At 34.5% G+C, this 143855-nt stretch overlaps 13 protein-coding genes and 1 non-coding gene across 25 annotated transcripts in view; 8 read left to right on the forward strand and 6 right to left on the reverse strand.

Annotated features, from left to right (window-relative positions):
- Positions 1-8456: 8456 nt before the first annotated feature.
- LOC104892498 (trihelix transcription factor GT-3b) lies at positions 8457-12226 on the forward strand. Of its 3 annotated transcripts, none has more exons than XR_007274609.2 (3): positions 8457-9230; positions 10243-11022; positions 11845-12226. XR_007274609.2 is itself a non-coding variant. In XM_010678450.4 (2 exons), exons 1-2 carry the CDS (start codon positions 8907-8909, stop codon positions 10798-10800), a joined length of 882 nt encoding a protein of 293 aa, XP_010676752.1. In that variant the 5' UTR covers positions 8457-8906; the 3' UTR covers positions 10801-11372. The 3 variants fall into 3 exon arrangements, 1 of the variants encoding a protein (XP_010676752.1); XR_007274608.2 differs by lacking the exon at positions 11845-12226 and adding an exon at positions 11424-11838; XM_010678450.4 differs by lacking the exon at positions 11845-12226 and having other exon boundaries at positions 10243-11372.
- A 7140-nt stretch (positions 12227-19366) lies between these two features.
- Positions 19367-22020, reverse strand: LOC104892499 (uncharacterized). The gene is made up of 2 exons (XM_010678451.4): positions 20994-22020; positions 19367-20312 (listed from the first exon to the last, which is right to left on the reverse strand). Exons 1-2 carry the CDS (start codon positions 21820-21822, stop codon positions 19954-19956), a joined length of 1188 nt encoding a protein of 395 aa, XP_010676753.1. The 5' UTR covers positions 21823-22020; the 3' UTR covers positions 19367-19953.
- Positions 22021-25784: 3764 nt separating this feature from the next.
- On the forward strand, positions 25785-30219 carry LOC104892500 (pentatricopeptide repeat-containing protein At5g47360). The gene is made up of 3 exons (XM_010678452.4): positions 25785-27681; positions 29522-29612; positions 29720-30219. Exon 1 carries the CDS (start codon positions 26062-26064, stop codon positions 27487-27489), a length of 1428 nt encoding a protein of 475 aa, XP_010676754.1. The 5' UTR covers positions 25785-26061; the 3' UTR covers positions 27490-27681; positions 29522-29612; positions 29720-30219.
- Positions 30220-31281: 1062 nt separating this feature from the next.
- Positions 31282-34092, forward strand: LOC104892501 (selT-like protein). The gene is given in 5 exon segments (XM_010678454.4): positions 31282-31482; positions 31485-31555; positions 31659-31723; positions 33108-33423; positions 33781-34092. Coding segments are annotated over 5 exon segments (678 nt in total). The 5' UTR covers positions 31282-31376; the 3' UTR covers positions 33901-34092.
- Positions 34093-35082: 990 nt separating this feature from the next.
- Positions 35083-49927, reverse strand: LOC104892503 (uncharacterized). Of its 8 annotated transcripts, none has more exons than XM_010678457.4 (24): positions 49732-49925; positions 49041-49168; positions 48248-48332; positions 46078-46131; positions 43266-43357; positions 43033-43136; positions 42535-42610; positions 41467-41923; positions 40170-40508; positions 39889-40086; positions 39687-39785; positions 39527-39599; positions 39306-39433; positions 38869-39145; positions 38558-38778; positions 38353-38477; positions 38070-38184; positions 37876-37931; positions 37688-37778; positions 37415-37598; positions 37262-37324; positions 37044-37159; positions 36815-36877; positions 35083-35644 (listed from the first exon to the last, which is right to left on the reverse strand). In XM_010678457.4, exons 1-24 carry the CDS (start codon positions 49786-49788, stop codon positions 35531-35533), a joined length of 3315 nt encoding a protein of 1104 aa, XP_010676759.1. In that variant the 5' UTR covers positions 49789-49925; the 3' UTR covers positions 35083-35530. The 8 variants fall into 8 exon arrangements, 7 of the variants coding, with proteins under 7 accessions (XP_010676759.1, XP_010676758.1, XP_057250920.1 ...); XM_010678456.4 differs by having other exon boundaries at positions 49041-49171; XM_057394937.1 differs by having other exon boundaries at positions 38558-38771; positions 38865-39145; positions 49041-49171.
- A 5548-nt stretch (positions 49928-55475) lies between these two features.
- On the forward strand, positions 55476-55548 carry TRNAA-AGC (transfer RNA alanine (anticodon AGC)). The gene has a single exon. It is a non-coding gene; the product is annotated as a tRNA-Ala (tRNA).
- A 71-nt stretch (positions 55549-55619) lies between these two features.
- Positions 55620-68933, forward strand: LOC104892502 (acyl-coenzyme A oxidase 4, peroxisomal). The gene is made up of 14 exons (XM_010678455.4): positions 55620-55778; positions 57330-57434; positions 60251-60357; positions 60495-60572; positions 60653-60776; positions 60904-60977; positions 61067-61126; positions 61201-61310; positions 64200-64359; positions 65582-65658; positions 65743-65914; positions 65991-66083; positions 67712-67835; positions 68561-68933. The coding sequence occupies exons 1-13, from the start codon at positions 55745-55747 to the stop codon at positions 67832-67834; spliced, it is 1317 nt and encodes a 438-aa protein (XP_010676757.1). The 5' UTR covers positions 55620-55744; the 3' UTR covers position 67835; positions 68561-68933.
- A 669-nt stretch (positions 68934-69602) lies between these two features.
- Positions 69603-80867, reverse strand: LOC104892504 (protein ZW2). The gene is made up of 2 exons (XM_010678460.4): positions 80123-80867; positions 69603-70432 (listed from the first exon to the last, which is right to left on the reverse strand). The coding sequence occupies exons 1-2, from the start codon at positions 80518-80520 to the stop codon at positions 70075-70077; spliced, it is 756 nt and encodes a 251-aa protein (XP_010676762.1). The 5' UTR covers positions 80521-80867; the 3' UTR covers positions 69603-70074.
- Positions 80868-88105: 7238 nt separating this feature from the next.
- Positions 88106-98755, reverse strand: LOC104892505 (phosphoinositide phosphatase SAC8). Of its 2 annotated transcripts, none has more exons than XM_019249204.3 (20): positions 98358-98755; positions 97867-97941; positions 97416-97543; positions 97225-97316; positions 97037-97094; positions 95102-95158; positions 94953-94986; positions 94751-94831; positions 94569-94675; positions 92651-92737; positions 92497-92574; positions 91494-91558; positions 90742-90843; positions 90134-90233; positions 89875-89983; positions 89698-89770; positions 89521-89614; positions 89358-89444; positions 88667-88733; positions 88106-88573 (listed from the first exon to the last, which is right to left on the reverse strand). In XM_019249204.3, the coding sequence occupies exons 1-20, from the start codon at positions 98536-98538 to the stop codon at positions 88446-88448; spliced, it is 1803 nt and encodes a 600-aa protein (XP_019104749.1). In that variant the 5' UTR covers positions 98539-98755; the 3' UTR covers positions 88106-88445. The 2 variants fall into 2 exon arrangements, with proteins under 2 accessions (XP_019104749.1, XP_010676764.1); XM_010678462.4 differs by having other exon boundaries at positions 90742-90840; positions 98358-98754.
- Positions 98756-100249: 1494 nt separating this feature from the next.
- On the reverse strand, positions 100250-104043 carry LOC104892507 (bifunctional monothiol glutaredoxin-S16, chloroplastic). Its single transcript, XM_010678463.4, has 2 exons — positions 103547-104043; positions 100250-100969 (listed from the first exon to the last, which is right to left on the reverse strand). Exons 1-2 carry the CDS (start codon positions 103946-103948, stop codon positions 100469-100471), a joined length of 903 nt encoding a protein of 300 aa, XP_010676765.1. The 5' UTR covers positions 103949-104043; the 3' UTR covers positions 100250-100468.
- Positions 104044-112378: 8335 nt separating this feature from the next.
- Positions 112379-120421, forward strand: LOC104892508 (protein trichome birefringence-like 3). The gene is made up of 6 exons (XM_010678464.4): positions 112379-112777; positions 113875-114109; positions 116417-116588; positions 118791-118990; positions 119180-119338; positions 119898-120421. Exons 1-6 carry the CDS (start codon positions 112615-112617, stop codon positions 120229-120231), a joined length of 1263 nt encoding a protein of 420 aa, XP_010676766.1. The 5' UTR covers positions 112379-112614; the 3' UTR covers positions 120232-120421.
- A 3266-nt stretch (positions 120422-123687) lies between these two features.
- LOC104892509 (hypothetical protein) lies at positions 123688-126768 on the forward strand. Its single transcript, XM_010678466.3, has 5 exons — positions 123688-123844; positions 124009-124093; positions 126171-126232; positions 126332-126393; positions 126483-126768. The coding sequence occupies exons 2-5, from the start codon at positions 124017-124019 to the stop codon at positions 126504-126506; spliced, it is 225 nt and encodes a 74-aa protein (XP_010676768.1). The 5' UTR covers positions 123688-123844; positions 124009-124016; the 3' UTR covers positions 126507-126768.
- A 2793-nt stretch (positions 126769-129561) lies between these two features.
- Positions 129562-136515, forward strand: LOC104892510 (protein SCO1 homolog 1, mitochondrial). The gene is made up of 7 exons (XM_010678467.4): positions 129562-129813; positions 129922-130128; positions 131821-131911; positions 133876-134088; positions 134934-135023; positions 135340-135472; positions 136169-136515. Exons 1-7 carry the CDS (start codon positions 129640-129642, stop codon positions 136275-136277), a joined length of 1017 nt encoding a protein of 338 aa, XP_010676769.1. The 5' UTR covers positions 129562-129639; the 3' UTR covers positions 136278-136515.
- A 99-nt stretch (positions 136516-136614) lies between these two features.
- Positions 136615-143855, reverse strand: part of LOC104892511 (AMP deaminase) — a 16315-nt gene continuing 9074 nt past the window's right edge. Inside the window, exons 11-20 of one of the 2 annotated variants that reach the window (XR_789947.4) lie at positions 140046-140159; positions 139742-139882; positions 139282-139434; positions 138431-138484; positions 138101-138211; positions 137830-138003; positions 137677-137757; positions 137416-137514; positions 137191-137318; positions 136615-137104 (exon numbers count right to left, since the gene is read on the reverse strand). Coding sequence is in view for 1 of the 2 variants with exons in the window: in XM_010678468.4 (XP_010676770.1) it covers positions 137250-137318; positions 137416-137514; positions 137677-137757; positions 137830-138003; positions 138101-138211; positions 138431-138484; positions 139282-139434; positions 139742-139882; positions 140046-140159 (996 nt within the window). In the remaining variant the exon portion in view is untranslated. Of the gene's footprint in view, positions 137319-137415; positions 137515-137676; positions 137758-137829; positions 138004-138100; positions 138212-138430; positions 138485-139281; positions 139435-139741; positions 139883-140045; positions 140160-143855 lie in introns of both variants that reach the window. The other variant, XM_010678468.4, reaches the window with a different exon arrangement.

Here is a 143855-nt window from a genome sequence, read left to right on the forward strand (position 1 = left end):
GCTAAATTGATGGATATGTAAAAGAAATTCTTTGTTTTCCAATATTTTGACATATATAAAAAAATATTGTGGCATGTCATGAAAAACCATGATTGTATGCATGCCTTATGTTTTAGAATCAATGAAGTATGTCCTTTTTATTTTAAATCATTATATTATAATATTATATTCATATTAGTTTCTCTACGTTAATAAATTTAATATACATTACAACAAATATAAAATTTAATAAATTTCAATAAGTTTTCAACACTTATTTTTGTGGAGAGACACCTTAATAATCATAAGAAAGTGGTAAGAAACATCGGCATATGACAATTTTGAGAGTATAAAGTCATAAAGTAAAAAAAAAAAGGATGGAGTTCCAATATGCAATAATGGATCTGTTTGGCATTACTAGCTGAAAATAAATTGAAACTGATAAGTTAACTGAAACTGATAAGATAAATCTAAAAATGATAAGGTAACTGATTAGTTTAAATGTTTGGCAAAATTAGTTGATTAAGGCTCTGTTTGGGGAAGCATTTCAGGTGACTTAAATGATAAGGTGCTACAATTTTAAGTCACCTTATATGATTAGTAGTGTTTGGTGGAGGAACTTAAATAAAATTTAAGTCCAAAATTTGACTGAAATTGAGTTGGAGGAAAATATAGCGTCTGAGATCAGATGCTGAATTTTTTTTATTTTTTTATTTTATTTTATCGTTTTAAGCCTAAAAAGATATTTTCTTTTTATCTTTTTAAGCCTAAAAAGATATTTCAGCTACAGTCATAAATAATTTTACCAAACAGGTTATGCAATCAGCTAACTTCTCAGTTTTAGCACCTTAACAATTTCAGCTGCTACCTAATCAGTTTCAGTCACCTTATCAGTTTCATCTCCATTTCAGCTAGTGTTGCCAAACATAGCCTAAGTTGATAAATTATTTTAGCAAATTAGTTGTTGTCAAAATTTTGGAAAGATTTTTCAAAATTTCAGTCACCTGATTGTGAAAAGGTAAATTTTTTAACTTATCATTTAAGTCATTTTAGCCACCTGAAATTTTATTTTACGTGCTCCCCAAACACTACTAATTATTTTAGCACCTAAAATATGTTAGCACCTTATCATTTAAGGTAGCTAAAATGCTTCCCCAAACAGAGCCAATGAAATAATTTTTTAATAGTCGTCGTGAATGATATAAGTTTTTAGATTTGTCATTCTTAAAACTCAGTTTCTCATTGTCAATACATGTGACGAAAATATTGGCCAATTTCTTAGTTGTGTTCTTTACTATCTTAAATTATTTAGTTAGGATTCCCCAAATTTATAATCATAGATCAGTCCCTATATGGAATAGTTAAAATCTAATGATGATAGTCGAGACGAATAGTTATGTTGTTTCAACTCAAATCTCTTAAACATGATAGCATATCATAAACGACCTGATGTAGGAAAGATTGGAATATGATGTGTTTTTCCACATTTTCTTTTGCTTCGTTGCAATATAGTCATCCATATCTTTGAATATTGTGAACATTATTCTTTCATATTACTATTAGAAACTTGACAAATATTATTTTAGGATAATTTTGAACGAGGTTTGACATCTAATACTAGACAAAGTGATCTAAACGAGGTTTGCTTGATGATGATATCTATCTTGTGTAAAATGTAAATGTAGTCATCATAACACATTTACACTTAGGGCGCTCCTTTTACATTATTTTCGATGGAAGATAATGTTCCTTCAAAAGATAGTTGTCAAGGAAAAACATAATTATAATTTAGGTCTTATTTGTTATTCGATAGTTTATTTTCAATTTTTTGTATTGAAAAATCATATGATATATGTCTTAATTGATAAAAGATTAGTTAAACTTATTAGAAATATGATGATTTTGAAAATTGACAATTAAAAATTACAGTAAGTGAAAATTACTTTTTTTTTATTTTCTATTTTTTGTTTTTAGTTTTCGAAAAGAAAAGGCTAGAAACTGAAAAGAAAAAACGATAATGAACATGCCTTAATTTTCAGTTGTTTGGTTCTTGTAAGGTTGGGGAAAAAAAAAGGAAGAATGTAATGAAGTGGAGGACTGGAGGAGGATGGATGGGAAGAAAGTAAGAATAATAGGGAGCAAAGGAAAAATCTATTTTCTACCAACTGAAGAGCTATTTTCCACCTTTTACAAAGCAAACAAAGGAAAATACAAAAATCACTAATTTATAAATGTTTTTTTTTTACTCCCAATCAGATACAATCTTAGTCAAGATATATACTACTCCCACTGTTCCATAATATAGTAGATTCTATTTTTTAACGAAAAGTAAGGTAAATAGAATCTAAGAGGAAAGTAAAGACTTTCTATTTAATTAAATAAATATTGTATGAAAAAAGTGATTTTAGGAGAGAGAATGGATAATAATTGGTGAAAGAACATTAAATGTAACCCTTGGGTTGAATAAACAAAGCAAAAAAAAAATTGAATTTTAAGAAGCAAATAAATGATGATGACACGATTTTTCTACACAAATCACGAAAAAATATTAAATTAAATATAGAAATGAAGCACTACATATTACTATGAAAACATAGAATTCAGAAGAGAATTTAATATTAATATTAGATGCGTATTATTGCAAAAACATTCTTCATATACAAATAAATATTCCCTCTATTCAAAATATAAGTCATTCACGTTTTACGAAAATTTATTGTGACCACAAATATCTCTCATAATACGATAAATAAAAATCATATCATTAATGGATTCGTCTTGAAAAATACTATAATAATTATTTTTAAAAATTTTCTATCAACATATATTAAAAGCAATTAACAATTAAAGTTCGACCTCGAATATCGTACGCGCCTTATATTTGAAACAAAGAGAGTAGCAACATTGTACCATCTTAAACAATTATGAATTCAATACGATTTGATAAAAAACAATCCCCATCTACTCCACTTAAGTCATGAAATGAATTTAAGGGTTGCGAGCTAATTAAAAATACAATTAATATACGTTTCACCAGTTCTTTTTACTTTAGTATTCTTACATCCACCCCTAAAAAAAAAGCTCTTCCTCTAGTTTTAGGTTACTCTTGGACCTTGGTTGGTGAAAAAAAGGTTACTCTTGGAGGGTGGGTATGTGTAGCTTGATTATTATAGCTCCTTAGTGTATTTAAGAAATTAATGTTCTAGTACTTGTTTAGTTGTTTATTGTCAAAGGACCAACTTAACCAAAAGCTTAAGCTGATGGTGATAAAGTATAAATCTATTCCTGGGGCCTCAACCATCAGCTTAAGTTTTTGGTTGAGGCCTCAGGAATAGATTTATACTCTATCATTTATAACTGAGAATGAGTTTCGACTTGAGTGGAATGGAGGAGAGAGTTGACGAATATAATTGATGATGACCACAATCATTAATAGCTATATATTATTCTCTATGATTATCAAATATAGATAAAATCAAAGGGCTGCATGAAATCTTTATATCTAATTAATTTAAATTAATTTAAAATAATGTAATCTTACTTATTTTTTTTAAGTGGTATTGATTTCCCGCGAATTTCAATAGGATCAATAAAAGAAAACGCCAGGAGATTGATGACCAATTTATTGGACAACCATTAATATAATAGTTATTCTCGCTCTATAATTATCAAACATATACAACGTTGAAGAGCATATTAATAGATAATTAGATGGTAATTTCTTAGTTATTGCCTAGCTATAATTAGGGGTGTTAATGAGCCTATAGGCGCTAGCTGTCTCGCAAACTATTTGAACTCGATTAGAAATTTTGTTAGAGCTGAACATAGCAAAATTCGATGCGAAAAGTTCGTGAGCAAGATTAAATATGTTTTAGCTATATTATTTTCCATATTATAGAAATTAAATGAAAAGTTATATTTATATTTTGCACAATACTTGTGAAAAAACTGGAACTAAGTAGTCTAGACCTATTTATAGAATATATGTAATATAGTTTTGTTTTTAATTTAAGTTATGTTTTAAGGTAAATTGAACTAGAAAATTTAAGTTCAAAAAATCTCAATACTCGGATCAAGTTCGAGTAAAACTATAACGAGCCGAGTTGAGCCGAGCAATCTTATCTCGGTTCGGTTCGTTAATGCCCTACCTATAATTTAGCTAGAATGAAAAGTTAAAATTAACACTAAAATTAAAATTTCAAAAAAAGGAAACCAACAAAAAAAAAGTTTTGACAGAAATGATGGAAGTGATGAGACCCTCAATAACGTAGATTCTGGAAGGGAAAAGACGACTTTTGTGATGTATACACTTCTTCTTCCTAACGATTTCTACACAAGAATTGAAGGCTTTTCTTCCTTACGGTGCAAGTTTCCCCTTTTACCTACATTACATAATACTACTATTCCCCTACAAACATCCAAATAAACATTTAATTTCCCCACATCCCCAAACACGTCCTTAATTTTTTTGCTACCTCATTCCTATCTTTTACTGCGTAAGCATGACGCTACCTCAACGCAATACACAATGAGAACAAATGGGAAAATCCCTTTATAAAGTAAACCCATGGACCCTACAGAATTATAAGAAACAAATCCAGATATTGTACTACTATTTCTAAGCAAGATCCTAGTATAAGGAGTTTCCCCATCATTTTCGACGAGTGGACTAATATCCTACGTGAGTTTATATGGATACCTAAAAGGGCAGCATCCCTTTTAGATAAGATTTTTTCCATACTAAAGGCTCGAACTCGAAATCTTGATTAAGGAGCGAGAATCCCTTAACCATTCACGCCAACTTCAGTTGGTAAGTTAGTAAGTTGGTTAGCAAGATGACATTATAGTATCACCACTAATTTCATCATTTATTATTTGCCTGATTAGTGGTCCGTTAGCCCACTAATTAATACACATATTATGGGCACATTTAATTTTTGTATCTCCATTCTTACAATTCGACCTATTTAACAAGAAAAAAATGCATTGAAATTAATTACATGACATAAGATTAATCTGATAAGATTTTATGTAAAAATACGTATTTATTCTTTATTAGTGTAAAATTATAGTCAAAGTTTTGTAAAACTTGACTTCTAGAAAACAAACTTTGCAAGTTACAATAAAATACTCATTGAAACGAATTAAACAAGATCCTACATAATTAATTTTTTATATATATTGATAAAAAATTAAAATACTCTCTTTACCTAAATGTAAATAGTATTAAGATCGCAAGTAAGCAAACTAAAAAAACAGAGAAAATATGATATGGAGGGAACTATAATCAGCCATAGTGATGTAAATGAGTGTTTTTAGAATATGAGATGTGTACATGTATGATTTCAACATTTAAACTAGCTAGTTGGCCTACACTATTAAAAATACTTTTTATGATAGTTTTCATTATCAGACTCACATACTTTGACCTTTGTTCCAAATAAATTTAAGGCCTCGTTTGGTTCACATGGGAAGTAATTTCCCATTGGAATTTACATTACATGGGAAATTCTTTCCCTTGTTAATTTCCTAGGAATTAGACAAAATTGTTTGGTTGACACCATAGGAAATTGCATTTCCTAGGAAATTACTCACCAAGGGGGGGCTTGGTGAGTGATTTCCCATGTTTCATGGGAAATTCTATTTCCCTTGGAATTTGTATTCCCTATGCTTCTCTCATTTCCCTCCAACCAAACACAACACTCATAATGTATTTCCTAGGAATTTGTATTTCCAAGGGAAATAGCTTCCAACCAAACAACACCTTAGTCCTAATTGAAAGCGTTATCAATTAAAAGTTGTTCTCTCTTTGAAAAAAACAAATTAAAAGAAGTTCTTGATATTAGAAATGTCAACAATAAAAGTCAATATATGGGGTAACATGTGCAAATAAGTTTTAAAAAATGTCCAATCTACGTTCTCATAATATAGAATGGTATCACTAGATAAAAATTATGTACCGAGTAACATGTTCAATTCATTTTGGCTTGTTTTAAAAAAAAAGTTTAGATAAATTTTCATGAGTTAAAAAAAAGTTACCATATATATATTCAATTAAGGCAAATAAGTTATGAGAAGTTTAATTAAGTTAAATTTAGAAAAGTCTAGATGATATATACGAACGATGTATTTTATGGAAAATTTTGACATACTTATCTTATTGTTATTATTAATACATTTTTGAAATTACAGGTTAATCTTTTGTTTTTGTGCTTGGAATGTAATCCATCCCATGTCCTACTTCCAGGATATTAAGTTTAATCTGAGCCTAAACATAAGGTAGGGAGAAGAAAGGAAATTCCATCACTAATGTGCCCATAATAGAACTTGCAAATTCTGTCTCGGTAGGACATGTATTTCTATTACTATGAAATTCATAAATGAAGTGGTTAATGGTGGGGTTACCATTATCCTTTTTGGAGTGACGAGTGCGGTATGTATTCCTAAGAAAAGAACTTATGAGTACAAACTTTAATCACTAGACTAAAACAAGCTTCGTAATAACCAAGGATGTCTTAGCCTAGTGGTTAAGATTGAGGTGTTGTGAACAATAGGTCACAGGTTCGAATACCCCCTTCCCTTCTTTGTACTTTGTACCGCCTTTGTGACTCCTTCCATTCTTGTGACAAGAGTTCAATTGCGATTTATTGTAAAATTGGACCTCCCTCCTTTCGAGGGATCTTCATCTTACCTTTAACAAAAAGTTTCATACTCCCTCCGTCCCTCAATAGATTTTTCATCTTTTCAATGCATATTTTGTATCTTTAGTATCTTTAATTACATATTTGTAAAAATTATAAAAGTTTGATTTTCCTATTGTACACAACAAGAGGAATCAAACAATACTCCATACGACTATGTTTTTTCTTATATATTGGATTTTGTTGGTTTTCTTCACTTAAGAATAGTTCCCAAATTAGAAATGAGAAATCTATTAAGAGACAGAGGAAGTATATTGATATTCAATTCGACTTGTGTGGACCTGGTTCACAGTAAAATTAGTATGCACCAGGCTCACGCACGTAAATTGGGACTCACACTGTTATAATGCACGGAAACACACTATATTACAAACAGATATATTATTTAAGAGAGTATAACACAAACAAATACAATATAACAACAAAGAACACTAAGCTCTTGCAATAAAAAAACACTATAACACAGAGAAATACACTATACTACAACACAGATACACTATATCGATCAGAAAAAAATACACTATATCACAAACAAACACACTATCGCAAATAAACATAATACAGCACAGAGAAACACATTATACCACACACAAACACTATATCGAAACTGACAATATAATCCTACTCCCTCCGTCCCATAATATAGTGCCTATTTCATTTTTGGTGTGTCAAACTTTAAAATCTTTGACCAAATATTCTCATTTGTATATATAAAAAAACATATTCATGTGGGATCTTGTTTGATTCGTCTCAATGTGTAGTTTCACAATATCAACTTTTTATATTTTTTATTAATACGAAATTGAAGATATTAAAGGTCAAAGTTACGTCTTGACGACCGTGTAAAAAAGAAACAAGCACTATATTATGGGACGGAGGGAGTAATATTTTATAACAGGTTCACACAAAACTTGAAAAACAAAGTAAGAACTTAAAAAGAGAGAAAATGTAGCAGTTATGAGAGAAAAAATGAAAAGGTAAGGTAATTTAAGGAGAGAAAAAGACAAAATAGTGAAAGTTGTAATAATTACAAACCTACATAACTCTATTGGGTGCATACTATTTAGTTTGCACCAGGTTCATACGAGTTTTTTTAAAAAATTAATTTTAGTAAAATGACTATACTATTCTTCGTATAAATACATACTACCTCTATATTTTTTTAGTTAAAACATTTGCTTTTCACATTTGTCGATACGCTTTTTTAGACGTTAATATCTCTTATCGGCTATAAGTAAAAATTATAAATATTTGATATATTTGAAATTTTCGCATTGAAACTAATATAACAAGACCCCCACCACTTGACTATGTTTTTTATTATATAACAATACAAGATAACTTAAGGGGGCGTTTGGTTCATATTATGGTATGGGTTTGGAATCATGAATAAAACCAAGGTGGTATGGGTTTGGAACTTGATACTTAATACCTTGTGTTTGGTTTCATTTAGGAATGAAAAATCTTCATTTATTTGATACCTAGAGGTAAGGTATGAGCCATACCCCCCCTGGGTTTCTAAACCCCATACCTTATGGGTTTGAGGTATGAGTTTAAAATTTAGAAATAAGTTAAACAAACACTAGGTATAGGTTTTGTTCATTCCAAACCCATACCTCATACCTAAAACTAGTGAACCAAACACCCCCTAACAAAGTTGATTAATAAATAATGCAAAAAAGCAAATAATACAACTAAGAAAATACGAAGATAGTATAATTAAAAAGAATATTCTGTTGAAAGAAGAGATATGATCAGGAGAGACCAGTCGGAGGAGAGAGAATCCCTATAAAAATAAAAAGGGAACGAATTCCGCGTAGACAGATGAGGTAATAAGACTTCTGTGATTGAGACAACTTCATTTTACACTAAACAAACTTAATTAATTCACCTCAACTTAAAACACAAAAGTTAAATAAATAAAAAGGGGTGAACACAATAGAAAGCGTTTTTTCCCCTCTCTCTTCTTCTTCTTCCTTCATTCTTTCTTTCTCATGAAACATACAAACAAACTCCATCATCAATTATATCATCAATAATCCAAAAATCAAACAAAACAAAGAAGCCAAAAACAACACTCTTTCTTTCTTTCTTTCTTTCTTTCTTTCTCCTATAAATAATCTTTCACACCTTCTTTCCTTTTCATACCATATATTATTAATACTAATAATAATCAAAAGTTTATACTATATAGTCTATAAACTATATATTATAATTCAGCTTCAGATGGAAAGACATCATATTATACATCATGATCAGCAGCAACAACAACAACATCAATATCGACAACCGCAGCAATTACAACAACAACAACAACAAATGATACCTAACACGGTTGGGGTAGACACAGGTGATAGGTTCCCACAATGGAGTATACAAGAAACTAAAGAGTTTTTAATAGTTCGAGCTGATTTAGATCGGAATTTTATGGAGACTAAACGAAATAAACTTCTTTGGGAAGTTATTTCTACTAAAATGAGAGATAAAGGTTTTAATCGTAGTGCTGAGCAGTGCAAATGTAAATGGAAAAATCTTGTCACTCGTTACAAGGTAAAATTTACTCGTTCCGCTTTCTTTTGTTGTTCCTATTTGAAATCTTTTTATGAGATGAAATCGATCAAAGTAAGAAGAACTTTCGGAAATGAAATGAAGGAGTATTAATCTTCTATTAGTTAAACTTTGTAAGTATTATATACTATTAACGCGTGTATATGGTATATTTTGATTGATCTGTCAAAAAAGAAAAAGAAAGCGTATTAATCAATGAAATTTATGTTTTTGTTACAACAAACGCGGTATGGATCTTGTTGTACACAAGATTTTGCGTGATTTATGAAATTTAATGTTTTCTATTGTATGAAAATCTGCATTTAATAGGAGTACTACAATACAATATTTTCTAAATTATTTGTAACTGTGTATCTATGAAGTACGAAAACCTCTTAAGCTTGAATTTACCTGTGTTTGAAATATTTTTGAATCTGAAATTATTTTAGTCATTTATTTGCTAATGAAGTCCAGGAATGGTTGAGATTTAAGGTTTTTAATGAGGAAAAATTTCTATTTCTACAACCCTAAGCCTTTGCTAAATACAAAAAATTACTTTCAAATTTGTTCCTACAATGGTGTACACCCTACTACGTTCTGAAATAAGTTATCTAAAAAAAACTCTCACATAAAAGAAAGGAATGTTTCACTTTTTTCAGAATCGAGGAATTAAGTACAGATTAAGCTCGAAAATGAATTGTATTACTTGATGAAGTTATTAGAGTAACATTGTATGTAAAAAGATAGAATAGACTTTTACTAGTGGTAGGCATGTATTGTAAACCCTATATGTTAAATGTCAGGTTAACATAATCAGGTTAACACAATTATTCTCCACACTTGTACATAAGTTTCCTATTATGCATCAAGTCGTTTCCGTGCTACATAATTAACATGTTTTATTAGTTGTGTACATACAATGTGTAATATTGATTATGATTAATGAAAACCCTATATGGCTACACACATAATAATATATTGATTATCTAATTGAATTTGTTGGAGGGAAGCTTAGGGGTGTGAGACAATGGAACCAGAAGTAATGAGACAACAATTTCCCTTCTACAATGAAATGCAAGCAATATTCACAGCAAGAATGCAGAGGATGTTATGGGCCGAAGAAGAAAGCGGGCCAGGCCCATCAAAGAAGATGAAGGCAACAATGTCATCAGATGAGGAAGAAGATGATCAAGATACAGATGGAGAAAAAGGGGTTCAAAAAAAGAAGACTAATAACAAAAAAGCAAGAACAAATATTAGTAGTAGTAGTAGTATCAGTAGTAGTAGTATTAATGCAATAAAGGATATGTTGGAGGAGTTCATGAAGCAACAGTTGCAGATGGAGGTGCAATGGAGGGAGGCGTACGAGGCGAGGGAGGAGGAGAGGCGGAGGGCGGAGGCGGAGTGGCGGCAGAGAATGGAGGCGTTGGAGAATGAGAGGGTGGTGATGGAGAGAAGGTGGAGAGAAAGAGAAGAGCAGAGGAAGATAAGAGAGGAAACTAGGGCTGAGAAAAGGGATGCTCTTATTACAACTCTATTGAATAAACTTAGAAGAGAAGACTCAAACATGTGATAATTTATCATCAATCATCATTTTTCCATGCATGCATGATGCATGCATATTAGGTAAGAAGAATTTCGTTGCAAGAAAGAGGAGAAATTGGGATTCTTTTTGTAAGGGGTGAGAATCAAATTCCTGTCACGTTACAGGGGTGAAAGGTGGGCGGTTTCATTCATTTTATCTTCCTCTTCAAATGTTGTAGCTTAGCTTTAATTAGCTAGCTAGATCATGCAGGTTAGTTTTGTTTTGGGAATATTCTCTCATTTTATTTACTAGTCTTTTTGGTCTTTTGATTCATTAACTAGCTAGTTCTTTAATATCCAAAGGGAGAAATTTAGTAAAGTTTAGCTTTATAAATGATAATTTAGCTAATGTTCCTTGATTTGTACTTGGCAGCTTTTAATAATCTAGAATAAGTTCCTTTTATTGCAGTTCATCAATCTCCATATAATTATTAGAAGTATATAAATTTACTTCACATGGGGTATATATGCTGATGCTGTATAGTAGTACATTATTGTAATTGGTTGTTTAGAAAGAGTTAGAGATTAATATAGAGTGAAACTCATTTTTATTATTTAGAAGTATATTTCTAGGATTATTATGAACCTAATTAGCTTTGTCTTTAATGTCAGGAAATGGATTCTTTAACAGTCTATCCCAACTCCTTTGTCAGTTAATTTTTTTTGGGTACATGAGAAAAGTTAGGACACCCTTCTTTCAACAGAGACTCTTAAAGAATCAATAAGAACAAATTTATGTAACGAGGGGTTCTGTTGAAACATCCACATCAACCGAGACAGCTGAACTGTTGTGAACTTTTTTGATAGAAGTTCCGCTACCTGATTAGCTTCTCGAAAAATATGCTTAATTTTATAGAATCTAAAATGTCATAGCAGTTGCCTAATGTCATCAATGAGGGTTCGTATATATATAGTCCAAGGGCAAGCGTAATGCCCTTGCAGAATTCGTATAATCACCTGGTTGTCTCCTTTAATATATAGATCTTGAATATGCTGTTGATTGGCAAGAATAAGTCCATTTCTTAACCCCCAGGCTTCAACAACGAGAGTTGAGATTTGGCCAAAATGATAAGTTTTGTAGCCATAAGAAAACCATCAGAGTTGCGAATGGCAACAACGTCAGGGAGCCAGTAACTGATGAATCATCAAAGTTTAGCTTGAAGCAGTTGGATGGAGGAGGCTACCAGCTGACTGCAATAGAAGTAGGGAACCTGCAACGAGTAAGTGAAGATATAGTAAAGGAAAAATCAGTCCTAGTGCGAATCCGTTCCAAATATAGATGACATGCTTTATAGTAAATACGATTTAAATTAAACATATTGTTCTCAAAAACAATTGAATTGCGTTCCTTCTAAATACTCCATAAATTGTAACAGAACATCTGTAAGCTAATGAAATAGTGAAGTCTTAAACAATTATTTGTGGTATGAGTATACACTTATATATATATATATATATATATATATATAATTTATATATATATATATATATATATATATATATATATGGGTATATCAATTAGTTGCTTCTTTTGTTTTCTTTATTGTAGTAATATAATCCAAGACAAGAAGAAGATAGAGTATGAAAGTGGATCGTCCTTATTCTTTAGGTAAATAGGAGAGAAAATATGGTTATAATTAAAATAGCGTCTATATTTCAAAAGTAGAGTATCATAGTGTGAAAAACAAACAAACCTTTACCAAATGGGAAATAAAGTATAACATAGGAAAATCTTTCAAAAACAAACTTAAACACAAAGTATGAAGATCTAGATGGAGGAACTAGCTTGTGAGTAGTACATAAGATAGGATAGTAATAATAATGACAAAGTTCGGTGTAAAACTGTCTCATAATAATATTTTTTGTTGCAAAAGAAGGGATAGCAACGTCTCGCAAGAATTTATTGTAAGACCGAGCTGAGTTAATTTTTTTATAAAGAGAGACTAAACGACCAGGTCCTTATTTTATTAAGATGTACTTTTTAATATCTCTCCGTAAGTTAGTGTAAGACAACCTCATCTAAGATTCCATAGATAGTTGGATCAAGTCTATCCTTTTATCAATCAAACTTGCTATAAATCATCAATATGTTTACTTACAGGTTATTAATCAAATTGACTCTAGATTCTCTAGTTTCTCTTTCCCTCTTCCTTAATTTCTCTTAGAACCTGCCTCCAAAGTTGGCTATATCATATAGGCGTTATCATGGTTTTTAATTAAATTATTGGTGATCCCAGATTTTACATCCATTTGTTAGTTACATCATCTATTAAGATTCTTCCTTTTTTTTCATAGTGGTGTTTTTGGAAAATTTTGTCTCCATTTGTGAGACAGATCTACTCCTATCTCTTAATGCGTGTTTAGCTACTCCCTAATGGACAATATTCTTTTTCATTGCTTCATAACTATGGTGAAATAGACTTGTTGATAGATTTCCTCATGCATTTCTTAAGATATGTTAAGATTTATTTATTTTAGTGTAATATGATAATATAAAACAAAAAAATTCATAGAAATATTTCTAAATAATATAAGATTTAGATTTTTATTTTTACAGAATCTCAATGATACCTTTGATACTTATATAATCTATAATGATAATAAATCAGTTATATTATATTTAGAAACTCATTGAAGGGTACGTAGTTCTTACATTATTATTATTATTATTATTATTATTATTATTATTATTATTATTATTATTATTATTATTATTATTATTATTATTATTATTATTATTATTATTATTATTATTATTATTATTATTATTATTATTATTATTATTATTATTATTATTATTATCGCACATTCTTGAATAAAATAGGTGCAAAATATATTATTGTGATGCGGGTGAAACATTCTCTAAATGTATCACTTATATAAATTACTTTTATTTTATGATTAATTATTGCAAGTTCACTTTACATATATAAGCATTTGTACGTGTTACTCTATATTAAATTATAAAATCAATTATCAATTTATCACATCAGCGCTATTTATTAACCACCATGTACAACATACATATAGGCCACATAACATTTACTTCGTATGTGAAAATTTTTCCTTGATACATGAATTTTATTTTTATCAGTTTGTAGACATTTTCACCGAAGGTCTGTCTAGTTTGCACGCATTCCTCTTTCGACTCTGATGTGTTATAGAGCCAATATAGAGCATTATTAGAGCCTATATATATAAGATTACGTATTGGAGCCAATGATGTAAATCAAGGGAAGTTATGATTAGTTTGATGAAGAGCGTGCACGACTCTTGTTTATTTCGGACAAGATTTGTAAACTAGTCAGTTAGTTAGGGACAATCCCAATAATTGAAGAAGAATTAATTATATTGGAGTATGACATGTAAATCGAGCAACGCCACCTACAAATTACTGGAGGGATACAACAAGTTCAACATGAAATCGTCACCAGAAAGAGTTTAAAAGTACCACGAGACTGATGAGTACAGATTGTACATTGGATTGTCGATAATAATAGACCGTGGAGACTGAGTGACTCTGTATACGAGACAGTTTAAAGGAAATTTTTTTCATCACGGGGTTTTTGAAAGGGGGCTCCAAAAAAAATGGACTCTTTCACACTTTGATGATAAATTGATATATACATACATGTAATATGGTGTTGTTCGCGTTAGACTTTGGGTGAGTGACTCTGTATGACTGTATGAGAGCAGCTCAAAAGAAATTCTTCTTATCACGGAGTTCTTAAAAGGAGATAAAAAAAAAGAAATAAACTCTTTCACACTTTGATGATAATAAATTGATACACATATGTAATATGGTGTGGTTCGAGACCTCACGTCGAGGCTTGTTAGAACTTTGGGTGAGTAACGCAGTAACCCTATATGAGAACAGTCCTACAGTTCAAAATTAATTCTTCTTATTATAGAGTTCTCAAAAGGGGACCAAATATTCAGACTTTGATGATAAATTGATACAGATAAGTGAGATAAGTGAGTACGTGACACGGGCATACATTAGACGAGCTGCTTGCCAGTTCCGAAATCCGAACCACACCATATTACGCGTATTGCTACACTTATCGACATTGTCTTGTTTCCATCATATATACTACTGATTTACAATTTCTTTGTTTTTATTATAAAGAGCATTATTACTTATTAGTACATGTTGTAGAGCACTTTCAGCTCTCAATACTGCCATACTGGATATTAAATACCTCTAATTAAACTAGTTGATGTACCCTATATATTGCAATATTGCATGCTCATGCTCTTCTTTTAATTTAACAAAGTACTATTTTTTTATTTTTATGAACGCGTGATCAACTATATTAGTTGATTAGTGGTTAAAAAGGTTACATTTTAGATACTGTGCAAAATGTAATTAAAATTTTTACTATGTAGAGCAAATGGCATATAGTTAAGATTGTTAAATATATATAAAAAAAGATTGAATACTATATGAATAGTGTACAAAGTCACTATTCGACACTAAAAAAATAAGGGGTGGATGAATATGACGTTTTCTATCTAAGTCCTTGTTCTAATAAAGTTCAAATCTATAAAGTGATAAAGCGGTTTGGTCGGACTAGAGGAGTGAAAATCAAACCTCGATCTTTGATCACATAGCCACACACCAATATGCCACGTGAGGCTGACTCATCCATTTTGAAAATAATGCTCCTATAGAAATTAGAGGGGAAGCCCATGGTCTTATAGAGTATTCCAAAGAGCCATGCAGTTAAGTTTCAAAGTATTATGTTCGAGAACTCATGAAATAATATTAACCTACTTTTGACAAACTCTCTTTATAAAATCTAAAATCTAATTCGTGTCCTTAGCTTGACTAATATATTGGATCATTCTTCTCTCATATAGTCATATTGGAGAAAAGAAAGATGAAAATCAGAGATGTTATTATTCCGCGAGAAAAGTGCATGTGCATTTGACTATTTGAGCCTTTGAGGCATTGCATGCACTGTTATGATAGATGCTATGCTAATCACTTTATTAATCAAATATGAAGTGCTTTGGCATATATAATACATTATAATTTACATAAAACATAGGAGTAATATAGATTTAGTTCAAATATACTCTAAGTTGTTTTTTTTAAGTCGGTAAGATGAAGGATCCTACTGAACTGACACCTCGCACAGGTACAACCAGTTAAGTTTGCACGTCAGACTCTTTGGAGGAAGGAGGGATGCCGGAATGGTAAAGAAAATCTGAATCTCTAGTAGAATTTGATCCTATAACCTTGAAATCATGAGGCCAAATTTTTACCATTATTAGACGAAGCTTTGCCTTGTTGAAATATACTGTAAGTATATGTTTGTTGTATCATTGTATGAGACTTTATGGAATAATTCTTACCTGACAAAGCGCCGTCTTGACTAGTCATAACTTCTCTAAACTTTGCTAGATTGTTTGACCATTACATCAATAGATAAATCTATTACATACAACTTTGACTGCTTTGAGACCCCAATGGCCAAATCTTAATTATTACTACTCATGTAATCTTCAGCTTAACATAAGGAGATACACGAATACTTAATTCATAATCGCCACTTAACTAAAAGATCAGCCATTATATATTCATTATGATTACACCAACCTTTATTGATAATGCATAAAGATTAGTATGATCATTAAACTATTTTATGACTTCAATTTTTAGGATAAGAATTGTTATAATATATAGTTTTCAACTTTTTGTCAATACTCAATAGTTAGTCCATCTTCGTTCCATAAAATTAAATAATTTGTTGAATTAGTTGTTTATATATTGTGAGCTATTAATTTAAATCATTGGTTAAAAATTTGTTGCTAGAGATTAATTGTGAAAATAGTTGTTCAATGGACATCTTCAACGCAACTAGTTACGAAATAACATAAAATCATGTTCATTTATAACAAACTAAAAAAATTATAATAAAGAGTCAAAATTTCTAGTACTACTTGTAGAGTTGTACTGTTATTTATCTTAATTATTTCAAATATTCAAACAAATTACTCCTTTTTAAGAATCAATAAGGAATGGTGGAATCTCATTTGAAAACCAAACTATTTACATATTATTGCTGCCATGATAACGAGCGGTCAAGACTAGGGATATCAATGGGTAATGGACCCTACCTGAATTCGTGGATCCAGATTCGATTTTAGCGAATTTGGATCCTCAAATTTGGACCCAACAGAACTGGGTACGATATGGATCCTAGTTTTGAAAAGCGGATCTGTAACGAGTTTTAAATTATTACTCATGCCCGGATCCGTGTACCCGTTTTTCAAAAGTTAGTTTAAAATATAAAAATAAAATGATAAAACATAATGTTAAACTTTTGATATTAATTATGATTCGATTTGTTATATTAAGGTTGAATGCTTGTTTACTTCAACATCAACAAATGAAATGATAGATATCGTCGTTTTGTTATTTAAAAACTTTAACTATTGTGAAAATTAGGGTTGTTTGCATAAAATAGGTTAGGATGTGTTTCGAATACGGATTCATAAGATCACTTGGCTTTGGATTCTCAATTTTATATATTGCCCATCAATCCATGTCGAATCTAGATCCATACCTGAAAAACGGATCTGGATTCTACAAACTAAATAAATCCAAATCCTATCCGAAGACATCCCTAGTCAAGGTTGTGTATCAAAGTATTGCCGAAACAAACTACTCCCTCCGTTTCCTAAAGATCTTCTCTCTTTCCGTTTAAGTGTGTTTCCAAAAGATCTTCCCTCTTTTACTTTATTCCTTATTTGGAATTTATTTCCCCCTTTTTACCCTCTCATGTCCTTATTATATGGTCCACCATTACATTATTTATTCAATTTTACTCTTTTTTTCTCTCTCCTACTTTAACCTTTTTTTATTTGTTTATTTATCTTAACCCTTTTCTCTCTCCTACTTTACCCACCCCACACCCCACAGAAGTGGATCCTCCTTGGTATCTATAGGAACAGTAACAAGGAAGATCTTTAGGAAACAGAGGAAGTAATTGACAAGAGAACGATAAGTCAAAATGCCTTACCACCAATGTTATATTTTATTTTATTTATAACAGTTTTCATAGCACCCATAAAGAAGTAGGGCAAGTTCTAGTAGCTAGCTTGCTCATGATATTGCTCTCTTTTATGCTTCCCCACTTCATTTTTGTAGGAGGGGAGTCACAATTAATTTCCTGACATAAATTAAAGGTAGAGGAAAAAGTTTGGTTTGCATTAGAGTTGATAATTTTGGCCCGGTTCGATCCAATATTTTCCGGGTTTTGGGTAGATTTTTGGGCCCGTGGTTGGGTCCGGCCTGATTTTTTTCCTTTGGGTGGGCTTTGGGAAAGTCAAAAATAATTTTTTAGTCTATTTTTTCCCGGCTCGATTTTGATATGAAAAGCCCACTTATTTGGGCTCGAAATAACGGGTTTTATGCACATAATTTTGGCCCGACCAATGGACAATTTTTTAAAGCTCGACCCGGCCCATGATGACTTCTAAGTTGCATATTTGGATTTTGACCAAACCCAGTCCAATTAGAAATCAAATTTGCTCGTTTGTGGATTATGAGTCCCGTTTCAATCATAAGTCAACTTACACCAAATCCAATTCAGTTGGAAAATTGCTAGTTTAGAAAATCAAACTTTATGAAAATAATCTATTTTTGGTCCAATGATTCAATATATATGGAACATAAATTTTTAAAACTAGAAATAACATAAATTTATATTTTAATCGTTTATGTGTCATACGTTGGCCGAAGCGGCCAAGCCTTAAATAAGTCTCAAAAAATAATATAATCATATTAGAAAATTTTAAAATAGTTTCAGAAGATAACATCAGGATATTATACTTCTTTAGAAAGATTAAATGCTTATACATTTCAATTCTTTCGATTTTCCAAAATCAAAATACCTTCAACTAACCCTATCCAAAAATCAAAATGTCAAATACAATTTAAGTCTATTCCAATACAATATCAAATTCCTATCTAGGTTAAAATCATCAAAATTCTATATAAGATAATATCATTATACAAATAATTACCATTTTAATCCAATCACACTAAAAATCTTACATGTTTTTCTATTTTTCTCTATCTTCAATAACTAACCTTATTTATCATACCCAAATATATCATCTTGTTGTTATATTTAATTTTAATAAAATATTAAAATTCTTAACCTATGTCTTGTGACATAGGTTAGAAAAGTCCTATATAAAACCCAATCCAAATAATTGATGCAAATTAAATAAGATTGGACTTTTTATGTAATCCAAATAACTTTTCCTTTTGAAAACTGCTACTACATCTATTGTTGTTGTTTTACAGATGATTTTAGGGAGAACCGATGATACCCCAATTTCGAAAATTGAGACGTGGTACCTATAAAACATTTAGTGTTTTTTTTTGTGAAGGTTTATTTACATTGCTTTATAATAGGGGGTGGGAGATAGTAGATAGAAGGAGTAACCTATTCCAAACTGTTATTATAACTTATGACTGAGGATTTTTGGAAGTGGGGCGAACATAGGGAGTTACGAAAGAGGGTAAGAAATATAAGTATTCTAGAATGTTGTCAGTTATAACTGTTGGAGTTAAGGCTGAAAAGTTTTAGCTTCTTTTATTATATTGTCCCACATTGCTTGTGGGAGGGAATGTCTCCTTGTTTTTATATTCCCTCCCTCCTTCCTCTTATTGGGTTGGTACTTGAGTTGTTTTTGTGGTTGGATGTCATGTTTGGTTTGGACTTGCTATCGCGCGTCGCCCGGCCTTGGGCCTTGGGGAATAAACTTAACCTTCCGTTTTTTGGCCTGATTTTCTCCTATAAAATCAGTGCTTCTGATCAATTTAAGATACACACAAAAAACATTCTATTCTCCTCCTTCTCTTCTCTCTCTTTGCTGCAGATCAATTACCACCGTTGTCGACATTGCGTTCTGTCAGATTCTAACAATAACAATTACAACTTACGAGTTTCACTATGACTAAAAATGGAAAAATATACCTATACAGTCATATAGGAGGAAGATTTTGCTTTCTTCTATCTTGTTTTATTTTTCCTATAATTCTTTCTTGGTGCTCTAATTTGTCTAAAGTTAAATGGGCTGCTAGTAATTACATGACATTTTATCTCAACTTGGGCCTTAATTACAACATGATAATTTCACCTAATAGCTCATCTAACAACAAGTCCACCATTTCTTGACCCAAATGTATGGACAACTCTTCCACAAGATGTTCCTTCATTAAGTCATACTTTTTCACCCACTTTGAGTCTTTTACCTCCTTTTCAGCCAACTTACAAATATAACTCAACATTTCAACAAAATCATCTGCTGCTTTAACCTCTGTTTTCACCAGCTTGTGTTTGCTACCAATCTTGTTACAGCAATTTTCATAATTTTCCTTTGTTTTGAGCTGTATATCTTGTGCCAAATTATCATGAAGTTTGATTTTGGATGATGATTTTCTCCTTGAATTTGAAGGGATTTTTTGTTTTCCTTTCCCTGTTTCAAGCATTTGGCAAGTGAAATTAATATACAACATATTTGCTGTTTTTTGTGGCCAAATATAAGATTGACTCATAAAGGATTTTACTACATCTATACAAATATATCTGTTCCTAAACAAGAAACGGCGTCATTTTGAAAACAGATGTTATGTTTGGTGTTATCATTTCGAAGTAATCTGTACAAATATATCTGTTCCTAAACAAGGAACGTCGTCATTTTGAAAACAGATGTTATGTTTGATGTTATCATTTTGATGTAATCTATACAAATATATCTGTTCCTAAACAAGGAACGGCGTCATTTTGAAATATATCTGTTCCTAAACAAGGAACGGCGTCATTTTGAAAACAGATGTTATGTTTAATGTTACCATTTCGAAGTAAAATATATATAAATGACAACTATAACTACCCACGGTATAGCTCGAGCCTAGAAACTAGTTTATGATTAAAATCGCGAGCAACATTTTGGTGTAAAAAAAAAAAAACAGCAACGACCACAAATACACCAAAGGTTAACAAGTAGCTACCGAGTTCACAATATTCTAGTTTTTTCAGAGAAATTTAGGTAGCTAAAGCTTTAGATGCTTTAATTTTCTTATTGTAAAAAACAAAATTGCATATTAATCTGAACGAAATAATAAGGAAATGAAAAGTAAGTATAAAGAAAACAAACCTTTGGAAAAAGGACTAACTTCCTTGTTATAATGATCAAGAACAGAAACTGGACTTCTTTGAAGATCATCACTTTGAACTTCAACACACATATCTTGATTATGATCAACATTCTTCTTACTATAAATTTTTACACCAACTTTCCCATTAACTTTTTTCTTATCATTAATAGATTTCCTTTTTTGCAACCTACATTTCTCCCTTAAATCATCATTATTCTTTAATCTCCTAGTATTTTTCCTACTAGTATTATTATTAGTAACACATTCTTCATACCTTTTCTTACTTTTCCCATTAAAAACAACCTCATTTTCTTTCTCTAAATCCTCCTCAATTGTACCCAAAAAGCTACAATGCTGGCCTTGTTCATGAAAAGAAGCCGAAATTCGTGCACCACGATGAAATGCAGCTCTTGTTGGGTCGAAATCAGGCAAGAATTGTAATGAATTAAGCGACTTACTTCGAAAAAGCGAATCGAGTGTAGTGGTTTTTTCATACTTAGGCAATGAGTCTAACCCCATTAATTTGGCAACTATCCCGGGACTATTATTAACTACGACAACATTATCATTACCATCATTTAGTACTGCTCGCGAAAATGAGTCACTTTTATCAGGTGGAGATGGGTGGGTTGGGAGATTACCCGTACTAATGAATCTTTGAAGGATACTAGAGAAGCACCCGTGTTTATTTTGTTTTGTGTACTTAGAATACTTAGATGACATTTTTGTTTGCAACTTATTGACTAGAGTAGAAATAACAATAGTCGTAGTAGTAATGAAAAAATTGTAGTAGAGAAAGAATGAAAGAGAAATGTGAGGATATATCATACTACTATCATAAGATGAAGTTTTAAGTTATGAAGAAATTATGAATGTGAAAGTGATAATTTATGTGTGGAATTTTTGGTGATTGAGTAAATTGAGTTCACATTAGGTGGAGTAGAAACACGTTTAATTTGGTTGAAAGTTTTGACGAATGAAGATGGGATTTTAATCATTTTATTGATGAAGTTTGTGAAATAGTGAATGGACGGTAAAATAGATGCTAAAAAGAGGGATATGTTTATTAAATAGGTGGTGTTATTGGGTCAATGTCGGTATGTAGTTACTATGTAGAGTGTGCAGAGCCGAATAACTTGACTTTGGTGGTCTCATGGATTTATGTTTAGATGTGGATGTTTTGGAAGTTGATGTGAAATTGCGAACCCAATTCTCGACTTGAACCTAATTCGAAATATAAGTGAGATAGAATTTGAATTTTCGACTGGATTGATTTATTAATAAGTTGATTTTTTTTTTGGGTTGCTTACCCGGTTAACCGGATTTTTGCTCCGACTACATCCAAGTTCGACCATTGCATAAATAGTGCAAAAAAGTTTGAAGGTGTAACCTGATACTCTCTTCGTTCCATAATCCTTGCAATATTTGTAATTTTACGATCTATGATGTTTTACTTTGACCATTGATGTCTTTAATTGTGTATTAGTAAAGATTACGAAAATTTGTTATTTGAAAACTACAAATTGGAGATGACTCTAAGAAGATCAAATCACATATGACTATTTTTTTTCCCTATATAATGGTGATAATTCATGGTCAAAGATTATAAAGTCTGACCTTGAAATAGTATGTGTTTCATTGATTATGTAATAGAGGAAGTACGAGACACAAGAAGTAAAAGAAGTTCTTGATGAGTCATAAATAATTAAGCAATATCTCAACTTATACATAGTATATTCTTTTACTTATTAATAATATAACCTATTTATAAGTAGGTTGGGTTAGAGTCGAACTCTCCAAACCGTTAATTCAATGAGTTAGATTTAGATCAAAAGATTATCTACATGTTGTTATCGTCTTATCGATCCAAAAGTGAACCAATTAACGGAATCCAACATATTTGCCATCCCTATTCTACATTGTAGCTTTCTATTTCTAAGTCTAGCTAGGGTGATCATAGGAGTTAGGGCTACTACTTATGAATTCTTCAATACTAGCCTGATCGCTGAAATAGTAAAATTGATATCTAGGCTCAATCAGAAGCGTTGTGAGGCATAGTGAGAAAATCTTAGTTGGTTATTGTTTGTAACTTCGGAGTATATGTGAATTTTTTCTTCTTGTTTTCAAGTATTCTATAAATGTTGTTAATTGCAAGTTTCTTGCTAGGTGTACAGTTAAACGATTTGGTGGAGCATCAACTTCTCATCCTAATTCCTATGCATGTAACATCACTCCCTCTTTAGAGTCTAGACCTAGTTAAAGAAAGTAAATCTCAAGTAATTACGAATACAATAAAAATAAATAAGTTAGCGAAGGAAGGTTGAGAACTAAAAAGAGAGGAAAATGTCGGGAGTTTCTAGCCCTTCTATAAAATTGAAACTCTAAGTTGTGATTGCTTTAAAAGAACAAAATGGTCAAAGTCGTACATTTCTCTTTTTATGTTGGTCATATCTCTTACAAATAGTTGAACAAACGAAAAGAATAGTAACCATGTGCGGCGGCCGAGCTCAGGTTGGGCCGCGGTAAGGATTTGTTTCTTATACGATCTATATATTTGGTAAAATCCATGCTGTAATAATTTCAAGAATCTGTCACCCATTTGATGTTATGAGATCATCTTTCACTATTTTAATCTCCCTTGATTTTTTTTTTTGTTACGCACTAAATAATGATTGTTTGATAAGTTTTTCCATTTTGAGTTCACTTATGGCCTGTTTTATAAGCTTTCGTTCGTCTTTCTAAAATAACTCAAAAAACAAGAATTTTATCTTCTCTTCGCTACATAATACAATACCTATCATCTTGACATCTTCTAGGCAATCATCAATGGAGTTCTCAAACAAATTTTGTGTACTACATCATAGAAATAATTTTCTGTACAGAAGGACAAATTCAATTTTAGGACAATGTTGTTAAGTCACACCACTATTTGGTTGGATAAATCTATTCTAGTTGCTACTTGTCGTTGTTCTACAAATAAAACCTAGCTTGTTTCCATGACACAAACTTGTAATCCATTCACTGATAAGTGATAACTGCAAGGGAATCCTTGCTTTTGGTTTGAGAGATTGAAAAATTCACAAATGTATAAAAATATAAGCGATAATAGAATTAATTAGTATAAATATAAAAGATCTGTTTGGAATTTATATACACAATACGTAGACCTGGGTGTATCATGCATGCACCGAAAACTATTTTTTGCGCAATTGCTTTTTTAGAGTTTTCATCATTCTATGATTTTTACTCAATTGTTCATTTAGAGCTTTCATCATTTTGCATGCTTATATGTAGTTTTTCAAATGAGTTTTGAGGAAGAAAAATAACCTAAGTAATACTCCCTCCGTCCCATAATATAGTGCTTGTTTCTTTTTTCACGGTCTCCAAAACGTAACTTTGACCTTTAATATCTTCAATTCCTTATTAATAAAAAATATAAAAAGTTGATATTATGAAACTACACATTGAGACGAATCTAACTAGATCCTACATGAATATGTTTTTTTATATATACAAATGAGAATATTCGGTCAAAGATTTTAAAATTTGACCACCAAAAATGAAATAAGCACTATATTATGGGACGGAGGGAGTACTAGGGTTGGAAATGCGTTGACGCGGATTGGGTTCTGGTTGACAAGACCTCAACCCAACCTGATCATAATAAACGGGACGACCTAAAATTGTCACTAACCCATTTAATAACATTTTTCTAATTTTCATCAAACATTCTACGAACGTCGAAGTATAAATAGGTCATATATAACAAGAAGACAAATTTAAATACAATTCAACCCTTTTATTGTTCATTTCACTTGGAAAATTGGTTATTTTGATGGGAAAATAAATAGGTTAGTTAGTAGGTCAACCCAACCCAAACTTGACCTATCTAAGTAGAATGATTAGATAGGTAGAATCCAGATTGATAATTTTCAACCTAATCCAATCCATTTAATTATACGAGTTAAAATTTTGACCCAATTTATCATTATTGGGTCGGATTTGGGTTGAGTTGATGGATTGGATCTACTTTTACCAACTCTACATAATATAATACCACACTCACGGACTCACGATGTACCATTACTCCACAAGTGTATGATAAATTGATAATTGATAAAGGTTGTAGTCTAGGGGTGTTCATGGGTGGTTAACCGTCCCGAAATAACATTTCAGTCCTGGTAATCGAAAGTTTCGGTTCGCTCTTTTTGCGAATCGTAATCGTTTAGACCGTTACTGCCTAAGCAGTTAACCGCTTTTCGGTATGGTTTTTTGGTTAACTATTAACCGTTATTATAGTTATAGTATTATATATTACTTAATATACATATATATTTTCTATTTTCTTTGCATATACTTTAATATTATATATACGGTAATATAAAATGTATTATAAAGTGGATAATAAATCTATTAGAAAATATAACTAACACTAAGAACTCACTCCATTTCCTAATTATAGTGTTTATCTTAGTACTAAGTTTCAAGTAATCACATACTCCTTCTAATTGTTGTAAATTAGTAACAAATATTAGAATTAATGTAATTGTTGGAAAATGTTTCACAAAAAATAAAATAGAAAATAAATATTTCGATATTTCGGTTAACAGTTCACTCAAAAATCATAACTGTAACCGTACTATTTAACCATTAATTTTATCGATTCGGTAACTGTATCCTTAAGATTTTTTTTATTGATACGGTTACCACCTTTGACCGGTTTTTCGGTACGATTTTTCGATTTTGGTATTTTATGAACACCCTTAGTACAGTCTAACAGCTAACCCCAACTTGTTGACGAAATTGTCTCACACAAAACACAACTTCGGAATTCCTACATCACATTTGAGAAGCAGAGTGAGAGAAAAGCATTGCGGGCCAAATCAATCTGTTTTTTTTTTACGAGACTGGTAATTTCGATCTTCCTTAAATTTGTAGGTTTGTTTAGGAGTAATCTCAATTTAAGTTTTAAGATTCACAATTTATATCTTACACATAACACATCCATATTTGAGCAAGAACTCAGAATTATTCTATAGATAAAAATTAGATCTTGATACACCTAAAATGGCGATTTCTTCACTTCGTGGCATCGTCTCCTCTACATTTAGAGTAAAATCTCCACCATTTTTGCTGACTAAAACAATCAATTTTTCAACAGCAGAAGAATTTTGCACCCACCTCCTTAATCACCCCAAAAATCCAGAAAAAACCCTAATTCGCATTGCAGCTCAATTAGATTCAAAATGTGTTAGTGAAGTGTTGCATAGATTTTGTTCAAATGAACCTCAACTGGGTCTTCGTTTCTTTATCTGGGCTGGTCTCCAGCCAAAGTATAGGCATACTCAATATATGTATAGCTTAGCTTGTAAGTTGCTCCAAATACGTCGAAACCCGGGTAGGATTAGAGAGATTCTTGAATGTTATAGGGTTGAAGGCTATTTAACTAATGTGAAATTGTTTAAAGTTGTTCTTAATTTGTGTAGAGAAGCCAGGACTGCTGATGAGGGTTTGTGGGTATTGAGAAAGATGGGGGAATTTGATTGTAGGCCGGATTCGACGATGTATAATGTGGTAATCGGGTTGTTTTGTGAGAAGGGGGATCTTGATATGGCAATTGGGTTGATGAGAGAGATGGAATCTTGTAATTTGTGTCCTGATATGATTACTTTTATGTCAATGCTTAAGGGTTTTTGCAATGTGGGTAGATTGGAGGATGCTTGTGAGTTGTTTAAGATTATGAAAAGTCATGGATGTACTCCGAATTTGGTGGTTTACTCTGCTCTCCTTGATGGGCTTTGTCGGGTTGGTAGTTTTGAGAAAGCGATGGAGTTGTTGGGGGAGATGGAGAAGGAAGGTGGGGAGTGTTCACCAAGTGTTATTACTTATACGTCAGTCGTCCGAAGCTTGTGTGAACATGGAAAGTCGGTTGAGGCATTGTCGATATTGGATCGTATGGAGGGTTCTAAGTGCCAACCGAATAGGGTGACTATGAGTGTGTTGATCCAAGGACTTTGTGGTGAAGGGTACCCAGACAAAGCATTTAAACTGGTCAGTGATGTAGTTGCTAGAGGTCATGTCTCGGGTAGTGAGTGCTATAGTTCTCTTGTGATCTCTTTGTTGAGGATCAATAGATTTGAGGAGGCACATAAGCTTTTCAAGTGGATGCTGGATAATGCTGTGAGGCCTGATGGGCTGGCATCTAGCATTTTGATAAAGGATATGTGTTTAAAAGAAAGATTTATTGATGCATTCAGTCTATATGAAGATATTGCAAAGAAGGACACTGTAGTGACAATTGATTCTGATATATTCTCGATACTGCTTGTTGGGCTTTGTCAGCAAAACCATGAGGTAGAGTTGGCAAAACTTGCCAGTCTAATGGTTGAGAAAGGGATTCAAATCAATGCCTCGTACGTTGATGTTATTTACAAGCATCTAAAAGGATCAATCTGTATGGAGTCACTTGCACAATTGTGTAAGACGAGAAAATAATAGTCAACAACGCGTCCTTTTCTTAGTTTGTCCTGGTTACTTGAATTTCTGAAGGATATCTGTGAGTTATTAAAGCAAGCTACTCATTTGGGACCACAAAAGCATGCTGGTTGAGCAATCTTGATCGAATTTGTTTGTGAGATGTATTGATCAAGGCAGAGTTTTCAAGTTGCTATCAGCTTAAGATACATGGTAAGCATTTCTTATGCTATTATAAAGTTTTAAAGCATGCAATCCTGCCTAAATTGTTAGCTACTAAAAATCATGGAACATCTATCTTATTTTCGTTTGCTTTCTCATTATTTTCTTTGGAGCATTACTCTGGATTGCGATTTTTCACATTATGACCTCTATTTATAGAAGTGTAAGCCTTTTATATGCTGGAGTTGTGTTAGATAAGGAAAACGTCGTTAATTATTCCAGATACCCGTATAACTGCTAGTCTGCTAAGGTTGAATCTATCTGGTACCAAAATTCTACCCCTGGACAAAGAGAAACAAAGACACAGAGACCCAGCGGTTTCAGTTTTATCTTCTTTGAGTCCTAATTGGACTTCCTTTTCTTTAGCTTTTAGAGATCAGTAGAAGTGGTTTAAGTTATATTGTGGTGGAGAATAAAAATTTTGGTACTTGTTGTGGCTAAGCTCCTTCAATCAAATTATGCTCCAAGTTTCTAGTGTAGAATGACCCTTGCAAGATGTAAGTTTTTTTTTTCCGGTGAATAAGGTTGCATAAGATGTAAGTTTGTAACTCTGTTTTACCTTGTCTAAACAATTCTCCATATTCTTTTAGAATAAAATTTTTGGTACTCAAAGAAGTAAATTCAAACTATGAGTGCCTGCTAATAGTGTATCAAAGAAGTGCGCATGAGGCATTGAGGTGCAAAGGGAGGGTGATCGCCTTTGAGATATTCTGATTAGAGGTATGCTTGTTTAGATTAACTTAGATTTTTTATTAAATATTAGCAGTGTTAGAAATCACTTTATACGAGGCATGGGGAGTGGGGACTCATCAAACAAGACCATAGTGGTGTGAGGAACACCTTTGGGAATCAGATGGGAGATGCATGAGCAATACAAAGTTTTATCTCTATCTACGCCTCTATCGAAAGAAGACATCAAGTGTATCTTCTTGCATTGGGAAATTTGGCATAGTACTCTTTTCCCCAACTCCCACTCGACAACCTATAATAGGATAGCTTGACCACAAGAACAAAAAACTTCAAGTAGATTCCTTCAGAAGTTCGGATTATTTTCCGAACCAGGAGTATGTCAAATGGCCCTGTTGTTAAAACTGCAGTTAAGTTGTTAAACTAGGGCACGAATGGCTCGTTCCACATGCAATCATGCATATATGCTGTTGATATCAGTACACCAGTTGAATTTGGACAGTTGAAGCAAACCGAAAGGGGTTGGATCTCTAATTTTTTTTATAGAATGGAAGCGGTGGCAATATGAGACATTATTAGAGTAGCTGACTCTTACTCATCCTTTTTATGTGATGGTATCATATCATGTCACGTCTAGGGGCGCAAGACAACTCTCTCTAAGGAAACTCGGCAAAATAGCCCCATAACTTCAGGAGAAGGGTTGGTCCTTGATAGGATGTATTGATGTGAAGAAGTGTAGGTGGATTTGAGTCAAATCCGTTAGCCATAAAGATTGAATCGTTTGGGTTCTTTTGAAAAGCGTTAAACTTACCCTTTCATCCCAAAACATTGACAAGAAAATGACCTCATATTCGGGAAGGAATTTGTTAAGTGGTTTCAACACCAATTTAGCATTTGAGTTTTCTCCTCTGTCTAGCATATTGTCTGCTGAATCAGCTTGTAAAGTCTAATAGTAGTAACTGATTGGCCTTTCTGTTAATGAATGTCTAATAGTAGAGGTCTTGGATAATACTTTTGTCAATTATCCTTTGGAATAGGATGCTTTTTCGAGGAGTATTTGGAATAGGATTTCTCTTATCATTTGTTAGAATTATTTTTGCTTTTAGACATGCCTTTGTTTCTAATTTCAGCTTTTCTTGTGCAGGTGCAAGACTAGGAAAGGACTCCTGAAGACGCTTGTAGCTGTGTTAAATTTATTGGGCCAAGAGTTTTAGCTTGCTTCATTCCGGTGGCAGGTACTTTCTTGCTTACTTGCCTTTTTCTAAGACCAGCTGGTGTAGTCCAGTATCCCCTTTCAGCTTAGTTGATTTGTCAATAATTTGGGCATGTTCTGGCTGATTAGCCTTACAGGTTAGGGATTATTACATTTATAAGTGAGGACCTTGACTCAAGTCCGAGTAACCATTTGATAATCAGAAGCTCACGGCTTTCATCATAGGGTTACTTTTTTGAATTTGATGATGGCTACGTAGCAGTGTTGATAAAATCCGATCGATGGTTATGATACAAGTCATCCGGATGTTGAAGATAGTCAGATAGTGGCAGATCTGAGTGTGATATACAACACACATGTTGCTGGTCAGGTGGATCTGGCTTTTTCCTGCCACACCCAGCAGAAGATTGCGAAAGACCAGCTCCTTAGGCACGGTATCTGCACCATTGTGTGGACCAGATTATTGCCAGCCTCTCGTAGACATCCTCACATCCATGTGTATTAAGATGTTCATCTTGTATTTGCATCAAAATCAAATGTGTTTTCATATCCTGTTTTTTTTATTCTCTGCCTTGATGATATGAGAGGGCTAATAGAATTTTTGGGGTCCAGCTCGGCCTTCACAGACTCTCCCTTGTAGTTGGAGTCTTTTTGGTGTTTCTTATAGAAGTACCAAGTACGGGCATCCCGACTTGCCCTGCCATCGAAACCTATGCCAGGCATCTGGGATTATCGTATATCCAGGGCGATATGTTTGGTCATTGCACATTTGGAGAGCATGAGCGAAAAAGATAGTCTTAGATGTACGATAAACCTGGGTGTACTAGATAAAATGTACTGTAACATTTCAGTTGTTCCTAGATTGTTTGTACTTTGTAGTATTCACATAATCCATCTCAACAATCGTTTGCAACTTATGCATGGAAAAAAAAAGCTCATTCATGTGGTGTTTCTTTGATGCATTAACAAAATATCAAACTTACAAATTATTAAGTAAAATTTGTCAAAAACAATCTTTTAAATACAAGTTTTTATGTTTCAATCCCATTTCCCTTCATGTACTAATGAGTTAATGTTGGAAAATACTTGGTCAATGTCAAAAAATGGAGAAAAACATAGTTGAAAGGTTCAAGAGCCCTCCATATCTTTGGTTTTAATGAGTCAACCCTGAAAATTGCTTGGTCAATGTCGTAAAATGGATCGAGGTTATTCCTCGCAAAATATTTTCTTCTTAAGGTCTTTTTTTGCCAGATTTTTTCTCAAAGACGGTTTCTCGCAAAAACTTGTATTTAAAAGGTTGTTTCTAACAAATTTTCCTATTATTGATTATAAATATTAATGGTTAAAGTTACGCGTTATCAACAAATCATATAGATATTGAGAATGAGTACAGAGGTATAAAACATAGGGTTATATATAGAGCTGTAAAAAACTGACCGGACCCAAATCCGCAATGATACAAAAACGAATCATGCCCGAAAATACGGTGAACTGGTGATCCGTAACCGATTCCGGCCTAACCCAAGAATAACCACTAATTGATTTGACCTGTTATAATCTGACCCATATCAGATTCGAACGATTAACCAATCTGAAAAGAACCCGAATCCGATTACAAAAAATGAAATGTTGAAGATGGATTTAATCGCGACTCTCGAATACCACCTCCCGAAACTTTAACCAACTAGTAGTTCCAATCCACACAAAACGCACATATATATATAGAGGTGAATTTATTCATTCATTGTCTTCACTTGTGAGTTCTATTAACGCAAAATCAGAAACGATGGATCGGATTCAACTTCTGCTAGTAGGACTCCCTCTTTTCCTCTTCTCAACTGACATCTTCAACCTCTTTCTCTCTCCTCCTCAAAAACCCTCTTCTTCTTCTAATCAATACATCATCATCATAATCATGTCCCTAAACCTTCTTCAATTCATCAACCCCTTGAATTCCCTACTCAGGTAACATATTTTTTGTTACCCACCTTTTATTTTTAACGAATTTTCGCTTTAATTCAATATGTTTAAGTATTGATATAGTTTTTTGTTATTGTTGAAATTGCAGCAATCGAATTCCATTGGTTATGGACATACTGTCACTATTGATTTCTGCTCCTCTTGCTCTTACAAGTAATTAATTCTCTTGTTTGATTATTTATTTTTTCTGGGATCATATTTATTTATTTAATTGGAAATTATAGGTCTGATTTTTGTGGGATTATACTGTTTTGGGGTTTTAATCAGGCTTGTTTATTATGATTGTTATCATGTTATGATTTGATATGATTGGCTTTTTAATCGCTTTTCGATCTCTAGAAAGACCGTCTTACCTTACTATTTGACCAAGGGGGTCACTAGAAAAGTAGCGTAAACGAAAAGTGACCCTTTATGATAAATAGTGAGATAGTCTCATGGTAAGACTGTTTCATTTGAGAATTTGTCTTTAATCGTGTTTGCTTCTTCTAATTCTTGATGGTGTATATGGCCATCTGCCATTTGTTTTTGCAATGTTTATTTAATATTAGCGCGAGCGAAAGTGTTATAATGAATTAATTTAGTTGAAGGAGTTAATTAGGTGCTTGCATTTGGTGGATGTACTCTATTAATTAGGAAAGTTTGCAGGGTTGGAGGAGGATGATGGGAATACAATGAGATCAGTGACCGTTATAGCAAATTGTTTAGGTTGTTAAATGGTGTTTAGCATGTTATGGGGTTATTTCTGATTTGGACACTGCCTTGAAGGCTTGCAGAATAATTGAAATTTGTGGGATTGTTTTAACTTGTGATGACGGGAATTCCATGGTTACTTGGTGGTACTTGGTAGTGTTCTCTTGGAGTGTATGCCAAGTTCTGAGTGCATTTTTTTCTCTTTGATCTTCTGATTGAAGGTATCTTGGTTTTGTTGGAATGCTTTATAGCCTTTTGGGTACTTAGATTGGAGGATAATTTGATACTATTGGTGATTATCCTGGCTTTGCCCTCAGATTATAAAGAAGGAAGGCTGTAGCTAGTTTCTTTATTGGGTGCTAGTATTTTCCTCCGGACTTCCTAGTTCCTATGCATGATGACGATGTGTTAGTACTTTCTTAGTTAAGGAGCGGAATATCTTGGATGTAATTCATACTTGAATACAAGCTTGTACAGGAAGTAGACAAATTAGATTTGGTAAGAAAATATTTAACATTACAAAAGGAATGTGCGACTGCAACCAATTGTGAAATCTACCAGTTTGAAAGGTAGAATGTGCTTGATGGTTTACATTTTCGTACTTTTTAGTCACAACTTCATCTAGTCATGAAGGATACATGAGACAAGATATCAACAATGAAGCAAATTACTATCTTGGTTCCTATCTATAAGTTTTAGAGCCCTTGCACTCTTGAAGCTGCTATTGATAATATAATTATTTGCCCTCCATTTTGTTTCTGAACTTTGAAGTTATGTGGAACTGTTTCACACTTCTGTTTGTTGGATTAACGGGACCTTCTTACATTTAATTGTTTGTCTACGTTAGGGGTACTGCTGTGGCTATGAAGAATATGCTAGAGACTCAGTTTCCTGGAATTAATGTTGCTCTTGCGAATTATCCACCTTCACCTCCAAAACGCATCCTAAGCAAATTGGTACCTGTTGCTCAAGTTGGAGTATTTGCCGTCATAATGGCAGGTGATCAGATCTTTCCTAGGCTGGGAATGTCTCCCCCAACATGGTATTACTCATTGCGTGCTAATAGATTTGGAACTATTTCTGCAACCTGGCTATTTGGGAATTTCATCCAGTCCTCCCTACAAAGCTCTGGTGCTTTTGAAGTTTTTATTGATGGAGAACCAGTAAGTTATTGGATACTTACCTTTGTGTTTATGTCAAAATCTTTTTCTTTAAATCTTGTGTGTTTTCCCATTTGTTTTTGCCTGGATGGCATCTTACTTTGTCTAATATTTGGGGAATATGAGGATCCTTTTCAGTCTCCGTTCATTATGTTGTTAAAGATAGATGAATGATAAAGCTTAAGAATTAAATTGTTCTATTTTAGTACGTTTGTGTTGTCGTACTGACAGTCTTCTGTTTGGCCCAGTATTGTATGATTCTGATAAGTGCAAAAAAATCATTAATCTAGTTCGTTTTGAATATCCGTCTGCTATATGAAATTTGTCTGATTGCTGCTCATCTGTGTGAATCTACTGTAGGTATTTTCGAAATTGGCACAGCAAAGATTTCCTGGTGAAATTGAATTGAAGGACCTCATTGGCAAAAGGCTTGCTGGTTCTAAATTTGTGGACGCTTCGGGGGCTAATATGTGGTCTTGAAGACAATCAGGAGAACTTTCTACTATCCTAGTTTAATGAATTGACATGGATATTTTAACCCTCTGGTTTTTCTTGCCATGTAAATTTTGATATCACCACTGGACGTAAAGATGATCATATATGTACTCAGATTTTGGTGCCTTGGCTTGTACTGCAATTTATGATCTATAGTGTGGTGTTACATTTTCTTTCCTTCTGGTATTAGGCATTAACTTTTGTAGAAACGAATGTTAATTAGTTTAGTTATTGTGATGCTTAGTCACTGATGCTACGAATTAGGGTCGCATAGTCCCTCCATTATGAAGTACATGAAACACTTTTTTTCAAAAAGCTCACATTAATAAGAGAAGTGTTTCACTTATTTCAGATAGGGGGAAGTACACATTGCTACGTATTGTAACTACCCATGTGTGTTCTCTACTTCTCTATGAGTGCAAGGGGATAGCTTTTATGTTCCCATTCTTTCTCCTTTTTTCTGCATTTTTATTTCCTTTCTTCTTCTGTGAAAGCGATAAAACCAATAACAAAGACAAGAACTAAGGAGAACACGCAGGAAGAAACTTGAAAACAGATGGAAATCGGAGGTAGCTCCATAGTTGGTGGCGTGGTGCTGAGATCTTGATGGAAGAAGTCTTGTAATCTTTCAAATGCAACACTGTGAAAAACCAGGGCCATACTTGATAGAAAAATTCTTGCAACATGTTAGCCATTTTGCTATTACCAAGTTAATGCAAAGTATACTTAGATTAAGTGGACTAGAGGCTTAAAAGTTGAGTTAAAGGATAGAACTTAGCTTTAATTTTTTTTCTTAAGTATTAGGTTACTTGGTGTATTCTCTTATTTTACCCTTATCTAATACTCATTGAAACTTATTTGATATCATTGTAACATTTTCTACAAAGGTATTAAAACTTGTTGGAATTTGACATTTTGAATTTTTATACGAACTTATCAAACCTGAAAATTTGATTTTTAAGGTAAAAATAACACAACCTTCCGATTTACATGTCTTCCGAACCACATGATGGACATGCTCAAAAGGTTCATTTGTAGTACAGACTACGAATTTCTATTTGAGTCATATTAGCTTGAAAGCTTTTACTTGGAAATAGAAATGCTGAAAAGTGAAGACATGTTAGAAAATCACTTCTGAAAGCTCAGAGATCTGAAACTTCACAAATGTGTAGAAAATGCTTAATGCATTTACAACTTCTTTATTAACTGTTTGCTGCACACAGAATGCGCTCTGAGCCTCTGAAAGTTACATGAGGCGGTGCTCATTACCCCTTCAAAAACAAATACAAAAGCAAAAACAAAAACTAAAAAGTTGATGGGTCTTTATATCAAAGTTAGGTGAAGTCCAACATGCAAGCTTGTAATATAAGAAATTGCATTATACATGTCTGCAAAGTAGACATCGTATATACAAATACAATATGTGTAGTTGTGCATACTTCTCTGGAAGCAAGCCTAACTCAATAGAAACCTGTACAAACATATATCTCTCTTTTTTTGGACATTTGGATGCATGGTTGGAACAGGTGGTTTCATCCTTCCAAGTATCCTCTTGTAATCAGAAGACTTAGAGACACGACGGTGCAAAATAATGAGTAAGCTTCGCATGTCAGCTTCATATCTTCCACCATTTTTTCTTACGTTGTTCCATCGTTTTCAAGAGCTCATCAGCCATTGATGCAAAATTTTCAGCTTCATATCGTAGATCTTCTGTTTTTTGGTTGATACTCTGATGGGAAGGATAGGTAGAAATTATTCATGTATGCACAGATTTCTACATAAGATGTGGTATGAAACTGATACCTAACAGGCTAACAGCACATTTGATTGATATATACTTTGCAGTTTGCAGGCTGAAATTTTTACAATGATTGCTTGAGCTTTTAAATTGTTTTTTCCTTAACTTTTCTAAGGATATGCAATGGACATCATCGTTGTGCAAAAAGATGTATCTAGTTTGTGCAGGGGGGTTATGATCATAAGTCCCTTATCGTGTCCCATTCCCCTCTAATTTTTCCACCTCATCTATTGACAATTAACTACCTGAGCCTTTTAAGTAAGTTGGCGACATGTCAAGATGGGAACTCTTTTGTACACTAGATGAGAGACTAGACACATGGAAGTATATTCTAATAAAGGTTTGCGTGAGATGCTTGATGCTTAGAGGTAGAAGCATAACTTATCAGAGATGAATGTGGACTGTGGAGAAGGTTCAGGTTAGGGCCAAGTAAATGGGTGATTTCCAAAATTCGTCTTATGTAGGTTGTTGATCAATATTTTTTATGCAATTTAACTCTTAGATGCTCCTCTCTTATGTCTACTCGTCTCCATTCATATAAATTGTTAACCAAAAGTTGGTCTAATTTTCACAAATTCTTGAATGAGACGGGTACACGATAAATAATTATGAGATGGGGAAACTTTTTATCCTAAATGGGTCATTTATATATAGAGAACTGACTCCTTTAAGGCAAGAAGTTAGCGGTCAAACAGGGGTAACTTTTTGCCCTAAATGGGTCACTTTCACTTATATAGAAGAGACCCATTTAAGGTAAGAAGTTACCTTTTGTTTAAGGGAAAAGCTATATGCAGCCCTAAGGGCTGTATATAAGAAGCTAAAAATGGAAATAAGTTGCATTAATTGATCATTTATTACATTGGTTGATGCAAAAAATTTCCATAAATTCACAACTTATTTCCATTTTAAGTAGTGTATTTATGTCTTATATGTAACCCTAAGGGCTGCATATAGCATAATCCTTGTTTAAAAATGACCCTTTTGACTTGAAATGTGACCCACTTTGACTTAAAATGTAACCTGTTTGGGCTAAAAGTGAACTGGCCTCACACAAAATTTATTGTGAACCCGATGCACACAATAATAATTGTTTAATTGTACCTCAAGTTTCTCCTGGCGTTCTAAAAGCTTGTTTCTTGCACGTTCAGCAGCTGCAGATGCATACTGAAAGAAAATATATCCCATTTAGATAGCACAAATTAGGATGCTTGTAATTAAAAGGTTAAATATGAGTTAACTACATAGAACAGGGTAGGCCCCCATATTGGTCCCAAGCAGGAGAAAAAGAGATCCAAAGGGCTTGAACAAGTGAAACAATCCAATGAGTTACCTCAGCTCCCCTATACTTTGCCATTATTTCTTCAGGAGTTCTGGTTTTAGGCTTTGGATCAACAGTAACACCCTCAAATAACCTCTCTCTCTCTCCTTTTGTTGCTTTTCCTTTTGCTGAAATGTCAATGCAAAGATATAATTAAGAAGCATTACAAGACTACAGACATGCCTATGCTTCATTGAGGTCAAATTGGCTGATCTATACAAGCAACTCACCAAGATTACCCTGATGGAGTACAGTTGAAGCCATCATAACCGGTTCATCAATTTCAATGTCGTCTGATTTGGAACAAAAAGGAGATTAACAACAGAAACTCAAGAAATGAAGATTAAGCATGCAAAAATTTTAGTAGAGAGAGGGCCTAGCACCTATGTCAAGCTCTTCTTCTTCCTTCTCTTCTACGGTGGTTAGAGATGAATCAGGAACAACGGGCCTCGAAAGTATTTCCCCTAATTCGCTAGAGTTACAAGCAGGAGGATTGTTGTTTGCATTGTTTGATTTTTCCTTTTTGAAGCCTTTGACAATATCACCAAAAATACCTGCAGGAGGAACCTATCACAAACAAAGTTACTACAGAAATAGAGAAACTTTAGGTATCAATATGAGACAATAGATAGCCAACAGGAAGTCATGAGTCTCACCTGCTTCTTTTGTTTTGAAGAGATGGAAATAGCAGCTTCTGCTGCAGCAGCCACAACTTTATCATGAAGTAAAGGCAACAATTCCAGAAACCTAGAAGAATCATCAAAGTACAATCAACTCATTTTTCTAATGAAAGATTCAGTTCGATATATAGCCAGATACAATCGACGACTATGAGGGGAGGAACCTTGTCTCAATTTCACAAGAAGCTAAGGAGATGAACGCCGACTCGCTCCCATTTGTCTGTAACAATTAGAAGGTCAGATATCCAAGCCATTGAACCATCAGTTAGAAACTAACTAACTAGAAGTGTTAAACTGCAATTTTTTTCAAACTAGAAGGCAGTCCTTTTTCCAAGTTTTACGTCACAGGAACATGTACCAGAAAGATCTGCCCATGGTCTGTAGAACTGGCCAGCTTCATGTTCGGTCTCGAATTCCACCTCAGAAGTGAAATCAGAGAGCTTTCTTCCAGAGGCTCCAAATCAGGAAATGATCTGCAGAAACAATATGACAGGCCTTTAAGCATGCATTTCAAGGGTAACAAAAGAAACAATACAGAGGACCCAGGGTATGGGAGAGGCTAGCAATGAACTTTGTTGAGGGAACATCAGAAGTCAAACAGTATCATGCAAGTCTGCAAAGTAGCACTCTTCTGTTTATACCTGATTTCAAGGACTCCAGACTGGTAAACCAAGATAAGTCCAACAACCTTGCCATCTTTCTTTAAAATGGAAGTCCAAGAACATGTTTGTGCAAGCTTCACCTTGCAAATTGGTTTATCTTCACCCTAGATACAATGATAACAGGTAAGCCAGGTAGCAAATTATACACAGCAAGAGTTAATACGAGCAGAACGCTATTCGTTACCTGCATTACAGATTTGGTACGGTATAAACGTAATGTGCTCTCACAACAAAGCAAAACTAATGAATCCAGCAACTTTTCTCCATCCATGGGGAGATGTTCTGCGTCTTTTAAGTCACCTATCTTAGGAGAAACATCTTGCTTAGGCTCATCTAGGTTTTTGGTTTCCTTGTTTGACTGCTCATGATGTTCTGATGATGAAGCAGACATGAAAGCACTGCCTTCTAAAATGCAAAATCAAGTTTAAATGACTAGACTCAAACAAAAAAAAAAAGGCATTAGAATGAGTACTCTTATGTATGTTGTTGACTTGCCTATAACATACATGCTAATCGCTGTATGCTCTTTCAAATGCAGTGGCTGGGAGCTGACAGGGCTGCCAGTCTTACTATCAATAACATTGACTTTCGCATCCTGGGTTAGGGTGAACAACAGCTCTTCTTCAGATTGTTCTATATTCTTCGGGTTTCTACTAGAGCCATGAGCATCTAAAAATGTTTTTAAAATTACTGAGATGACTCTAAATTTAGAGCTGGCCACTGAGTCTGTTGAAAACAAAACTGACAGAGACATCATATCAAAAACTGCTACCTGAAAGACAAGACATAAGAAAAACAGTCAATTTGATCAGGAACAAACTCAAAAGTTTTCTTGATAAAAGACGGAGGAAGAGAAGAAATAATAAAGGAACATCAATTAATTAATCACTATTTGTCTTGATAATAGAATTACATAAAAAGAAGGTACTAACATGACCGCTTTCAAACCCCACAGCAAGCCTGGCTCCAGAAGCAGAAAATTGAAGTGACTGCACTGGATGATTCAGCAAGGTAAAAACAGCTCTGCATTTAGGACCCTCCTGTAATGGTACATCATACACTGCAAATAACACATAACCTATCAGCTATGTTTGACACCTATATTGGTATTTGAAAGAAGATACATAAAAAGCATTGCTTTCAAGACATATACCTATATGTTCAGAATGTTTAACCCAGTGAAGCTTTGTTCCCCCAGCATCATTATTTAGAGTGTAGACACGTACCTAAAACAACATGAGTGTAAGGTCAAAATCAAACATAGATGCTGCTAAATTGTTGCTCCTATTCACGACATGAAAAGCCATTCTTACCTCACCACAGTGAGTGCCAACAGCCAAATACATCATTGAGGCGCAAAAGTCTAACTTGGTTACAGAGACATTTGAACTGACATTAGCTATTCCATGAACCTGCATAATCAACAAAAGCTTTAAGTAAAATAACATCAATAAAATACAAGGTCCATGATCACAAAAAAGCTGATAAACACTTCGAATTTGATGGAACACTAACCTGACCTTCTATAGTGGAAACAAGTGGAAAGATTGGATTAGAGGAATCCCAAATTCGGACAGATCCATCATGGTAGCCAACTATGTAAATGAGTTCCTGCGACTTCTCTTCAGGAGAGGTTATTTCACTTCGTACACCCCCACTCAATGGCCACTTTCTCCCTACAGCTAGATTCTGTCCGGAACAAACTGAAGCCATCTACAATTGAAAGCACAAAAAGAATGCTTGAGTAAAGAATCTGAGAGACTCTCCTGATGATCATATGCTGGGCTGTGTAGTACCTCTGAAAGCCACATTGACAAATTCCCATTTGAAGGTTGCAAGCTCAACAATGCAGCTGTCATTTGAGGATCAGAAGTGGGTATTACCACAGGAGATTCAATACCAGATACAGATGATTTCCTCTCTGGCTGAGAAAGTAAAGCAGACAAACTCTCTGTACAATAAAACTGTAACTTGCCAGGTACAGTCAATACAAAAAGGCCATCAAAGTGGCCTTTTTCTTCTGTCCCTAGGGATGATAATGAAACCATATCCGCAAAGGCACCAATGAGTGAGAAGTCTACACGACGCACACTTTTCAGCATCTCCAAGCCAGAAGACCATTGAAGACTCACTACCTGTTACAATCCAGAACTGTACAAGAATGAGAAGACTCAAGCAGATGGCTTATGCCAAGAAGAGGTATATATATATAGATTAAGTTCACATGAGAATACTTCTCATATGAGAACAGTGATATTCTAATCCATTTTTAGTGAAAACTAATCCATTTTTAAGATATTATATGATAATCCTTTTTCCCATATATACAATCCTTTTCGAAAATCACAGGGAAAAAAAAAAGGTTATAATGTAGCCAAACTGGATTACATATTGGTTAGAAAGGATTGTAACAAAGTTTTCTCATGTTCTCATATAAAGATAGTTCTCATGGGAATCCATATAGAATAAAGTTCACATGAGAACACTTCTTATACGAGAGCATGAGAATAGTGAAATTATAATCCATTTTAGTGAAAACACAATCCTTTTTTGACATATTACATCATAATCCTTTTTCCTGAAAATATATAGACATACACACGCACACCCTAATATGCACACGCTCCCACCCCCGCCCGCGCCCCCGCTCCCACCCACAAACACAAAAATACATACGCATGCAGACATGCACGCACACACACTAAGACTCCTAGACATACATGCAACCTCAGAAAGTCAATAGACCAATACTTCTACAAATTTATCCAACAATGATGCCCAATACATCTACAGTAGAAGCTATTTTGTATCAGCATCATATAACCATTGCAGTATAAAAGAAATGAGCAATCCTCAATGAAATGAAAGTAGATAATCTATCCCAAGGAGTATTCACTATCCTGTGGGACTATCCAAAGTCCAAACAAGAAAACAGAGAATGGCTAATGAGTAGTTATAGGCTTATAGATCATTACAACATCTGCTAAGAAATGCAGATTCTACAACAAAAAGCTTCAACAAATGGTCAAAAATATCACCATATAAACAAGGAAGATCACCAAAAGTGGAAAAATAATAGTTTGAATAACCAACCGTTAAAACTTCTTCAGACCCTATTTCACATCCCCCATAAATGAAAAGTTGACCACCGCAACTGCTTTGAGATGTAGTGCTTTCACCCCAGCATAGATAAATGACAGGAAGTCTTTTTTCAGCTGAAGATAACTGAAGCTTCACAACATCATTACATGGTACACCAGCATTTTTAGATTTAGAGAAAGCACCTCTTGGTATGTTCCATAACAATATGTCTCCATCAATATATCCTACAGCAAGCATCGAGCCAGCTGAAGATGCCCAACAGAGAGCACTTATTTCTTTCTCGTTCATTTGTTCATGTGCATCTTCAAGTGGATCAGCAGCTAATTTATCTGGAGATTCAGATAAGTGATCCTTTATAACCAAATCCTTGTCACCTTTGATGACTATAACCTCAGATTCCAGAACATCCCATAGAACAAATAATCCATACTGATAGGCAATCAGTAATCTGCAAGAACATCACAGTAAAAGGAATCATCAAGTGCCTTACGAAATCATGTCCTGTTGAAACATAGTGCATAAAGTTTAAGTGTTCTCGTGGTACCATGCGAACTGCAAAGGCACAGAAATTCTAGCTCAGACTTTTTCTCTTATATATATGACCTTTCATTTATATTCTTATCGAAAATGGTTATTTTCAATAAATAAACTACTAAAATACCTTTAACGTTTTCCCAACTACCATAATACCACCACCGAATGGCTCCCAAGTAAGCCATCTCTCTTTTTATGTTCTATAAGTTTAATAATTTGCTAGCAGAATATTTCATGATTATCTTTTTAGTGGCCTTCTTAAGGTTTTAAAGAGCTTTAGGTACAAGGAATAAGACAAAGATTGTTAGCTTTGCTTAATTTCAAAAGCAAAAATTCTCAATGAAATAGTTTAAAATTTTAAAGTAAATCACTGTTTATAAAAAAATAAAAAATAAAAGAACCTTTGGATGTAATCAAAGTAATTAAACTAATTGCGTCCCCATTGGAAAAAATACAAAACATAGTGCCACCATATAGATTTTCTTCTTTTCTGATAAGTTAAGGGTTGCTAAGAAAATGACTTGCCTGTTTCCAAAAAAAGAAGGTTGAGGAAGAACTCCAACAACAGGTTGATCATTAGATAATGAGATGCCTGTCTTTTCTGTAAAGCGGCAATATTACTACATTGTTAATTCCAGATGCATGAAAATTTAAGAAATGCAGCGCAAAACATCTCAAGACTAGCTTCTGCATATTCTAGCTTAGTTGATTGACTAGGATTTTGTACTTCAGATCCATCATTAGATTGATTAAACGAAAATCATTTGTATATTGTACTTCCACCATGAATAGACTCTAATAAACTTTGTATAAAACTGAAATCTTGTACATTGTACTTCCAACATGAATAGACCAAAACAACCTAGTAATATTCAGCACACTAACTAAAACACAATGTAAACTGTAAAGAAACATATGAGCGTAATCTACGCCACGGCTTAACCTCTATATATGTCCTAACAAGACAATCCTTGTTACTTAAGACGCAAAATAAAAATAGAAAGGATGAGACTGAAATATTACCAAGGATATAATCAGGAGATATATGATATGGCATTTGTACAAGAGTTTTATCTTCGGCACCATATTTCAATGCAGACACGATACCATGCTCATCTCCAACAAACCTACAATGTGAATCCTGACAAATTACATGAAATATTTGTATCCTATGCTTCCAAGCTCCAAGATCAGCATATGGAAGCCTAAAAATTATATTTAAGATATGTTCTTATAGGTTAGTGTTTGTGCTATACATGAAAGCGGAACCTGAAATTACAGAAAAGGCCGTTATATTAGACTCCCATTGCAAGCTACATGTTATACACCTGCTCTCCAGATTCCAGACCTGAAAAGGAAGGCACCAATACTGGTTTATATACAGTATATTACATATATTATACGCACGTATACACGTATAGCATGAAGAATGCAGAAACTAACTCCTCAAACTAAACCAGAAAGAAGTACATTCATGTCAGAGGCCTAATCACTTAATAAAGTTGAGTTTCCTCAACTCAGTAACTCACAAAACATCATATGCATTTCTGGTATACAATCACCGCAAAAACGACGGACCCCAGAATATCATATGCCATTCTGGTATACAATCACCGCAACAACCACGGCTCCAGAACTAGATCCTACTCGAAACATCCACTAGAAGGAAAAACACCATCTAATTTTTTCAAGTTCAAGTATGTACATCTATTTACTAAAACGTGTCTCTTCAAAACTGCTTTATTTAGTTTAAAGTATGGAAGATATGCATGCTTCTTTGTCCTCAACAAAATCTACTAGTGGCCTGTGAGGCTGTGACAATTAATTTCCTATGACATCAGTCAAAGTTAGACAGTTCATTACCAACATAATGCCACCCGACAATTAATGATTAACATAATTGTTTATACAACCAACATAATCTGAGAAGATAATATGCTGATTCTAGATTTTTATTGAAAAAAAATTGTGGTTTGCAGTTGAGATCTAGAGCACCTTACAAAAGTTGTAGGACAGCGGTAGCATTGTCAAAATAAAAAACCAGTCTAACACCAGCCTCTTTGGTGCTTATATATTCATCAAACATTTTCTTTAACAAACATCACGAATCTTGTAATCCCCCCCCCCCCCGCCCCTCGCCCCTTAAGATACATGAATGAAGAATTTTATCAAAAGGGGAACCAAAGGGGAGTAAATTTAAAACTGACAAGAAGCCAACAACCAAAATTTAATTACAATGGCCCTATGAAACATACAACATTCAAAAAAGTCTATAGACAATATACAGAAATCCTCATTTTGTAAATCATGGATGATCTTATGTACAAAATCAAGGAAGAGTGGGAGACAGTTGATGCTCATGTCCAAGCTTTCGATGCTAACTGTATAAATCTTTAAAATACACCATTCCATTCTTCGATGTGCAGCACAAACCTTGTTTGTCACAAGAAATCAAAGTTGAACTCTCTTCTGTGTATCACAAACTTACAATTTGTAGGCAAAATTTGTTCAATCTCACCATCAATTTCTAATCTTTTGTGATTTTTGAAGAAATCAATCTGCAGGTCTTGATAAACACAGATAAGCAGAGCAGTGCACACTAGCACACAAAATAACTGGGTGTGTTCCAGAGGTTAATGAGGTTAATGGTAAGGGAAATCCATGATATAACACATTCGTGTAGAGTAAGAATAGAAGCTTGCGTCAAATTTAGCCTACATAGAACAACTTCGTTAGAACAGAGTATGTTGGGTTGATAGCCTCATAGAACACAGCCTTCATTATGTGTCCCTTGTATAACTTGTATCGAGGGCTAATGAAAACGATCAAACTCAACCTAAGAGCATGAGCAATGGGGTTGGTTTTGGTTGGTCTAGCAAAAAGTAAAGCTAGCTTTACTTAGCTTTACCATTGGAGCAATTGGCCCTTGGAGTTGGTTGGTTTGGAATTCTAGACCAACCATGCCTTGGATGGTGTGCATAACAACAAATGGGGTGTTGCCATATGTATCAATATTGCTTTATTGTTGCTGTTTTTTTTTACAAGATTTTTTTTTGTTTTAAAGTAAATAAAATCAGCTTATAATTTTTTAAAAAAAATTACATTACAACTATAAAAAAAAAAATTATCTATAAATTGAGCCTAAATTTGATATATTTTATCATATTTTCACAACCTACTTTTCTTTCTAATAAGTTTTTCCTACCTAAAATTATTCAAAATGTATATAAATTAATTAATATATCACTAATTAAAACATGAATAAAAATTATCTACTCTATATAAGAATAAGAACAATTTCAATAGGAAAGAGAGTATATGATGGAGCATACCAAAAGTAAGAGAGAGAATTAGAAAAGCCAAGTAGAACTAGTCTAGCCATTGTGAGAAAAAAAAAATGAGTTGGTGGGAAGTTAGTGGGATGTGAGGTGTAAGAAGGAGGACAGGAGAGAGAATGGAAAAACTACAAAGACCAACAAAAACCCACCCACCCATTGTAGATGCTCTAAGCATTGGAATTAAAGCTAAAAGCATAACAGAACGGCATATAATAGATGCTATGCGCAACAAAGCAATACATAAGCCTAAATCACAAATGTATATGCTTTCAGTAATTCACATAAACTTGGATTTTTTTAAAAAAAAAGAATTCAACCCAATAACACGCATTCAAGGCAAAACATACTGTGGTGAGTGATCAGCACCAAGAAAAAGAAAGGACCCAAGTCACCCAACAGTTGACCTACAACTTATCTCATGCTATATTGCTTTATCACACCCTAATTTTCTTTCCAAGTGACTATGATTCAGCATGTCACTGATAACTGATAAGGATGTGTCGACAACCCACCTAATATTCGTCTATCACACTTCCTTGTATTTAATTTAAAACAAGCTCTGTTATCAAACTCAAAGTTGACTGAAAAAATTGAGCAGTCATCTCACTTAAGTAGTGCAGACTATAAGAGGCCTCCATAGTCCTAATTTCCCCGTCAAGATCTCGAAAGGTCTTGACATTTGACAATAGTAAATTATTACAAGTAACATGAAGAGATGATGAAAACTCACCTGAATCTCATTATCATTGAAGACCCCAACCAAATAACCTTGGTTTTGCATGAACTGTCAAAAAGAGAAAAAGGAAAGGATGAGATTCTTCAACCAATATACAGAACTCCCACAAAGAGTGCAAGTGTGCAACTAATATCATGGTCCGGGCCCCGGGGACTTTTGAACATATCAATAATTTTGAACACTAATTGCTAATTGGAGTATTGGAGCATACAGGTATATACTTTTGAATATACATTACCAAGGAATAGATTTTGAACATCGGGCAGAACTTTTAACACTTGAACTGTTGAACATGGACATGTTTATTCGTGATCTTCCCCATAACGTTCATCAATCCTACTATGCTCAAAACAAATTTATTCTATGTCAACAAGTTTACTTGTATGTTCCAAATGAACAGGGCATGCAGATCAAATTATTATGTTAAACTTGACCTATATGTGCAGTTATGTTCCAAGGAACATAGAAGTATCATAATATGAACATGCAAATGTAAAGAAATTTACTATTATCAATACATTTACCTATTTGTTCTGCGTAATATACCTGTATATTCTAAAAAAAACATGGAGGTAAGACGAAAAGAACATGGAAACATATGTTCACAAAATTTTCGAGTGTATATTCATTCATCATGGTCCCGGGTTCATGATATAACAATCGCACGAACAGTGATCATAACTTAATGTTTTAATTCTGTATCACAGTTTTAAGTCTCAATATGTCAGCAGAAAGATAACTTTGTAAAGGCAGCTTCCAGGCTACTTGCATACACAAGAAGGAAATACAATAGCTCGAGGACAAGGGTGAGGAATTATAAATTCAAATTCCCAAAACTTTTCTCCACAATTGCAGATAAAACTTCTTAAGGTCCATAAGAAACCCGATGGATTTCCCACCTTGATCATCTCGTCACATTGCAATATGGCACCTAAACTAGCATAAACCCCCTGTATAATTTGCACAACCCAGAGAGTCTATCAAAACAACACCATACTCAAACTTTATAGCTGATCACTGGTGAACCCCATGAGCAGAGTACCTTTATCTTCCACCTCTTCCTGTCTCATGGCTCATCCCCTGTACGACCTATAGGCTTCCAGATCACTCAACCCTTAAACACCATTTTGTTTAAGGTGTCCTCAAAAATTACTATTAAGAGCTCAAGCATTACATCCCAGATAAATCCGATGGTTTCGTGCCAGATCTTGCATAGGTATGTTCAGTCAAACATCCCTATTCTCAGCTCTAATGCTCTAAAAGTTGTGCCAACCTCGATCTCTGACACTCAACAGGCAATGTCTCACCGCAGGGGGCTTGGAGCCCATTAGTCCCAAGTATAAAAGTATTTGTGACATCATATTTTATCATGGAAAGTATATAACTCCCAAGTCCATGTCTTGATGCATATAAATTCTTTTGCCTTTTCGTGTGCTTAGCGTTGAGAGTACAAAATATCCTTGATGTCACGGTCTGAGTGTTTTGACACTCGGAGGTCTGGTGCACTCTAAGTCCTTGTGGCGGCAAGAGCGCATGCCTACTGCAAAATGGGGTGTGTGTGCACGTAGCGTACACAGGCAAGACTTATGTTGGAGAAGATGGGACACTCTCATCTATTAGCGACAAGAGTGAAAGTCAGGCGTCGGGTCCGAGATGATGGAACAAGGCTTTGAGGGGTTGAAATGCTTTTACGTAAGCACAATACCAAGTTTAAGATTAGCAAAACAATGGCTAATCAAATTAAAGCAAGATGTAAAAAAATTGATAGTATTCATCAATAGTCAATACCTAAAGAAAGGCTTAAATGATAAATAGTTGTTTTTCCCACCAAACACAGAAACAAAGATAACATGATAATGCATCTAAACTAGCACCGGGTTACGTCTAAGGGCCAACATGCACAAAGTAACCAACAAGCCTATCTAGAGGGCTTAGGGAACAAGAAAGTACACTTAGGAAGAATGAAGTTAAGCATAAATTATTTTTCCTTATTTGTATAGCTTGACAATCTTTTCATTGGCTGCACCTTTTAATATCATATTTATACTAACACCTTGGGCAATCAGTCTCTTTTTATTTGGGTAATGAGCTGATAGATAGAGGAATGAATTATTCTTTATATAAAAATATTAAAGTTACATAAATGAAGTCTCAATTAACATACCTCCAAATTTTTGTAAGGCATTTGTTTCGGAGATATCAGAAGGGCTTCAATATTATATCCTCCGATCACTTTTATCCTACCATCACTGCATAAACCAGAGAACAAACCACCCGAGTGGTATTCATAAATTGCAAAAATACGGGAGAAGCCCCCAACACACACTTAGAACTTCGTCCACTCATAAGACTAAGCGACGCAAACGGGAACATTTATTTTAAAAGGATAAAACGCAAAAAATATGATCCATAATCTTGTTCACAATCATGATTTTTCATTGGCTTCCTTGTTGATGCCCTCTTATGAGGAGAGGAGTCTTAAGTAATGTCTTCTCATATATTGGTGATTATCTAGATAATTAATTTTCTAGTAATTTGTTACTTAATTCAGCTTTTTCTATCACAATATACATCATAGAAGAAAAGACACTCCTAAGTAATTTAGTTGGGAGCATCAGCTTACCTTCCCTGACACTGAATAATACTCCATCCATCCACATTTGACCTTCTCAAGTGACTTTAATCTTTGTTTAAAATTAGTGTCCTCTTTAAAAAAAAATTATGCAAATTCTCCTAAATTAGTTGCATGGCTTCTCATGAAACTACAATAGCAAAAGGGGTATAGTGATTCAATACTAAAAGCGACAAATTAGTTAACATAACTAATACATATAACTTTCATTTTCACAGTTAAATGATATCCAAACTTAAACTTCACACAATATCCAAAAGAGCTCTTCACATTACAAATGCCTACATAATAGTATAACATATAATGGTAAATGTCAAAAACTCACAGCGTTCCAATGGCCAACAACTGTTGAATCGGATCGATAGCAAGAATAGATGCGGTATTAGGAACGCCAAAGTGAATCTGAATATGTGGATCCAAGTCCGTTTTCTTAAGATCTCCATGTCGTGCATCCTGCTGCATAATTAACAAGAACTCTTACCAACAATATACCATACTTACATAACCATTCTCCATAAAAATAGAATCTCATTTTCAGCAATGTCTCAAAAGATTTAGATGATGTTGTCTTGCCTCACACTCACATATATGCTCATTTCATTTTGACCACCAAACCCACCAATAAAAAGCACACAATGAAAAAAAATCAACTGAAAATAAGGTCTTTCTTCAGGTTTTTAGAACTCCATTTGATAACTATAATCTAAATACACATTATTGCATCAAAAAAAAAATTACAGAAAACAAGTGCAAGTAAATGGGAGTAAATTATTTCCCCCTAACAACTATAGTATATAGTAATCTTATAATCTTGGAAAACCTCAACAAGTCAACAAAGCAGATACCCAGATAATTTTTTTGGAAAAAAAAGCAAGTTTAAAAGTCATTTCTCCCATTTCAGAAGCATTAGACGAGAAAATCAATTCATTTCTTTCTGATGAATCAACAAATAGCAGGGATTACGATGAAAGAAGAACTGAAAATCAAAGAAATTCGAAAAAAAAAATGGAGCATACCTGATGATGATGATGAAGATGATTAGTGGCTTTCTGTAACAAACGTTTAGCGAACATTGAATTGTAGAAGATCAAAGTAATTGAATAATTTCGTTTCTTTCGATTTTCATTCAGTGATGAATTAGATAGTCAAAAAGATGGAGTATTTTACTAGTAGTATTTTTTATTTGGGCTCAGCATCTTTTGAGTTTGTTTAATACATATGTTAGTACTGGTACGAGGAGGTATGTGCTGTGTGCCGGCTCAAAATTGGACGAGAGTTAGTAACTAGTATGTGATGGCTTGGTGGTATTGGACTTGTTTGTCGGGCATTATTTTCAATAACTAATTGTTGAGTATGTATCAAGGATGTTTTGGCCTGGTAGTTAAGATTGAGGTGTTGGGTATGATAGGTCACGGATTCAAATCTCCTTTCCCCTTCTTTCAGTATGTAAAAGGATCGTGATTTTTTGGTTGGTATTCATATTCTTAATTATTAGTACTAACTACTCCATCCATTTCAAAATATAAGGTATGTTCGAGGTCGAGTCTCATTCTTTACAAGATAGATCCCAAACTTTTTCCCCCTATTTACTAGGGATTCTAATTTACCTACTTAGAAAATAGTTTTTAAAAGTCAACTCCAAAAGTGAAACCAACATAAAATCATAATTAACCACAAGAATAAAGTCACATGTAAAATATAAAGTCAACACAAGCTCTCCAACTTCCCGAACCCATGATGCATCATCTTCAAACCTGTAAATGAAGATACTCTATTGATCCCGATAGATTCCTAACCAATTGGGTCATCACAGGATCAATAAAGCATATACACACAAAATATGTAATCAGCAAAGCTGAGTACTACATAATAAATAAATATACAACCTAACATGGCACTAATAAACATTAGCCAGGAATAAATAATAATATAATAACATAGCATAGCTATTTTTACTAAACTAAACTCCACAACTAATAAGTTAATTAATTTAGATGGAATAGTCAATGGAAAGAGCTGTCCAAACCAAACCAGTCTTCAATTTAGAAGACGAAGTATGGGCGCGACTCCGAACTCCCCTGACATGCGATATCGAGGAACCTTTAAAATAAAAATATGACATGATGATCAATCTGGTCCCAAGAAAAGTCACGGGCTACCACCATGTTTCCCAACTCATACTAGTCCAACACTTCAAACGTGCACAAGTTTAAAGTTATTGCTATTCACGTTTCACTTTAAATGTTTAATAATTTATTCACTTGTTATGACTCACAAGTAGGACAATTAATATAAGCATCAAAAATACACAAACTTCCATTTTTATGTTATGATTACATAAGGTGATAATCAACTTAATATTGACCCAAGTTTAATTCTAATATTAAATACATAACCTTTATTTATTTGTTGATCCTAGTCAACATCCAACCAACCTTTCATAGGTGAATAACCAACTTATCAAATAAGGTCATCGGTCCTCATAAAGTAATTAAATAATCCAAAGGGAACAACATGATTCAATCATGATCTCATACCAAGATAAATATTAATCCCTCGTGTGAGTTAACAAAATAAAACTCTAAAATTTCATATGCTTGCATCAATCATCCATACAAACATAATATAATTATCATAATCAACATGTTTCACACAATGGTATAAAACATGCACATCCAATTAAATATAATTATATATGAACTAAAAGTAGTTTCCTATACTCCCCTCAAAAAAAAAAAAAAGTAGTTTCCTATACATAATACTACATAAGTCTCATTCTTAGGACATGATACTAATCCAACTAACACATAGGTATGTACATACCTTGTGTAGACAAAGTTCGAGGCCATTTTAACAAGCTTAAAACTCGCCTTGAGATAATTCACTGCCTAATTGAAAAATAATCCCACCTTTGTCCGACCTGCTCAAAACAAGCCAACCTTCAAGTAATCTGGGAACAAGCTAACCTTTCACATTTATTTTCTTATAACAAGCCTTTTTACCCACAATATGGTTAAAAGATTTATTTTTTTTAGTTTTTTTTTCTTTAATCTCTTTCCTCTTACCTCACCACCACTACCTCCATAACAACCACCTCCATAACAACCACCATATCACCACCAAACCTCCACTCCCACTACCATTGCCCCCCCACCACGACTAACCCCCACCGCCAATGGCCACCCCTGAACCGAACCTCACCCGATCATCGTCCTTCCATTTGACCATTACCCTATCTAGAAACCACCACTTACCACTTCCAGCCACCATAAATCCCATGCACTCCACACCACGACCACCAACCAACCACCAATGGTCCACCTTGAAACCTTACCCAAACCAACCGAAAGCCACCCTACCAACCTGAAAACCCACCCTAACTAGCCGAAAACTCTAGCCACCTGAAATACCACCACCCCACCACCCACCACCCACCACCCTACCTTGAAACCTCACTCAAACCAACCGAAACCCATCATACCCGCTTGAAAACCAACCCTAACCACCCCAAAACCATCCGCCACTAAAATCGTGCACATTCTACCCCACTCGAACTCTCCCCAATCAACCGAAACCCACATGAATCCTCACCTATCACAAAAACCCCTGCACTGGTTGGAGAGGCAGAGAAATTGTCGATTAGAGAGAGGAAGTGCCGGCGCGGCGACTGTGAGGGAGGCGTGGAGGTGAGGGAGGGGGATTGGGGTTCAGGGAAGGGGAATATGGAGTAGTTGGTCTTCTTTTTTTTTTTTTTTTTTTCAAAAAAGTTTGGACCAATTAGAAGGTGACACATGGCAAGTCACCTTCTAAAACCGGTTACCGAGTTCAAACCCGATCAAAGGCTTATTTTGAGAAAATAAGGGGTAAAGGTTGGCTCATTCCTAGATTATACAAAGGTTGGCTCGTTTTGAGCAGACCACTGAAAGGTGGGACTATTGTTTTCAATTTTTCCACGAATAAATTCTCTAAAAATTTCCAACAACATTAAAATACTTTAAATCCCTCTTTAAAAGTGTTTTAAAAATCTTCTCCATCATTAAAACTCTATTATTATTACTCCCTAATATAGTACTATACTAGTTGTTAAAAACCCTTAAAAACTCATAGTTTGATGATGAAAACTCCATTACAAGCATAGTTATAAAATTTCCACACAACTTATATTGTAATAAAACCTTTTTCAAACATACTTAAACAAAACTAAAATCATAAGAATACTCAATTTCATAAACCATAATATACTACTATGGTTTTCCAACTCATAAAATCCTAAAAATCCATGCTTTGATACTTAAAATTTTAATTTAAAATTAATATGAATTTAATTACTTCAATATATAAACTACATAATATTAGATTTATATTTAGATCATCAAACTATAACTTTAAACATAAACATATTAAAACAATCCTTAATAATATAAACTTTGCATGAAATAACACTAGAGGAGGAAGAAACTAACTAAAGAAAAGGAGGAAGAAAATGAACGCCGGAGGGAGAGGCGGCGCGACACGGTTGGCGATGCCGTCCGCTATCGTATGGAGGAGGAGGAAGGAACCGAGAGAAGAGAGAGAAAAAAGAGAGAGAAAAAAGGAAGAGGGGAGAGCCGAAAGATTAGGGGAGAGGAAGAGAGAAAATAAGTGCGTGGGAGAATTTTTTGTAATTTTGGGTTTTATATAGTTATCCCCTTTTGGGCTTAGGAAATGTGTTTGAGCTTTAATAATATTAAAACGTTGAGTGATTTGTGTAGTTGGGTTACTTTAACCCAATTTAAAATCATTTTTGCCAAACCAAAGGTATTTTAAGCTATTTAAATAGTTTTCAAAGTGTGACTAAATAAAATGTTTGACTACTTTAAATAATTAAATGATTTCTTTGACTTTCAAATAGTCAACCTTTCAAAAAATAAATCATTTAAATACTAAAATATATATGAATATATTTATAAAATTCATAAATTTACGAGGAATTAATAGTGAGACGCAGGTCCGACAAAGATGCGGCAGCAGGCTGACGGTGTGAAGTTCATCGGGGCGTTGCGGCAGCACAACTGAATGAAATAGGGGAGATGCGAATAATAGGAGAGTTGAGCTTCGACGAGGGTGCAGGTAGGGATGACAACAGGTGGGATTTGGGTCGGGTGAGCCATCACCCGGTTAGATTGACTCTCATCCATTCATCCGTACGTCACCCGCTTTACTCATCACTCGAAATCCATCCATCCATCACAACCGGGTGATTCGGGTGATTAACAGGTGAAAAATCTAAATATCAAATTTAGATTATAACTATTAAAAAATAATGTACACAATTTCCACCTACACTTTTCGAAATCATAAATAAATACGCCGATCTTTTTAGCATAAAGAAAAGGTGACGTCGCACCATACAAGTTTTAGGAAGTCGTCTTCACAATAATAAAGTCTCGACAACAATACTTCAAAAATACGAGTTTGAACAAAAAAATTAAACGGATTGATAATGGGTCGGGTGCTTAACTGGGTGGTGGATCGGGTGATGGGTGAGAATTTGTCACCTGCATCCTACCCGGATCTGCCACCCAGATCACCCGTCACCCGATTTTCATCTGTTTATTACGGTTTTTCACCCTTTTATTTAAACCAGATGGAGCTGGTTACTGGATATCCACTGGATATTGCCATCCCTAGGTGCAAAGCACCCATGCGGAGGGGGCTGGGGACAACCACGGCGGCCCAACAACAACACAACAACGCAACAACAACACAACAAAGCAACAACAGCACACGAGAGGGAGAGAGAAGCTGAGCGCTGCAGTGGTTCCACACGAGCATGCTGGTGGTCGGAGGAGAGTCGCTGTGCAGGTGAGCGAGGGAGAGATAAGTCACGAGGTTGAGGACTTAGTGTTTCATTGGGAGTGAGAGAAAGAGAAATGGGGTTTGGGTCATTATGGTGAATATGATGAGAGTGAGATCAAGACGAGATTTGTGTTTTGGGTTCTCAAATGGACCGACAAAGAAAAGAAAATAAAAAAGTAACTGACTTTGTCTTTTTATTTTGACAAAAATACCGCTCAATTAATTGCACATAAAACACAAAATACATTTATTATAGAAAATAAGGTAACCATGATTATTTCGGGAAAATTTAGGACACAATTAAACTAATAAACATAATTAGTAATTAATAAAATGGGATTAAGGTTCGGAATATTACAAATTGATCATAATCAATTCATATACAGATTTTCCAGCCTTGCAACTCGGTATAGAATCCTTATCCTTATTAGCTTATCGCCTCTTACCTTTGTGAGATAAAGTTCTCCAGTTATTTATGAGATAAGTAGCATTGGTGAAACCCACATATGTACCAAATTAAAAAATAAATTCTATCCAAAAACAAATTAAAATTAATTAAATTCATCAACAAACTACAAACTTTTTGAAATAAAAACAAATTAACACTTTATTATCGCTTTTTTCTCCAATTTATTTCTAAAAAACCGTTAAAAAATACTTCATGATTTCTCTTTCAGTTTATAATACTCGCAACGTTTTTTATATTCACGCTTCACAATACACAATTTTCACTACTGAATATTTTGTGAATATATTGAAACAAATCCAACAAACATCTTACATGCTAAATATTTTCATAAAAATACTAATCACAAATTTCCAATCAAAATAAATAAATAATACTTCTATGTATAAATTATAAATATCAAATATTGTAAGTATAAAAAATAACAAACGAGTGTCTAATAATATAACATAACATGGGGATGTAGCTCAGATGGTAGAGCGCTCGCTTAGCATGCGAGAGGTACGGGGATCGATACCCCGCATCTCCATTAATAAATCAAACTTTTTGTTCAACCTTTCTTCTTCTTCTTTTTGCCGCGTCATTGATTAATCTTATAGTAGTATAAGATATAAGATCATCTTCAATTTCAACTATCGCATTTATCTTCCTTGAACTCCGTGCAAACACGACTCACTTCAAAGTTCTAACGTCATATCTCTCTTTCTCTCTCCTAAAGTGCAAAAATGGCGATCCAAAAATCTTCTTCTACAATTAGAGGTGTGTTTTTCCTTTTTTTTTTTTTTATGAATTATTCTTTATTTTTTTTGTAAAATTGTTGCTGTGAATTGTAATCGATAACAAATTGTGTTGATTGGAATTAATTGCATTTATTTTAATTCTACGATCATGAATTTTACGGTTTTAAGCTCACAAATTTCGACTTTTTTTTTTTTTTTACTTCTAAAATTCATATTTATGGTGGTAAGTAGTAGTTTTAATTTTGGATTGTGAATTGTAAACTAGCTGAGATGAAATTGAAAAAGTTGCAAAAATGAAATTGAAAAAGTTTCATATGCAGGATTGATTCTTAGTTTGGTATGATGGAGCTGAGGAATAATCATTTACTACATAGTATGATTCTTATATGAATTTTGCGAAGTTAGGTTTTGTTTTTATGAATGAATTTTGCGGTTTTTAAGCTCACAAAGTTCGACATTTTATTCCTTCTAAATTCATATTTATGGTGGTTGTAGAAATTTAATTTTGGATTGTGAATCGTAAAGTTAGCTGAGTTAGATGCAAAAATGAAATTGAAAAAGTTTCATATGCAGGATTGATACTTAGTTTGGTATGATGGAGCTGAGGAAATAATCATTTACGTTGTATGATTCTTATATGAATTTTGAGAAGTTAAGTTTTGTTTTTATGAATGAATTTTGTGGTTTTTAAGCTCACAAATTTGACATTTTTTCCCTTCTAAATTCATATTTATGGTGGTACTAGAAGTTTTAATTTTGGATTGTGAATTGTAAAGTTAGCTGAGTTAGATGCAAAAATGTATTTGAAAAAGGTTCACCTTCAGGATTGATTCTTAGTTTGGTACGATAGAGTTGAGGAAATAATCATTTACATAGTATTATTCTTATATGAATTTTGAGAAGTTAGGTTTTGTTTTTATGAATGAATCTGAGATATGGATTGTTTTATAACAAGTGAGAAAATGGTGAGGATATACATAGCTATGTGCTGGTACTGTTCCATTGACATAACGGTATGTTTGGTAGGCGGTACTAAATGGCGGTAATGGCATTGGATCTCATCCCCAAACATGTGATTTTCTTCACAAATTTTCATTCTCACTTAATATTGTTTCTGAAGTGGTAATGGATGATAATGTAAATTTAGGAAGAAAAACACATTTTGGGGATGAAATATGGTTACCATGGACATTTGTTACTTCCAACCAAAATGGCCATAAGTGGTTTTGCTATAAATTTTTGTGTTTATGATAGTATTATTTATCGTATTTTATACAAATGTTGATTAATTATGCCTGGAATTGGCAGTTAACTCCACTTTGTTCGAGATTGTTGTTATTTGCTTTATAGGAAGTATAAATTTGGATGTATTCTTAGCTTCGATGTTACAGTGATTAATCTCGGGTTCTTCTGCTTGCAATGTTTCATATAAACTTTGGAAAGTTATCTATGCTTTCTCAACTCATGCAGTTTGTTGATATCATCTCCGTTACATGATAAGTATATTACGACTAATGATGATTATTGTCACTTTATTTGTTGATTGGATGGTGTGCTGTTTTCTGAGTAGATGATTCACGCAAGGATGAAAGGAGTTCATATTTCAATCTGCCACCACTTGATGTATCAGTAGCATTTCCCCAGGCAACACCTGCATCAGTGTTTCCTCCTTGCGGTGAGATTGTTATTCAATGTTTCATTGAAGTTCCAATAGTGTGCATCATTTTCTGGATCAAAATTCAATAAATTCCTCAAAAGTATGCATCATATAGATCATAGATCGTTATATGCATAACATAATTATTTGCAGCCTAATCAATACACTGAGATAGAAATAACTCAGTTGCCAGTTCAGATTTGAAAGTCGAACATTGGTAATGTATTTATATTAAAAAAACTGAAAGAGATAATTGAAGTACTATACTAATGTATTTATAATGGCCTTGAACTTATGAGTAGACCCTTTTCTTGCTTCCACCATTATCCTCACTTTGGGGGAACTGTCCACGAAAGCTAATGGAAAACATTTGGAAGCTTAGAATAAGATGGGAGCAGTTCCTGGCACAATTATAGATTTTATAGTTTGGTATATATATAATGTCTTGGATGAAGTCTTTAGAAACACGGGATCCTTTTTTTATTTTGAACTTCTTCCATTTAAATTATTCATTCTTAAGTACTTCATTGTTGGGTGTTAGTTGACATCGTTATACAATTATGGCAGAATGTTTACTCAATTTGTGTAGAAAATGTGAAGGTGTTAGTCTTCATTCCAACTATTCACGAAAGAACTCTTACCTCGGTTTGGAGATAGCTCTTGGAATTTTATATCAAATCACAATTTCTTATCTCCTCATCGGGGGTATTTAAGGGCCTTTTTTTGCCGTGTCCAAAGTATATGGCCAGTTTCAGTGTATAATGTAGACATCCGTCCTATATAACTATTTTCTTACGTTAACAGAGGTCTAGGATATACGAAGAAATAAGTTATAGGGGTTAGTCCTTTTAGTAGATCTTCAAATATTATACATGTATATTTGCACTCACACATATGCACTAGAACCATCAGTGTTAAATTTTGACTTCTAAACACAAAAAAATAATAATGAATTTTGGACCACGAAAATCTGCTTGTGAATTTTTGAAACAATTTACAAGAATAATCTCAAACCTATTGATGATTTAAGAATAATCCTAACAATAGGAAGTACGTTCTTGACACGATTCCAAGCTTCCAGATTTTTGGTCCAATGCACTTTATTTTTTACGTTTCTGTCTGTTATAGGCTTATAGCCTTCTTTTTGCTTTTTCATCAGCTCACCAAACTAGTTTTTTGTCACTTTTTATAGTTGACCTTCTTAGTTATTTCAGGTTAATTCATCAAAATAGAATATGCTCCCCATAGTTTGGATTATTTTGAAATTATCCACATTTGAGATTATTATGAGAAGACGGAACAAATTTCGAGTAATTCTTGTCATTGTATATATTTTTTCCAAATCAGTACTTTCAAGTTTTAACTTACATCATTGAGAAACTAGAGGTGCTTAAGTAGAGTTTGAATTAATGAGTAGTACTTGAGTTGAAACTCTTCTACCTAATGAACCTAAACCTAAAGATAAATACATTCTCTTCATAGAGTGTCCGAAGGGCTGTTTGGTAAGAGCTATTGAGGAGATGGAAAAGGAAGCGAGCCCTGATTGCTTTATTGTTGTTTGGTTCACGAGCTTTTTCACTACCGTTAGCTTTACCGTTATGCCTAAATTGCTAAAACACACCACCAAACGACCCACCCCATCCCTGTCAGCTTTACCATCACTCCAAACGACCCAGCCCCTAGCAACCAATTTCACTACCGTTATGCCTAAATTGCTAAAACACACCACCAAAGTCAAATATACCATTGCCTAACATCACCATCACCACCTCACCCTGTGTCCCAACAACACCATCATTTTTCTTTCACCCCCAACATTGACATGCCCTGTGAGCAGAAAAGAGAGAGAGGGGGAGGGAGAAGAAAAGACTAATAGAGGGACTAGGGTGGGAGAGGTCCAATGTTCGTCCTTTTAGTGGTTGGACTTGGCCGTCAAGGTTTTGGATCTATAACCTTTGGCCATTTTCTACCCCTAAAAAGAATCAAATTTGACCCATGATGTTAAGAACCACAACAAACCCGAGGTATAACAAATGTCGGTGGTTGCCACTGGAAAAGAATTGAAAGAGGTGTATGAGAAAGAGAAAGGGGAGTATCACGGCGATGGGGCGATAAGAAGTTATTATGATTGTGATGTGAAGGTATATATGGTGTGGCTTGAGAAGATGCTAATGGTAGTATAGAGGATGTCTTGGAGTAGAGGGGGGATGGTGGAGGAGGTAGGTACTAGGGAGGAGACATTTGGGAGCCAAGGGAAGAGGAGGATATCAAGACTGGTTGTAAGTAAATAATTAACATGGTCACTTCTATTTTTATAAATAAACACATACCGAAGATATTAGATTTCGTTCTCTACTCAAACCAAACAAAAATTCGGAATTTGGAAGATTCTTGTTCTTTTCCTTTCCCTTTCCCTTGTCCAAAACAAACAGTCCCTCAGCTCAGTTCTACCTTTGTTCATTTATTTATTTTAATTTTTGTAAATTGGTCATTAATTTTTTTTTAGTCTCATAGACTATGTGTATGAGATATAAGACTTAAAAGAAACCATAACGTTCAAGAAGGATGGGTCATGGATATTAAAAGATTTTGAGGTTGGATCAATCGTTGAAGGTTCTTAAATCATTTATCTTGAATTATGTTACTGTCAGTCTGAAATCTTGGAGCTTTGTCTTAAACTTCACCAACTTAGATATCAAACTCTTCTGTTTTTGAGATATCCCACTTCAGGTGGTTTTTGAGATTTAACTAGCAATAATCTTGTTCTTTGTTTCTATCAGTATTGACCTTATGTTTCTCTCTTTTGTTTCCCCTGGCCCTCCTTTGGATTGCAGCATCTGACTATTATCAATTTGATGATCTTCTAAATTCTGAGGAGAGGGCTGTTCGTGCAAAAGTTAGAGAGTGCATGGAAAAAGAAATAGCTCCAATTATGGCAGAGGTTAATTTCTATTAACTCTGATTACACTATTTTGCGTTTTACGGGGTCATTATGTAATTAATATTCTAAGTCATTTTTGTTTTATCTCTAGATGCAAAGCTTTGGCTTGAGATTGTAACACATTTTGTTTAGTGCAGTACTGGGAAAAAGCAGAGTTTCCTTTCCACATTATTCCGAAGTTGGGGGCGTTGCATATTGCTGGTGGGACTATCAAGGTGATGATTGATATTCAATGGGCTTGGCTTACTTAAGTTGTGATAACTTGAATGAAAAACTCATAAGTTTCAGTGCTCAGGGTTATGGTTGTCCCGGCCTTTCCATTATCGGAAGTGCTATTGCCACAGCAGAGGTTGCTAGAGTTGATGCCAGTTGTTCTACATTCATATTGGTGCATTCTTCTCTGGCAATGCTCACAATTGGTGACCTCTTCAACTTTACTTTTTTTTTACTTCAGTTCATATCATGTCTGTTGTATTAGATTTTCGGAAGGCAATATGGACTGATTAATTATAATTTTGGTTAATATTGTGGTCTTTCTTGTGATAGCATTGTGTGGCTCTGAAGATCAAAAGCAGAAGTATTTGCCTTCTTTATCACAACTTAATACTGTAGCATGTTGGGTAAGGTTCCCCTCTTCTGCCATTCATTTCTTTGGCTGTCTTCTGGAAAGTTTGTGGACAGTTTTCCTCATTCTCTTTGTTTGGCATAGGCATTGACTGAGCCTGACAATGGAAGTGATGCAAGTGGTCTACAAACAACTGCTACAAAGGTTCTATCTCCCTTTCTTTTCTGTGCAATTCCCATTCTTTTTCCAAGTGGAGTATTTTATTTGGCCATGCTTAGGTTGCTGGAGGCTGGATATTGGAAGGTCAGAAGCGCTGGATAGGGAATAGCACATTTGCGGACTTGCTCATCATTTTTGCAAGGAACACATCAACAAATCAGATAAATGGGTGAGTGAACTGTGAATGTGAAAAATCTGTATAAGTTAGCAAATTCAGTCCTTCTGTTAGGATTCTTGGTCTTGTTAGTTCATGCATAAGAGCTGAAAGGAATTCATAGGACATTGGATAAAAGTGTTCATACAGACTAATAATGAAATTTTTTATAGGACTTTTCTTTCAGAAAATATGAAAATTGTAGGACTTTGCTTCAATGTCTTGAATTAATAACTAGTATATAGTATATGACCTTGGGAATGCATGGGATCTTATGTAACCTACTTAGTTTACCAATTGGGGAAACTATTTGAATTCATTTGAATAAATCAAGGCCCTATTTGGCAATTAGTGATTGCGTTAACTGATTGTATTTTCTCGTTTGTGGTTTCCAAAAATGCCTTAATCTGCCCTTATTGGAACAATTTCAACATTGACTAAACTAATTTGACTGATTCAACACGATGGATTTTAATAAACTGAAATTTCAGGTGAACCAACCGTGACAAGAAACTTTTGGCCGCATTTCCTATATTTCCCACTGCTTCCTACAGTAAAAATAACAGTATTATAAACTAAGAAATATGAAGAATTTCCTAAATATTATTTTACAATTTATTATTCTACTATCATAATTTCGGGGTATTAATCTTAAAAACAGCTAAAAAAACATAAAGAACACCTGAAAAGGACTATGATACCAAATTCTTCGCGTTGAACATATCCATTCTGTTCCTGCAAAATCGCAACCATTGCCGCCACCGTGATTTAAACCGTATTTTCAAACCAAGATCTGGTTTAACTAGTTGATTATACTAGCTATTGTATGAAAAGGTTTATGAGATAGATGATAACTACTTGATTGTGTAAAATGACCAATAATGATATTGGTATAGTTCTTCATTGTTTTTTTTGGGTTTAGTTTGGTACAAGCTTGAAACATATATGTCTAACTTTAGGGCAAATATGTCATACTTGCACTTTGCAATCTGGGAGCTTTTTGATTATTAGAGTTTTGGCCCCAAACCTTTATCTGCCAAACAATCACAATAGAGGATTTGAATAGGCAAATCTAAGATGTCTCCAAACCTCTCATTTGGTCCCATCTGCGGATCTGCCACAATCCTCTCTTTACCAAACTGGGCTCTAATCTGGGCATCATTAATTGAATAGACACTGACAATTGACATTACTACTTCCTCCGTCCCAAAATAGTATGAATACTAACCTTATTTGGTTGTCCTAGATTATTTTGAACTCTTCTATTTTGGCATGGTCCCAGTATTATTATATTAGGTTTAGATTTTTAACACCCGTCCTGCCTCAACTCTATCTATCAATATATAAATACCTAATTTTCTCTATTTCCTTCAATAAATAGTTAACCCACTAACTCTTTTCACATCTACCTTTTGTGAAATAACATATGATAACCACATCACAACTCTTCTCCTTAAAGTACGTATCCCAACAAGTGTTTAGATGTTTCTAAAACGTAGGGAGTACTTGTGAAGATATGTTTGAAGAATGCGATTGCTATGTTCTTGGCTCCTTGCTCCCTCCTCTAATTGCCCCTGGGACATTTTGCTTGATAGTTGGCACTTTGGCATCACCACTTTTAGGCAACCACCATTTCTACAGAGTACAGACTACAGCTGCCTGTCCATTTTCAATGGAACCCATGGTTCCCTACTCGCTGGCTTTTAAATGCTAGTGAACTAATATAGAACGGCTTTTTAGACACTATATTTTTATTATCTGCTGCATATTTCAAGGATGGTCAATCTAAAACAACCTTTGTGTAATTGCAAAAGCAATTCTGCATGCAACTAACCTTCCCTACCTTTCATGGGCACTGGGCAGATCCCTTTTTAGAGGTATTGGCCCCCAACCTGAGCCTTGGATGTTTATCATCACTAATGTCTGTTTGCTTAATGATTGGTGGTAGTTTATTTATATAATTTTTTTTGTTTCGAAGGTATGCTCTTTCTCTCTCTGCCTCCATTGCTGTGAATCTCTCAAAGTGGTAGATGAATCCATGGTTTTACTTTTGATTATTCATTAGTATTTCATTGAGGACGTAGAGCCTTTAGGAAATCTGTCACAGGAGTTGTCACTGCTCTAATCTGTGGGGTGTGGAAAGTGGAAAGGCAAGCGAAGAAGAAATCAAAAACAGATGAATCCCCGTGAGGAAAGTTACAGGCCAATATACTAAGATTTGGACTATCTAATCAAGATATTTCTAGGTCTGCAGCATAATGCACCATAACACACTGGCAAGTGGCATATTGGATATTGTTCAATCAACCGCTGGCAGTTCATGATTTTTGTCAGCTGCAAACCTTATGTATGACGCACAATTCCACAAATCATGCCCCAGTAGTGTGGAAGGGGGGAACTTAGAAGCTCATGAACGCAGTTAATTTGGTAGTGGGACTTGGTTTACAAATTATAAAGTCACTCTATTATAAAATTCCATTAGGAGGTAGTTATTCGTGAAAAGGTAGTTCCCCACCGTTTCCCCTCACATTATGATAGAGCATGGTCATCATTTTAACAAGTAATTTTGCAACCAAAGGTTATAAATGCTCCAATCTCCGCATAACGGGGCCTACTTTCTAAACTTAGTTGATGGCTTTCGCTGCTTAGTTAGGAGTTATTCTTATTATTATGTTTGTTTGCATGTAAACTTCAAGTCTTCGACATCATACTTAGATTTTGATAGTATATGCAACCAGAGTATCCTTTGGATCTGTCTCAGACTTCTCAGTCTGACTTTTTTTTCCCTTGTATGTTTTGGTGCAATAGGAGCTCAATATTGGATCCACACTAATTTTTACTTAGCTTTCTTTCTATATGTCCTGTTTTCCCTGCTCTTCTAATCAACAATTCTACTCTTTCCAGATATATTGTGAAAAAGGATTCACCCGGACTTACTGCTACAAAAATGGAGAACAAGATAGGCTTGCGGATCGTGCAGAATGGAGATATCGTGATGAAGAGGGTCTTTGTCCCTGATGAGGATAGGCTACCAGGTGTCAATTCTTTCCAGGACACAAATAAGGTAATGAAAAGGTACATATCTCAATTCTATCAATTGTATAGTCAAGGAATCTGTTTTCATTCTCCAAGTTCCGTTTAGGGTCCCCTCAAAAAAAAAAAGTTCTGATCAGGGTCTTGTAAGTTTAGAGCATCGATATGTTGGAGATATTTTTTACGGTTGCATTATGTTTCCGATCTTGAGAATAATAGCTTTTGCTACTGACTTTCTAGCTGCTTCTAACTGTGTTAGAATACATAACCCGAGCAAGATTTCAAGCAAGAGTAAAGAGCTGGATTGTAAATTGTTTGCTTTCTGATTTCCTGCTCTACTCGAGTTTTTGATCTGATATGAAATGATTGGCTCATATTTTGCCAGTTGTATTAAATGTCTTCATGCTAAAGAAATTACAGGGCCATTTGGTTGGTTGAAGAGAAAAGGAAAGGAAATAAGTATGGGAAGGAAAGGAAATGTGTTGAAAATTCCGAAGTTATTTGGTTCAAGAGAGGAATGGAAATATATAACCTTTAATTTTGTTTAGTTGGTGACAGGGAAAGGATCCAACCCCACCTTTAGGAAACCTTTTTTATTTTTCTGGTCCATCTAATATGTGGTATACCGTATATTTTCTCTTCACCCACTATAACATTCCCTCTTCCTATAAATCACTGGCATCGAGCTCAATTGCCAAGTGCTCCACCTTGCCACCACATATTTTTACCTTGACAAGTCAGAAGTCACTGTGGCCTAGCACTCCACCACTGTGCTTTGGTTAAAAAACAAAACATGAAGCTTATGGTCTCTAATATATATTAAATTAAACAAAATTTAAAGAAACTGTCACATGCTGTTAAAGTTAAAAATTAAAATGACTAATTCCTGAGATTTTCCCATATGGGTTAAGGAAAAAAGCATAAAGCTTATGCTCTCTAATTTGCATGGATTGGATGCATGGCTTATCCACTATACAACTAGCATCTACAGACTACAATGTATATGGTAGAACTCGTCAATTTTAGCATGGCCGTAGCCTGCCTACTGTGATTTCTTGACTCTTCAATGAATTGGCAAATGAAGGATGAAATGTGAATAAAGGAAGGCCAAGGAAGGCAAACCCGAACTAAAGTTTGAATCAAATTTACTTACTAGGTCAATAGCAATATGAGAGTTATTTTGGTGCTAAGTTGCTTGGTTTTTCGAATATTTGATTTTTTCGTTCTGCGTTTATGTGATGTAATGCGAGCAGGTACTTGCAGTTTCACGAGTGATGGTTGCTTGGCAACCTATTGGTATCTCCATGGGTGTTTACGACATGTGTCTCAGGTATGATTACCTACCGATTTTTATTTCTGTGGTGTAGCTCCCGGGAGTATTAGCTTGGTTTGACTGCAAATCTTTTTACTGAAGGTACTTAAAAGAGAGGAAACAATTTGGTGCACCGTTGGCAGCATTTCAAATAAACCAGCAAAAGCTTGTACAGATGCTGGGCAATGTTCAGGCAATGTTTCTTGTTGGTTGGCGCCTTTGTAAATTGTACGAGAGTGGAAAAATGACCACTGGTCATGCAAGTTTGGGAAAGGTGAGCTCAGTTGACAAGCTAAGACTATTTTGTATTTTTATACCAGTTTTCTGACAAGTTCCTCTGAATTTATCAGTCATGGATAACCGTCAAGGCAAGGGAGACAGTTGCTCTTGGCCGAGAACTACTAGGAGGGAATGGGATTCTTGCCGATTTCCTTGTTGCGAAGGTCTAATTCTTTGTCCTACTTTGCTTTATCTTATTGTCTTATCTGCTTATCATGTGGGATTCTGAGGCTTATAGAGAAATTAATTTACATTGGTAACTTTTTTCCTTTGTAACAACGAAGTATCAGTCTGTTCTTTTGATGCTAGAGACTGTAGAAAGTTAATCCTATAAAGAAACTCATGATGGTGTATCTTATGTTTCTTAAATCTGTGGCACTTATAAGACATTTTGGAATACATCTTACACATATAACAACATCCTTTGTCACTAGAATTTTGAATAAAATGAAGAATTGTTTTTTTACATAACTGTTGAATTTATGGAAAAAAAGAGAAGAAAGTCATGAGGGGAAAAAAAACTAAACTGAAAGAAATGGATATTTAGTATGATCATTATAATGACTAAAAACATACTTATAAATATGCCATTCTTGGTCATATATACAATAATATCAAGCTTTCAGGAAATTAGTGCTTTAAAATTAATTTTCTCACACAAAGTCTTAGGATAGATGATGATAACTTGAATAGTTCATATTCCACAATTAGGTAGTTACAATAAACTGATAAAGTATTCAGAAGTCGAGAAAATAAACACTAGAAAGTTAAGTGGTCTCTGACATAAGACTGGCTCATTTTCTAACAATTTAAGATTAAATGTACAACTTTCTTGTATGTTTTGTCTAGTCCATCTCCTTTATATTCGTGATCACGTTTCCCCTATTTATGTCGTGTCCTTTCCTGTGTTAGTTCTATTTCCGTGCGACTTAGATGGGTACTAGACTACTAGTAATACGTAGGCCTTAGGCAATGGCTATGATGAGAAGAGTGTATGATGGGGTTGCTCTCTCTTGTGATCCACTGCAGGCAAAGAGAGTTGTTTTAGATCTGCAGCAGAGAGAGGGAGAAAAGAAAAGAGACATGCTAACTTTGTTCATGACTCATGAGTGTCATATTGAGAGAGATCCCTTTTATGTTTTTTTTGTATGCACTGAACCCCTTAAAACTTGTATATCTCTGCCGATTGTTGAACCAGTCCCTGTGTCTGTTGGACTGATTTACCAATGGAAATATTTTGACTAATAATGTTTACTTTCTCTGTTCTATTATTATTGAAACATACCCTATCTGCACATTTTGAAGAAACCCATGTGAAGAGGAGAGAGAGATAAAAAGTGGGAACCAATCAAAGATGTTAGAGATAAAGAGAAGATGTTACCAAAAAAGGAAACGTTTCAATTAATATGGAACTTCCAAATGAGATAAATGTTGCAATTAGAAAAGAATAAAGGACGTATTATTTTGGGAACTGGTAAACGGCAAACCACTAACATGCCCACTAACAATAATAAAATATTGTAAAAAATTTTATAATACAAAACAAAAGGTAAAAGCTAAGGCAGTAAAAGGTGACTGTAAAAAGTAACATTTGGTCTATGATGTTAACTGTTAGCGGGCTATAGTTTCTCGTAGTAGTTTATCCTGAGTCCAAAATGAAAATTTGAAACTTTGTGATGATAGGTCATGTTCCTTATGACAGTTGTTCTACTAGTATTATCTTGTGTTTCAGTGTTTCATAAAGCCTTTCATTCCTTACTGCTGTCATTAACTTTCAAACTTCAATTTCCAGGCATTTTGTGACATGGAGCCCATCTACACATATGAAGGAACATATGACATCAACACATTGGTGACAGCAAGGGAAGTTACTGGTATAGCCAGCTTCAAACCTGCTGCAAGAAGCCGCCTATAATGTAATATATATATTTTTTGCTTCCCTGATTTGTCTGTCACATTTTTATTCTACATCATACCACTTTTAGCTGCTTTATAAGGAACCTTAAACAAGAATGGAATGCCACTTTGTGCAAATTAAACTGACTACATAGGAAAAGCTATAGATTGGAAACTATTTGCTCTTTTATATGTCGTGCTTTCTTCTTTCTTTACGAGGAGGCTTTCTTATTCTGTTGAACCGAACAAGAAGAAATTGGATTAGGTAATCGATTCCATTTCTCAGTGCCTGGAAATGTGGAACCAAACATGCTCTCAAGTCTCAATGTTTGGAATGGATTAGTGAGCTTCATTCCGGTTGTCACGAAATGCATCAAACTCTAGAAGAACCCTTCCCTTTCCTATGCCTTCTGTCTTAGAGCATGTTTAGGTGTTGATTGTGGATATATGTTCTGTAAGCCTGTTTAGTTCTCATCTCTAGTACACTTGAAATTTGACAATATTGCATACGAGCTACTGTCTTCAGTTTCTCAGTTTCTTTAGTGAAGTTTGCTTCTGCCGTTTACCCCCATATCAACATAATTTACGCGCGGTACCTCTGATTCTAGTGTGCTATATTAAGTATGATCCTCGCTGAAAAAGATATACTTAAAATTAGATCATTTCGCATTTTCATCTGTCTGCCCAGTGTATGCTGTGTTTCAACATCTGTTTTTTTATTGAATCCGTGCATTTCAATTTTCAGGCATGCAGGAAGCAGAACTATCCCTGCATACATGATAAAGTGGAAATATAAGGTTGTTACTTGCTCAACCTGAAAGATACCTCATGCTTGGAAATACCTTTCTTGTAATTCCGATGACGGCATCATCTAGGAGCCATAGTATGTTCTAATTACTGGAATTGTACCTCTCCGTGAAATAAACAGAGTATGTTCTGATAACTGGAATTGTACCTCTCCGTGAAATAATCAGAGTATGTTCTAATTACTAGAATTGTACCTTTTCGTGAAATAAACAGAGTATAGCTGTGTAATAATAGCATGTTCTTGCATATCTCCAATCATTGGGTAAATATTATTTCTGAAAATTGCTATAAATTTGGTAGATGTTCGCAAATTTTTCTTATTATTCTCGTTAAGCACCTTTTGATGCAAATCCTAAACATATGTTATAATCAATGAATAAGAAAAACTTTCACTCAAATGGTACACAAATTTTGTGGAATACAAGGTTTGATTTATATGTTAGGGAGGATATATGTAACACGAGACCCATACAAAGTCGAGTAGCTTAAAAAGGAGTTCCGTTAAAGAAAAATGCATCTTGTTGGTATGAGTAGCATGCCAAATCATTTTAAAACAATCATGAGCGGTATTACATTAATCCTACTTGAGGTCAGCAACGCTCTTGTTGCGTATGAGGACTCCACATTTTTTGCCACAACAACCCGTTGGTCGTTCCAGTCTGAAAGCTAGTCACATATTCGATCGCAACTGGTGATATAGCCCTAGAATCTTCCTCCTCTAGGCGACTAAACTTGTATTAATTATCAACACGAGGTCGTAGGATTGCTCTAAAACACAATACTATTTGTAATACCCGACCCATACGAAGTCGAATCTATCATCAACAATGCGCATCCAAGGCCACAATGAGTCAACGACTATCCTTAATAACCAACACAAGTGCTTTCGCAACTCCCAACCAAGTATGCTTAACTTTGGAGTAACTTAGATTAAAAGCTCCTTAAAATAAAGATACAATATCAGAGGCTCAATAACAATATGATCAACCAACATTCAAGATATAGATTATAAATGTTACAAAAACCCTTGAATTCTCAAAGGTAGGTTCAAAAAAGACACCAACCAATCATAAAACATATAGTAGCACATAAGCCTCACAAAGGCTCAACCATAAAACCTTAGTGATAATATATCATACACACCCTCCTTGCCCCCTCAAATTCCTCAGGGGTTGGTCTAAATGCATAACAATTATGCACATAACAATAAGTAAGTAAAATGATCAGAGTGACCCTTTTGCTCATAATTCCAATGATTTGGTAATTGCAATCGGTGGAAAAACATGCATTCTGATCATTTTCTTACATTCTATGAGTATAATTGTTATGCACTAACACTTATTCTTTTTCAAGCTCTATCATACATATATATATATTGTAACGGACATAGATGTCATGCTGCATGATTTTTTTGGTTCTAATTCTATTTTTATTTTGATGCCCACATCAAACCTATGTGTTACGTTGTGAATCTCTTCCAGCAAGATTATCTCTTTCTATTCCACAACTCTTCATTCCTTGCAGCAGTTTGAAAGCAGCAACCAAGAACCTCAAACATTGAATTGGGTTCAGTATCTCGGCTACTTTTGCTCCTGTTGTCACCCTCAAGGTGTCAGCATTGGCTATCACCGCTTTGAGAGCCTCCCTCAACTGCAGTATCGGCTCGCTCGTCGCCTCAAATGACTGTCTGTCGGTTAGCCATGCAGCCTCTCTTATAGCATCCATTAGAGGTGGTGCTCCTATAGTCTCTTGTATCCTTGCTAACTCGTCTTCCACCATCTTTTCGTTTTTCCTTGTCTCTCTTTTCAACCTGTTTAGCAAATAAGATGTCAATGTTAGTCTGTTAGAGGCTTCATTTTCAAATAGTTCCAACATAAACTGATCAAAATTATGTATTCACTAAATCACTAACACTTATATTTGTTCCTATGTGATAGGTTTTGGTGGAGGGCGAGATAGGACGTTAGAAAAAAACTGGGTGTTTTTTATCCACTTGATGGTAAAGTAATAACAAATTACTTTAGCAGTTCAGCTAGACAGCTACCATCAGTCCACGGAAAAAAAAATCGTATTGGTCTATCATATGGTAACATGTGACACCATTCTCTTCTAAAACGTCATTTGACCCTTTATCTTTCTTGTGGAAAAAGTGTCATTATGAACCTTTTAGAAAATTGAGAACACGTGTCACCCTATGCTATTTCATAATCATAATTCAGTTCCAATCTTAACAAGAGTAAGAAAACACCTTTTTGAAAGGGCTTAGGAGGAGTAACATCACTCACATATTTAGCCCCAAAAAAGAAGGCTTACCTAAGCCCAATCCCCCATGACAATATTGTGTAAAGGCTATATATGAACATTATTCCTCTATAGCCTCTTCTAAAATGACACGTGTCATTCTCCCATTGGTCACACAATCATATCCCTTCTTTTCGAGGTCGAGTGAAAGGGTGCCCTAACTCCCATTTCACCAACAAAATAGGGATGTTCATAACCAGGTACTCGCTTAATCAAAACAGGTGATCCGTTACCCCTCACATTCAATTGAATAATAATTAAGCCTTTACTCGATCTCCCCCATGCACCTCATATCTTCTCTTTACATCCTCACTTACTTCTATAAACCTTTACTTAAGCATGGGGGGACGCAAAACCCACCGCGAGCTCCTTTGTTTTAGGCTCGGAACCAGGCTCTCGAGTTTGTGGTGCATTCATCGGCGTAAGTCTCCCAAGAAACATCAACATATCAACAATCTTGAGGTCAACAAGTTTTCATTCAGCATCCCATAACATTATTTTTGTCACATTTCTCCCATCTTTTCAACTTGTGGTCATTGGTCAAAGTTAACAAACCATAACTATAAATGTTCATCAATGTACAAGAAAAATAATTGTATGCCATTTTATCAAATATTTCCTCCGTTACACAATAAGTGAAACATAGAGAAGTGGGGGAAATTTAGAGAGAGAAAGTTGGAACCACAATAAAGTAGAGTGAAGAAGTATTGAAGTTGTAATCCCCTCTTACTTTTTAGTGGTATATTTGTAATAAAAGTGAATTTTTTACCACTTGGAGCTTGGTTTCACTTATTGTTGTTGGAGTTAAGGCTTGAAAAACCTTAGCTTATTTTATTCTATTGTCCTTGCTTGTGGGAGGGAATGCCTCCTTGTTTATATATTCCCTCTATCCTTCCTTTTATTGAGTTGGTACTTGAGATGCTTTTGTGGTTGGATGTCATGTTTGGTTTGGGCTTGCTATCACACACGCGCGCCGCCTGCCCGGACCGAGCCAGGGCCTTGGGCTTTGGGCTTCGGGCTTCGGGCTTTGGGGAATTAACTTAACTAAAGTTTTGGACCCGGGATGAGCGCATGTGTGACTGTTGGAGATTTGTAACGGTTTGACCGTTACAGGATTGATGGCAAGCCCTTATTATCTGCCCAATTAAAGTCTTCTGTTTTCGCCTGATTTTCTCGTATAAAATCAGTGTTACTGATCAGTTTAAGATACACTCAAAAAAACACTCTCTTCTCTCTCTTTTCCTGGGTTTTGTGTTTTTTTCCAAAGCTAATTCTGCTAGTGGTGGCAGTCTAAGCTACTGTGTTAACCTTGGGGAGCGTTCCGGCCAGATCGATTACCACCGTTGTCGGGCCGTAATTGCTTTCAAGTCAGTGGTCTCTTACCACGGCACAATCTTGAAATCTTTCACTTTTGCCATTGCGTACTGTCTGTTCTAACAATTGTGATTATTCCAAATCAGAAAAGTGTTTCACTTATTGTAAAACGGAGGAAGTATGTTTCAATATGCTTTTGGAAAGTATAAATATTTATAAATTCTTTTGATACATAATAAACGATGTTAATACTCAATCCTGAGAGATTCGTAGAGGAATTGACGAGATAATATATTGACACGGTTATAACCACATTGACGGTATATAGTCACTAACTAGTGTTTTGGTCCGAGCGATGTCTCAGGTCAGTCAAATTATCAAATATATTATTATTTATAAATTTAATAATTGATTTTATTAGTTTTCCATAGTATTTTGTCGAGTGGAAAATTGAAAAATGGACGTTATGACATTAAAAAAACTTCTAAGAAATTAGGAATAGAGATAACAATTTCAATGGAATAAGGGTAAAAGAGTGTCATTACTTAATAAAAGTGTTAGAACTTTGTCTATGTCATTATAATTACATAAAATTATAAGACTTTATTTTACTTTGAGATATTAAGTATTGAAATTATAGTGGCTTAATTAGTTGTTAAACTTTCACATTTAATTTCAAAGGTTGTGTGTTCAAATCCAAGTAACTACATATTGTTAATATTTTTAGGCCTTGTTTGGTTGTATATGAGAAGTCATACCCCCTCCGCTTCATATTAATCTACACACTTTGACATTTTACACTATTCACTAATTACACTTTGACTCTCGTTTGTGATTTATACGTGAATAAAAACATAGTCATGTGGGATCTAGTTAGATTCGTCTTAGTATGTATTTTATTAATATGTACTTTTTATAATTTTCACAAATACAAAATTGAAGATATATGTCTTCAAAGTTTTACATTAGCATGCGTGAAAAGTGTAAGTGTGTAAATTAAAATGAAACGGATGGAGTACTTCCTAGGAAGTTATTTTTTCCATGTATTTGAAATTCCTAGGAAGTGTAAAATTGTGTTTGGTTGATAATGGGAAGTAGAACTTCCTATGGAAAGTTCTACTTACCTAGGGGGACCTAGGTAAGTAACTTCCTCCATTTTGGAGGAAGTAGAACTTCCTAGGAAGTGCAACTTCCCATGGTTTTGCCAACCAAACAACTTCATGTACTTCTACTTCCTAGGAATTTGCACTTCCCATGATTTGTTTTGTAAACCAAACAAGGCCTTAATTTACATTATAAACATGTGTATTAAAAATTTGAGAAAAGTATCACGTGACATCATTCTTTTAATAGAAATGCCTTTTAATATATTTATATAGATACTATCTTTAACTTTTAATTGTAATATCTTATACTGAGATGTAGAAAGGGTATAACTATAAAATAATCCCCAAGTAAAGGATGATTACATAGTTCTATTAAACACGCTCAAATTTGATTAACCCATTTGCCATCTTGAGTTTTTTTTTTAAAAGAGAAGTTTCATTAATTAGAGGTCATATTAACGACTTCTACAATAGATATTAAAGAAAAATAAGATACAATTAAACAAAGTTAAATCAAAGTTTCATCTTGAGTTCCTGACTATCACTTTAACTTGTTTCACTTCCTTTTCAAAGTGTCGAACTTATATGATACTCCCTCCGTCCCATAATATAGTGCTTGTTTCTTTTTGACACGGTCTCCAAGACGTAACTTTGACCTTTAATATCTTCAATTCCGTATTAATAAAAAATATAAAAAGTTGATATTATGAAACTACACATTGAGACGAATCTAACAAGATCCCACATGAATATGTTTTTTTATATATACAAATGAGAATATTTGGTCAAAAATTTTAAAATTTGACCTACCAAAAATGAAGTAGGCATTATATTATGAGACGGAGGGAGTATTACACAAATTTAAACGACGTGGGAGCACGATAAATAATTGCAAGACAGGGTAATTTTTACCCTAAATGGGTCATTGTGTCTTCTTAATGTAAAAAACTAAAAATTTATATATCTGGTGAGGATAATTTTTTGTTCTGAATAAGTCATTTTCACTTACTTCTTTAGATAAGCCTTCTTTTTGTTCTAAAAATTTAGATAAGTCTTCATTTTGTTCTAAAAATTTAGATAAGCCTTCTTTTTGTTCTAAAGAACTACTTAAAATGTAATTGACTCTCCATTGTTTAAAAGTGACTCCTATTGACTTAAAATATAATTTCTTTTCATTTTGAAAATTGACCCATTTGGCTATAAATCGACTTAAAATGTAATTTCTTTTCATTCAAAAATTGACCCATTTGGCTATAAGTAAAATATCTCATAATAAATTTATTATACACCCATATAGCTACTAATTGAAAATATGATTTTCACTTATAAATACATTGTCAAATGTCAAGTTAAATTCGGATAAGTCAACTATAAAATTTAACATGAGAATAAATAAAGAGGAAGGATGTCACTTTCTTGATGGAATTGAAAAAAATCTTTAATAACTAATAGGTGAAACAACTAACTACAATAGATATTGTGAGTCAGAAGAGAGATTGAACTGACCTTTTATTTCTATAATACGTCCCCGTTCACAAATAAGTGCAACACTTGCATTTTTATGGGCTGCAATACACATTTTTAACTATTAATTTTAATTTGGCTTTGATAAAATTATATAAATCTAATATTTTGAATTTAAATATTGAAATTAATCTAGCTATATTCCACATAAAAATAATTTTATTCAAATGTTAGTATTAAAAAATTAACCATCAAAATATACATGTTGCACTCATTTGTAAACAGAGAGAATTTCTTATGTGAAACATATTCGAAGTAGCTTAATCTACTTCTTCCTTAGCATAATAACTGCAACATATGTGTATTATTTATGAGTATAAAATACTCATTTATTGCATATATTTTGTTATGGAAGAATTACATAATATTCCATACATTTGTTCGATAAATCCAACCAAAAGAAAATGATTTAGGGAAATTCTTGGTGTAGCCATCAACTATGGCTTTTATATAATGTAGCCCAAAAAAAATTTATTATCAGAATTAGCCTGAGGTTTTGACTGTACTTAAAAATGTCGCATTAACAACGATTTTTCATTTAAAATGGTTGTTCGAAGGGTTAATTTTGTCATTTTGAACTAAGTATGGTTCCATAAGCTAAAATGATATGAGTTTCCTTTAAAATGTATTTTGCCTTCCAAAAGATATTTGCAAAAGAAAGTTTGTCAAGGACAATTTATGTTATTTTAGATATTAGAGACCTTAATTACGATGAAACAACCTTCTTAACAATTACTTTCAAGTATAGCCAAAACCTCAAATCTATTTATGATAATCAAACTTTTGTTGACTACCAATAATAAAAAGCCAAAATTAGATACTACCATTGAGAATTACCCAGTAACTTATATTTCCCTTGCCGAAAAAGAACAGGTGAAACCATGAAAATTGGGACAGAAAAATGAGAAGATCGAAAGAAAAGGAGAGAATTAGTCACTGCTATTGAGGATGGATAGCTTGATTGTTAAAGGGACCAGTTACCAAATGTTTGCATAAGAAGCAGACAACCTGCGCGCGGTCACTAGGGAATGGGGACCTGCACTAGTGACACTATATATTATTGAGTTTTTGAGCATGCATACCTTTTTATTTATTTTTTGGAAAAATTAACCCTATTAATCTCAACTTGATTGTAGGAGTATATGTTAATAAGGTTTTTTATTTTTATTTTTTCTGTAATAAAATAGATTTTGCACTTTGCAAAATGCATTCACCTGCTACATTCGGCCATATATTTTTCAATTTTAGATAAAATCAATTGTTATAATAACAATTGATATTATGAAAGAATGTTGTTGGATTCGTCTCAGTGTATAGTTTCATTATATTAACTTCTTGTAATTTTTTACGAATACACTATTAAAGTTAGTAATGGTCAAAATACTACATCGATAAGCGTGAAAGTAAAAGTATGGAGGAAGTATCTTATAACAATTTCAACTTTAGGGATTCTTTTAGAATGACCCTTCAATTTTAATTAACTTACTAAAACAGTTAATTATAATGCATTAAACTCTTTCATTGACTTAAGTTAATTTTGATGAAGGCTTCAAAATGAGCATCATGTGTTTTATTTAACTTATTCAGAAAAAGATAATGAATATGAAGGATTCTAAAGAGAAGCTAAATCAAAACTGCTATAAACTAATTAAAAGTTAAAACCTTTTAAATTAAAATGAACCGATTAAAGGTCTGTTCTCTCTAACTTATTTTCAGTTCAGTTCAATTCAGTTCAATTCAATTCAGTTAAGTTCAATTCAGCTGAGCTGAGCTCTGAACAATACTTTTACTCTCACATATCACTATTCATTTCAGTTCAGTTCAATTCAGTTCAATTCAGTTCAGTTTAATTCGGTTCGGTTCAACTGTTTTATGTCGAAGAGAACAAACCCTAAATTGAGACTGATAATGCCAATATTTGTTTCTAATTATTTTGGAGGGGATTAAATTCGTTGGTTTACGAATATTACAATTCGACTACCCTTCATGTGCCTAAAATATTGTATTATTACCCCCACATTTTTCCCGCACTTTCTATTACAGTGTTTTCATTTCAATCTATCCTTACAAGATTGCCTTAATTTTCATTTATGTATATAGTTATCACTATTGCTGCCAACTTTTTATCTCTCATAGAACTATCTTTTTGCTCCATTCGTTGAAAATCAAAGTTGGCTTAGTAGTTGTAAGACCCCCTCCATCCTTGTGACAGAGGTTCGATTCTCACTCCTTGCAAGAAGGATCCTCATTTCCCCTTTAGAAAATTCATTTCTTAAAAAATAATACAAATATACAATATTATATTGATTTAATTTTTACGTTTATTAATGCATAACATGAAAAAATATGTAAATAATGTAAAATTCCAAACCAATAAATTAAGAAAAAAAGGGGAGTATTGTATTACAATCCACAGGTTTGAATTTGAGCCTTTTTTTACTTAGAATTGTTCTTTTGAATTAAACTGAATTGCATTGAATTTGTTCTAATTGAACCGAATTTGTCTGAATTAAATTGAATTTGTCTGTTTTCTTTTTTCAAGGATCCACTTTTTCTTTCTTCTAATAAATTATATCTCTCCCCTCTTTTCACTCGAATCTAAATTTCACTCTAAAGATCGATGCTTAATTATCAAACACAATGTTACTAGTCGTCGTTTTGTTGAATCGAGCAAGTATAAATTTCTAGAAGGTTATATATACATATATATATTATTTTTAATTTTGTTTTTTCTAATATTCTTATTTTTGAAGTTACATCACCTTTTCATTAGAGTTACATCACTTGTTTATAAGAGTTAATTATATGCTTATAGCGTGTAAAATTCTTTCTCATTTCTCATGTAAGTATACATTCTCATGTTTTATTTCTTTGACAATATATAATTTGTTTGGTTCAATGTTAAATCTAAAATATACCTAGAAGAAGCTCTACTATAAAGATATACGTAAGTATAGAGCCTAGAGGTGTGGCCTTGCTACGCTTTATCCCTCCATAGGTTGTAGTTTGTTGTTTCTATTTTTTTTTTCTTTAGAGTTCTTCTCTCCATTCAAATTATATACTTCATTCGTTCCATAATAAGTGAAGTATAAGGATTGAGTACAAGATTTAATAAACATCACTTTCAAAAGCCAAAAAATCATAAAATACCTATTTCATTATTAAAAGAAGGAGAGAGAAAAACAAACCACCAAGTTTGTGATGGATACTTTTATCATTTTGTCACTTTCTTTTTTTCATTTAAAATATGTTTCACTTATTTTGAAACGTTCCAAATAATAAGTGTTTCACTCATTATGAAACGGAAGAATCATAAAAATTTATTAAAAAAGACGGTCTAATTTTAATATAAAAGTAGACGTAATCACTAAATAGATTAAACTAGTCAACAAAAGAAATCAACCTAGTCACTATCGGGCAAATTCTCTTTTTTAATATTAGACTTACTATTACCTAATTTTAGTTTAAAAATAGGCGGTCTCTTAAAAGACAAACTCAATAAGTATACCCTTTGCGTGTTTAGTCAAACCAAACAACTTCTCGTGTTAATGAATAAAAATGAGATACTGAATGATGTTTTTCATTCGTTCTCATGCCTTTCCTAAATTTTGCAGTTGCACTTGTCATTCCTTCCATTTTCTCAGGTATTATTGCTCACCATTTTTCATTCCTAAAGTTAAAGTCAGACTACTTTATTATATTTGGTTAAGTCAACAGTATATGAGGGAAAAAAATAACCACAATCACATAGACTATTTTATTTCGTGGTTCATATGAATAAAAAAAACATAGACGATTTTGTCAGAGTTGTCTAAAGGTAAATTTTCAAAGACAATTTTTCATACTTCCACCATACATAAAAAAAAAAATAATTAACCGTGCAAATTGCAGATTTGAAGAACTTAATTTCAAAAACAACAGGAGTAACATTTAAAGTCAAGGTGGTGCGTGAATAACACGCATCAACGTGTCGGCATACGACTGCACACATTTAGCACGTGTTATGTACGTGCCACTCGAACATGTACATGCATCTGAATAGACTGTAAACGCTCGATCCTTAACCTGTAAAACAAACCCTTACCCAATATTTAGATCATGAAAAAATCCTCCTAATATACTACCTATTTTTTTAGATACAATATTTAATTATCTTGATTTACTCATCAAAATGCATATTGCATCTAAAAAAATAGAAAAAGTTGCAATAATTAATTATCTTGATATACTCATCCACAAGCTGGATGTTGTATTTAAAGAAATAGAAAAAGTGTTTTAAATCTACTCCCTTCGTTCCTAAAGATCTTCCCACTTACTGTTCCTACAGATACTAAGGACAATCAAGTTGTGTGGGGCATGGTGTGAGTAAAGTATGAGAGAGAAAGGGATTAAGATAGATAAGCAAATAAGAAGGGGTTAAAGTATGAGAGAGAAATGGAGTAAAATCTCTATTAATAATGTAATGGTGGACCATATGATAGTGACATGAGAGGATAAATAGGGAAATTTGTTTTGCCAAATAAGGAATAAAGCAAAAGAGGGAAGATCTTTTGGAAACACCCTTAAACGGAAAGAGGGAAGATCTTTAGGAAACGGAGGGAGTATCTAAGTATATATAATTTTTTTTATGGGAAAACCAGATCTATATAAGTTAATCAACTTTCAAATGTATGAAAAATTAGAATTTTTAGAAAATAAATAAACAAATATATATATATATATATATATATATATATATTATATATATATATATATATAGTTTTTGGTTGTAAAAAACATGAGAAGTAAAATTTCCTAGAAAATTTTATTTCCTCCAAAGTGAATTTACTTAGGCCCCTAGATAAGTGAAAATTTCTACAAGAAATAGAATTTCTCTTGTTCAACTAATAAAAAAATATCCTAGAAAATAAAATTTCATGGATAGTACAAATTCATGAAAAATTACACTTACAAACTCCAACCAAACAAACCCTAAAATTTCTAGTTACTAACTCATGTATAGGTAATAAAACAAAAAAAAAAGAAGTAATAAATCATTTTTTGTGTGTTCAGAGAACAACATAGACAAGCAATGAAATTGATCTCATGCAGAATTTTTTAAAATTCGAAAGGAAAACTCTAATCAGTAACTAAGTTATCTCTTACTCTCTAATAAATCATTTTATAAGTAGTTGGGACGAACTTGTCACTTCATAGGTAATAAAAGACTAATAAAAAAAAAGTAATAAATCATTTTATAATTAGTTAGGACGGACCTGTCAAGAGCTCGAGTCTGGTCAGGGGTCAAGTCCCTAACGGAGTCAGCAACAAGATGAAGAAGAACACGAGGACGAAAGCCAGCGACCCAAAGGAAGGAAAATTCAAGTGAAGAGCACCAAGTAGGTGAGAAGAGAGAATAACCATCAAGATAAACAGCACGTGACTTGTGTTCATAGTACTCTTCAAAATGACCGAGAGCACGTGCTATGAGTTGCCTAGCTTCTAACTCCTGAATCTGGTTTTCATCGCCAAGTTTCGTTTCGACGACGGCGGCAATCTCGGCGGAGAGTAGTTCAAGGCGGTGGCCCCATCCTCGGAGGAACTCCTCAAAGGAGTAAGTAGTGGAGCTACTAGTACTGCTTGGGTGACTTGATATAGGAGTTCCACTTGGCATATTTTTTTGAGTGAAAAGGAGTTGATAAGATGGTAGGAAGGCATATATATATATATATATATATTGGGTTTGGCATGAGTAATTAAGGGTCTTTCGCTTCTTAATCAAGGTCTCGGGTTCGAGTTTTGGATACGAAAAAATCCTAACGTAGAAAAAATGTTGCCCTTTAAAATACTCATACAGACTTTTGCAAGAGATTAGTTCACTCGTCGAATGCAGTGGGAAACTCCTCGTAAGAAGACAAAATACAATATATGGGATAGATTTATACTTAGTTTGGGAATATGGGATAGATTTATACTAAGTTTGGACTTTGGAGGTGTATGTAATGTAGGTAGGTTTGCTGTTGTATAGTAATACTCTTGATTTATGTAGTATATAAATATAGTACATGTATTGGGACATTTAAGGTTGTGACGAATGACGACATCACGAACACGAAATACATTGCATGCAAAAGGACTAACTAACAAAAAAACTACTATTGGATATAATTTGTTTCAACTCATCATATGACTCCTCAACGAGGAAGTACTATGTTTTGGACACGATGGGGGAATTATGCTCCATCTGTGTAAATTTATATTGAAGTATAGTTCCTCTGTTTTTAAATAAGTTCAATATTTTTCATTTAAACAAATATTATAATAAGTATAATATAGTTTAAAATGGATAGTTTTTCTTTTTATTTATAAAAATGTCATTACTTATTTCTTCCTAACAGCTTAATTATAAAAAGGGTAATGTTATATGTAGCCCTAAGGGCTACAAATAAGCATTAATTACATTTCTATAAATGCAAACAGTTTCAGAATTTAAGGCAAAATTGCACATCAATTGAGGTAATAAATGCCTGTTTTAATTTTTTATTTTCATTTTAAGCTCCATATACATTGCCCTTAGGGCTATGTATATCATTTTCCTTATAAAAATACAATAACTTCCTTTTTTTTCACATTGAATTTCACATTAATCAATACATAATTTGAATCATCAATATTTTAAATTATTAATTAATAAATATTCTAATTTTTTTGTTATCATGAATATATATTTATTGGCTCTGTTTGGCATTACTAGCTGAAAATAAACTGAAACTGATAAGATAAAGCTAAAACTAATAAAGTGCTAGAACTGATAAGGTAACTGATTAATTTAACTGTTTGGCAAAATTAATTGATTAAGTTGATAATTATTTTAGCAAAATTAGTTGTTGTCAAAATTTTGGAAAGATTTTTCAGAATTCCAGTCACATGAAATTTTTATTTTAGGTGCTCCTCAAACACTACTAATCATTTTAGCACCTAAAATATGTTAGCACATAAGGGTTAGTTTATCCCTCAGACTCAACACTACACTTCAGACTCCGCCACATCAGTTTTCCATTAACTCAGACTCACTTCAGACTCTTTATACTTTTATACTTTATCCCCAGACTCTAATCAAGACTCACTTATTCATCAAAACATAATCTGATTTTTATATATATATATAATTGGTTTGATATATTAAAAAAACTCACCCAGTCAATATTTGATATTTGGCAAGGGTGAGTCTTAAGTTGAATTTTGGAAAACAAAACTCACCTCAAGACTCTCCCTAGTCTTGCATTAGTTTATCCCTAAGACCCATGAAAATCTTGTCTCAAGACTCCGCCTAAGACTAGGGATATTCACACCCTTATCATTTAAGGTAGCTAAAATGCTTCCCCAAACAGAGCTCCTATAACTTTTACATAATAACCTTTGTTTTTATATATTAGTAAATAATAAAAAAAAGGCTAAAGTTGGTTATATAAATAATGTAAAATTAAAGTTGAAGAGCTAATTAAAAAAATTGGATTATTGTATAACTCAACCGGCATATTTATTATTTTCACCTGGTCTAACCGTTCTATAGGAAATATCTCACACAAATCCAATAATTTTATTTTTTGGCAGTGACTCAGTGAGTGTGCTAAAGCACCATGTGTCCATGTGATTGAAAGCCAATTAAGCACAAGAGATACGTGATCATATCATATAGAGATTAGCCGCCTAACAACAGCCAAACCAAACGCAGACCTACAAGCATACAGATGTGGGCACCGCGTAGTTGGCGTTTAGTGGCAAGTCAGCAACGATGCTTTAATTTGGTAGATCGTAGATGAAGCCAACGCACCGGGTCTCCAATAGGGTGTGTTACTTGTTAGTAGGGGTTTACATCTAATATGGTTTAGATTGGACTGGATCGGAAAATCGAAATCGCAAATTTTTATAGACGGATATTGGATAATATTATAGGTAAAGGGTAGAATTGTCTCTACTAGTCATATATCTGTATTGTAAACATTATATATATTGAATGCCAAGGTTACCTACTCAAGGTTAACACAATTATTCTCAACACTCGTACATGGTATCACAATTATTTCCCATGAGTCGCTCGCCTCGCCTGCTGTTGAGCCAGTGCTCGATGGGCTGGCAGACCGCAGACCAGCCCTCCTTCCCAGCATCGCAAGTTGTCGAGCTCATTGATGCTCCCTCGCACGCTGCCATGCGCGGCACGCCTCGCTCGCCAGCTGGGTCCTCATCACACGCGCGCCTAGCATCTGCTGGGTTGCGTACTTCTCCCTCGTCGCCTGGGCTGCCTCGCCTAGATCACGCGTCCCGCCCAGCTTCGCGTGCGTCTGCGCCTTTATCTTCCCCCTTGACTTGGCTGCTGCCTCGTCTACTCCACCTACCTCAGCATTGCGTCATGTGTCCCAAACCACCACCATTCCTAGATCCTCTTCTGTTATGGTCAATCGTCACCCCATGGTGACTCGCTTAAAAGACCGAGTCTCTAAGCCTAAAGTCTTTATGAATTTAAAAATTGACGTTGTCGAGTCTGAACCAACTAATTTTAAACAAGCTTCTAAATATTCTCGTTGGTGTCAAGCCATGCTTGACGAATATAAGGCTTTAATTAATAATAACATATGGGAGTTGGTACCTCGCAACTATGATAAGAATTTTACTTGGTTGTAAGTGGGTTTATCGGATTAAATATAATTCTGATGGTTCTGTGGAGCGGTTCAAAGCCAGTTTTTGGAAATCACCAGCAGGCAAGTATTGATTACTTTGAAAGCTTTAGTCCTATTGTTAAACCTATACTATTGTTCGCTTGGTTCTTACTATTGTTGTTTCCCTTAAATGGTCTATTCGTCAATTAGATGTCAAAAATGCATTTCTTCATGGTTTTCTTAATGAAAAGGTTTATATGCGTCAACCTCCGGGTTTTATTCATCCATCTAAACCTACTCATATTTATCGTCTTTGTAAGTCCATTTATGGTTTGAAACAAGCTCCTCGAGCTTGGTTTTCTAGGTTCAGTAAATTTCTCTTACCTATTGGTTTCAAGTGCAGCAGTTGTGATACTTCTATGTTCACTCTAAAATATCGTGGCCATCTTATTATTCTTCTGTTATATGTTGATGACATTGTCCTTACCGATAGTAGTCCTTCTCTTGTCACAAAATTCATTTATGTTCTTTCTTCTCAGTTTGCTATGAAGGATTTAGGGGATCTTCAACATAAGTATGTTTCTGATTTACTCCGTAAATTTCATGTTCATACTGTTAAACCAATTACTACACCTGTTGTCTCTAGAGTAACATTGTCTTTACTTGATGGAGAGCTTCTTGCTGATCCCACAGATTATCGTAGTATGGTTGGTGCATTGTAGTACTTAACTATGACTCGTCCAGATATTACTTATACTGTTAATAGAGGTGGGTGTGGGTCGGGCCGAGCCTGTTCACGGGCTCGACCCGCGGGTTTGAGTAAATGGCGGCTCGGGCCGGGCCCGGGCCCATGAGTGCTGGGCCGGGCTTGAAATTTAGAAAAGTGTCCACGACCCGACCTAGGCCCGCGGGTCGAGCACGTCTTCCCGCGGGCCGGCCCACGCGGGCTCGTGCCGGTGCGGGCCGGAAATAAAATTTCGTGACCGTGACAGGCCCGCGACCCACGTAGGGGACAACGGGTCGGGCCGAGCCGGGCCTCGAGCGGGCTCGTGTCGGGCAGGGCCCAAATCGTGTCGGCCCGACCCATGCCGACCTGTAGCTGTTAATATGGTGTCTCAGTTTATGCATGGTCCTCGTATTACTCACCTTCATGCTGTGAAAAGATTTTTCAAATATATGCAAGGCACTTTGGATTTTGGTCTATTTTTATCTAGCAGCAGTTTTCCTACTATTGTTATTGCCTATTCTGATGCAGATTGGGTAGGATGTCCTGACACGCGACGTTCTACTACTAGTTATACTGATTTTCTTGAGAAGAATCTCATTTCCTGACGTTCGAAAAAGCAACCTACTGTCTCCAAGTCCTCCACTGAAGCTGAGTACAAGGCAGTTGCCTACACGGCTGCAGTAACTATTTGGCTCAAGCAACTTCTTGCTGATATTGGCCATTTTCTCCGTCGTCTTGTGATTGTATATTGTGACAATGTCTCTACTACTTATCTCAGTGCTAATCCAGTCCATCATGATCGTAGCAAACATATTGACGTCAATTATCATTTTGTTCGAGGAATGGTTGCCAAGGGGGTCTTATTGTTCGACATGTTCCTATTCAGTCTCAGGTTGCTGACATTTTTACTAAGGTCCTATCTACTGACTTGTTTACTAAACATCGTACCAATCTATCCGTTGTTTCACCCCATACAGATTGAGGGGGTGTATTGGGTAATATTATATGTAAAAGGGATAATGGTCTTTTACGAGTCATAGGTCTGTATTGTAAACATTATATATATTGAATGGCAGGGTTAACCTACTCAAGGTTAACACAATTATTCTCAACACTCGTACAACGGGAGATAGGACAGGAATTTCCTGGTCTGGACAGACTCTAGTTCGAATTTTGGTTCAGGTCCAAATTTGCACACCGAATTTTTTAGTATTTTGTCATGTTCATAATTGTTAATGATATAATAAAAAAACGTTTAAAGGAACATATTATTGTAGATAGTATTATAAAAAGATGCATCTAAGTTCTAACCATATTAAATGGACATATTTATAACTTTCCTTCTAAACGTATCACATTCATATAGTTGTGTTGATGATATATAATTTTGATCATTTGATATGGTAGATGATGATGATTAGTTATTGGTAAGTAGCAATGCAAAGCTTGTTGAGATGAGATAAGATGAGTTTGCCTCACAGCATATGTAGTATTACATATATTCTAAAAGTTATTATATTGTGATATTGATTGAAATTTCTGTATTCCACATTATTACCGTTTCGATTATAGTCACATTATCATCATACATGATTAATGTATGCAAATGTATATCATGTTCTAAATCAATGTATATCATTCTCTAAAACAATATATATCATGTTCTAAATCAATGAGTAACATGTTCTAAACGATGTACATCATGTTCTAAAACGATGTACATCATGTTCTAAAATGGTGTACATCATTTTCTAAAACGATGTACATCATGTTCTAAAATTCAAAACAGGTTTAAAATTTTCAGAACACACTTATCAGCATAAATATAGGAAATATCATCATTAAAAGCGATAACTTTCTGATTATCAACGCAATCAAATATATTTGGGCTCCTCCATGACAAATAGCTAATATCACGAAGCCAAGGATATCAAACTTTTAATTGACTAGTTTGATGGTTTGCAGGTCACACATATTTCCCTAGAAGAAAATCTAGCGGCCTATCCTATGCTTATACAGGTTAAGAGACTGAAGTCAAGTGCCAAAGAATCAGGGTCAGCAGGGCCATTTAAACTATAAAGTTATTCAAGATATTTCAGAGTCGGTTCCATAGCCACTTAATCCAATAAAAACAAATTAAAAATAGGTTACTTTTGTCAATTATCCAAAGTCTGTAAATACACTAAGAGCATGTTCTATTAGGCATAAAACAATTGAACTGAACTGAACTGAACTGAATTGAACTGAACTGAACTGAACTGAATTGAACTGAAATGAAATGAATAGTGATATGTGAGAGTAAAAGTATTGTCCAGAGTTAAACTGAACTGAACTGAATTGAATTGAACTTAATTGAATTGAATTGAATTGAACTAAATTAAACTGAAAATAAGCTGGGAGAACAGGCCCTAAATATTTCTTTATGTATTTAAAATTATGAGATGTTGATCTTTTACGTTATATACAGTTGTACAGACAAGAAATGACACATGCTTGTAATTAGCTATGAGAAAACAACAACGTTAGACGTCAAAAGAGTTTCGTGTAATACATGACGTGTTATATATTTTATACTTTTACAATATCTACACACCCTATCCTGTCCATAATTATTCTACTTTTAGTATAAAAACAAATGTTAACATATAACATGTTGCCGAATTTATTTCAATTATTTTTTTAAGAAAAAAGTAACTTTTTATGATTATAACCGGTAAGTAATTCCAAATATCACTACTAAAAAGTCATATACCTCCAAAGCGTATTAGTTTGACTATTGGAAAAGATGGATGAAGTTTATCTTTGATAAGGAGCTATAACAAGTAGTAACTTATAAGTACTTTATTTGTCGAAATGTAAAATCACTTGGAAAGTCTAGCTGATACTACTTGTTTGTTGGCTTGGTGAGGAAACATAAAGATAGGACAGGAGTTTTAACTATTAAAGCATGTTTTAGCATTCTTATCTGCCAACAAATTCACGCAAAACCACGGGTGTGGATAATGTCTTTTGGAATGATATACAGATATAGCATACAGCATACTGGTTTCGTTTGTTTGCTTTCCAAGTGACTTGTTGGCTCAAGTAAAATTACTCATGGACAAAAGAATCATATTAAATCTACATCAGAAATTAAAACTAGTATATACAAATTTTTTTGATAAAATCCAAATTTTGCAAGACCAGGATCATTGTTTGATACAACCATAAATCATTCAATAAGAGAGTATATCGCTACAATTGAGAGTAGGTGATATTATCATACGACACTTATAAATTTTTATCAACAAATCAATATTTCCTGCGAAATTGAAAAAACAAACCCCAAACTCTCTCACAAGTCACAAGGGGAGAAATACTATAACTCAATAATTGGGTTAAGAAAACTCTTTAATAAAGAGAGAAGAAGATTTTGTCGTGAACATAAATTTTAAAATTTACTAAAAGAAAATAGGGGCTTACCATCAACCAAAAGATCTATAGCCCCTAGAACAACAAAAAAATTTTACGATATTGAGAGAACACGAGAATGAGAGAAAAAGGGCAAGAGGAGCAAGTAAATTACCATAGTCACGCTCTTGATAGTTTTGGCTAATATTGTGCTCGATCCACCACTGAAATACAAGATTCACGGTTGTATTATGTACTCCTTATTACTCTTCAACCTTTTCCTCTGCAATGACTTATTTAACCAGTTCCCTCGAAATTCGAACTCTGGCTATAGAGTTCAAACAGAGATCTTAACCAAACCATATAAACTTCTTGTTCATATATCAAAAATCTTGCAAATATTATGTCCTAAATCAGAAATGACTAGAAGGCAAACATGTCAAAACTGTCAAGTATTAACAAGCATTCGTTCAGACATACAAACCTCTGAAGAACTGTCAGATTGATTCCGGTAATTTCAAATAAATATGAGGGACTGTCAAATTATTACAGTAACTTACTTATTACTAGTACTTGTTTCCCCCTTCCCTCCTCTGATCTTAGAAGAATTGAGCGAGAACTCAAAAGTCTCTTTAAGACGCTTTAATCCTTGTTCTGACTACAAAGTTGGCACAGAAATGAGAATCAAAGGCGAGTTTCCACTTGCGAGCAAAGGGTTATTAATTACCTTAGTATTCATCAATGTACGAATTGCGTGAATTACCAAGAATATCACAATAATACAAGTTATTGATCTGCCAACTAAATCAAATAGCGTGAAGGTTTTCATATAAGGCCACAGAGACGAGGCCTAGAACAGAATTGCCTTCCATTAGCTTTCACCAACGCCATAACTCCAGCAGTCACACCAGCCCAGAGAACAGATGATACAAACTGCTGAGCATTCCGACCCACTGAAAGAGAAGAAAATCAAAAGTTTCAGTTATAGCTCATTTGATTTTCAGGCAAGTGTTGCACATAATGAAACTAGAGTGGGTCTCCCAAACCTTGGTTTAGCGAAAATGACGTTAAAGTCAGTCCCCCTATCAACAAAGCTGAAGCCACTGGAAGATACTGCAGTGTTGTTAAATGACATAAATTAGCAGAAGGCCTAGGAAGTACACGAGTCATCATATAGTCTAATAAATGATCAGAAAAACTAAACAATTGCTGGAGGATTAGAGTCTATGTTACTCGGACTCGGATTTCCATGTCAGACACATGCGCATGTCTAAGTGTTCGACTCGTCTACTTCTAAGAAAAAATTTCATGACTTTTACCCAAAATGAAGTGTCAAACCCATGTCCAAGTGTTAGAGGATCTGACACGGATACTTGAGTTATAATGAAGAGTCGATTCGAGTAATATAGATTAGAGTCGTATATAAGACTCGACAACCTGCACCAATATACATACATATTTAGCTAAAACGGGGTTTAATATAAGAAGAGGGAGATGTGGGGACGCATGAAACAGCTTTCACTGAAAATAATGACGCCAAATGACTCTTATCACTATGATACACATGGCCACATGCACATGCATATCTTCTGTTCTAAGGGTTTGTATTCAGCATAGCATCTGAAGCACTAACCATACACTATTTTGATCATGATGCATTATTGAAGCACTGTTAGATAACTTGATAATCAATGTAATAAATATCCCAGAAGCAAAAGTTCACACTGTTTGACTCACTGAAAGTGATTCGAAAGCATTAAGTTGAAAGGGTGAAGGATTGTTTCTGCCAACAGAGTAGCGACCACTGATGAGATCAATCGCATCCTGGTGAAAAGACAAAACTATAATTAGTATCCTCCCACTTCTCTCCAATATAAAAAAATAAGCCATGGTTGCATGCCTGTCTGACACCATCCTGAAAATTATTTAGATAATATCTTGAAACCGCACTCATTCCATCTGTAATAAGTCCTCCGAGAGTCTGCTTCCCGTATCTGCAAAATTATTCATCACACTTGTCGTAAGGTAGGCACCGAGCTGAGCCTCAGACAGACTTCTGAAGATGAATTTTTTTTACCTTACAAGGTCCCTCTTGAGAGCATGGGTACCCGTGTATTCTATGCTTAGCTCATCACCTTGCTCGACCCACACTATCAGTGATGAGGTCAAGAGTAAGTTCAATTATAAATACTACCAATTAACACGATATCTCTTCAATACGAGGTCAACTAAATTAAATTCACGCAAAACTCACAGATCTTAAACTTGTCAAACTCTTCACCACAGATAGAAATAGTATCTTCATGAGAAAATACACCACTCCTACGCAACTGTAGATCCAATGACAATCGAGCTAGGTAGCTCTGATTTAGAAACAGCATAAGATGTACATGTCAGAAAGAACATAAAAAAGAATTTTTGATAACTTTTAGCTGCTGTCCACAAAGAGAGAATTGATTATTGACCAGTAACCTATCACATCTAAATCAATAATGTATATAAGCCCTTCAAACCTGGGTAACATTTGTTCGATCGAGGCAATCTATGCAGTTAGATCTGATGACTCCTCTTTGTTCTTCCAGCACATTTTCTCCGGAGTCTACTAAGAAGTATCTGCTAAGGAGGAAAAAAAGATTTGATACTAAGAAGTATCTGCTAAGGACAAAAAAAAAGATCTGATACTAAGAAGTATCTGCTAAGGAGAAAAAAAAAAGATTTGATGTGTTGCACAGAAATAATAAAGGGAGAAGGAGGGGAAGGGAAGTAAGCGAGCTTATCTTTTCAAGCCAAATCTTTCAACTTGGGAAGAATTTGGTTTCTTAAAATGGAAACCAAAATGGCTCCTTCAGTTTCCTTCCCTTTCTCTTCAACCAATCCATATCTAAAATAACGAAATTGGATCCATCTTTCTCTCTCTCTCCCCTCCTTTTTCTTCAAATCCTCTTATCTATACACTGTTAATCTTTTTCCTTGTTCTCCTGGCCGCTTTATATTCCTTCTTATTTCTTTCTTTTCCTTACCAAGGGGGGGGGGGGGGGGGGGGGTATGGGGGAGAGTGGAGGGGGGGGGGGGATTTGGAGTTGATCCAAAAGGATTTCTAGTCGTTAAAACTGAAAATTACCCTTGCTTTCCAAAATCCTCTGATATTTCATCGTAGAGCACGTGCAGGTTATCAAAACTTGACTTGCCACAGATGCTGTGAAAGCGAAAGGGGACATATCTGCTATTCCAACCAACAGTAGTTGTTAGAGACATGCAGTGAAGATAATCCATCTTATTTGTCACAGCTGTTAGAGACATGCATCTTATCTATAAAGATTAGATCAGAACATGACAGGAAGGGTAGTTGAAGTAAAATTCCGAATTGTTAGTGAATAAGTAGCTGTACACAAGACAGGTGTTCCTTCTCTGTTTCCTTTTAGGGGGCGAGGCAGAGAGTAAGATGCATCTACTAGCAATTTAGCAAATTCACTAGAAACTCAAGAATTAATATAAAGTAGCACAAATAGAAATTGCTCACTGCATATGAAACTCAAATTTTAATTCTAGGTGAAAAACTTCAACAAAAGCCTCTTTGGTCGCAACTTGAGTGAGATCTGAAAGCATCATTTACATTACAAGTCCAGAAAATACCAACTAAGAGAATATGAAAAACTTTATCCATCACTCTGAAGTTGTTGGGAACTAACTTTATGCTCAACAATATTAAGTTATGTCATTCGCCAGATTCACAATAGCCCACATTTAAAAATCTGAATTGCAGAATACATGCATTTACAGAAAAATGTGCAGTACATTAATCTCATTTACATCATCTTTTATCTTTTTTTAACTTCAGTGTTCACCTTAGATGTAAGTAATGAAGAAAGTCACCTCACGTTTGGCAGCTTCTTCATCTCAGTAGCATAAGCGCTGCTAAGTTTCCCTTCAGCACCATGCTGGTAAAACAAGAAATAGACAAAAGACCGTCATCTTCACCATCTTTAACAAAATATGAAATACAAGTTAGAAGCTCACCCTTTTAGCTCCAACAAAGGTCTACATGCCATTCTTACAATTTTTTAAGCAATATCTGCAGCAAGAACTCTTTGTTTTCTTTTAATAGATCACTAGATCAGTAATACATTTACGAAAGAATGTATTAGGTGGAAAATAAATTCCATTAATTGGAACCTTCACTATCAATCTAAAATTGCAGTTGAGTTGTTTATCTCATATGGTATAGCAACAAAGACCAAAAGCTAATGATTGAACTTAAATACTGTGAGCCTTATTCCTAACAAACTGGAATATTTTAGTACAAAATATGAGGAGAGCCATTGCATCACCCACACCTCAACGTCAATGAGTATATGAAGAGTGTATTAATGATAAAACCATTGATTGTATATGGGCAGATACTCTATATTTCATATTTGGACCAAAAATGGAAATTTATCATAAGATAGCTGGATCAGAACTTGGACATATAGTCCTTTATTGAATATGTTTCTCTCATAGAATATTACCTTTTCCAATGCTGATAGCTCAGTAATGAAATGCAGAAATCAAAAGAGAAACAAAAAAGTCTGCTTATACTAATATAAAACACAGAACTTAATACTCCTTCTGACCCTTATAGTTTGCCCCCTTTGCTTTTTCTCGGTCTCCAAGACACATGTTCTACCATTAATATCTTTAATTACGTACTAGCTTTGATATATGAAAACTATGCATTACAAGGTAGCTAACAAGATCCCACATGATAATGTATTGTCTTATGTATCAATGTGAATTTATTATCAAAGTAAAAAGCCAAAAACCAAATGGGGCAAACAATAAGGGTTGGGGAAGTAGTATAACAGTGCCAAGATGTAGAATGCAGAGCTGCTCTTACTTCATCAGTTAAGTCAAGTGCTAAAATCTCCCCGTATCTTTGTGATAGATCATTGAAATGGCGCTCCACTATTTTTGACTGTAATAAATAGAAGGAAGTTACAGAAACATAATGCCCAATCAAGCTCAAAAAGCTATAAGAGTACAAGATATACCGTATCTTGATGGTTAATGATGTTTAACCGAGGTTTATAGCTTAGATCAACAATTTGCTCCCAGAGAAGTGGGATTGAACCCCGGACCTGAAATTCAACATAAGCAAATGTCTGTCCCAACAAATTCTAGAATGTATCGTACTTCCTAGTGAATATCTAATCAATAGCTGAAGAAATATCAAGCATAGCAAAGATGTCATAACTCAGTTCTGTCCACTTCTTCGGGCACACATCTGATGGACATTGGAAACAAACATTGGAGACTAATAATACTAACAATTTAAAGCCTAAAGCAAATCAAGAATAGCATATTTCCAGCACATGACAGAATTCAATCTGCTATCCTACCAGCATGTGCTCCCACAATAAGATAAATCGCATCACGCTAATAATTATGGTTGATGAACATAAAATTTATAGAACACTCATCACATCAACTTTAACTGCAAAAGGGGGGCACCAGTTGTTCACAAAACTATGTAGGAGTGCAACAAATAAAATGGGAGACTAAAACTCTAATATTTTAGGGAATGCTTGGATAGAGTATTATGTATTAAGGGGGTTACAGGAGACAACTAAAGATGAATGACAGTGAGTCCTGATGATGGTGAAGGGAATCAGGTTGAGGGTAACAGGTGCCTTAGGGTAGGGGGTAGTCGATAACTATTAATCCCAGAGAGGGGTAATAACTTCCCTACTGCTAGTTCCTCCCTACACCAGCACTACTTCCTTGAACCACCTCCACTCACCTTCCTTCTTAATTTGTCCCCAAGAAATCCCCAATAGAACAAGTACGACCTTAATGAAATCTCAACACTATGTCTAGGGAATTTAACAATCAATTGTTGGTGCACAGGTGAATACGAATATCACAAGGAACTCTGGCTTAATAAATTCATAGATAAATAATGTGTATATATATAGCAGCATCATGTCTTTCTTTAACAGAGAGTGAGGGATAACCTAGTGGTTAGAGCTTCCTTCCCGGTTCCAGGAGGTCCTGGGATCGATTCTCACCCTTGGCAAGTTGGATCCCCTTTATTCCCCCAACTTGTCAAGGTTTGTCCTTACCTTATTAAAAAAAAAATGTCTTTCTTTAACAATCGTAGCGCTTGACAAGTAAAATAATATTAGAGTTCCAAGTACACAAGGATGTGATCAAACTTCCCATATATGCTTAAAATCTCACAAAGCTTTCAAGGCTAGATGCATGAGTACTTTGAAGAATAACGATGTCATTACAAAAAAGGGGATTGGTTTTAGCTATCTTATAATGGCACTCCCACTTCATTATTTTTTCAGGAGCAAGTGGACATGCCATCATAAATTGATGAAGCGTACGAATTTACCCTGGACCCATATCCACAAAAGGCCCAGGAAGGTCAAACAAAAGGACATATGTAAGCGTACTTTATTCCGAACACTTGACTATGACAAATAACCTTTTTTGATTCATTGACGACCATTGTCTAATGTTAATCTTTCACGTACATCTAGAACCAACACCATATATAAGTGAGAAATAAGGCACTAACATTCTACTCTATTAAATTCAAAAGTATCCTAAACCCTAAGTAATGACTTATACACTAGAATGATGTAATACAAGAGCTACGAACTTAAACAGTCTTTTCAAGCAACTTAGTTTTAGTGAAAACAAAGGCTAACAAGCATCAAAATAATAATTGCTGTTTCAACACAGAGAGAAAGGAAAAATCATATTCCTACTATCTTTATACCAGATAAAGAATGGAGCCTAAGAGGTGAATGTATAGTTCTACCATTGCAGCATAATCAATTTTCAGTATTCAAGAAACATTAGTTCGTGTACTCTAAGACAGAGAATAATGCTTCAAGGTAAATCAGAAAAATGAACAGAATTCCAAAAAGCATCAGGAGATTAGGAAGATGTATAAACCTGCAAAAAAGAAGACTTAAAATCCTTCAATTCAAGCAACTGCTCCGTTTCAATAAAGTTAGCGGCATCTCCCTCCAAGTTGGCTCCCCTTCTCCACATTCTGGTTCCTTCAGTAATGTTACATAAGTAATCGAAGCAGATATATAACAATAGTGACAGTGGTACTTCAAAATATATAGTACCTAGGCGGCGCGTGCATCTTCTTGATATCAAAGTAATGGTAACAGGTGCATTATTTAATGTCAACTCTGCAGTCTGGAAGCTTAAACCTATTGTTAAGGAAAGTGATGACAGGAACAAAAAGGCTTGCATACAGCAAGATGGTAGGAATAATATCTACTTTATTGAGCCATGACATTATTATATAGACCGCTAAAAGGATATTTCCTTGCACCAGAGAAATAATGAACCCATCAAGCTGTAACCCGAAGAAATTAAAAGAAAAAAAAGAGTCAGCTATGGATGCAGGATTTGCTTATATAATTATTGGTCAAATATCAAGAAATTTTGAATAGAGGATCAAAAACTAGCACCTTATGCTCAATAAGCTCATCCAAAAGAGCTCTGTTCCAAACATATCGCGGGTCAGCCTAAAAATAGATAAAGAACCAGAGAAATGAGGCATAAGTTTTTTAGTAGGCTTCATGAACAGTTACACTGAAGCCAGTAATAAAACATCAAAAGCTAAGGTAGGGTATGGCCATTAGTCCCCTCAAGCTTCCTAGTCAAAAGTATAAGTGGAAATGGCACCCTTAACAAATAACGAAAATCTAAATAACAGATTTTAATTCAATACATACGATAGACTTTGATAGAGGTAATGACAATAAAAATAATATATAAGGACACAAAGTACATTTTTATGGAAGTCCTTTGTTTTGATCTATATGATTTGGTTACGTTACTGATTAATCATATCATTTTGTACTTGTATATATCTGTGCATCGAGAATAATAATATAATTTGGGCAATGATCTACTGATATGTAAATATTAATGATGTCTTTGAAGTTTGAACTCCCTCCCCCCATTACCTTATTTCTGGATTTCTCTTTAAAAAAATAGGATGAACACAAGACGATGACTCGACAAACAAAAGAGAAGCAAGGATGAATGCAGAACAAGAGACATAAAACCACGAACAGAAGGTCTTCATGACAAGGAAGTTTTGAGTTTTCTAGTCAAACATCCATGTAACCTTCAAACTCTCTTAAATCACATGCTATAAGTGTGTTCCTTAATAAAGCCAGAGCCAATGAAGTTATTTGGACATAAGCCATGATGAGGGAAAACAAGATTTGTAGAATCAAGAAATATGAAGCAACTGGAGATAGGCATTCTGATTAGTTGTGTTACTTACATGCTGTACTTCACGTACTGAAAATATAAAGAAACATATCTAATTTCACCAATATCCAAAGTGATGAACACTTGATCATATGAACAATTTCACAATATTCAAGATCTCAAACTTCAATTAACTATATGCACACTCATACCTGATCCAAATATCTGTGTCCTAGCCCAAGCAACACTATTTTAACAAGAATAGGTAGATGTAATTGTCACCATACAGCCGCTAAAACCCAATATGAGCTTTTCCTGTCTTTTATTCACTATTTTAAATTTTCAGAGTTCCAGCATTTGTCAAAGATTCTGACAAAATATCTTGTACCGTATTAAATTAGGTATGGATGCAAGTTGATGCCAATTGCTACCCTAGATTTTCAACTAAGGATGCATCACGTTTAACTAAAGTATCTTTAAACCACCTTCGGCTACATGGCATAGTCTCCTCATTATATCTTGCTCATGGAATACTATATATGATTTCCTGGAGGCTATTTAGCCAAGATATATGCCAAACAAAAAAAAAGAAGTTTTATATTCTAATCCTAGCATGATCATGGATGCTTCACACTAGTGGCCCCTTAATCTCGCAATATAAGGAAAGGCAGTCAATATAAGTAAAGGTAGTATAAACTTACTGTTCTAACAACTTCATCTTCTCCTACAGATGTTAGATATGCAAATCAGACCAATATAATCCAAACATGCAGATTTATCACAGCTCTTTCTGCAGATTTATCACAGATGTTTCTGGCATAATCCTAATATCAACAGAATATGTAAGCAATTTGACCTCTTAGATTTATCTAAATTCTTAAACCTCTGATAAATTATTTCCATGCGCTGTTGGCAAAACATAGAACTATATTAGTAACATCATTTCCCTTTCTGAGTTTTCCCATATCTTTTCTTTATCATAAATTATAACAGAAACTATAAGAATTTGTCAGCCAAGTTATGATACAAATATTAAAACTCTAGATATAATGTAAGGGAAAAGGCAAAGTAGCATGGTTGATTATAGCAAGAATTTGCAAGCAGTTTAATGGAAAGTTGGCAACAATTATCATTATGTATTTAGAACAAAAAAGTTTCAGCAATATAACGGTCAGAATAACCTGCTTCCATATTGGTTTGTTCTGCCACCCTGCTGCCAGCTTTAACCTTCTCTGTAAACTGGTTTTGGAGAAATGATCAACCTAGACGTAAGTATTGTAGAAGTCTACTCATTTATGTTACTCAGAAAACCACAATCTGTTATATACAATTATGCTGAAGATTATAGAGGTACAGAAGAACACCATACTTCACAGTTATATCAGTTTCGTAGGAATAATATAATCCCGGAGTAGATTCCACAACTCTCAACAAATTCGTGAAGTACGCTTCATCTTTTTTCTGCACAAGGTACATATGTATTTCCTACTAATCAGAAAAATGCACACCATTCACGCAAGGAAGCAAAAAAATGAGGGGAAAGAGAAAGCAAAACCTTACATCTTGGGTACTTAATTCCTTCAAGGCCAGATTACACGGTAAGTATTTCATAGATTCTACTCGATGAATAGGGGAACCATGATACGTCCCCACTTCTTTGGAAGATGTGATTACAATTATATACATTCCTGCAGGTAAATGTGAGCAGTAGTTGTACATCAAACACACGCAAACTTACACAATCCATTTCAACTAAATATAAGATGATTACATATAAAGCCAAATGCCATGATCGTCAACGTCCTTTGTTCTCCGGTTATTGCCTCAATGTGTTATAAAATCTTATCGAGAAGTCACATTTATTGCTCGAACACAACTAGTAGAATTGTTTACTTATCAAAGTGCTTACTTTTCAGGACAGCAGAATGCTAAAATAACAAACATATACCTAATCCATGCCTCACATTTCCAAATTACAGAACCGCATAGCTAGTACAACACACAAAAGTACCTGCAACTAATCGAATAGTCCCAACTACGCCGCATATTTTGGAGGTTTTGACAGGGCTTTCGAGAACATCATCACCTGAAACAACGGGACACATAATCCATTTCCAGTCACCATCACATACAGAAATACTTCACAACTCACTATATTTGCTTCATGTACATAAAATATGACAAAACAATACAAATCTTGATTCCCAAACCACATGGAAGTGAAAATCGATTTCGCCCGACCTAATAATAGCCCTCATCATTCATTTCCTAAATTACACACGTCACATAACATATACTCCACCATTGATAAAATTCTACCTTCAACAATTTAAAAACATCATATCTTAACTATATCATAGTAATATTACGATTATAATCATAAAAACCTAAAGTATAACAGTCTGATTAATCAAAGTAAACATTAATCGCAAAATCAAAATACATTAAACTAAGCTCCAACAACAACAACAACAACAGCAATGGAAGCAATATGATCTTAACTGTTAAGTGGCTGAATATCGCCATCAAAGCGATTAGCGGAGAATCCTTCATTAGGAGAACTAATTCTTCTGATCACGTACTTATCTTTGAACTCAAGAAGCTCCATTTCATCAAAAAGTCGAAAATTAGTAGCTGAAGAAGGTGATGATTCGTCCTTAATTCCAATTTCTCTCTCCTCCATCTTTACCTCGAAAACTGTGACTACTTTCGTTGATGAATTTGAAGATGTAATTCGATTATGAACATGAATTTTGATCTAAACCCTAGAAACTACGGGAATAATTGATGATTGTGACAGCAAAATTTGCAGTAGATGTGATAAGGGGGAGGGGTTAATTAGGAAGATTTTCAATGTCAAGTTTCCCTAAATTCGACGATTTTAGGTTGATGACAACTTCGAATTAACTGTTATAACTGTAACTTTCCAAAAAAATACCAAGAATCCAAGATAGCTGGAAATTCCAACCAATAAGAATACTAACGGCCCGTTTGGTACTCGTTAATAAATTACGGTAATAAGAATGAATTTTAAGTATAATTTTATTAGGGAAACACCCCTAAAATCTCCATGGGGAGTCATTTTTTCTCCATGGGCAAGCAATCTCACCCTTAAAACTTTTTGTCTTCAAGGGGAAACAATTTCCATTACCACTCATTACCACCTACAAGGTGGTATTAGATGGGATTGAAAATTCAAGAAGGAAAGTAGACATTTTAGAATAAATTAGCATTACATGGAAATGGACAATGACATTTTTCACAAATTTACACACAAATTAATTCTCATTACCATCATTTATGACTAACTACCAAACGGGACGTAAGTACTAACGAACCTAAAAAAGGATAAATTTTCGGTAGAAATTAATTATGTTTCGAGATCTCGTTATAAGTTGTATAGTAGATTTAAGTGAAAATCATTTTATAAGGAAACAAAATGATGAATCATTTCAAATCCCACTAAGATCTTGTTATAGATTTTAAAAGTGATACTCGTTACAAAAGCATGAAATTAATTTAGAAGAGAATGGACCACTTTTTTAATATATTGATTGGTTTAATCCATTCGGTATCACTTTTGTTAATCTTTTTTATTCTCTTTACCCATATGAGCCATGAAGGCGGTACAAAGAAGGGGAAGGGAGATTCGAACCTGTGACTTATCGTTCACAGTACCTCAACTTTAATCGGTAGGCCAAGACATCCTTGTTGCTTTTGTTAATCTATACAGTGATTAGTTTAATCATTTCAGTAAGACTGTTGAGTTATTTTTTAAAATTTTGTTTTATAGTTCGAGATTTGAAGGGAAACAATGGAAAGATAAGAGAAGCAAGTCGAGGGACGACATGCATATTTCTTCTAAAAATAATATTATAACTTTTTTTCTCCATGTAGTAAATATTTCCTTCCAAAAGTTCACCATTCAGTGTGGTTTTTTTTTTTTTTTTTTTTTTTGACATCCAAACCATTCAGTGTGGTTAAGATTAACTAATTGATTGCTAATGGAATAGATGTTCTAACATAATAAGTTCAAGAGCTAGTATAACGCAACCATGGTTTTGTAAATAGATTAGTCGAGAGTGGAAATTCTACAATTATTTAAACTATATGCGAAAGGATTAATTGCAAAATTGAATAGATTTGGTGCACACAATAACTTATTGTGTAACAAGTGTCGTATGATGTAGTACCTCTTAAACATGTCTTTCAAGAAAATGAATGTACCATAAGATGATTTGGGTGAAGATGATTCTAGCTCTTTTTATGGCACTTCTACCTCTCCCCAACTCTAATTCTTGGGTTCTATTGTTGATAGACGAACTTAAGAAAATAATGAGATGCGAGTTTATCAGTAGTATGTGATCATTGCCAAAATGAAGAGATCATACTACTATAGTTTAAGTCCTCTGTGCTTTTTATTCTAGCTGCCTGGTCAAAGAATTGTAGTTTTGATCTCCAGCATTCTACAACAAAGATTATAACAACAAACCACGAACTTACCTGCTTGAGCAACATACAAAGCTCAAACTTTACACTCATATTGTAACACAATCAAATCTATAAGCCCTAGTTTTATATTGTTCATATCAGTGTACAAGAAAATAAATTATTTATTTCAACAAACTAGCAAGCTCACCCTTTTCATACATGGAGGTTAATATGTCACATCCTCCGACCAATTCTCCATTGACAAAGATCTGAGGGAATGTCGGCCAGTTGCTGTAGCTCTTGAGTGTTTCCCTTAATCCATAATTGAACTCCTCGTCAAGCACATCCACGCTCTCATAATCCACCCCTTGGCTTTCAAGCATCCCAACCACCTTTTGCGAGAACCCACATAAAGGTGCACTTCGAGATCCCTTGATAAAAGCAACAACTTTGTTTTCTTTAACCAGCCTATCAATAAGCTGTTCTAGTGGAACTGTTAGCTGTACATTTCGTCCAGGCGTTAGACGGAGATCTGCCTTCTTCTTAGGTGGTGGCCTAAACCATGTTGTATTGCCTGTCTCGTTTCCTGGTGGAACCTTTCCTGTGGCTGCTATGTGTTCTTCCATCCATGATTTCCAAGCTTGGGTCAAGGATTCTCTGCTTGGATCATCAACAATTCCAACCTACGTATGATTAAGGTTTTTAAATGAGAGATAACAACAGACATTCTATCTCCTTTCATCGAAAAGATAATTCTTACTAAATGCAACTCAAGAATAGAGAAACTACAAGGATGAAAGACGACTTATGTCATGGTTTTACATTGTGCAACATCAACATAATCCCACAAAACATCTTCTTGTACACATTATGAACTGCAGACTAGATTCTAGATTTCACGATTATATTTCATTTGCCTAGTATGCTATCAGTCACCACAGTATGGCAGTAAATCTAGATCGTGAACCCTCTGATCATGGCTAGTAACTGTGTACAAAGACTATTTAAGTAAATTAAGTTCCACTTTTTCCAAAAAAAAAAACCTTGCTTTCATTAGTTGCACCTTAGTTCAATATAATTAGATAAATCTAGGATGAACATGCCGGCTCCAATAGATCAGTGCAACATGGATATAACCTAATAGCGATTGGCGAGTGTTCTAGTGCTCCAATCCAATTTGAAAGACGGACAATATCACAAATAACACACACTCAGCTTTAATTTTTTTATTAATCATTTGTCTCCTAGCACTGAATTAATCATAAGGAGCAGATGACCAAGCAATTTTTGCATGCTTCATGCTAGTTAGAATTTGTGTCAAGGGAGGAAGGAAGTAGGAGAAAGAAATAGAAAGAAGATTGAAGGCGGCCTTTGTTGAGCTTTGTGGAGCTCGTGAATCAAGAGGAGAGATAAAACTATGACTTACATTTTATTATTGTGTAAAAAAGTGAGAAGGAATATTATAACATCTACCTATTTATACTAATTACAATAGGTAACAAAATTAATGCTAGAATTACAACTAACAAGAATATTTAAACTCTAACAACCTATATCTAAACTCCAACACTAGTCAAGGTTATTACACACCTTTATGAACTACTAAAATGTTATGACCAAGTAACTAACTTCCAAGAACAAGAAGGATTTACATGTACTTGTGCAGACATTTAGACCCATAGCTCCTCCATTATCACTAAGTCATTTTCACATTCTGATATTGATCTTGGTTACAGTTATGCATAGTTGCCTTAAATGTAGACACTTCCAGAAGTTGACTTGTTTGCAAAGTGAACATGGGCACTTAATTGGAATTACTAATTGGAAGACACTTCATTCTATACTAAGACAAATGCCCCACTCTCCCATTTAAGGGAGTGTTTAACATAACAAGTATCCTGATTGAAAATATAGGTACAATTTCATTTCTTATTATTCCCCGCCTAGTTTTTCCCAAAGGCTTTGCAACATATTCAGCTTGTTTAGTAGCAATTTCTAAAAAGTAAGGCATGGGGAGGGGAGGAAAAGGGATGGAAGTAGTGTCAAATAAAGATAGTAAAATTAGTAACGGGTTTTGGCCTTTGGAGAGAGTCAAATAAAATAAAGTGTATGTGAATGGCAGGTCTGTCATCAGATAGCAGCAGTATGGTCTTATATACTGCACTATCTAATTTGATAACACTTGGAAGTTGGAAGTTCGATTGCATTTTGTTAGCTGTGATACCAAAACTTTCTCTCCACAAACGATTGTATAGTGATGATTTCCAGATGGTGATAGATAGCATGGATTAGAGATTGTAGAGTGAGCAAGGGGGGAATGGGAATTATCGCCCTCATTGGTATTAGTTACTTACCATTCCCTACAAGGCTACAATAATGTAGTACCCCAAAACAATTGGGGGTAATGATTCCCCTTTCCCTATTCCCTCCTAGCATTTTCGCTACATACTAATTCTATTACTACCTGAACACACACAAATCCATGCACCACACACACACGCACACGCACGCACAAAATACATGCTTTAATTTTTAACAAAAATTCAAATTTCTTCTGTTCCTTTCCCTCCATTGCCTCCGCCCAACTCAATTGATATCTAAACAAGGGAAAAGAAACCCTTCCCTCCACTTCCTCGTGCCCAAACAACTACTAGTCTACTACTGGTAGAAACTGAACTGCTCTCTCTTAAGAAGGTAAAAACACATCAACACCTAAGCAATCTCTTCTCTTTCCTTCGAGTTTCGAGAAATAAATAATGTGTTACCAAAATTCTAAGTGTTTGGAAAGGCTTTCGTACTTTCGCATAACAGTAAAGTCTAACCACGAAGATGACGGTTCAAATTCGATAATGAAGTTATTTGCTTCAATCTCTCATAACAATTTGTTTTAAGAACGGACACAGTACAAAATCCTAAATATGAATTCCACATACTGAACAAAAATAATTCAACAATCATAATATAATCAAACATCACATAGTATATACACAGAAAATGTGATTCGTAACTTCCAGCACCTTGAGCGCATTTTTTTCTCTTCAATTTTATCAACTAATAATCAATAAACCAATTAAGCAGTGTCAAGCTACAACTAGAAAGATAACAACAAAATACTATCCACTTTTTCTTGAATTAGTTCTTTCCACAAAAATTAAAGCACAAATTTCTGCAATTATGGCATGAAAATACAACAAATGTGATTTTCATATTAATCAAACAAACTTTAGGTAAAATTCCTCTACAATTCAAAGATTAGGTACCTTAATAGAAGAACAAAGCTCCGGCACCTTTTTCCGGTGAGTATCAACACTAGCGGCGACATTTTTGGACAAACCGATGAACTGAAGCTCGCCATTAGAATCATAGACTGCGTAAACGCCGGAATCTGATGTCAAGCTTACGTCATTTTCCGGCGAAAAAGGAACCGAATCTGACTCCGATAGTTTCTTGAATGCTGATACAATAGAGAGAGAACGAGGTTTAAGCTTTGCGATAGTTGCGAAATTAGTGGTGTGTTTTAGAGAGAGAAAGCTGTGGATTGTGAAGGAAGATGTGGTAGGAGGAGAGAGAAAAGAGAGAGATTGAAGAGGTTGATGAGAGTTTGAAGGGAGTAATCGAGGTGATGGAGAGATTGTTCTGGAAAGTATGTTCATAGTCGCCATTTTTGGAGAGAGATAGAGCAACTAAGCAAGAGAGAAGGGAGTGATAGCCCGTAGCCGATAGGAGTAAAAGGTCGTTGGGGCTCGGCTCACTACTCTCTAACTCACAAAGAGAAATTCTCATAAAATTTGTGATAAACCACCTTTTAAAATATATAAGATTAAAAACAATAAAAACGAGTATGTAGTTTTCAATTTTCAAATTGATATATTTAGTACTTCCTCTATTTCGAATTAATCGCAACGGTCAATATTTTGCACTCTTCATAGTAGGTACTTTGACTAATATTGAACTTTATACATAATGAAAAACATAGTCAAGTGGAATCTTGTTAGATTTGTCTCCTTAAATACTTTGTAATATCAACTTTTTATAATTTTTACATATATATTATAGTAGATATTAACCGTCAAAGTTATGTCTCGACAAGCATGAAAAGTAAATTGTTGCGATTAAATCGAAACGGAGGAAGTATAAGTATGACATTTTAATAAGTTTATTATACTATTTATATAGTATAGATTTTACATTCATAAAACCAAAAAAAAAAAAAAAAAAAAAAAAAAATTGACAGTGATCTTGAACAGGCCTGTAGTTTTTAGTTTTTTGTTGTCAATTTTCAAAGTTGACATAGCCTGTATAAGTGTATAACTATGACTAAGTTCATCACACCACTTATATCGATCATATGACTTTCAAAATCATAAAACCAAAAATTGAAAACAGACAGTAATGGCGAATAGGCCCTTAGGTATTGTCGAAATTTTAGAGAACCATAAAAAATTCTACATGTATAGTCGAAATTCTAAAGGAACATAAAAAAATCGGTTTTTTCACTAAGTACCCCCGAGTTTTCAAAAAATTCACCTGGTACCCTCCATGTTTTCAAAATTCACCAGGTACCCTTCAGTTTCGAACTAATACACTCAGATACCCTTAATGACTAACGGCGTTAATCATCGTTAGTCATTAACCCTAATTTCCTGTTTTAAACCCTAATCAACCCCCTAATGCTACCCTAATCCTAACCCCTACTTCTAACCCTAACCCCAAACCCTAACCCTAACCCTAACCCACAACCCACAACCCCACCACCCACTGCCCCAACCTCCCCCCACCCCAGCAGCCCCCCCTCCCTCACCCCCCGCAGCCCCTCCCCAACCCCCGCGCCCCCCTCCCACGCACCCAGTTCAATTCACCAGTCCCCTTACCCTTCTCTCACCATCACGCACCCCCACAACACCACCCCCACGCCCACCCCCATCCCATTCCTACCAAGTGTTGCGGCCCCCACAGCTAGCTTCCATTTTCGCTCTCCTCCACCGCGCCGACGACAACTGTAGTACGAAGCAGGGGAGAGGCGGAGCGAGGGAAGCAGCGAGATAGAGGAAGAACAGGGGTGGGGGATGCGCGGGTTAAGGGTGCGAGGAGAGAGAAAAGAACCACCGTCGTGAGTGGTTGTGAGAAAAGAACCATCGCAAGGAGAGAGAAAAAACTGCAGCAACACCGCCGTGAGTGGAGGGCGCAGGGGTGGGGGCTACGGGGGTGTTGGCTGCGGGGGGTGGGGGAGGGGGCTGCTGGGGTGAGGAAGGGGGTTGTGGGGGTGGGGCAGGGGGCAGGGGTGGTGGGAGGGTGGGGGGAGGGGTGGTTAGGTTTAGGTTTAGGGTTAGGGTTAGGATTAGGGCTAAGGTTAGGATTAGGGTTAGGATTAGAGGTTAATTAGAGTTGAAAACAGAAAATTAAGGGCATTTGGGTGTATTTACATAAAAGTGAGGGGTACCTGGTGAATTTTGAAAACATGGAGGGTAGCAGGTGAATTTTTTGAAAACTCGGGGGTACTTGGTGAAAAAATCGTAAAAAATTCTACACACGATCATATAGGTAAATATCTACATCGTGAAAAGTAGGAAGTTATTAGTAAAAAGAGAAGTAAAGTGGAATTGACAAAAAGGACGCTAAGATATTATACCTTTGTCGACTAGGTGGATTTCGGACTTTGAAGGAAGTGATTTTTAGCCTTGAAAAAGGGATTTCAGTGTTCAATTCACAAAATTTCGTTTATAGTTCGAAATCTTTGAGAAAGATTAGGAGAGTATTTGACTTGAAAGATACGTTTTTTTTAGTATTTGAATGAAATATATGCAAACTCGATGTATTGTTGTGTAACAAACAAGCATATGCGTCAGCACAACTTTGCTAACACTTCACTATTTTTAGCAACTTCCTCTAAAGATTCAATGCGTGGATAGTGGTGTGCGTCGCGCAAGAGGCCTGCGCTTAGCACAAAGGCCTTGTGACACGCACAACCAACTTTCATCAACTAGATTCTCTTTTATCGTTAAACAACCATCGTAACTTATCTTTTACCAAATCATTATCATTGAAATACGAGATTAAATCCATAAAATCTAATTTTATGAAATTAATTTCATAATATATTTATGTAAAAATAAAATAAATATCAATTAATTATCAAGAATAATAAATTGAGATTTTAAATTGAATTTCATTTTTTAGTGGTTTGGACTCAAAATGGTTTGGACAAGCATTTCAATCGCTTTTCTTGAGTTTGAACCAACGAGGATGACAGTATGTTTTCCCATTGGGTACTACTAAAACAGGAAGAAATATTTATGTGCCTACAACCCTACACCTACTAATTAATTATGAAAACTCAACTGATATGACAACTTAACTAATAATCTATACAAATCCAACACGTAAAACCCATACTTTAATTTTAGAGTCACTGTAAAATTGTGTGGTTCCTAAGAACGAAATAAAGATAGTTATAAGAAAAGAGCTAGCCTTGGTTCTTATCAACTTGTGGTGATAATATTTTTCAATTAAGGGAAAGACAATTCAACGTTATTAGGATCGTGATCCTACAAAATCTGAATTCGTGACTGGTACCGATCATGCAAAGGCAATCCGATTCTACGCACAATCTAAGATCATTCTGATATATTTCGATTGTAAGATCGTATCACCTTACGATTCGGATCGTGATCCTAATAACAATGGGTGTTATGAAGTGCATAAAAGGAGAACATCAAGTGAACAATAATATATCCAGCAACAACACCTCTTAATATATATGTATCGATTTATACACTTATGTTTAAAACAAATTTCACAAATAATATAATTTTTTGGTGCATACCTATCAGAAAAGACTCTCGATCTATCACACATTCACACTATAAAAATCTTTCTTTTATATTTGGGTTTTATGTCATGATTTGTGCATCTTGTAAGCCTGTAAGGTGATATATAAATGATGGCTCGTAATGATACTAATAAGGAAAGTTTGATGTGAATATCCTTGGTCTTTCAAAATTATCGATAGATATTAGTTATGTGTTCTTAATAAAATTTACCACTTGATACCATCTCTAGCTAATTTGGTAGTGAATGGTAATCAAAAGTAAAACTAGGGTTGTTCAGAGTGCGGACCGTACTAAACCGCAATTCAAATCTTTTTTCTGCGGTTTGGGTTGGTTTACGGTTTCAAAATTGCGGTTTGGGTTATGATTTTAAGCAAACTGCGGTTTGCGGTTTTGAGTTGGATTTTAATTTTTGTAAACCAAAACCGCAATTTTTATCTATTTTTTTTTATAAAAAAAATACACTTGACGATGTGGCATATAAGTATACAACTGGGAAAAAAAATTAAGGTAAAGAACTTGTACACTTTTGATAAATTATTATTTATGTTTAATCATGAAGTCAACTTCATATTTATTTGGACACTTTATCTTTGTTAACATATTTTCTTTTTACTCTTGGATTACAAAATTAGTGTCGCGGAGGAAAAAAAATGATTAAACCGCACCAAACCGTTTTGCATGGTTCGATTTGGGTTGAGAAAATGTAAACTGTATATTTGCGATTTGAATTAGGTTACATCCCAAACCGCACCAACCCAAACCGCAAACACTCATAATCAATACTTATAAAGAAACATTACCATTTGAAAATGAACAAATATTACAGAGATAATAGTCATTAGTTTCATACTTTCCTTACAAACTTACAAATAAATCCATCAAAATTGCCGCGATAACCATCTAACCACGTTAACTCTTCACTCTTTTGCAAACTTTAACAATAGAAAATATAATATAAGTCAAATCCAAACAACTTCTTTCTCAAGTAGTTGTCTTGACTGTTACGTACTAATGATATGAATCAGACAAGAACAGAAATTTATGCTTTTGCCAATTTTTGTGAATTTTGCGACTTCGCTTTAGTCCTAAGCAAAAACGACTCTAAAACTGTGGAGTGGATCATCTTACTCCCGTGGTGTCTGTGGATCAAAATTCTTTTCACATTGCATGCCAACGTAGTTTACTAGGCGATGGGGTTGTTCAAATCCGGATCGTCTCAGATCATTTGAATTGGATTATTTTCGGGTGTATTTTACATTTGAATTGAGTTAAATTCTTTCTCGGACATAGTTTAGTTTGATTCAATTCGATTTCATGGATAATGAGATCATGTTGAGTATCATATCAAAATGTCTCATAAATATCGGAATTGAGTGTCATTGTGCGACTATATGGCTTCTTTTTTTTTATCCATATGAGCCACGAAGGCAGGGGAGGGGGGATTCGAACCTGTGACTTATCGTTCACAGCACTTCAATCTTAATCACTAGGCCAAGACATCCTTAAGTGGTGTAACACTTGGCCCAAATTAAATTCAGCCATCTATTCACACAATTTTGCACCGACTTATATAGTAGTACTATATATAGATGAAATATGAGATAATACAAATTTCATAATTTAAATATATTTTATTGACGATAATTAGTATATAAGATATTAGATACTATTGATTATGAATTGTACTCGTGAATTCTGCCTTAGTCTCCTCCATTTCTAGCAATTTTTGTTTTGTTTTTTCTTTGATATCAAGTTCTTTTAGTGTGTATATATATAATTTGAGGTGAAGGGTCTTTTGATGTTATAATTGAATATGATATCATGAAAGGGAGAGCCAAATTTGCTCAATTTGTTAAAAGTTTATGTTATTGCTTTCTTTCCAATTTAGGGTAAATTGACTATTTCTGATTGATCTCTAAGACAATCCTAATGACAAAGCTAATAGAGACATTTTGCCAACTTACTCTAAGGGTCTGTTCTCTCCAGTTTATTTTCAGTTTAGTTCAATTCAGTTCAGTTCAGTTTGATTCAGTTCAATTCAGTTCAGTTCAGTTCAGCTTTGGACAATACTTTTACTCTCACATATCACTATTCATATCAGTTTAGTTCAATTCAATTCAATTTGGTTCAATTCAGTTCAGTTGTTTTATGCCGAAGAGAATATGCCCTGAAATGTATGTGTAACTGTGTTATCTGTGTTGTGCTTCATAATTAGCTCCACATAAAATTATTATTAATTGTACTTTATTAGGAATAGAGATGTCAGTGCGGTCGGACAAGTAGGAAACCCGCCCCATCCCCGCCCAATTGGGAAATTGGGTGGGGATGGGGTGGGGATGAGGATTAAAATCGTGCCTGCAATAAGTGGTGGATATGGATGGAAATATCTATCCATTGGATAATCCATCACCCGCTCCACCGAATATAGAAAAAAGAATGAAACACTGACTTAAATGGATGAGAAGCGGGTGACAGATTTGGGTATATATATATATATATATATATAGGGGAAAGATCACATGAGAATGTTCCTTACATGAGAAATGAGAATGAATCTCAACCGCACGATTGAATTAGAGTTACAACACTTGTTCATTAGAGTTATACCCTTGAAAAAATTCAAGCCCAAAAAAAAAAAATCGAAATATTTTTTCTAATTTTTGTTTTTTTTTGGAATTACATCACTTTTTCATTAGAGTTACATCACTTGTTCATTAGAGTTATAGCGTGTAAAATCCTTTCTCGTTTCTCATATAAGTATGCATTCTCATATGAACTCATCACTTATATATATATATATATATATATATATATATATATATATAGGCAAGATCACATGAGAATGCTCCTTACATGAGAAATGAGAATGAATCTCAATCACACGATTGGTTTAGAATTACAACACTTATTCATTAGAGTTATATCCCTCTAAAAAAATTTGAATTCAAATTTTTTTTGTTTTTTTTGAATTTTGAAAATTCAAATATTTTGTTTTTGGAGTTACATCACTTTTTCATTAGAGTTACAACACTTATTCATAAGAGTTATAGCGTGTAAAATTCATTCTCATTTCTCATATAAGTATGCATTCTCATATGAACTCACTTCTATATATATATATATATATATAATATATATATAATATATATATATATATATATATATATATATATATAAGAGTGATGTAACTCTTTTGAAAGTAGTACAGTGTGCTTGGTAAACTGACCCATATCTAGTGTTGTTGGTGTTGGAGTTGAAGGGGACGATGTGGATGATAAGTGTAGTAAAATGAAGAAAGCAAAAAAGAAGGTGAATGTTAAGTCTGAATTGGACCATTACTTGGAGGAGCATGCCTTGTCGAAAAGTGATCTTTTTTATATTATGAAGAATTAGGACATCAAGTTAAAATATCCCACCTTGAAAAGGATTGCAAAAGTTATCTTAGCAATTTCGACCTTTACGGTTGCATCAAATTACGCATTTAGTATGAGTAGAAGAGTAATTAGCCATCATTGTTCTACACTTACTATCAATACTGTGAAAGCTTTAATGTGTATGCGAAATTGGATTCTTAGGAATTATTCATGTAACATATATATTATTCTAACCATTAATTCTACAATCTTACATAATCAGATACTCTTATTTTGATTTGCTTTGTTTAATATATTTGTTATTTGAGATAGGATCTTTTTTCAACAATGCTCAATCATGTGAAACTAAATTAGAAGACTCTGATGCGTGGATATAGAAGGGAGTGGTACTAGTGGAAATGGAAGTGAAGTAGTTGATGTGGAGTTGGTGATGTCTTTGTATATTAATAACTTTAGTAATTATATAAATCTATATTAATCTCCTAATCCACTATTCATTTTTTCTTTAACAGGGGATGAAGATGGCTTGGATTTTTAATTGCGTTTGTACCAAAATGTGATGTTGTGCTGCTGCTATTGATACTTTAGTGTTATGTTGTTGGTTTCTTATAACAGGGGGATGTCTTTGAATATTTTTTATATTGAAACAATACAATACGATTTTACCCGATATATAATCACCTGTTCCATCCGCTTCACCCGTGAAAAGTGGATGGATGGATCCAGATGATGGTTAAAGCGGGTAATGGATGGATCGGGTGGGGAGGATGGATACGGGTGACGCTCCATCCGCCCCGAATCCGACCCATTTACATTCCCGCCTCGCATATTTATTATTAAAATCCTATTTGTATATTTATATTATTTATAGTTTTTTCTTGCAAAATAAGTATAAATCTAAGGGTATGGCGCGGGTACGAAGCGGGTGCGAGTACTTATGCGAGTGGCCTGGCTGAGCGATGAGGGAGTGGGTACGAAGTGGGTGCGGCTAGTGGGGCGAGTGTATTTAAATACGTACCCGCTGGAGTGGAGATGGGTCTGGAATATTCCCTGCAATGAGTGGTGGAGCGGTGTTGGGGATGGGAATTTTATGTGAGTGCGGGTGTGGAGGGACCATCCTCCACACTCGTCCCGCCCAATTATCATCCCTAATTATGATCTCGAACTTGGTCCTAATTATTTAACAGGTACGCACGATTCCTAGAGATTCTTTTCAGATTTTATACGAACATGTTCATTGGACAATAGTAGGAATTGTTTGGCATAAAAATATACACTTTCCATCCCTAAATGATCGTTTGGTTATAGTTTGTGTTTGATTTTTTGGGTGAAACATGTAAATCATAATATTATTATCGAACTCAATTCTCGATCATTTCAGTTTATAGTTTTAAATAGTTTCATTACATTACCGTTCAATTTTTTTTATTGATAAGGATAAGTGTCCTACTGAATCAAAGCCTCGTATAAGTTAATTTGACCGACCTAACTACACAGACAAGTCCATTTAAAAGACGGTGGATAAGCTAAGGACGGGAATCCCACCCACAAAGTGATTCTAGTGGGGTTTGATCTCACAACCTTACCACTAGACCAAATACTACTTACTACGTTACAGTTCAATTACTTATACAAATGTTTTAGCATTATTATGAATTATGATCAAAGTAGTCTTAGCTTGTAGTGCATTGGAAGATAAAAGTAAAATATGACAAATATTTGAGTACACTAGGAGAATCTTATTTATAGTTTTATACCCTCTATACATGAAGAAAACGTGAGATACCAAACTCAAAAAAAATTATAACAATAAATAAAAAGAAGCCATTTTAAGAAGAAGGGTCAAAAACCTGCCCCAACCATATGTTCCTTTAGCTTTACATTTACTCAACGACCTATAAAAAAAATGCAACAAACAATTGTACTCCTTCATCAGATTATTACTTTAATAATTTTCAACAGCTAGCAACTTAAACATAACTAAAACCCCACTTTTGCTCTTGATTCTTATTTCACTAGCTATGCTATTACTTAACTCTTCTTTCTATTTCTCCCTTCAACAAGTTAATTTTCATATATACACCCTTAATTAGCTTATAATTACTTACTACATTGATCATCACAATGATGAAAGTTTATAGATCAGGGAAACTACCTCTTCCAGTGCTTGCAGGAGTGGTATGTGCTCTTGCATTTTGTGTTCTCTTGTACAATGAAAGAATCAGCTTCATTTCTTCTACTTCCATCATAAAGTTTAGCACTTGCGCTAGAAGAGGCCCTTTAACAGGTAAAATGAATTAATTGCTATATACTCCCGGCCCTCTGTTTTTTTATCATGCTCACTCAGAATTTTGAAACTATTCAGTATTCATATTTAGAGAAAATCTTCTCAATTTTTTTCAATGTATAAGAAAAAAAATATAGTCATGTGGGAGTCTTGTTTGATTCGTCTCAATTAGTACTTTATTAATATTCAATCATTATAATTTTTACTAGTATATAACGACGAAAGATATTTAAGTTCAAAGATGTGCATTGGGAGATGCGCACACGCGCACATGAAAGTGAGAATGATAAAAAAAACAGAGGGAGTAGTTCAATATGTTCATGCAAAGTATTTCATGCACACGGGAGTGTACATAATGTAATGTTGATCTCGATTTCGCGTGAAAGGGCTCATGTTCTTTCTATGTGGCATGTTAACAAACATTTTGGATACTCCTGGGGTGCATTGTTTAAGTTTTAGCATAATTAAGGATGAATCTCGTATATATATATATATATATATATATATGTAATATTGTGTATGGCTTACAGTTGGAAGCTCTTGAGTGAATAAACGCTCTTCTTCTTCTTCACTCATAAAATATTTGAGTGCAATCAATATAAAAGCTAGCTATAATATTGTGCAACTAATCACATATGTTTCACCAACCAAAACCGTTTTCCGAAATAGTTGTACAATGTTATTACCTAGCTAATGTGGCAAAGGGCTTAACAAAACTTGGTATACATGAGTTTATATGCTTTTTTTTTCAACCAAGGAGAGAAAAAGCGCAGCTAAGCTAACCCCTTGTCCCTACCGAGGAGGTCAACCTAAAACGTCCTTTCGTTCAGATAAGAAGGACAAAATCAATATATGTTATGATAGATTTAGGAAATACTCTTATATCGATTCTAACACCATCTCACAATCGCAACGGCAGTAACACGAACGTTATGATTGGAGAAACAAAAAAAATAAGCAGCCTATATGTCAAAGGACCAACTCAACCAAAAGCTTAAGCTGATTAATTGGCATCTTTATTCATTTTTTTGATTAATTGGCATCTTTATTCATTTTTTTGTATTTGCTAGTTATTTCTTTCCATTGTTGTTGAGTAGATGGCGGTAAAAGAACAGAAATAGATGAGATGAAAGAGGAAGATAAACTGGAGTATGATGCAGACATTTGTGACATAACTGAAGGCAAATGGGTGTTTAATCGTTCAATCAAACCTCTATATTCAGATCGAATATGCCCATATTTAGACAGACAAGTTTCTTGTGTGAAGAATGGACGCCCTGATTCTGATTATCGCTACTGGCAATGGCAACCTGATGAATGTTTATTGCCTAGGTATACCTACTACATTCAGAACTCATAATCATAATTTTCTTATCTACTAGTATTTCATTCAAAATTTGCACTTGTGAAAAAACTATTTGCGATTTTAACCAGATATCTTTTGGCGGCTTCGATCATTTCACCTTATTAACAATGTACTCCCTCCGTCATTTTTTATTTGCTACATTTTGCCATTTAGGGGTGTTTCAATTTATTTGCTACATTTGCAAATATTTCCATATATAGTACATAGGTCCCACACTTTATTTACAAATTTGCCATCTCTTCCTTCTTGATTTTGTAAATGTTTCCATATATAATACATAGGTCCCACAATTTACCTATTTGCTTTTTTGTTAATTCCATTTATGTCAATGGTCCCCACTCCCTCCTTGGTCTTTGTGAAAAAGTGCTTGTAGCAAATAAAAAAAGACGGAGGGAGTAAGTTATTAAAAAATCAAGTTCAAATAAGTTCAAACAAGTTAGTTAAATAGGGTAGTAGATTTAGATAAAAGATATGTAAATAAATTTAATAAAATAGACTTACACGAATCTATACAAATATATTAAAAAGCGTGCGAAAAAAAAGTTTATGTCTAAGAGTAAAGTATTGAATACATGACCTTAGAAATGAAAAGTAAGAACTTAATCATCAATACAATATGTGACTAATATTTCAAATAAAATATGATGAAATCTTGTAATTATTATAATTAACTAAAAAGACTTAGGCTCCGTTTGGTAGGGCGTAAAACGTTTTTCCGGAAAACTGTTTTTCTCTATTTTCAGTTTTACATTGTTTGGTTGGCAAAAGAGTGTAAAACCAATTTCCCTTGGGGTAAAATTACTCTCCCAGTGATGGAAAACCATTTTCCTTTCAAAATGAAGGGAAAACTATTTTCCTTATCTCTCTTGTACACTCCTCTCACTACCTCCTTACTTTCCCTTTCATTTTTCTTTCATTTCATCATTTTTCTTACATCGAACCAAACAACGAAAAACTAATTTTGGAATTGTGTTTTTCATTTTAAATTATTTTCCATGAAAATCATTTTACACTGAAAATATTTTACGCCCTACCAAACGGAACTTTAAACAAGTATATACATCTCTAACACTCTTATTATGTAGCTTACAAGAGAATATTGGTGTCATATTCTCTTACCACAATTCTTTTTAAGGTATTGTTTTCAAACTCAAACCTTTCAAAAAAAAAATTACTTGTCACGTCGTGACGTGAATTTTTCAATTTCTTAATGGACAAAAAATACGAAAAGTAACAAAATAAATTATGAGATTTTAAAATGATAACATATTTGTTTATTGTAACTTACCCGATACATCGTCCGGATAAAGAAAAATAGTTATAATTAATTTACAACTTGTTCAGATGAATGAGGTTGATCAAGTGAGCTAATCAGTCATATCTCTCATATAAAATAAATTGTGAAAATGGTATACTCCGGAAGTTCTATAATGATTGACACAATTGATTTAAGTCATTTTCATTATCTTCACAAATTAAATTTGTACGTTTTCACCACACCATATAATTCTTCTAGAGAACATTCCTTGATAGCAACTTCGTTGGTAGGCAGTCATATATAAATGTCAATATTAATAATGTGTTTATCTTCTAAGAAAAATAACATGTCGATGTCCTTTTGATTATTTTTGTCTGCCGCATAATATTTATTTTTATTCAAAGAACCTCATCTCACTTAACAATAGTTAATATCATATCTAAAGTGGTAATGGATGATAATATAGAAATTTATGAAGAAAAACACAAGTTAGAGTCTTTTTTTTATCATTTTCTGTTTTTTCAAAAACTAAGAACAATAATATAGAGACTAGAAAATGTAGTTTCTTTTTTACTATTGCCAATTTTCAAAAATGACATGATTAATATAAGTATGACTACTTTTAAATTCATTATACTTTTTATCCATAAAACCGAAAACTAAAAATTGTCAATGATCTCGAAAGAATAAACATCATAATATTCTAAAAACGGATATGCTAAATGTATTTTCTTTAATACTCCAAAGATAGCTAGTTTAATCGCATGTTTGGATGTTATCATAATCGCATGTACTTTCTCCATTCTAAAATATATGAAACGCTTCTTATTTTTATTAATAGCTTTTTGAGAGAAGTGTTTTATTATTTATTTCAGAACAGATAAAGTGTATATAATATTGATACTTTTTAAATTTTACTTATTAGCTTCAACAGGAGGGTGGTTGATTTGTGATCATCTAATGAATCATCATTAACCTAGCTAAAAATTGTTGCAATTTGATCTTATTCTTTCAGATTTGATCCAAAGAGAGCACTGACAAAGCTCAAAGGGAAGAGACTATTGTTTGTTGGGGATTCATTACAAAGAGGACAATGGCAATCTTTTGTTTGCCTAGTGGAATCAATAATACCCGATGGCCAAAAGTCCATGAAACGTGGTCGTGCTCATTCTGTCTTTAGAGCCAAGGCAAGTTAGCTCAATTAATAATTGGCATGTTTTTCTGCATAATTAGTAATTTGGCCCAGGCGATTCCCCGAGTTAGTTACAATTATCAAATACTCCCTCTGTTTCAAAATATAAGTCATTTACGCTTTACGAAAATTTGCTTTGACCACAAATATCTCTCAAATACGATAAGTAAAAATTACAAAAATTATACCGTTGGATTCGTCTTGAAAAATACTATAATAATATTATTTTTTAAAATTTTATATCAACATAAATTGAGAGTAATTAACGGTCAAAGTTCGACCTCGAACATCGTGCGTGCCTTATATTGTGAAACGGAGGGAGTATATTATAATTCTTAAGTTTCATACTTGATTCTATTAGATTTTTGTAATATTTTGTCTAGTGTGAAATTGTAAAATGGACGTTATGGCATGATAAGTTGTTTAAAAAAACATTTAAGAAATTGGGGATAAAAAATTAACAATTTCAATGAAATTTAGGTAAAAGAATATTGTTACTTAATAAAAGGGTTAAACATAAAAAAAAAAAAAAAAAAAAAAAAAAACTTGTCTACATGTTTTTATAATTATATACAATTATAAGATTTTATTATGTTTTAATTTGGAACATTACGCATTGAAATTGTAATGGATTAATGGTTAAACTCTCACATTCTATTTCAAAGGTCATGTGTTTGATTGACATTATAAACATGTGTATTAGAAGCTTGAAAAGAGTATCACGTATAACCGTTCCTTTGATTGGAACACTTTTTAATATATTTGTATAGATATTATATTACTATAGTTTATAGATGGACGTTCCATAACATTTAAATATAAAAGAATTATTTAAGAAAATATGATGTTACATGCTAGCTATTTTCTTTTGGACATTATCATTTATCACATTATGCGATGTAATGCTTCATCTTTAATTTACTATTGTTTGGTACATTTATAGAATGCTTGAACTTTACTTTATGATGGGATTGACGTTGCATCTACCTTAAATAAAGTATATATTTGTCATGATTCATGAACAGAAAATTTTCAGATAATTTTATTAATAGGTTTCATTTTATCCCTCATAATTGAGAAGCAAATATCTCAAGTAATACTTGTTATCTAATTCTAATCTAATTATATAGAGTCAAATAAATTCATCGAGGAATCGACACTAAGCATCTCTTTTCAATATCAAGTGTCCCTGGACCCTGATTTACTGTAGAAAGCTAAAACTTTCATATATGGAAATATATGATACTCCTAACCACATGAAGTATAATGTTTCTATAATTTATAGGTAGTCGATCAATGTAGAAGAATTTTTCCCCTCTTTCGAGAACTCGTGGTAAGATAAATTACCTCTGGGCAGCCCTCGCACAAGGCCACTCACCCACAGGCCCAACAAGCCCCTCCCCCCTTCCCCCAACAATATTGAAATTTTTGCTTCCACCAAAATTCGAACCTATATACCATTGGATCCAAGGATCCTTGGTAATGTAGAAGAATCTTTAGAGAATGTGAAAAGTACTTAAAATTCCTAATCACGTATACTATTTCCATACTATAAACTTTGATCAATTATTGTAGTATTTAATAACTTTATCAATAAATTTATGTATAGAATTTCATACTATAATGAAGATATATAATAAATATATAACAAATCTCAACCTCCATGTATGATGCAGGTCCAAGTTTATTTTTCTTTATCAGTTAATTTATAAAATAAAACCAAGTATTTTCTACTGATAATTTCTTTTTGCATGCATTAGCATTTTAGGTTTATATTATAATACAAATAAGGTGTATACATTAACTGAATTTCTATACCTCGCCCCAAATTTACTTAAAATCGACCCAAGTTTATTTTTTCGGACTATTTTACCCTTCCTTTTTTTTCCACACCACCCACCATCCCACCACCTGCCATGAAACAATTAAAGGAAGAGTACCACATGCCATATAAATTTACTTAGGAACGTTTTTAATATATTAGTATAGACCATTATACTTTTGGGCCTAAAATGAATTTCTTCTAGAATGATTAGCAAAATAAAGGAGTGGAAGCTCCACTTATTTTCATTTTTTTATTGACACGGCATTATGCTTTAATATAATTAAGGAATTTGCATAAGAGGACTATAATTCTTTGATCTCTTAGAGAAAATCTCATGATCTTACCATGAAGTATTTTTTGTTGTTTCAACAGGAGTATAATGCTACAATAGAATTCTATTGGGCCCCATTTCTTGTAGAGTCAAATTCTGATGTCCACATAATTGGAGATCCAAGAAAGAGAATATTGAAGGTGGATGCAGTTGCCAAGCATGCCAAAAATTGGTTAAATGTTGATATCCTTGTCTTCAACACTTATGTTTGGTGGATGAGTGGCTTGAAGATTAATTCATTGTAAGTTCTTACTATGTTAGTATTATAATTAGAATTATTAATATAGTCGATTGTTTGTGTTAAAAAAAGTATTATAATTAGAATTAATATAAAATAATGGCTCTCTAATAATTTTTGACATTTGAGTTTTCAAATTATTTAGCTAGTTATGATCTTAAATGATTAATTTGAGGTTGAATAATTAAATAGATGGGGCTCATTTGCAAACGGAGAAGAAGGATTTGAAGAATTGGATGCCTCAATTGCTTACAGAATTGGTTTAAAAACATGGGCAAATTGGGTCGATTCGACTATCGATCCCAATAAAACAAGGGTGTTTTTCACAACAATGTCTCCGACTCACATGAGGTTTGATCTTTTCTCTTTCCATCTCATTGTGGATTTTGATTTATGCATGCACACTTGAATTCTTGCAAATCTAGTTAGTGAGGAGTGTGAACCAAATAAGGTATCAAGGTGCTTAGACAAATTGAAATATTGTGATCCGACTTTGATTCTATTATAAGAAAAAGCAAGTAAGATAAAATATGTGAATTTAATTAGCTAGGTATACCGCTCAAATTGCAAGTTTCCAAAAAAATCAATGAGTACTCATTGTCGTTAAAAACTGGCTGGTTACCTGTGTGAAGGTTCTCATGACTTCAAAGGTCATGGGATCAAATCTCACTAGGGTTCTTTGGGGTGGGGTTTCCCTTACCATCCCATCTCCCTTTAAGGAGTCTGACATGCAAACCTAGCTGGTTATACCTATGCAACAGTGCAAGATGTCAGTTTAGTAGGATCCTTCATCTTACCAACTTAAATAAAAACTATGTAGCATGAAAATTGCGTAGATGTAACTAAACAATAAGTTTTTCAGTATTCCTAGTTATATAAAATTATAGAAATTTTGATTCTTCTTTTGCAGGCCTGTAGAGTGGAATAATAAGGATGGTATCAAGTGCTTCAATGAAACAAAACCAGTGAAGAAACGAGGGCATTGGGGATCCGGGTCCGACAAGAGGATAATGAAAGTGGTGGTAGATGTGGTGGGGAAAATGAAAGTCCCTGTAACAATTCTTAATGTTACACAACTTTCAGAATATAGAGTTGATGCACACACCAAAATTTACACAGAGTCAGGGGGTAAATTGCTCACTGATGAACAAAAGGCTGACCCTTTACATCATGCCGATTGTATACATTGGTGTTTGCCTGGTGTTCCTGATACTTACAATCAAATTTTCCTTTCCCACTTGTAAAAAATGTTGTAACCTCAAAAAACATGAGAAAGTGGTTACAATGTAATTCACCCCAATTATAAATATTGCATTTTTATTCCCTCTTAATTAGTTTTTTTTGTACCAAATCTTTTTCCAAAGAAATCAAAAGGCATCTTCTTAAGTAAATGTTTTGTTTGTTTGGGTTCAGAAAATGGATGGTTTCACAAGATATTAACTAGCAAATTATGTACGTGATGCATGTTTGGTTTTTTTTCAAACATAAATTCTAGCCGTTTTGGACATAGACAAGGGTAATATTTTGAATATTAGACATTTTTTTGGCTATTTGTAGTTTAAGCTTCTATTACTTAACCCTTCTTTTATTATTTTCTTTTATTTGTTCTTTCTTTTAGGTTTTTTAAATTAAACTTGATAAACGATAAAAAAACATCAAGCGAATTTATTTACGATTTCTTATGTTATATTAACATAGTCTTTTGTGTTAAACAGATAATTTTATTTTGTTAATTGATTGAATTTTAAATTTTTAATGTAATACTTGATTGTGTTTGTGATTTTTTTTTTTTGACGGGAGATTATTGTGTTTGTAAATTGATTGATAAAATATTTAATTGATGTATAAATGTACTAAATCTTATAGTCATTTTTTTGGCTCAATTATAAATTGATTGCCTTCAACATTTAAGTAAAATTTTAATGCAATATTTGAGTTTGATTCTAGTCTTTCTCTTTTTTTGGTAGTAGTTGATTTACTAATTGGGCAATTACGTAAATTAATAGGGGGACAATATATCTCCCCACTTCCCTTATATAATAGAGATATATATTTTTCATGGGTAATCAACCTTGGTAAAAGCAATATCAGCCACAATAAGGTCAACTCATCTATTCCCTTTTTTCTTGCATTTATAAAACAAAAATATTTCGAGATTTAGGGATCGTGGTGGTGTTGTGGACCTCAAAGGGGAAGGGGGGAGGGGGGGAGGGGGGAGGGGATGGTTTCCAGTAGGGTGGGTGTTCCCAGTTAGCGGGGTTGGAGAGGATGGAGAATGTGGGTGGCTGGTGGTGGTGGTTTGGTGGGGGGAGGAAAAAAAAAGGGGGAGACAAAAACATTTAAAAATGTTTTTAAAAATAATTATGATTAATTAAGGCTAAGTAGTTAAGGCCATTTATTGAGTTAAAGGGGTAAATAACAGAATTATCCTTAATGACTAACGTAGTTAACTTCAGATAGTAATTAAGGATATTATATACATTTTCAGAAGTCGGGGCTTATATTAGTGTATTTATGAAACAATGGGGATATATGGTGAATAATTGAATTCATTAGGAGTATATGGTGAAAAAAACATAAAAATTAATAATTCTAAAGACAATGATCCTAAAGATAACAAAAAGTGTATAAGATTTGATGGTGTGAATCTAAAAAATGTAGAAGATTTGATGGGCATTGACACGAACAAATGGAATAGTTATCTAATCTGGCGATTATTCAAAATGAAATTAGCGAGCAGAATTTTAGGAACCTATATCCCGCAAAATAGGAATAGGGAAGATGATATAGTATGGAGCATAAATGCAACAGGGAGGATTAATGCTAAAGACACTTACTCGCTGGTTCTAAGGGATCGGAAATCCCGAGAGAGTACGGTTTTGAATATAAAATTTTGGGGGAAATTATGGAGTATGAAAATTAAGCCCAAGTGAAAGGTCTTTATTTGGAGAGTTTTAAACAAAGCTTTGGCATTGAAATATAATCTTGACAAACGAGGCATCACAAGTACGAGGAATTGTCAGCAATGCCATGACTATGTGGAGAATGAAGAACATTTGTTCAAAGATTGTAGTGTTATCTCTAGGGTATGGATAGGGTCATGCCTTGCGATACAATCGCAAGGAATATCTTATATTCCTTTAAGGGGTTGGATATCAATTTCTTTGAAGAAGTTATGGAAAGAAGATGATAAGGATAGTGAGCGTGGAGTTTGGTTCTGTGCAATCCGTTGGTCCACATGAATTCATCGAAATCACGTTTATTTTCGTGATGTTAACCCAAATCCATATCAAATTCTGCATATGGCAAAAGAGTTGGTTTGCGAGGAGAATCAAAGAACTAAGGAAGAGGAGGAAGTTAGACCCAAAAATAGGGTAATGGAAATTGTGGAACAGGGAGATCTAAAATTCACCTATGGAAACCTTCAAGGGCGAGAATGTATCATTGCTGTAGATGGCGCTTGGAAACAGGTGAAACGAAAAAGTTTTTCTAAAGCCGGCATTGGTTGGGTCGCAAAGATTGGCATGGATGTTTTATTCAGTGGGAGATGCATGATTAAGGCTAATTCTGCGCTGCAATGTGAGGGTTTGGCTGTTTTGAAAGCAATAAAGGAAGCTCAATCACGAGAGGAGATGAATATTGGAATATTAACTGATTCGGAAAATTTGATTCGTTCTCTAAGTAAGGAGTCTTATCCCTTTCAAATTTTTAGCACATGTAAGGATATTTATGAATGCTGTAGGGCCCTAAGTAGTTGCGATATAGTTAAGTTAGGTAGGAATCTAGTTAGAGAAACCGTGATCTGACAATAAAAGCCAGACAAGGTATATTTCTCTAAATATGGGACCGCCTCCTCTCTTCTTATTTTTCTCTCTTCTCTCTCCTCTCCCAAAAAACCCTAATTTTCAACCTAGGGGCTACCACACCTTTTGGCGGTGGTAAGCCCTTTTCTCGTTTTATTACTAGCTTTTTAGGTTCATGTTTCTAATAAATCTCAGTCTCTCTCTAATGGAGAGTTTTTCTACCCATATATTGGGTTATGTTTATTTATATATTGGGTTTTATATTTCTCCATGTGAGAGTTTAGAGAATTTATTTTTGGATTTTTGTGTATTTCAAGATGTTGATTTGTTGATCGAAATTTGTGCGAAGTTGCAACAGATGTCAAGACTTCGTTTGCAATCACTTGAATTGAATCCGTATCTATTTCAAAACTACATAAGATCGACAGACCCCCTTGCAGAAGGCTGCATCAGACAACGATGTGAAAGACAAGGGTTTTCAGAAGTGTTAGATCTACTCAACGATTGTGGTTTTATCATATTAGAATTGTATTTATTTCATTTGATATGTATTTGTTTAGTTTTGACTTTTATTGTAGATGTCGTATGACTTTGAATCAATGAATTAATGTTAATTTTTTAAAAAAAGGTATATTTCTCTAATGTTTTTGTTTACTTGCCCACAATATACGTGCTATATGCATAAAAATAATCTCTTTCCCACTAATGCAAAAGAAGGATAAATTAATACATGATGAAATATGAAGGAAAATTTGCGAGAAACAATCTTTTATAAGCACTTTTGTTTGGAGAGAAATAACCTTTTATTTTATTTTTTTTACTTTTTACAACTTTAACCATTTTTTTTTCGACATTGATTTTCGTTTCCACTTTCCATGCATTGATCAAAGCATTCTCTATTTTTGACCCGTTAAGTTTAGGAGCCCGTTTCCCAGGCCCACCACCTTTAACCTCCTCCCCAAGTATTTCCTGTTTATATAACGTTTCCCACTCTATAGTTTCTTCCCCAACTTAATTAGGGTTCTTGACTTGTTCTTCTTTCTCAGAATCTCAGGTGAGAGATCTCTCACTTTCAATCTAATTTCTATTTCAATCTAATTTCTCTTTCAATCTTTCTCCATTGTTTCGTAAATCAATTTGATTCTTCCTGATTTTGTTGTATGCGGAAACTAAACCCTAATTGTTTTCAATCATCCTTTTTCTCTTGTAATTTTGCAGCTCTATCAATGGCGGGAGGAAATTTTATGCACAAAGTGATGTCTTATGTCGTCAATGAACTCGTTGTTAGCGGTCTCGCTAATAGGTATTCATTCTCTCTCCTCCTCTATTTTACTTTTGTGCATTTGTTATTTGCTTTAAATTAATGGATCTTGCATCAAATTATGTGCTAATTTAAGTGATTTACGAAATTAATTTTGTTTGTGGATTAGATAATGATGTGTTTCTACAAATTCTTGTTTATCGTGTTGCAGATTTTGTTTTTCAGGGATTTTTGTTGATTTTTTTTTTGTTTCTTTGAGCTGTCTTTGAATGTTGTCTTTTATTCATGATTGTGTTTCATTATAACCTGTATGGATTCAATTTATGAAGCTTCGATTTCGGCCTTCGGGATATTGTAGTTTGAGATTTCTCAATCCCTTATTTTCAGAATTGGTTTGGGAATGTAATTTTGTCTACCCAAGCTTCTAACTGGTTGGCCCAATAGAATTTTCGGTTTCTCTACGGGCTTTCGTTGAAGCGAAAGATACTTCAAGACTTTCATTTTTGCTATTCTGCACTGCAATATAATTAGTGTGCTGTAGCTTGAAAATTTTGAGTATATTGTGCCATAGAAGTAGTGATTTCGAGCAAATAAGCTGAAGATAAGTGCTTGCTTGAGTAATTGTACTTACTAAAGTATCTCTTTAAGTATCTTGTGTATTGTAGACTTGTAGTAGAAGATATGCTCACTTGCTGCGTATTTTATCTGTTGCTGTTATAATTACCCTGTATGTGCAGAATTTCATGGTATATTGAATATTGTTTTGATCTATTTCCTATCATAGTTTAGCTAAGCTTTTAACTGGTTGGCCCAATAGATTTTACTTGGTTTGCTAGGGCTTTCGTTGAAGCAAAAGACGTCTCAAGAGTCTCAGCTTGGCTATTCTGCACTGTAATATAATGGTGTGCTGTAGCTCGAAATTTTTGAGTATATTCTATATTTTTCTGCAAAGCAGTAATTTTGAGTGAATAAGCTAAAGATAAATGATTGCTTGTTAAACTGTACTGGCCAAAGTATCTCTTTAGTAATCGTGTGTATTGCTGTAGACAACATGCTCATTACTGCAACTATTTTCGGTTGCTGTTAAGATTATCCAGTGTATGTGCATAGTTTCATGATAGACTGAACGTTGTTTTGATCTTTTTCCTATCAGAGTCTAGCTAAGCTTTTAACTGGTTGGCCCAATAGATTTTTTATGGTTTCTGTACGGGCTTTCGTTGAAGCAAAAGATGTCTCAAGAGTTTCATATTTGCTATTCTGCACTATTATACAATGGCAGTGTTGTAGCTTGAATATTTTGAGTACATATTGTATAAAGCAGTAATTTTTAGCTAATAGACTGCATTTGTTGAAGTTTATTGTTTGCTTGAGTAAAACATGCTTGCCATTGTATCTCTTTTAGAATCATCTGTATTGTAGTAGAAACCATGCTCGTTTGCTTAAATTTTCTGCGGGGTTTATCATTTCTCATTATGTGTGCATAATCTGATGATAAAATGAATGTTGTTTGATTTGTAGTTTGTGTTTTTCTTTTCATAAAAGAAATAATAGTTATGCCCTAAATTCTGTTCATTCTTCCATTCTGCTTGAGAGTCAAATTGTTGTTTGTGTTCAAGAATTTTTTATAACATTTCACTCAAAAAGATTTGTCATTTATTGTGCCATTGGCTCTTTCTTCTTTGATCACATCTTTATGTGGTATTTTCTTCTTTTGCTATCTATATATGGGTTGGGATTTGGCTGTTTTTGCAATAGAACGGTAGTGTTCCACATTAGTCTGAAGTGCTGTGAATTTATAGTTTGTTGTGTGTATCCATGCTTCTTCTCTGGCCATCTGGATCCTTCTCGTTCCTGAATGGTTCGTTCTCTTGAAGCTAGAGTAAAAGAAGGAGCTTCTTTTAGTATCCAGCTGCAATGTAAAACAAATCCTGTTACACTGTAGCTTGCTGAAACTTCTGCAAAATCTTCGCCCTTACAATTCTTGTTCCTTTTAAACAAGGCTGTGCTCTCGATAACACAAACTAGTGTTTTTTGATTGGCTGAACCACTTTGTCTTCATAAATCTAAGCACGAGGCATGTATTAGGACTCAGTCTAACTGTTTGAATTGATTTTTCCAGTCGTGCCTTCCAAAGATTTGCCGTCAGGACCAACCAAAAGATGGAAAATCTCTCTAAATTTGGTACTATATCAAGATTTCTTTCTTGTAATATTGTTTCATATACATGATATAATAGATCAATCATGACCCAATAATTGATAATTTCTGACATATTTGCAGCTCAAGAGAAAAAATCAGACATCGCCGAGCAACTAGAAGATCTTACTAAGAACATGCAAGAGGTAAGTGAACCTTCAATGAGACGCCTTTGTGTCAATGGTAGCAACAAGCATGGAAGTATACTAATGATCTCGCTTATGTTTGTTTGCAGACATTGAAGAATCGACAGCGATGAACTTGGTATGGGTGTTGATCCTTGATTCTCCTGCGATCTGCCATAGCATTAGCTAAGAGAGCTTGAAACAAAATTGTATATTTGGACTAAAATAGAGATTTATACTATTGCAATTGGAGGCCGTTGATCTTGTTGGAAGAATGGTTTCATAACTTCTGATATCTGTTCTCGGAAGTCTGATACTCTGATTGGATCATGATATTGTATTTAGCATCTTGTGTCATGGTCAATAAAAGGCTAAGTGTGTGGAATTATAGTTAAAGTGGGGTTCTATGTTAAATCTATATTGCTTTCCTCGTGTAGTCGTGTGACTTTTCCATGGATCCCTAAAGTTTATTTATTGCTTCCTCCCATAAAGCACAACTAACCATTACTTCCATGTGAGACAATGTAATGACACTACCGATCAAACTACACTTTTTTCTTTTTGGGAGCTCCTAATGAGGATCCTATGATAAGATGAATGACCCTCTTAGAACAAAACTTCTTGCAGGTTAAACTGGTTTGGATGTGTAGACAGACATTTTAAGAATGGGGGATAGTAAGGGAAATTATGTTTCAAAATGTCCTTAGTGGAAATTGAACCCTTAACTTTGAGGTTGGAATTTGGAAAGTTTTTTTCTTAGCACTATACTAAGCTTATTTTGCCATATTATGTGAAATAGTTCTACATGTACGGTATATGATCACACACTTGTATGTTGAACACAACTACTCCATCTGTCCCATAATATAGTGTTTGTTTCTTTTTTACACGGTCTCCAAAATGTAACTTTGACCTTTAATATCTTCAAATCCATATTAATAAAAAATATAAACAGTTGATATTATGAAACTATACATTAAGATGAATCTAACAAGATCTCACATGAATATGTTTTTTTTAAAAATACAAATGAGAATACTCGGTTAAAGATTTTAAAGTTTGAACTACCAAAAATGAAGTAGGCATTATATTGTGGGACGGAGAGATTATATTTTAGCAAGAGCCATATCATTTACTTCCTCCGTTTCTAAATAAGTGCAACATTTGTATAGTATTTATTATTCACAGTTTAAACTTTAATTAGCTTTGGTGATTTACATTTTAGGAAAAACATAGTCATGATCTTGTTAGATTCGTCTGAATGTGAATTTTTTTAATATCAACTTTTTGTAATTTTTACTTATTGATAATTGAACTATTGAAGATATTAATGGTTAAAATACTGCATTGGCAAACGTGAACAAGGAGTGTTGCACTTATTTAGAAACGGAGGAAGTATATTTTACAACTGAATAATAAATTATGATCAAAGTTGGATTACAATGGATTTTTTTGTCTATATCAACACCAATATTATGAAATGATAGAATGCTCGAGTATTTGCTTCTACAAATTGGACTATGGTGGACTGCTTGTCTACATGAGCACTATATTATCAAATTGGGGGAAGATCGATAAGCAGAGAGTTATTGCCGTCAAAGAATTCCGTTCAATGATGTATATCTAATTATCCATTACCGATTGAAATTGGACTATAGATTAGTGGCCTTTATATCTAAATGGACACCATATTATCAAATTAGGGATACTGATAAGCAATTAGTTCGCAAATTAGGGATGATTGATAAGCAAATAGTTCGCTAACAAGCCGCTCCTTAAAATTATGTATGAACTATTGTGGTGTTTTAATGTATCTAAATGAAAAATTGGATGAACAAATAACTTCTAGTTGTATAGCAAAAGACATTAGGGGATTTATTAGTGCATCCATTGTACACCCAGGTGTACCATGTAGTAATATGATCACGATATACTGGAGTGTATGAGAAAAAGTAAACATATAATATTGTTTTTGAATATATAAAAGTAGTTTTTGGATGTATATATACAAACATTTGTAATACAAAATTGATTTCTAGATATACACAAATAGCTTCTGCATGTACTTAGAAAAAATTCTAAATGTACTTTATTTTCCATGTATAGATCTTCCATCTAATGATGATTTGGTCAGATCACTTAATTTTCGCTTACTTTTCTTAACTTTTGAATATTAGTTTATAGCTATATAACTTTTTGAGTATTAATTTATTACAATTCTTTTGTAATACTTTTTTTAAAAAAAATTTTGAGTATTATTTTACAGCTATTTAACTTTTTGAGTATTACTCCATTTATTAACTTTTTTTTTGTAATATTTACTGTTTTTTGCTTACTATTCTATGAGACTTTCGATTTTAAGATAAAGGACCCTATTACACCAGGTTCCCTTGTAGGTCAGCCAACAAAGTAAGTAGTGAAGCTCAAATTTGTAACCTTTATGGTCATAAATAGTGGTAATGGTAATAAAATTTAGTGTAAATTTATAAAGAAGTTCTCATGTCAATGGCCATGAGAATGAAACGTTATCACAAAACATGGTTCCTTTTATAAATTTCCATTACCACCCAATACCACCTTCCTAAGTGGTAATGGACAGTAATGAGATATTAGGAAGAAAATAGATATTTTGGGATGGGGTAGTTAGACTTTGAATTTCTAATATTCTCTCCATCCCAAAATATAGTTCTCATTTCCATATTTAGTTCCACATTTTCCCGTAAGTTATCTAAAAAAACCGTATTTCATCATTTTTTTGCTTCTTAAATTTTGTTTTTTCCTTTGTTTATTCAACCAAAATGTTACAATTAATGCTCTTTCACCAATTATTCTCCATTCTCGTTCCTAAAATCCTCTATTTTCATACAATATTTATTTAAATAAACAAAAAATCTTTACTATCTCTTAAATTATACTTGTATAAATTACCCTGAAAAAAGAAAAATGAGAACTATATTTTGGGACGGAGAAAGTACAAATTTACACCATAATACATTACCATTCCCACTATTTATGACCTCTTATCAGACGGATGATTAAGGCTCTAAGTCACAAAGTAATTCCCTATCATCTCCACCAAACGAGCTTGATTACTATTTCTAATGATACGGTATGACTTTGCACTAAAAGAAAGAAGAAGACTTGCTAATCAAGACTGTTCTCTCTCATCAGTCAATATCACCAAAACAGTAGATAAAACCCGACTCTAAAACCCTCATTTACACACACTCACTTACCAATTACCATCAAAGGGGGTTTAGTAAAACTATGTCTGCTGCTACCTCCACTATGTCCAGAAATTCTCAATTGTTTCGCTCTCTCCTTCGCTTCAATCTTCATCAATGGAGGTCTTTCTCTTCCTCTACTTCTTCTCATTCTCCTTCTTATTCATCTCATCTCCCTTCCTCTTTCTGGCACCGTTCTCTTCCTTTTCTTAATACGGTTCGTACTCTCTCTCTCCTCAAATTTCGCCATTTGTCTAAATTAGCTCATTTCTTAAATTTCGCTTATTTTAACAAGTTTTTCATTCAATTTTATTGTCATTTGTAGGTGATTTTGCGAGATCAGGATTTTAAAACCTCGAGATTATATAAAAGATATTTTTCTACTGCTTCCTCATCTTCTGGAGGTAGTTCTTCGAATGTTGATGCTCAGAATTCAGAAGCGAAGAATTCTTCGGATTCTAATTCCGGTGATGGTGCGAAATCTGAAGGCTCGCAACAATCTGGTGATGCCGGTAAATCGATTCGAGGATCGGTAATTTCGATTAATTTCATTGATCTGATTCTGGTTTTAGTGGTTTTGATATTGAATTTTCTACTGCTTTTGGTTAAAATTTGTTTTAGTTATTTGCATTTCGTCTTTTCTTTGCGTAATTTGAGATTAATGTTTCCATGTTATGAATGTTCACGATGAATTTCGATGATGATTTTGATATATCATATTAGAAGCAACTTAATGTTCAATTTATTAATTGTAACTTAATTGAGTTCCTTTTTGAAATTTGAGGTGATTCTGTTGCTTACATGTTATGAATGTTCACGATGAATTTCGATGATGATTTTGATAGATCACGAGCCACTTAATGTTCAATTTATAAATCGTCAATTTATTGAATTTATTTTTGAAATTTGAGGTGATTCTGTTGCTTCCATGTTATGAATGTTCACGATGAACTTCGATGATGATTTTAATATATGACGAGCAACTTAATGTTCAATTTATTAATCGTAAATTTATCGAGTTTGTTTTGGAAATTCGAGGTGATTCTGTTGCTTCTGTATGGAGATATGTATATTCTTAGTGGTAGTTTTGTCATGTAGTTATATGAAGGCTTTGTTATTTCGGAAATTGGTCTTGATGCTGTGAAAGTAAGAGAATGTGTTTTTTTAGGATGCTTGGGCATACTTATTAGCCTATGCATCTTATGTTTTGGAGGTCAAGAAATAGATTACACTTATGTTGCATTGTAGCATCAGGTCAATATTTCCTAAAATGTCATATGCACTTGCCGTGTTCTACTTTGCACTTGCTAAGGCGGCATGCTGCAATACACACTGAGTTCTATCCCAAATCAATTAGTATGGTAGTAATATTGTATAGTACTTTCTCCAATTCAAACTAGCTGAAACATTTCTATTTAGCGGAACAAACTTCATTAACTTCGATCACATTTTTACGAACAGATGTAAAATAATTAATCATATGGGATCTCGTTTTGTTTCAATCTGTAGTTTTTAAATAACAACTTTCTGTAAGTTTTTCTAGTACCCGAGCAAAGATGTTAATGGTCATATATTATGTTGTGCATTTAACACATGAAAAAGCAAACGTTTCAACTACTTTGAAACGAGGAAGTCGTATTTAGTTTGGATTAATGAGCCAAAGAGTACTTTAACATTTTAACCACGGACTGAATTCAGCCAATTTGCCTCCAAGGGAAATTTGAAGCAAAACCAAGCTCTAATATTACAATTATTACCTCTTCCTTCCTCATAGCTGTTGAAGCCAAATGAATACCACATCAGTCATTTTTGAGACCTACAAACTTAATATTTGCAAGCGAAAATTCCAGGTCAAAGGATATTGGAATGGAATAATAAGATGCATGTGATTAATGATTGAAATGTTGTTTGGTTGAGGGAATGTGGGTGTCAAACTTTCAAAACCTACTCATAGATTATAGGAGTCCAAAGTTGGCATAATGATCATGGAGACCTTAAGAAAACAAAGTTAATCTTTGAAGTGCAGTAGTTGTCAATTCTGAATTAATTGAGGTTTCAGGTATTGTGCTTGCAAATTGAATATATGTCCAAGTTTGTGCTGTATGGATATTTGGACATGTAACATATATTGTTGGCTGTAAATGTCTTGTAATATGCTACACAAAGGCTTTATTTTGGATTTACCTTATTACTAATGGATGGCTTTTATGTTGGTTCTGTGCAGCCTGTTTCATGGATGAGCCTCTTTTTGTTACTTGTTACGGGAGCAGGGATCATATACTACTATGACCAGGAAAAGAAGCGGCATATTGAAGGTAGATTACTATGGTGAGTTTGTCATTCGAGTTTTTGGCTATCTAACAATAATGGGATGTGGTTGATATACTTTCGGCACGCAGAAAGTTGGGATTCTGAATGAATGTTTTGGTATGAATGAAATAGTGAAATGCCCACATCACAAATACAATATATATATAGGGGCAGAATCACATGAGAATGCCTCCTTACATGAGAAATGAGAATGAATCTCAACCACATGATTGGATGAGAGTTACAACATTTTTTCATTAGAGTTATAACCCCGGAAAAAAATTGAGCCAATTTTATTTTTTTTAAATTATTATTTTTTCTAATATTTTCTTTTTGGAGTTACATCACTTTTTCATTAGAGTTATAGCACGTAATAATTCATTCTCATTTCTCATGTAAGTATACATTGAAATTCAAATTATTATATATATATATAAAGAGAGAGAGAGAGAGGGAGAACTTGATGGAACCTTCAAACTTGGAAGTGTAGGTCAACCCCTTTAAAGTTCAAATCTTAGGATGTTCAGGTCAAATGGTTATAGCTTTGTCTATATTGTAGGTGTCTTCTGTTGTTTGTGTGTGATATATATTTTTTTGCAGGTGATTAGGATAATGGCAAAACTTTGATGTATTGAATTTCCAAACTTGTGATCAGAAATATCCGAAATATTTGAATTTCAATGCAATATGACTGTCCGATCATTAATTTAGCCCAATACAGATTAGATTTAATTTAATATTTATCCTAATATGGATATATGGGTCTAACCCAGTTTCAAACATTTAAGAATAATATTGTAACTAGCATTTGGGCCGGGGAGATGAATTGTGTTGTTGTATTGACAACATCATGACTTTATCTCTGAAATTGATGATTGTTTCTTTTTTAAAAAATAATTCCTGCTGATATTATTAATTCATTTTTATTTTGAGAGAAGTGCAAGATTACATGGATTTATGGATAAATCCCTACTATTCAAGGCTTGTAATGACCATGTTTGTAATTTCCACCTTTTGTCCTTGAGGCCGTGAGTTCAAGTTGCAGGAGTAACCTCATCTTTAAGCTAGGTGTTCTGGCATGGGAAGCAAAAAATGTCTGTGGCAGATAGTTAAGGACTCCTATCAGTAAAGGCAGGTAAGGCCGCAAAGAAGATACATGTTAGCTACCATCAAAATTAGTCGAGGATACCCTCTACAACACTGCTGTCAGTTAGGTAAACTATTAGGGAAGGTGTCAGAAAATACTTTTAGGAGCAAATGGAGGGGTATTTATAGTGGTGTTTGATATCCTCTTGGAAGACATGAAACCTGCTGATTGGACCACGTGGCGCAACTTGTTTGGCTAAAAGACATGGACTTCTCTTATTAAAGTAATGAATATACTTAGATGGAATCTAACTGTGCGACTAATCTTCTGCTGGTGCCATGGTGAGATTAGCAGCACTGTCATCAATGTAATTCAGTTATCTCCTATTGAGGAGTTGGTATACCTGTACATGCAAGGGATACGGGTGGTTATCAATGAGTCTTTGATGGCACTTGTGTAACACCTATACAGTAGGTATGTGGCTTTTTTACAGTTTACAAACCCATCTAGACTGGCAGAGTTCGTTCTGACACAAGACTTCTGAATGTTGCCACTTACGAATTTGAATTCGCAGTTAGATATGAGATGTGATTGAAGATTGTTATCTATTTGAATTTTGAATTGTAAAATTATTTATTTTGTTGTAGCCTTTTATAACAAACCCCTTTCCTTCCAAGATAGCAAGCGTAGTTAAGGTTGCTACACTGAAGGCAATCAGGCATATGCCCTTCTTTTATTTTGAATTAATTTGTTTTGCCTGGTCTGAACAGGGAATTTAACTCTGTAAGTTTTTTCTGCCTTATGAGAACTGTCCAGTCTCTTCAGTCTCTATTCAACAATATACAGCTCCATGTAATTTTAAACAATTTGATCGGGCTGCAGAGATAAGCAATGCATCAAATGCAGTGAGACAGGGACCTTCTGTAGGACAAGCAGCTATCGGGGGGCCGTTCAACCTTATAAGCCATGAAGGAAAGAGGATGACTGATAAAGATTTTCTGGGTAAATGGACGGTGATTTATTTTGGCTTTACTCATTGCCCTGATATTTGCCCTGATGAGCTCCAAAAGCTTGCTGCTGCTGTTGATAAGATAAGTAAGTCACAACTTTTATGTCTTTGTTACACTTGTTTAATTTATTATGTGTATGCCCGTCTTCCTGATGCAATCAGGATTTGATGCAATGAAGTGCTAGTGCCTTTGTACCTTTGTTGGTTATTCTGTTAGTTTGTACTAGGTTTTTGGACCCAGGTACGCTCAGGATGATATTAAGAAATAATGTCAATAAACTAATGATCATATTAACAACAAATAATGTCAACATCAGACAAATACCTTTTAATTTTAATATCTTGATGGTTTATTAAGAGCATATATACATTTTAAACTACGCTTAATGCCAAATAGAAAAACAATAATGTTATGATTCCGAGGTTATTAGTTTTGATACAAAAGCAAAGTTTGTTTTGTCAATCAAAAATTTTGAACAGGTTAAATGTGGAGCAAATCTGTAAGTTATGGTTTTCACTCATCCAACTAATATGTGATTTCATTTAGGTTATGATTTAGTTGGTTATTATATAACTGTAAAACTTGGAGTATTAGATTTAGAACATGTGGTTGTTTCCAGTCAATAGTGATTGAGGTTCCCGTGTTAGTATCAAGTTGATAGATTGGTACCATAACAAACTGAAAAGAATGCTTCGAATTGGTAGTAACTATAATGTTTTCCGAATTTGAAGGGGGGGGGGTGTCAAAGGGGTTCAAGTTTTTGTAAAAGATCTTATAGCCATTCATTGCTGTTTAGTTGACTGTCCAGAAATGGAAGTCTCTTAACGCCACTATTCAGTATATTAGGGCACTTTTTTCTCACTATGGTGCATACCAGTATATGCTTGGAGTAGATGTTAATATACTCCATTATCTTATTATCTAATGCAGAAGAAAAATCGGGGATTGAGATTGTGCCAGTTTTCATCTCTGTTGATCCTGAAAGAGACACGGTCGAGCAAGTCAGTGATTATGTGCAAGGTACTGTAGTGGATCTTCTGTCTTTTCCTGTACAAATGTCCTTTTTTGTGGGAAGAAAGAATTTTGATGTTGAACATGTATGAAAGCAGCTACATTTCAGCCAATTTTTTCATTATAAGGTGTCCTCGATTTTATTGATAAATCATGCATGTACAGTAGCACGAGACATAGAATATCTTGTTCTTGGTTTTTTTGGCAGTGGTAGACTGGTGGTTATCCCACCTTTCTGCATTGGACACACCGCCATCTTATTCTTCTTTTAAAAAATACTTGGTAGGCTTAATACTTTTTTTTTGTGGTTTTCCTGGATATGCAGAGTTCCACCCAAAATTGATTGGATTAACTGGTGATCCAGAAGAGATTAGGAAAGTTGCTCGTGCATACAGAGTGTATTATATGAAGACAATGGAGGAAGGCTCAGATTATCTTGTTGACCACTCTATAGTCATGTATGTATGATTTCACTGCTTTGTTGCTTCTCCAGGCTTGCCTGTCTTCTTTTTGATTGATTCATCTCAGCAATAGTGGGGCAATTCCTATCTTCATGTTCCTGATGTCAATATTTTAGAAGCTTTTGAAAGAAGTTTAGATTATGAACACTTTCCTACGTAAGGTGTCCAACTGTTAGATCTGATTTTTTTCGCATGTTCACCGCCTAAATTGAAGTACCCTAGTGTCTATACCCATGTCATACGTGAAGTACTCAACATAGATAACTAACATACAGGGTACTGTTTTGTGCCTCGGTGTCTTGTGAATAAAACTGCTGCTCGCTTTTCCCTGAGGACTGCTGGCGGGCTGGGGTTTTGATGTTTGAGTCTGATAGACATCAAATAGTCCCTCAAAGTTAGTCTTGAACACTGACATTACAGAACACTTGGCCACACTAAAAGAGGATAATACATGTGTTGACTAGTTTGTGTTGAACTGTTTTCTTTTAGATTCTGGAATTAGTGTACTGGTAAATGCTTCACAAAACAATGTACCTGAATGACCATGTGATCAGAACGAGTATTATGCTTATCACAAAGAAGATTCAAGCCTTTTCTAGTTCATGTGGCAGCTTATTCATTAATCACATGTCTAGTTAAAAGAATATTGGTTATGATGTTATGTGATTTACACTCGTTTTTTGTATCTTGTAGGTACCTAATGAGCCCTAAAATGGAGTTCGTGAAATTCTTTGGAAAGAACAATGATGTTGATGGACTTGTCAACGGTATGATCAAAGAGATAATTTTGCACAAGAAATAGTCATTTACAAAATTGGAGGCATTTGTTCATCTTGGTAGTGATCTGCAATCTGGATAAATTTTGATAAATAATGTTAATGTTGCTGATATGGCATATGATACTTAAAAGTAGAACAGCTGCAAAATGATTGATTTGGTGTCATTTAGTTTTTCTACTTTGCACAAACTGACATGAAGGGAGCATTTCAAAAACCTCCCCAATTACACAATTTTGGTTAGGATATTGTTTCTTTGTTGCATCTTGGTGATAGACCTTGGAGAAGATGATGTTTTGGTCGACAATGGTAGGCCATTAATAGGATCTTTTTGCGTTACTAATAGCATAATGGAAGAAATCGTAAAAATAATCTCCTTTAACCCCTGCAGTACATTTATTTTTAACTATTTAAACAAATGTTACAATAGCTATCGGGATCAAGATCTGCAAATAGAAATCACTAACTAAATGGTCTGATCAACCACGACCTCCATACATACATCTATACCGGTGGAGGCATTATAAGGCCAAAATTGTGGACAATCTTCCACTTTCCTCCTTAAGAAAAGTGCTCCTTATTTATACATAATAACAAGCTCCCTCGTAATAACGAAAAAAGTATTCACTATAATTTTAACCTATTTAAATATGGAAGTTTGATGTATAATTTGAGATTTGATGACAGTTGCGATTTTGTAACCCTCAGAGAGGGTTTGGCCCAGCCTCAAACCTCTAGTGTACACAACAACAAAATGAACGTAACTTCCGCATTCAGTCCATAACAACCCACCAGGATAAGAGGGTAACTTATGCGCACAGTCGAATACTTGAATACGCAACTCTTGTCGTTTCTGAAGGAATTCCAGTAGAAGCATGAGTAGCTGAATATTTCCATAATAAGAATGACCTAAGTCCAGGGAACGGGGTTTGTGAGTACCTAAGTTAAAGCAGTTCACCGTATCACTGATCACGGAGGATCTGAATACGGCTCCTGGATCACTTGTCCACTTCTTGAGGGAGAATGGCTTTTCCCAGGTACACCTGTTGCATCTCCTCCCTCCATATCTACGCAAACAATGTCAATGCACTCAGGTAAAATAATAGTTACAGCAGTTAAAATATACTATAATTACTCTTTGTATTCAGTAATCAATAAACTTACCATATGACGAAACTCAATTCGTATATGAGGTACATTTGTTTTGTGGATATTATTTCCATCTGGACTTCTTTTGAAGTAGTCTTCACCAATCCAGTGTCTCTGTGGAAGCAATAATGGTACAGCATTCAACCACTATTTTACTATCAAACTAAATAGATAGTCAAATGTCATAGTTATCATAAGAGAGAACATTTCATTTGTTCAACCAGTACTAGACAGACTAACCATACTCTAATATTCAACCACCATTCAGTGAAATACCTTCAAAGCATGAGAGAATCCAGATTGGAGGACTGAATTGCGGGCAATCTCACATAAATCACAAGAACTTAGCTTCCACACCTGTTGGAAATGAAGAACTTCAGATCACAACAGCATAATTGTTCAAAAAGTATACGAACCAAGGACACTTACCGAAGCAGCTATGCTGTACTCTTCCACTAATGGCTCCTTGGTTAAATGGATTTGTAACGGGTCATCCGTGGAAAGGGAAACATTAAGACCACGCAAGAAGAACATAGGAAACGGGTTGCGATGATAATCCAAAAATAAAGAATTGTTGCTGAGAGGAGACATCGCCAGCCCAATCTGCATGAAATCGAACATCAAATATTGTTCACTTGATCAAGTCAAAACACAAGGCAAATGGTCTTGACAATCTGACATTGCCGCCCCTTCAGCGTACCTGTGCTAGATAATAGAGATACTGAAGTACAGGAGATTTTCTCAAATTGATCCCGTGTGCAATATTATGGGCAGTGAGAAATGTTGCAGCCAAATGATCAATGTCACCAGCCTGGAACACCAGATGAGAAAGAGTTCGTCATATGAAAATTGCTTGTACATTGAAAGAAATCCTATTGATTTACTTTCTGCAAACCTTGATCATATACCATAACAGCTCATCAAAAGTACATGAACCTTATTCTCTCAACCTGCAGCCGCTAGGCCCGCTACTGTATTTGGGGAACTTTTAAGGACAGAGGGCATGAATAGCAAAAGCAGAAGAATGTACCTCTCCAGCATGAGGACGGAATTTTATCGTCGTCATACCCTTGGACTCCCGCAACTACAAGATAAAAAGAGATGCATTACATACACCACATAAAATAAGCATCTGAAACAGAAGGATGTAACTTGTAAGAGCTATAATGCAGGGACCATCAACATATACAGGCACGGAAAAAGTTGTTTGTTCTGGAAATCAAATCACCAGTTCAAAGCTGATAAACCAGTTGAAGCAGAAGGAACTGATGATCTACTTGCTTCAACAGGTGAGAACTTTAGGTTCTGACTGTAATATGGAGTAGGGTTCAGCAGGATTGATGACTGCCAATTACTTCCACATTCATTTCACGAAAAAAACTGTGAAATGTATGTCCTTGCTGTACCTCATTTATATCTAACCACTTTAGAGAAAACTAGGTCCCTTAACCTCTCTGCAAACCTGTTGTCAAGCAATCTAACTGATTGCCATGGTCAGACACCCAACAAAAGAGGAACTTTTCAGTCAACGGACTTGTTCATAAAATCTACTGAGGTCCATCGAATGACATAAAATGACAAGTAAAAGGTACCTCCAGGCTTATTTTGATTGCTACACATCACCAAACCAAAATTCTATATGGCAGGATAGCATAAATAATGGGGAACTAAGAGGACTGCTCTTTCCCCACGCAATTCCTCTCTTTGCACTGGAGAAGGTTTTTCTGCATTACACCCTTCCGTTTTTCTCACCTTGTCCATGCTTGGGGGTTTTGGTGGTGGGGGGGGGGGGGGTTACATAGGGCACAGAAAGATGGAGTAAAAGATATATAGAAACTAGATGCGTGTATGAGTTACAGTCAACAAAGTTTCAAGGCAAACCTTGTTCAGAGTGTAGAGGTTAGCATAACAATAATAAGCGTAGTATGAAAACGCAGGATTGAAGATGTTGGTCCATTGTTCAGGCGTTGGCATGTGCTTTGTGGGGCGTCGTTCAGGCTTACTTTCATCATCCACTAAATCTAGCCCAACCACCTAAAGAACAAAAGAAACAATCCAACTTAGTAACATATGAAGTATGGTTAAGAAAATATCACAAACAAAAAAATGAAAATAGCAGGATTTCTCCAACATGCAACACAAACATGAAGCATGTCCTGGCCCGACCCCTTTGTTTTCTTATTACGTTATATAGACCATTCTGGAGAATGTCTATGCTCGAACATATGCCCTCCACTAATACAATAAGTATCTACTAGCAGCATATGTCAGTTGATTTCTGCAATAATTGAACTTATTGGGAGCATAATCTTGAGATGAGAAGGTGTAACAAAGTAATTACCTGCTTCAAGAATAGGTGCAAATGAGGATGAGAACCAGGATCAACAGTGACCTCAAACAGGGGAAGGAAGATGTTGTCAAGCATGTTCTGAAATGATGTTACAATTCCCATTTCCTTGTATATATTGTACAGTCGTGGAATCTGAAAAAAAATTAATGTTCCATTATGAACAATGCCAAACAAACTCTACACAATCCTAAGCCAACGAAAATGAAAAACAGAGAAGCCTGTGAACAAGATTCTATTGACGAGCTTGAATAAGCATCTAAAATACCACTGGTGCAGAAGGGAAATTAGAGCTTACCTGAATCAACCAAACAACATTCTCACTGTACAAATCATTATTAACAACCCAACTGGCTAGTTGGTCCCACTCGCTTTGCTTTCTACCATATATTGATACTCTGTACTCTGCCATCTGTAGAGGAATAGCAATTCATCATGCACTAATAAATCCTTCATAATAATAAGACATTTCGAAGAGAAACATTCCTAGGCAATTAGCAAAAAGTTGCAATTAGTAAAATTAGTTAAATTACTGAATTCAGTTTAATCAGTAAATAAACGTGTCTAGCAATAGGTTAAGTGAACATGGCATAACTATAAAAATGACTGAACAATCCTTAAGTCCACATTTCCATTCAAGTCAACACCTTTTAGACATTCTTTATTCTCAGTTAACTATTAAATTTAGCACAAAACAATATTTGCCTCCCTCTTCTCATGTGCCTTTGTACAACAATTATCTTACTAGGTTGGACCCCTCAAAAAAAAAAAAAATCTTACTAGGTTGGAAAAATGGAGAAAAAGGAATATTGCTTATAAGTGAAGGTAAAATTGGATTTTCATGCTAACTTTAATATTTGACTTAAGGAAACTGCTAAAAGTGTAGATTTTGAACATATATGAAGAACACTTGTGTAATATTTTGCAGCACATCAGCCTAACACGGGACAGCTCATCACATATAAGAGGAGGGGCAAGAATGACAATAGACCAGAAAGAGACAAATGACGTTAGGGACACCACATGGCAAGATTAGAGAGGCTAAGGGGCAACCGCTAGCAGAGAATTATTCCCACTACTACCTGGTACTGATGGTGGCTAATGATTGTGATAAGAGAGAAGTGGTACTGAAGTAGTATAAATAGAGGAAAGAAGGAAGAAGGAGGTATCCAGAAAAAAATACTTGTTTTATGTTTTATAGTTTAGTGGGAGAGCCTCACCTCTCGAATGTGAGCCTAGTTGTGTAAAGGTGTTGATCTTTGATCCATTTTAATACAACTTATCTTAAATCTTTCTGCCTAATTTCTCTTCTGTCTAGATTATTTAGGCTGGTTTACAGCAGTTGGTATCAGAGCAAGGTGGTTATCCATGGCTCCTACGCAGTTACAAAGGCTGGAACAACTGGAACAAGACTTCGCAGGATTGCACACCACCCTAAATGAGGTGATGTTGAACCAGAAAACCATGGGAGAGAAGTTGTCAGGGGAAATGGCCCAGATGAGTCAACGATTGGAGGGAAGGGTAGACAGAGATAGGGAGAATCATGACTTGGCAATGACTCAGCTGAGGGAGGAACAGCGAAAATTCATGGCAGACATGAAAGATATACTCTCAAATGCGAGAACACCAGGGCCGGAGTCTTCGGCCACCCAGTGTCCGGCAACCTCAGCCATTACAAAACCCACTGTACCCTAACCCCCCATTTAATCCCCCGAATCGACCTCCCTTACACCCTCAACCACCACCACCGCCACCATACCATCAACCCGTCCCAAACCCTAACCAACACTTTAATTCCCCCCTCAATCCGCCGTTCTTACCGGAATATCACGAGGAATTAATTCCCCCACCACCCCCATACACACCAAACACTCCGACAACAAACCTGGGCAACTGGAGGTTTAAAAAATTGGACTTACCTCTTTTCGACGGAGTAAACCCAGATGGGTGGATATTGAGAGCAGAGAGGTATTTCCGATTTTACCGACTGGAAGAAGCGGAGAAGGTGGAGGCGGCGGTCGTGTCCTTAGAGGGCGACGCCTTGTTGTGGTTCCAGTGGGAGAATAGAAGAAGGGAGATTGTGAGGTGGGAGGAACTCAAAGGTTTGGTTCTCCGGCAGTTTCGGCCGGCAGCAGCAGGAAGTTTGCACGAGCAGTGGCTCGCCCATGAACAGGAGGGAAGCGTGGTGGAGTACAGGCGGAAGTTTATAGAACTTTTGGCCCCTTTAGAGGGGATACCTGAAGAGGTGGCGAAAGGTCAGTTCATTAATAAACTGAACGGAGATATTAGGGCGGAAGTAAGGCTCTTAAACCCTTCCACCTTGGATATGGCAATGGACATGGCTGTCAAAGCAGAGGACAAGCTCAAGTGGGCCGGCCCACGAAAAGTAATCTCAGCCCAAAACCGTTCCCTAAATTATCACCCAAACCAATACTCCCACTCAAAGCCCACCCCCACAAATTATAACCCCATCCATTCAAACTACAACGCTTCCCAGATTGGGTCGAGTGGATCCAACAATATTTCCAGATCCTCGGCTTCATCCCAACCACCCCCTTCAAGGAATTTCTCCACCACCCATAACTCGCGAAACGGTGCCGAAGTACGGAGACTGAGTGAACGGGAGATGCAGCAAAAGCGAGAGAAAGGATTGTGTTTCCGTTGCGATGAGAAATGGAACGTCGGGCATAGGTGTCGCCGGCGAGAGTTGAGCGTGTTGGTGAGTGCGGAAGACGAAGGGGAGGAAGTAGAAGCTGATTTAGGAGACACGGAGGTTGAGGAAGTGGACGGAGATAACCCAGCAACCCAACCGGAGATCTCATTAAACTCCGTGTTGGGAATCAACACGCCTAAAACGATGAAGATGAGGGGGAAGATTCTGGGTCAAGCAGTGGTGGTCATGATTGACCCCGGGGCTACACACAATTTTCTGTCCAAGACCACTATACAAAAGCTTGACATACCTATCACTCCTACAAAAGGGTTCGGAGTCACCCTCGGCACTGGTGAAGCCATCCACGGCCAAGGTGAGTGCAAATCTGTCCCATTACAATTGCAAGGTATAGAAATTGTGGAGGATTATTTACCCCTTGAATTGGGAAACTCTGATTTAATTTTGGGTATTCAATGGCTTAAGAAACTTGGCACTATGTCAAACAACTGGAAAACACAAACCTTGAAGTATAATGTTGGAAAGGAGGTGGTAACACTAAAAGGGGACCCTTCTCTGGGCAGAACCCTTGTATCTCTGAAAAATATGGTCCGAACCCTGGCAAGGGAGGGGGGAGGATACTTAGTAGAGCTGAACCGGATGGAGGGTGATAGAGTAAGCAAACAACCAGAAATTCCGTGCTTTTTGAAGAAGGTAGTGTTGGAAAATGAAGCGGTTTTTGCAGAGTTGGGTGGACTGCCACCTTACCGGGGGCACGAGCATGCCATAGTTTTGAAGGAGGGGTGTGATCCGGTGAGTGTTCGCCCATACCGATACCCACAAATTCAAAAAAATGAAATTGAGAACCTTATTGAAGACATGTTACAAGCTGGTCTCATTAGGCCTTCCAGCAGCCCCTTTTCTAGTCCAGTATTATTGGTGAAGAAGAAGGATGGGAGTTGGCGATTTTGTGTTGACTATAGGGCATTGAACAAATCCACTGTTCCCCACAAGTATCCCATTCCGATTATTGATGAGCTACTTGATGAACTCAAGGGTGCAACGGTATTCACCAAGTTGGATTTGAAATCCGGGTATCACCAGATTCGTATGAGGGAGGGAGACGAACACAAAACCGCTTTTCGAACCCACCAAGGGCACTATGAATTTATGGTGATGCCCTTTGGCCTCACCAATGCCCCGGCCACCTTTCAATCCCTGATGAACGATGTGTTCAAACCATACCTACGGAGATTTGTGTTGGTCTTCTTTGACGATATCCTTATTTACAGCCCCACCAAAGAAGCCCATCAACACCACTTATACACCGTCCTGCAGACAATAAGCCACCACAAGCTACTGGCCAACCGCCAAAAATGTGATTTTGGTAAACCTGAGATTGCTTACCTAGGTCACACTATTTCAGCTAAGGGAGTAGCAGTTGACCAGGAGAAAATC

Source organism: Beta vulgaris, chromosome 5, assembly GCF_026745355.1.
Source record: "Beta vulgaris subsp. vulgaris cultivar EL10 chromosome 5, EL10.2, whole genome shotgun sequence".
NCBI lineage: Eukaryota > Viridiplantae > Streptophyta > Magnoliopsida > Caryophyllales > Amaranthaceae > Beta > Beta vulgaris.

Excerpts from the sequence above, each read along its gene's own strand:
- LOC104892498 (XM_010678450.4), top strand. The coding sequence starts at position 8,907 with ATGGAAAGACATCATATTATACATCATGATCAGCAGCAACAACAACAA. Across the intron at positions 9,231-10,242 it reads ATCTTGTCACTCGTTACAAG|GGGTGTGAGACAATGGAACC; the intron begins GTAAAATTTACT and ends AGGGAAGCTTAG.
- LOC104892499 (XM_010678451.4), bottom strand. The coding sequence starts at position 21,822 with ATGATATATCCTCACATTTCTCTTTCATTCTTTCTCTACTACAATTTT. Across the intron at positions 20,313-20,993 it reads AGTTAGTCCTTTTTCCAAAG|GGAAAGGAAAACAAAAAATC; the intron begins GTTTGTTTTCTT and ends TGCTTGAAACAG.
- LOC104892500 (XM_010678452.4), top strand. The coding sequence starts at position 26,062 with ATGGCGATTTCTTCACTTCGTGGCATCGTCTCCTCTACATTTAGAGTA.
- LOC104892503 (XM_010678456.4), bottom strand. The coding sequence starts at position 49,788 with ATGTTCGCTAAACGTTTGTTACAGAAAGCCACTAATCATCTTCATCAT. Across the intron at positions 38,779-38,868 it reads GATTAGCATGTATGTTATAG|AAGGCAGTGCTTTCATGTCT; the intron begins GCAAGTCAACAA and ends TTTGCATTTTAG. Across the intron at positions 37,779-37,875 it reads TCTTGTGAAATTGAGACAAG|GTTTCTGGAATTGTTGCCTT; the intron begins GTTCCTCCCCTC and ends TGATTCTTCTAG.
- LOC104892502 (XM_010678455.4), top strand. The coding sequence starts at position 55,745 with ATGGCGATCCAAAAATCTTCTTCTACAATTAGAG. Across the intron at positions 57,435-60,250 it reads ATCAGTGTTTCCTCCTTGCG|CATCTGACTATTATCAATTT; the intron begins GTGAGATTGTTA and ends TTTGGATTGCAG. Across the intron at positions 65,659-65,742 it reads GTTTACGACATGTGTCTCAG|GTACTTAAAAGAGAGGAAAC; the intron begins GTATGATTACCT and ends TTTTTACTGAAG.
- LOC104892504 (XM_010678460.4), bottom strand. The coding sequence starts at position 80,520 with ATGCCAAGTGGAACTCCTATATCAAGTCACCCAAGCAGTACTAGTAGC. Across the intron at positions 70,433-80,122 it reads CAGACTCGAGCTCTTGACAG|GTTGAAAAGAGAGACAAGGA; the intron begins GTCCGTCCTAAC and ends TTTGCTAAACAG.
- LOC104892505 (XM_019249204.3), bottom strand. The coding sequence starts at position 98,538 with ATGGAGGAGAGAGAAATTGGAATTAAGGACGAATCATCACCTTCTTCA. Across the intron at positions 97,942-98,357 it reads CGATATTCAGCCACTTAACA|GTGATGATGTTCTCGAAAGC; the intron begins GTTAAGATCATA and ends CCGTTGTTTCAG. Across the intron at positions 94,676-94,750 it reads AAGATGCACGCGCCGCCTAG|GAACCAGAATGTGGAGAAGG; the intron begins GTACTATATATT and ends ACATTACTGAAG.
- LOC104892507 (XM_010678463.4), bottom strand. The coding sequence starts at position 103,948 with ATGGCGACTATGAACATACTTTCCAGAACAATCTCTCCATCACCTCGA. Across the intron at positions 100,970-103,546 it reads AGCTTTGTTCTTCTATTAAG|GTTGGAATTGTTGATGATCC; the intron begins GTACCTAATCTT and ends AATCATACGTAG.
- LOC104892508 (XM_010678464.4), top strand. The coding sequence starts at position 112,615 with ATGATGAAAGTTTATAGATCAGGGAAACTACCTCTTCCAGTGCTTGCA. Across the intron at positions 114,110-116,416 it reads GATGAATGTTTATTGCCTAG|ATTTGATCCAAAGAGAGCAC; the intron begins GTATACCTACTA and ends TTATTCTTTCAG. Across the intron at positions 119,339-119,897 it reads ATGTCTCCGACTCACATGAG|GCCTGTAGAGTGGAATAATA; the intron begins GTTTGATCTTTT and ends CTTCTTTTGCAG.
- LOC104892509 (XM_010678466.3), top strand. The coding sequence starts at position 124,017 with ATGGCGGGAGGAAATTTTATGCACAAAGTGATGTCTTATGTCGTCAAT. Across the intron at positions 124,094-126,170 it reads GTTAGCGGTCTCGCTAATAG|TCGTGCCTTCCAAAGATTTG; the intron begins GTATTCATTCTC and ends TGATTTTTCCAG. Across the intron at positions 126,233-126,331 it reads GGAAAATCTCTCTAAATTTG|CTCAAGAGAAAAAATCAGAC; the intron begins GTACTATATCAA and ends ACATATTTGCAG.
- LOC104892510 (XM_010678467.4), top strand. The coding sequence starts at position 129,640 with ATGTCTGCTGCTACCTCCACTATGTCCAGAAATTCTCAATTGTTTCGC. Across the intron at positions 129,814-129,921 it reads CTCTTCCTTTTCTTAATACG|GTGATTTTGCGAGATCAGGA; the intron begins GTTCGTACTCTC and ends TGTCATTTGTAG. Across the intron at positions 135,024-135,339 it reads AGTCAGTGATTATGTGCAAG|AGTTCCACCCAAAATTGATT; the intron begins GTACTGTAGTGG and ends CTGGATATGCAG.